This window comes from Metopolophium dirhodum, chromosome 7, assembly GCF_019925205.1.
Source record: "Metopolophium dirhodum isolate CAU chromosome 7, ASM1992520v1, whole genome shotgun sequence".
Lineage (NCBI taxonomy): Eukaryota > Metazoa > Arthropoda > Insecta > Hemiptera > Aphididae > Metopolophium > Metopolophium dirhodum.
The window spans coordinates 17,712,628-17,856,806 of record NC_083566.1 but is presented as its reverse complement, the minus strand read 5'-3'; the positions used below and the strand labels follow the sequence as shown (position 1 = coordinate 17,856,806).

The window sequence follows — 144,179 nt, the reverse complement described above, 5'->3', positions numbered from 1 at the left end:
ACATAATAAGTATTGAACATATCTAATCTAATCTATTACGAAGAGAAAAAAAAAATAGTACAATAAGTTAAAATATACATGCGAATCATTTGTGGAAAGCAGCCACCCATTAGAGACACTTTCATTTGGAAATATTTAGATTTATTTTATTTTATTTTATTTTTATTTATTTATTTATTTATTTTTTTTTTTTGACTGATAGTTCATCTGTCAAGCAAGTCACGACACCATTTCCGTTTTAACCTTCTTGGAGGGTTACCGGGGATTGTTGGAGTTAAAAGATTTCTAGCAAGCGGGTTGGGATGAGATGCTAAGCGAAGATGGAAACGTTTGTAAAACGATTTAGCTTCCTCATAAACTAGATGCATTTTTAGATCAGAATGGATAGTAAAATTAGAAACGTAAGGAGGGGCATTTAATAATTTACGTAAAGCGATATTTTGAAATGTTTGGATCTTATTTACATTGGTTTTTTTTGCATTTCCCCAAAGTTGAAGGCCGGAAGTCCACAAGGGTTTAAGTAGGGATTTATAAATAATTAGTTTAGTGTTGACATCTGTATGTTTATTTTTAATAATGAGGTTTTTTAGTAGGCGCAAACGTAGATTTAGGTTTGCTCTTTTGGACTTGATATGCTGGCCCCAGGTCAACCTTTTATCAAGGATAAGACCAAGATATTTAGTGTTTGGGGCACTTGGGATTTGAGTGCCATAAATATAGACATCATGGCAGGGTGCAAGTCTGAGGGTGAACGTGGTGTGGGTAGATTTGGATTGGTTTATTTTAAATCTCCAGTTGGTGTACCAACCTTCCATGAGAGTAAGATGAGTTTGTAGGTTTTGTATTGCTAGTAAAGGATCAGAGTGAATAGATAATATGGCCTTGTCGTCCGCGTAATCAGCTACCATTGTGTTAGGAGTAGTTGGTTGGTCAGAGGCATAAATATTGTAAAGGATAGGTGAAAGAATACCACCTTGTGGTACTCCAACAGAAATATTGGCTATAGAAGAGAATGCATCGCCAATACGAACTTGGAAATTGCGATCAGAGAGATATGATTTAATAACAAGGAAGTAAGTGGGATGAAGAAATTTTTTTAATTTGAAGAGCAGACCGTCATGCCATACCCTATCAAATGCCTGGGAGATGTCCAGGAATGCACTTGTACAATAGAGTTTTTTCTCTAATGAGTAAGATATAGCATCAACGACTCTATGAACTTATTGTATAGTTGAGTGGGCCGTACAAAATCCAAATTGAGAGTTAGGAATGATAGAATTTTCCGCGATACTTGGGAGCAAACGCTTAAGAATAAGTTTTTCCAGAATTTTTGCAAAAAATGGAAGAAGACTTATCGAACGAAAGGAGGAAATTGAATCAGGTGGCTTATTAGGTTTAGGGACTAGGATAATAGTAGAAAATTTCCATAAAATTGGGAAGTGAGACAGACGTAGAACAGAATTGAATATATGGGAAAGATGAATTATTGCTTTTTTAGGTAAGCACCTAGCTACTTCAGCTGTAATAAGATCAAATCTGGGGGATTTCTTAAGGGAGTATTTTGAGATGGCAAATTTGATATCATTTGGTGTGAAGTGTTTTACTGGACCAGGTGATGGACGTAATGGTAAATTAAGATAATCGTTTACAATTGTAGTATTGGAATGAGAGATTATGTCAGGGTGAGGTTGGAAAATATTGGAAAGATGCGTTTTAAAAAGTTCAGCTTTGTCAGGGTCTGAAATGACAAAACTGCCGTCAGGATTTTTTATAGGAAGATTAGGAGATTTATATTTACATATTTTTTTAGTCTCTATCCAAAGACTACCATCTTTTGGGGAGAGATTGGAAAGATGATAAACAAGGGATTCAGATTTATGTTTTGCCAAAACTTTTTTAAGATAATTTGCTAATTTATTATATTTTTGTTTATCAGACGGAAGACGCGTTCGTTGGTACATAGCTCTGGCTCTACGTTTTTCTACTATTATACTACGTATAAATTCCGGAATTAGGGGGTAGTGGGGTGAGGGTTGAGGTTTTATTGTAGAATGCCATGCGGCAGATTGGATGAGTTTCGTGAGATTATTTACAGCAAGAACAATATCATCAGTAGTTTTTAGTTTTACATTTAAGTGAATTTGTTGATTAACAAGGTCATGGAACTTATACTTGGTAGTGGAATTAAATAATTTGGGAGACTCAAGACGTGTCAAAGGTGAGGCACTTACTGTTAGCATAACTGAGGAGTGATCGGAGTTAGGTTCAAAGAGGTTTTCTGTTTTACAATGAAGGTTATTAGGAATCTTAGCTACAAAAATATCTAAGATATCTGGGTTTTTGTGTGTTGAAGTCGGCCAGTAAGTAGGACCAGGAGGAGCGAGAACTGTATAATATTTAGTTGAGCTAAAATTTTGGAGGACAATCCCACGTGGATTATTAGCTCGACAACCCCATGACAGATGTTTAGCATTATAGTCACCTCCAACTATAAAATTGTGTTTTATTGTATTAAAGTAGTCTGAATAGATTTGATTTGTTATCTTATGTTTAGGAGGCGAGTAAATTGCCGCAATGGTGATAGGAATATTATTTAATTTAATAGTTATGGCACAGGATTGCAAATAAGGTTGACAAAAGTTTGGGAGAGATTGATAGTAGTAATACAAATGTAAATTATTTTAAATACTGTCATATATGTACAGTCCTTTTACCTAGGCCGTCGCACATTGTCCGCTATCTGACGAAGTCGGATTGCCTACCCGGATAACTGAGGTGACTGACCTGCTAGACACCAAAAAAATAGCGGCGGCTATATGATATTTTTACGGAATTTCGAATTTCCGGCGGCGTTTTCGAAAAGCCTCTGTTAAAGACTTTGTCCGCTACGCCGTGACCCGGCCGTCCGGATGGCCTGCCCGAGCTACCGCGTCGAACCGCAGTGGTCCTAACCTTATCACAGTTCCTTATCACCAGACCTCCTTATCACCCACCAACCGTCTAGCTCGAGACCGACGACCGGACCACAAGACCACTGCAGCTTCCGACATCGACAACACTCAGGGCTAACATTGGGGGGTTTGGGGGTCTCCCCCCAACGACACTCGGAGAGTTAATTTAATTATAATTTAATTATAAACTCAATATGTTTAAAATTATTCACTCTATGTATAGGTGAAATAATACCTTTCAAAGAAATATCTACCAGCCCACTAAATCCAAAATAAATTTTCAGGTGCAGCGAAAGCAGTAGCCGCTGCACCCGTGCGCACGCCTATATGGGTTTAATGGTTCAAACCTAAACCGAAAAGTTTTCAAATAATATTATTTTTCGACATGCAGCTATTATATTATATAAAAATTATACTATTATTCTACCTATGTAAAATTAAATTTTAATTTTTTTAAATATATTTTGTATTAGCTATTCGACTATATTGACGTTCGCACGTTCTACATAGTACATATTATATAATTATTATTTACAATTCTTGTATTGGTTTTGGTCGTTTATGTCGTATTCGCCGGTGTAATGCGTTAGGTATTATATGATTTATTCAGCAGTTTTCGTCGCCTTTAGTATTTGATGGCTTAAATTGGAACATATTATAATATCCGTATAGCGTTTATACTGCAGGTCCACGGTCATTATACTTTGCATAATTGACTAAGGAGATTTTTATTTAAAATATATTTTAACGATTTTTTTAGTCGTTAAATCTGTAACAATTGAATATACGAGTACACTCGACAAAACGAAAAAAAAAGATATTTTTTTTGTTCACATCAAAATATGTTTATTAATTATAAACCAAAAATTTTCAAAAATATTAGCACAATGGCTAAAAAAAAATATAAATATAATATTTTACACAATATTATGCGTTTATCATAATAAAAGAAAAAAAAATCAAAATTTACAATAATATGTGAACAACAATTTAACAATTTGAAATAATTTAATGAAATTTAAAGAAAAAAAAATACGATGGACAGGATAGACACAATAAACAAGGGGGGGGGGGGAGAATGCGAGATGGCGATTGGTGCCGAAATGCAGTGTTGCTGGCCACTGGTCACCTCTTCACGTTCTCCAACCTGTCCCGTGGGTTGACGAGTTGCGCTGGCGCGTTTGCTCGGCCGCTTGACGACCTTGCCCAGCCGGCGAGGCCAGACCAAGACAGCCATGAGATGACCGACTACGGTTGACGGCGACGGACGGTGGCTAAAGCGCGATGTCGTGCGCGTCGACGGTCGACGGCGCGACGACTCGGCCGACGGCGCGACGACTCGGCCGACGGCGCGACGACTCGGCCGACGGACGGCGAAGACCAAGACGTGGAGCGAGCGAAGTGAGATTTTGTGCTGTGGAACCGGTGGGGACGAGCGAAACGGCCGATGTGGGATTACCGCTGGGCGAAAATGCGAAAGTCAGCGGACCACAGCGCGATCCTTGACTCTCGGTAATTTTCACCCTAACGTTGTCCCTTCGGCCGCGTCTTCGGTCCGCCGCCGCGGTGAAGTCGCGCACCGCCAGACCCTGTGAAACAGTAAGTTTCCGCGAGTCCGGCGCCACTGACGTCCCCGTGTTCCTAGCACGCAAATCTCCATACCACTCACCCCGTGCCGAAGTCTCCGCGGCTGCCGTCGTTCCGAGTCGCCATCGCCGTCGTACCGGAGTCGGTGTACCGTCGGGGCGGAATCGTTGCCCGCACCCGTACCTCTACTATATAGCCGCCTTGTCGTCGCCGTCTTCCGTCACCGCCGCTCCGCGTGACCGTAACTGCAGCCGGGCGCTCGCCGAGCCGCCAGAGGGTCTCGCGCGTCAACGACGACCGAGCGCGCAAAGCCAGCGGAACCCGTCGCGCCGCGGGTGGTCGGAGAACGTACACGGGTGACTTACCGCCGCGCACCATCCATGCTCTTTCTCGCATCCTCCCCCTCCATTCCGTCGCCGTTATCCTGTCCATCGTCTTCAGCCCAGGGGCGAGCTGCGGACGGCTTCTCATCGGCGGCAGCACAGACCGCGGAAAAAGCGTCTGACGTCTTTCCACCTCGTACGACGAAGTGGATCGCAGTTTCCGGGTGTGCTTCCGCCGGGTATCCAGTCGTCCTCACAGCTATACCCCTGGCCGACTCGATGTTCTCATCATCCAACACGTCGTCTGGTCCCAAAACGTCGTCGAGCGGTCCGCCCTCGGAGTCGGAGTGGGATCTACAGGCCCCGACTCCGAGGATGGCGCGTCCCCACACGACGACGACGCACAAATGTTCGCCAGCAAAACGGAATGGTCCTCTTCTGCTTCCGAAATTTTCGAAACACCTCGACGTTTTCGTCACACTCCTTTCCATCTGCGCCTCCAAGAATCGGATTTTGTCCATCCGACTCCGGGGTCTGATCGTCGCCACTTGCAGTAGTGCGACCGAATCAATGGCAGACAGAAGAAGGGTAACTAGACGCACGAGGTATTCGTCGCTTTCGTCAGCGTAAGTGCCTTCCATTTTGTTGACTGCGATGTCTTCTAAGGTTTCGAGTAATATGACGTTTGCCGCGTAGCGTGCGATGTTGTAATAGTTAGTTGCCATATTTTATTTTTCGGGTGAAGATAATTTGTACGTGCACGTTCGGATGATTGAGAATTAGTATTGAGCTAAATACAAATTAATATTTCAACGCAGAGACCGATATCCGAGAAAATCTCCCAGACAACGTGTATTACCTACTAGCCAGCTATAGTTTGTTTATCTTTCTCGTCGGCCCGCAGCATTAGAAGAATTTCGAGCGCGTTAATTTTTTTAAACACTATTATTGTTAGATATAGATATTAATCTTATAAATATAAAAAAGAAAAAATGTTATGAATTTACAACTCGAAATAATTTTCTCAACCTTCTAACTTTAGACGCTCATAATCTACTAATGTGGATTTACGCTCAACTTTTTTTTTAACTTCCACTAACAGCAACTTACGAGTTCCCTTGTATTAAATTTTCAGGTTTTTGACCGTACATCTCCTGTATAATATAATTAGTAATTATTATAAATTATTTAATTTTAACATTTAATATTGGTCATAGGTATTAAATGTTTTGACTCGATTAAGAGCTGAGACGGTCTGTCGTCGGCCTAAAATATTTTATATTAAGAGGATGTCAGCGCAGCTATATTTCGGTATAAAAACATGTTTTTGAAAAATAGATTTTATTCCGAAAGTAATGTACTTAGCGTAGTACAACCTATTATCAAAATTAAAGAACACAACATTATCTAGGGAATGACATATCCGTTTGGCTTTTTATAATTTTTTAACAGAAATACGATCTTTTTATGTTGTCAAAAATTGTAATTTTTTAATCTTAAATACCTATTGTTTTAGTTGTTTAATCTACAAATGGATATGTCATGCCCTAGATAATGTTGTGTTTTTTAATTTTGATAATTTGGTATTTTTCTCTAAAATCACTCTAGGTAAAAAGACTGTATATACCTAGGTACACTATTCTTTTTACGGAAAGCAATGTCGAATGACTGAGCATTTTGCGTTATTAAAGTGCACTCGATTATAAAATGTAGTTTGTTCTCTGAAACACGTATGATATTAAATACTCGACAGTTTCTAAAATCTACTTAAAACACATTTTAAAGTACCTAGATTTATAATAATACCATGTTGAAATACTTAAAAAGTAAGTGACGTGACAAAATAGTTTTACGCGTTTGAGTAATACTTTACACACGCTCTTCACATTTTCTTTAAAACACTGTATAGTAGTATCTTCGGTATTTTTCAGTGCATGTAGGACGTAGGTAGTGTTTTAATATTTTTGGGACGATTGCTGACATTTTCCGGATTACCGATACTTTAGTAGCTTAGTGTACCATAATTCGGTATGCTAAAAATGTTATGACAATAACTGTACACAGTAAACTGCGTCAGCCTTAACCGCCAATGATTCGTTTTTTTTTGTATAATACAAAACAAATAAAAAAATTGTTTTAACGTTTTCAAGCCATGGCTAACGTTTTTCATTCCATATAATATTTTATATGGCATATAAATCAAATGACAATTACTACATATTATACATATTCCAATGGCAAAATGGAGACTTCGAACATAATATAATAAATATTTCCCATCATAACAACTATATAATATATATATACCATTATATAAAATATGACATAATAAATCCACAATAATAATAATTGTTAACATTTACGAGCACTCAATATTTTATATTCCTACTTGAGTGTTTTTTTTGTCCCGATTATTGCAATCTTAAGAAAAAAATTAATTCATTTATATTTAACGAAATTTATGAGTTTTCGAGTAATAAATACACATTACGTCGTCTTATTAAACTTAGACTGATAAATGTAAATGGAATTGCTTCCTTTAGTTTAAGTTTTAAAGATTTAGTTTTATAACTCCGTTACTTTTTTTTTTATCAATAATCATATTGAACAAGAAAAAGTCGGGACGTATTGTTACAAGAACTTGTTTGACATATTCTGTTAGATTTGTAATCATGTTCCAATAGGTAAGTAGATTACAAGCAATATGTTAAACTTTAAAATTCAAGAAAGAAAATGTTTCCCGAGAACATAAAGTTTTAAACTCGAAACTAACATTTTAGAATAATGGTTTAGCTACTGGTAAAATGCATAGTTGTTATATATAAATAAATATTTAAATAAGAAACGTACCTATATATGTATAGGTCCAGGTGCACCACCCTTATGAAAGTTCAAAGTCGCTTAATGACAGGGACGGATTGATCCCTTTTGGAAAGTCTGAGAAAAACTTTCATACAGCTTTATAATTTTACTGTGATATATTCTATATACGTAGTATACTTAGTACAGTATAAACTTAAATATCATAAAATAGGTACAGCAATAATGTATATACAATGATCGATAAAAAATAAAAATTATATTATATAGGTACTCTCAATATGTCCACGGTCAAAACAAAATTATATAAGTATAAAAACAACAAATTATTATGGAATATTTAAGATTTTTTTTAAAAAATACTTTTGTGATTTGTATAATTATTATTATTATTTTGTGTTTGTTCTATATGTTCATATATAGGTAAAAATAACAGACATTGATAAATTTAAGTTAAAAATGGCAGAGTTATACAATTTTTATTGTTTAGCATACTATAATAGCATTATTCAAGCATTATTTAATATATGTTTCCTACAACAATTCCTGTTATAATTTTTTTTTTCATAAGGATTAAACAACCGTTAATTTCTCTCGATACAAGAGGCGTTCAATCTAAAAACATCAGTTAGATAATTACTATTCATTATTCAACGGTGTCAGTGTTGTTGTTAATAAGTCACGGAAATAATGAACAATGTATTTTCCGTCGTGACTAATCCGTAATCTCATACACCACGTATTTCCTAGTATTTAGTTTGTATCACTTGTATATAGCGGTTGTAGTTATCTAATTGGTTCAACAAAATAAAATTGGGCTCAACCTATATATTTCTGGCAACTCCAGTATAGTTCACTCAATAGATTATTTCAAGGGTCTAAATCACGTTGACAAGTTGTAACATGAAGAAGAATCGAACAAAAACTATTTTATATTGACATGTTATGGAACTTTACTAGTATAGTTATGGAACTTTTGAAAGTTGTAATAGTTTTCGTCACTGCCGTAGGGAAAAAAAGAATAAACGTTTAGTCGCATTTTAGTAGTAGTTGTAGTACTCTGCAGCACTACGATGGAAACCTTCATTCAATTTTCAAACAAATCCGAAACGTGGACGAATATAGGGTTGGAAACAAAATATATAAGTGTAATATAAACCTATTGGCCGGGATAAATATCCAGAGTCAATGTTCCGTCGTGAGATATTATACTCGCGTATATAGAAATGCCTCTAAAATCGATTTGCAGCGTCGTGGCAAGTCGTCGATGCAATAGCAGCAGTGTTGTACAGGGTGATTCACGACGCATGCTCAACTCCATTTTTTAAAAAAATATTTCATAATAGATTTATTATGATGAGTCTCGGAGTTTTTAGACACACTTAAAGACTGTATTTTTAAATCATTAAGATTTTTGGCTTGTATTATTATGAGGTGAGTCATTGTAGCGATACCAACTTCAGTTTTTCAAATGAGAACTCCTCCTTTTTTACAATAAATTATTAAATGGATATTTTTTTTTTAATTTAAATTTAACTAAATCAAAGTTTGAACGATTAGTTTCTCAGTTATTAAAATGTTTATACTGAGGATAAAACGTCTTTTAAAAAATGTTTTTTACAAAAATATAAAATATACGTGATTAATGATAATATTGCATCTAGTATTTATACCTGGACTTTTTTGTAAATTATAAATGTTGATAAATTACTATGAATTATAGCTACTGAAATATTCAAATCACTTTAGCCCCCAATTTTTCAAACCCAATATCATGGACCGACTATTCTTAGTACACACAATTAAATAACTCAAAAACTACTCTTTTGAATTTGAATTTTGATATGCCAGTATTTTCAGAAAAATTATCCGCTAAATCATTTTAAAAAAAGAAGTTTAGATGACATTTTTTAGGTTGTACAAACAATTAAAGAATTAAAAAAAATAGGGTCTTAAGTATATTTATAAATTTCAGAAGACAGATTTCGAATAACTGCGCATTATTGAGGAAAGAAGGCGAGTTTGCTCGATGAATCACCCTGTAAACGCCAACGTATATTCTTATTTGTTATTGTTATTATTATTGGTTACACATCGGGTGATTTGCACATCGACTGTGGCATTAATAAAACTTTTAAAGGGGTGGAGGAGGGGTGGGGTACTAAAAATGGTACCCACCATCAACCGTCAACGGTTCTCGGCCGAAAGCGTTGCTATCGCTAGAACGACGCGTTCAGACGAAACGAAACGAAATAATATATTACATCGAGAAAGCGCAGAGAAAAAAAACCGAATGAAAAAATATTACGATGGCGAAACACTCGATCGGATACATGAAACTATTATATATTATATTAAATTGTGTAATATAAATACGTCTACAAAGATCACGTCCGGTACCTTAGTACCTACTGAGATTTCGCACGGCGTTTTATTTCGTTCGTATCGGAGGCGACGTTCCGTGTATAATATTATACGCTCTATTCGGTGGCGGAATTATCAGTCTTTCGTAACCGGTAAAAACGGCGCCGGCGCCCGACTGCAGTTCCGTACACGACGAAATAGATAATGAAAACATGGCTGGGTCATCGTCAGTGGCGCAACTAAGGGAGCGTGGAGGGGGAGGATTTTCCACCCATAAAATGCTCCTTGAGCCCCACGTGTGTTATTTTAAATTAATATTCTTGTTAGGCTGTCGTAGCCCCCCCCCCCCCCCCCAGAATCTCAACCATAGAACTTGGCGCACTTGCACCGGCATAGACATCGCAGATTGAGGCCACTATAATTTTGCGTTAAGTGATATCAAATTGAGGCCGTTTGTTTACATTTTTGTATACAATTATTATATGTGTATTTTGTATGTATTATAATATAATATTGATAGCCGATTCTCGATGTAGGTATAAACCAATTGGCCTCAATTGGAATCTTTGATCACCGCTGATAAAATCTTATAATACTATGCAAGTTTTTATTATCTATGTTCGTTTACGGTGATGGTCCTCAGAGACCGCGGTGCCAAAGACGATTTGAGAACGTCAGTCGATCGTTGCATATACGCCGCAAATTTATAATGATATCAATTATATATGTATACGTCATATTCGCGTCGGTTGTTTCCCGCGATCGTTATTAAAACGGTTTCGGCACTCCAGCGATTATCTGCCACAGTGTGACCGCATGATGTTATTTCAACATAGGTAAGTATACTATGTTTGTGAATAATGTGTTTGAAAAATATAACGCAAATGAGAATTAAAAATTACTCCAAGATGATGGCAAAAAAAATGGCATTCTATAAGGCGGTGAAAAGTTAATCGCTACAGTAATATTATTGTTCGTACCGACATGCTATCGATTGTATACAAGTTACAATATTATATCGCACTGACCTATAAATGTTAATAATCGTCAATATGAAAACTCGAGTTTGACGTAAACCGCAGCTTGAGTGTGACGCTTTGATTTTATAGGTATAGTTTAACAATGTTTCAAGATCAAAACTTTCAGTAACTTACGCGCCAATTATTAAAGCTTTGCAATTTCAATTTTGAAATCAATCTCAAATTAATCTGTCGAACGAGTTAAACATAGTACCTATACCTAAGAATTATGATATGTATAATATTGAGTAAGTTGATACACGGAAACCACATCATAATAAACGATCAAGTTTCTTGAACAAATATTAATTGTTTTATACTTATCGATATGACTTATGACGTTAAAGACATGCACAGTGGTTACGTATCGCATAACTCACGCGTGTGCATTTATTATGACCGACATTACATTTTCCACTACAAATTCCAATATGAAATAAAAAACAATAATAATAATAATAATAATTTGTAAACTTGATCTTTATTTGAGTGCACTTAAAGAGATTACTTTATGTAATAAATCGAAATTTAGTAGAAAATTACATACACAAAACATGCGGTGGAGTATAAAATAAGAGCCGTTTCGCACAGTTTTTGGTCAGGTCTATACAACGCGCCAAATACTAATTGAACAAGATTTTCAATTGACTTTGAGGCATTAAGTTCACAATTTAATGTAATTTGGAGTTTGGAAGATTGAATTTTATTTCATTATTACGTTTTCCAACTTGGTAGATGGTTTTATACAGACAATAATAAATTATTGTGCGTTCATCTACATTTTAAAAGTACCTGTTAGATTAACCCCTGTGCAAGCCATTAATAAATTATATTAGAAAGTTATGAAAAATTATTTCTCTTACAATAGTTCATTTGTAACCATTAATGTTTAGCACTGTGAACCGTGTCATGAATGACGATTTAGAGACGAACAAGTGGTTCCTGTTATAAACGCTTAAATTCTAGCTAGGGAGGGGTCGAAGAAATCATAAGCGACAGTATTTTAGTTCGAAAACAGCGGCTTATAAATTTTTCAAAAGTTTCACGAGATACATCTGCTGATTGAAAATTTGACGTAGATCTAGGAATTTTAAGTAGGAGATTAGCAATATAATTAGGTATAGGTATATAATTACTCATCGTCGATAAAGATAAATGAAAAAACCGAATTTTCAACTTAACTCCATGAAAAAATTTTAATCAGAAATCGATCAGAGAAAAGTCATCGTCAGACATGTACATTAATTAAACACTTATAAATTATTATCGTTTCGTTCAATTTTTTTATTTATATCGCAGGCCAAATTATTTTAGGGAGTCTATTGAGAAGTGAGAATACACTGAAAAAAAAATGAAAACTATGAAAGACTGCAACTTTTGATGTAATAATATTATATTGACTTGCAAGTATTCGTTTAAGCTATATTTTTTTTTATTGGGTAACCCGCGGCAACATAGGCCATTGGGTGTGGGGAGGGCACTGTAGGTTTTTTATATTGGGTAGGTTGGTACACGTGTGTGTTGTGTTTGGCAGAATTTCTAATGGGGCACCCGTAGGTTTCTGCCGTGCCCCAGGGTGGGGGGATGGCGGCACTTGTTCTCCGGACACCGTGACTTGCACGGAGAAAAATGCCGCCCAGTGGTCGAGGATCGAACTCGGACCGGCTGTGCCGAATCCGTCGCGTTAGACCGCTCGGTCACCTCGTCCCCTTAAGCTATATTTTTTATATACTATGATACGAAAATAAATGGAATACAATTAAGGACATTTTGTATTTTAGAATACAACATAGTACCTATACCGGCTATACCTATATAATATGTATAGTCCATTCCTATACATTTTTTACTTTTGATAAAACTATTTTATTTGATATTTACATATTATAATGAATTTAAACATGTTTATCGTCTATAATCTCATAAAAATGACTCGAAATATTTTTTTATACATATTAAATAGATATAAAAGACATATTAATTTTAAATTTGCACGATAATATCCCATTGAAGTGTGATAAATAAAACAACGTAGGTACAATAATAGGTAATGTATAATTATGATATTCTGATGAGTAAATTTAAAAATCGTAATTTAATTCAAAATCAAATAAGTTAAATCGAAGAGGCATTATACGCCATTATTCGGCCTTCAAGACGTTCGTGGTCACAGTTAACGAAAAAAAATGTCTTTAATTTGATTAAAACTATAAACGACTAGTTTTCCTTGGCCCTCGTGTCGACTACACACACGCGCGTGACTGACGTGGGAGTCTATTCTTTGGATCATCGCAAACAAAATAATATCACAATAACATCCATAATACATCCATCTTGTTATTCGTATAAACGAGCCTATTAACACGACGACACGATGTGTAATGGCACGATTGTGTCCACCACGACGGCCGTATAAGATATAATATTTGTTTACAATAAAATAAATTAAAATAATCATCGTTTATTAGTTTATTATAATAATTGATTGGCCTCGAGTTTTTAAACGTACTCCACAATATTATATAATATTAGTGTGCACTATTTTCTAAATAACCAATTTAATGTCAAACTGTTCGTTCATAAGAATCGATTTAACACATTCAAAAGCTTCTCTTCACTGGAACCTTCACATCCCCCAATAACCGAGGCTTCACTGCGCACAAACGGTACATTTCGACGGATTGTGATGTCGAGGAATAAAATAGTGCACACAAAAACTTTGAGTCACCGAATCATAATAACTGGACGTTATATCCGCACACCATGTCTCCATCTTACAAAAGCTCTATATACATTTTACAATATTCAGAATAATCCATTTTCTCTGTTGCTTTTAACAATAGAGTGAATATTAACCTATTTAAAAAAAAATATTACGTTCGGAATATTATCCTACTGGGCCCCTGCAACGTAGTTTTTTTTATATTTAAATTTTAAAGCAGATCTTTTTTTGACACATTGCACTTTTTTGTAGTCGAGTAAACATTATAAGTAATTACGTCAAATTTTGATATAACTCCAAGTTACTCGGCTTATAATTATTCATTTGAATTTTCATAAATATAAAATCATAAATGTATTAAATAAATATTGCTGTAAGTTAAATTTCAGTATTTTAAAACTTTTTAAAAATATATATATTTTTAAATATCACATTTTATCGCGTATTTGGAGCATAAACAGATATTTATAATAATATTATACCTATGCCATATTCAGTGATTTCTAATTTGGAAAAAAAACTAGAGGTTTTTATCACCATAGTCTTCAGAATGCATCTAAGTATTTTATAAAAATGTACTAAAAAATGTAGTTAAAAATTCCAAAAATCGGAATTTAAATATTTGCATTGTATGAGTTTAAAATAGGGCTGAACATCCTGGAGCTTGCGTTGTAATGGCGAATGGCTCAAAAATAATGCTACTGTAGAATAATAGCAGCCAATACATAAATAATTCAATCGACGAAAATACTATAAACCTACTACCACCTACAAACACAATCACGTTTCGCGAGCTTTATCGACGATTTCGTCTTACGTTTAAAAACTTTTTCTAACCGTAGTCATAAGATGGGATTAAAGTTGTTTATGTTCTATACCTCACAAGTCATCATCGCCAACGGTATAAAATCCCACGCCAACATCACACCAGCATCACAATAGATACCATATAATATTTTGCATATATTATAAAATATATATACTTAAAACTGTTATATATTATTGTAAATAAAACATGTAATTCGTTCCGACTGACCCCCGGGTCCGGTGAACATAATTTCGTCGTCTGACAAATGTCACAGAACAATTACTATTGCCTATATAGCATAATGGTCATATCGGTCGGTCCCGCAGAGATTTTTACTATCCGGTGCCCACGCGCGTGCAACGACGATATATGTTTTTTTGCATATAATAGGTATACAACAGAAGATATTATTATTATTATTATTATTAGGTGGTTGTACGGGGATTTCTCGCAAACGATCGTAAACTTTATGTGAAAATGAAATAGTTTCGCGTTGTCTGGAGCTATAAAACTAGAAGGGCGTATCATTGTATTGGTCGGATAACCGCGTTTCAACGGGTAAACACGTCATATTCTCATAATATATTATTTATTATTATTATTATTACTTGGAGTGTATATTATTATATTTGGTTGGGAAAGAAAAGTAAACAGCCGTTCGCTGTTCGTTTGCCGTTTAAGTCGCCCACGTTCATAATATCCACGCTGTATACAGCTATAGTAAACAGGTGATTATTTTAACGTTAACTATTTCAGCTAATTTTTGTAATATTTGAAAAAACAAAATAACATAATACGTACAATTTTACAATCTGAGGGAGATTACTTACATAAAATATTTTTTTTTAATATTACCAATGTATAGATTAAAAATAAACTATACCCACTAAGTCCTTAATATTAATCATATATAAAGTGTATTACACTTACGAGATACTAACCTATCGGAATTAATTATTTATGACATTGATTATGTCAAACGATAAAAACCAGAAGTCATAGATTTAATATCTTTAAATTCCTTCAAAATATTTTCTAGTTGTGTCAATACACATCTTTATTGAATACAGGTACCATTGTATCTACAAATACAACCTATGCTAATATTATAAAGCTGATGAGTTTTTATGTTAGAAAGCGCAAATCTCAGAAGTCAGAAACTATCCTGGACCGATATTAACAAAAATTATATTATTGATTATAAATATTATTATTTATAAATTATAATCAATGGTTATATCAAAAGATTCCTTGAGAGTCAGTTGAGACTCTGCAGATGGTATTTAAGCTTATTCGTTCAACCCCATATAGGTTGGTATAGAGTGACATGTAAATTTAGTTTTGGCTCACGAAAAGCGAATTTTTTTGTTTATATAAAACAATCTCTGAATACCATGGTATAACTTATACTTACCGACCGTGATACACGCATCTTACTCTGATTCCTGCCAGTTGCAGAAGAAATAAAATAATTCAACCCCGGACCCTAACACAGGTGTTATCGAAATAATATACTAATATATCAATCAATATAGACATATAGTTTTCCGGAAAATGCGTTCATTCGAATATCACGTGAAAAGAAAATGTATTCAACTCGGTTAAATGCATGTTCTCATAAATAGGTAATATTGTTGTAAACTAGTTATAGTTTCAAAATATAAATCATAATATCACTGCGTCGATTAATTTATATGAAATATTCGGGTATCAAATATATGGAGCTCTTTTAATTACGTACTAATTTGGTGTAAACTTCAACTACCTAGTAAATTTGTTTGTTAAAATGATTATAATTAAAAACAAATTTTTATCAATGAACACCGAAGTATTAAAAATGTTTATTTTTGATAGAGTTCATGAACCATGGCATTCCCTTGTTTTCCGTAATCATTTAAATACCTATATACTAATAATGCATCATAATATTAATATTATTATATATTATATCCCTAAACACACGTACATAATAATATACCGGGCGGGCAAGGCGAAGGATCTTTAGGTAACTATAATTATATTGTGTGTATGACGAAGCGACCGTGTTCGGGAACTGCGGTGGCCAATATCGTCATATTATACTCATCAGGTATAATAAAATATGTATAATAATATTATAATATTATGTATACGCGCACGCAACACATTATTTATCCGTATAATTATTATTACTATTTTGTATTATTGTCCGACAACGGACAGCTGATGATTCATGGTATTCATACGCGCTTTTGATAATAAATGGACTCGGGCCGTACAAGTATAATAGGTGTATATATATATATAAGCGCATAACGATGTATATTATTATATTATTATTATAATGTAATAATATAACATAAATGATTTACCGGCCGATCGTATTAGGCAAAACGGGAAGCCGCGCGCGATGACCGACACGAGAGATTTCAACAATGTTTGTGAGCACGACGGCGGCGGCGACGATGTGTGTAACCTATAGTCCTCCGCCGCCGCTACACCGATTGATTGATTTTTATCGCGTCGTCGGAACGGCAAGTCATCTCAGGGTGAAGGACAGTAATTATATACAGCGGCCTATTAGCGGATTGTCTATATGATCGGCGTTTCTCCAGTACTTATAATAATAACGTATACCTATATAATATACCTGTTGTAGTGGTAATGTACGTATATAGGTAGGTACCTCCGTTCGTATATTATAATATAGTATATATAGGTACCTAAAATATAATATGCAGACGTGTTATTATCATTATTGTTACGCGCTCGCGAGCCTTTTTATTATAATATTATTATGTAGCTATATAGCGTATAATATTATTGTTATAATATATCGATCGAGCAAACGTGTCAATCGCGCTTTTCTCCCAACTGTATTTGGCATTCGTTATAGCGTATTCGACAAACACGCGTCAAGAAAAAAATAAATCTATTTTAGGTGTTGTATAGACGTGGTTTAGGCATTGGTGCCTATCTCAACGTCTTTGTTCGATCACCAACGCTGCTGCAGCTGTATAGTGTATGATGTATATAATTTTAGTATTGCGCACTACTACTATTTGATTTATTTTATTATCATAATGTCGTGTCGTATTTCCGTTGGTGGAAAAACACTATAAATACAACGATATAGGTGAGTTCAGTCTACCGGCACAATATAGCGTATAAGATCACATATTAAATACAATGGCAGATCTTTCATATGGAGGGCGCTATGTTGATAATAAAGCTCATTATAGGTAATCACGAACAACACAACTTCCGGGTAAAAACAAATTTAACCTCTTTTTTGGGGGTAGTTTACAATTAATACGTTTAATTCTACGTGATACCTGAAATCTAAGTAATTTATAATTTAAAAAAAAGTTCGATATGCGCGGAACGGTGGGTGCTTCAGATCCTCAAAACATCCCCCCCCCCTAAATACGACACTTCATAAATATACAACTATAATATAAGGATACACAAAAAATGATAAGCAAAATATTATATAAATCAATCAATAAATCGTAAACGAGTTCCACAATAACGGAATACTCTGCAGTGTTTAGTTATAATAGCTTTAGTGCCGATTGTCGCCACACTATGGTAATAACTAATAACAGACAAAGTTCTTTATATACACCGTACACGACCATGTCACTATTATATTAGTGTAAGTAGAGGACAATAATTTTAATTTTTACTGGTAGGTATAACTGCCGTAATAACTGTCTATTGTTTAATAGCCTTCCGCCAATGTATTCTTACGAAAAAATTATATTTCGAATAACTCTGCTCCAGTGCACCGAACGATATATGCCAGCTAGCGAGGCTGATCTCTTCCACCCTCCTCTCTCCTCAAACAATAAAAACTCACAATAACCCGACTGTACACAAAGAACAACTACAACTTACAACTGAAGTGCAGGTCATGTCTCAAAAATATGCGATCACAGTGCATGACTTATACATTATAAACGCCAGTTGAACAATAAGTACGTAGAGCCAGAGACACGAGGTAGCAAACTACTTCAACATTATGTACCTATACTTATATATAGCCAATAATTTAATTTCGTACTACCATTTACAGTTTGAGCGTAATAGTTGAACAATCTTACAGCAAATCGTTATAATTGAATTATGATTATTGGTTTTATATATTATAAATATATATATACAATGTCGTTGTTGTTTTCATTCAATCGCAATAATAAAATATTAACAAATTGTTCGTTCAGTATCGCGTCATAAAATATTATGTACCTAACTAACTACGTTGGTAGGTTGTAGATTAGGTTGGGTATAAATAAATAAATAAATAAAATATGGACTACCTGCCCACTAAGATATGCGACCGATAGGATATAAGACCAGTTATACGATTACGATGTAATTAAAGCGAGTACTCGCAGTGGCTCACAGCATAGTTGTTTTCAATCAAAATCACATTTTATATGTTTCGAAACCTGTCGATGATTATAATAGATGATTGATATCGCATATGGGCATATGACCCGGTATACATAATATTATTACAATGTTGCGTATTAGTCCAATTTCAGGAATTTAAATTTCAAAAAATTTCTAAGAGATATTTTCAAGATTTAATAATTTAAAAATGAAACCCAAACATAACATTATCGATACAATAAACTTGGGAAGAATAAAATACCTAAAATGTATAATGCAATAATGCACTGTGTGGTTTGTATTTATGAAGTATTAAATTTTTTTTGAATACCTACCTAATTTTGAAAAATTTTGAGTAATTTGGAAATTTCTGTTCATGAACATCAAAATAATAAATGTACTCGCAGAATAGCGTAAACGAATTAAATTTAACCAGTGACTTATCATAGTACAAGAACATACTTGAATTATTATGATATATTTATATACGACAATTATTATCGAAAAACATTCGTCAAAATAAAGAGAAAAAATGTTAACTATAAAAATATTATGTAAAATATATTATACTAAATAAAATTGCGAATTGCAGTGAACATATCCACAGTACCACACGTAATTTATGTGGTAAATGTTGGTTATTCTAATGTGGTTATTTCATTCTTATCGCATTAAAAAAATGTCTGTATAAAAATAGAGAAATTTCATTTACATATCTTTTCGATAAATTATTTCGAATAAGATATTTAATTAGTTTCGCAATTGCATGCGTAGTATATACTATACACAAGACTCGAATGATGAAAAATACACTATAACCATAAACTTAATACCTATTTAAAAACACAACAATAGATTCCAACTATTGCAAAAAAATGTCAAATCGTATAATTTTTTTTCCATTATTTACCGACGTGTGGGATTTTCTGTGCAGATATGCGCATAAAATAATATATATATCATTAAAATTTCCGGCAGTGGCTCGTTAACCAATATTTTATGAAAATTTGTTTTGCCTGAATCGCGCCTTTGTCTTCTACATGGAGTAGTTGTTTATTACCTATATAATGACGCATAACATATACATTATACATTTTTAATGTATAATGTATATTATACTTAGAGGCCAAATTTTTCATGATTGGGTATAATATAATATATTTTACCTAATATATACATTTTCTGATGATAATAATATAAACAAGGAGAATATATTTTATTCGTATATGTATAATTTCCAAATTAGAGGTATCTAAATAAAATGATTGTTCCAATATTCCACCAAAATTGACCTTCCCGTTTACAACCATTACAAATAATTTCACATAATATAATGTATTTCTAATTTAATATTTCCTATCTCTATTATAATAATGATGAAATCACCTATTGTCAGCATATTTTATATGTGGTTATATTATATAATTTCAATTTTATAAAAAAAAGGGTTAACAAAATCTAAAACATGAATTTTGTTTTTGTGCAACTTGGAAGTATATATTTTATTATTATACTGCGGTAAACGTCGTAAAAATTGATTTTATCGACGTCCAATAAAATAATATATAATATATGGCATAAAAACCTAACATTTTTCGAATCATTAATCGATATATTATACGATCCAATGTTTTAAAATTATAATGGACCGCGGGTAATTAATATATGTATTATGATAAGTTATGTACCTATACCTACCTAAACCGTCTCCGCGGGTTCAAACGTTTCAAACAATATTATTGTCATAATATGATTTATTTGCTCTATCATACATTAATAAACTGCCTCAGCAGCGTGGGTTATATAATATAGTTTGCCTTTGGATCAGCACAAGAAAAAAACCGTTTGTAATTTCCAAAAGCCGCACTCGACTGCAAACAATTGCAATGGTTTGGCTTTTGTTTAAATAGCAAGTATTTGATATAGTCACGACTTTAAAATGTATAAGATCAATAATCTACTTTATGAAAATGGATGAGTTCCAACTTCCAGAACTGCGTCAGTTTCGGTTTAACCATATTTTATAGTTATACATATTTCAACTGAATGTCACTCGTTCTATGATAAGGATAGGCGGAAAGTCAAGATTTTCAACATCCCGTCAGATTCCTTTAACCTAAGTGTATCGAGTCATTAATACTATTCATGAGAATATCCAACCCACTCAAAGTTATTCAAGACTTAACTGTACCACATTTTACTGAAATAATTTTGTACTGTTTTTTATTTCGTTTTAATCAAGCTGGTAATCCAATGGCCACTGCAGTCTCCTTAAATAAATAAAATATGTACAACGAAATAAATAATAATAACTATACTACTTTCACATCAGCGGCGAAACTAAAAATTAATTAACCACATATCATACAATTATTCCAGCATAGTCGATCGATTTTTTTATGTTTCCCCGATATTCGTTTACCGGCGAAATCATCGATCACCGCTATCCGTGACGCACTTCGACGACATGCAGCACCATAATGTAACTTTCGGCCGCCATTTGTTTCCACGATATATTTATCAGTGTTTCTGACTGGCAACAATAATAGGCGCGATAAATTTTGCAGAATTTTTCCCAACTGCAGTTTTACTATATAATATAATGTGATGTATACGACGCATTCGTTATATTATTGTACCTTACAGCGACGGCCCCGGACATGGTAAGTCCCGACTGCGTGGTGGAGCAGACAATATAATAATAATAATAACAATATCATCATTGTTATTATTCTCGTTGTTGACCATCGGTCGGATTGCAATCGTTTCGTTTGATTTGTCGCCGTGGGAGCGATTTGCCGCCGCATCGCACCTGTAACATTTTTAATGAGAATATTCATTATAAATTCTTATTATATTATTATTAAAGCAGCACGTACGCGAAATATTGTGTTCGCGTATAAGTCGTCGTCCGGGTACGTTTATTGTAAATTCGTGACGTGCTCGTTTTCCGTAAGACCGCCCGAACACGATTCGTCGTCAACACACTTGCTATCGTAATAATTATCATTAGGTAGAAGATTCAATGCCGCGAAGAATCATCGAACACGATCACGCCTGCTGCAGCCGCTGCACTCCAAAGACTATTTTGTACGTTATCGTGTGTAAACCATCTGACGAACGCTGACAAGTCGGCAGTAATAGAAATCCACTCAGCTAAAAGAGACGAACAAATTGTGTGAAGAGAACCTAAAAAGTGTGCCCATTATGTTTAATATAGTAGCTTGAATGTGGACGGAGTGGCGGGTGTCCTTACCCCGGTGGCATATTTGAGACATCGTCGTTTTTGGGAGCGGTTTCGTGGAGTACCTACTAAAAGTTATAATTTTAAAATATTTTAAAATTTAAACATTAAAAATATTGACAGTTGAATATATTATTTTGATAAATACCATTATGACATTTTTATTATAACGTTTATTATGAAATTAAATCAAAACTTCTGTTTTTGAGCTTATAAACAATAATCTATCTTGTATTATAATATCATCCACAGATGATCATATCCACGAATATATTTGACAACGTTAAACTTTTATATAGTCAAAATATAAAATGCATCGAAATATAGTAGCAATCATAAAAAAATAACAATATAAGACTAGAATTTTTTTTTAATAGGTAATAGCTAGGTATGGCATTAGTCTTATAATAGTTTAATATAATTATAATAATTTATTAGATGATTGTTTTATCAGTTGGTAATAACTATAATGTCTAATTATATTGAAAAGTTTAAACTTTTAAACAATTATTATTGTATACACTTACTTAACAAGTTATCTGAAAAAAATATATACATTTTTCTATTTCTTATCGTTATATTTTTCTGAAGTTTTCTACTTCTTTGAATGGCAACATAATATTGTTTTAAGTATTAAAAATTTAGCTCATCCATTACGAATCAAATAATGAGCAGAGTAGTATGTACTTTGTACATCAAATATCAATGATGAAAATGTCCCTTTGCTCATCTGATTTTTAAATAGCTACTTATACGTTTGAAATTGAACATTAATGAATCAAAATATTCAGAAAAATATTCTCTTTTGAATTTTAAAAAGGTAGGTAAGTAAAAAAAAACTCGTAAACAATACATTAACCAAAAATGGAATAAAATAAAACTTATTTTTCAAATATGCTCTTTTTGTAATGACTTTAAATTATATGAAAACAATGTTTTCATAAGCTATACCTACCACTTTTCGAAATATTTAATGAGTGTTTACTATTAAAAGAACCACTCTGTATAAGAATGTTCAGATAGGTATCAAAATAACAATGTAACAAATTAATGATCGTATTGATATAAAATGTGATTTCTAGGAAAACAAATATAATAAAAACTATTACCCATCACTTATCATATTAGTATTGTTGTATGATTTAGAATTCTATAGGAGCGTACATATTTTTATACATATTGGCACTTGCAGTACCGATACGATTAATTACATCATTGATGGCACTGTTTATGCCAAATAGAAGATTTATTGAACAATTACAATTATTGGTTTTCCCATACCGAGAGTCATTGTTTTCAGTTTTTTTCTGCGACCACATCATATTTTCATTGCGTGTGCCTATCGTATATATATATATATATATTATTTAATGTTTATAATGAATATATTACCTGTATATAAATAAAAATCTCGCGTAAACGGTTCGGAGAATCTAGTGTTTATTTTTTCTCTATCCATCGATTTGAAATTATATTTTATATAATATACTGTCGTCGATAAGATGACGATTTGAAAAAAATTGTATTATACCCCCTACAGTACGCATGTAGGTATATACCCGGTCATTATTCTGTAAAATATTCACTAATGGATGTCCTACACTAAATGCACGACGCGAATCAATAAGGAGTTTTAAAATTTACATAATAATTGCGTATTATTATTTTAGTAGGTACCTATTAAGTTTATAATTTATTTTTACGATATTTTTTTTTTAATGTCACACGCCAGTTTTAAATCTAAACACCGAAACACACTTTGGAATATAATATTTACTGATAATCGTTTTATAACCAAAATATAATATCTATATTATAACCGCATACTATAGGTAGGTGGTGTTATTTAAAATAATATTCAAGAAGTCTGATGCTCATTACAAATACATTTATAATGACTGCATTACTGCAGACACAATTTATTATTTACTATTTGTACGGTATATAGGACCGTTCTATTTAAATTCTAACTCTTCGTCTAGTCTTTACCAAGCTTAAACGACGTTTTGCATAAATAACTTCCTGTTTTTAACTTTTGAACAAGAAAATTTTTAATTACACCGTGGAGATTATTTTTACACTTAATTTACATAAAATTTTGTCAAAAGTATAATTACATTTTAAATATCACGATTATATATTTAAACAGTTATTTATAACACCGAAAAGGTAAGACTATAAATTGTACATAAAAAAAAACAAAAACAAGTCAAACATATTATGGATATTACATTTTAAGTTTCAAACTTTTCTAACAAATTAAAAAGTTACAAACGCTATTGAAGCTTTATAATAAAATATAATGTAAAAGCTTAGTTTAAAATAGATGTACATAAATTTGATCCTTAATAAATTTATGGGGAATAGTTTTAAAATTTAATTGTTATCAAACGAATAATATAATTTGTGTTCAAATGTTAATTAAAAAGACTTGTTTGAACATTATAGTTCTTCTAAAGTTCTAAATATAACATTACGTACAAACTTGAGTAGATATAAAGACTTGCTCTTCGTAAATTAATTCGTGATTAAAAAACTAAAACGATAAATATAAAATATATAATGTATAGAATATGAACTAATATTATTTTAATATTTCGTACAGAATGTCCACTATTGTTCAAGAAATATTGATTTACGATGGCTGACGATTGAAACAAAGAAAAAATATCTAAGGAAATATTTGTGTAAAAATTAAATTTGGTCCCAAGCGGTCAATGAGGAAGTACACAGCACCTTGCAGCCGCCATTGTAATTTGTATTGTTTATTTCGACGTCGGATCGGTCGAAGAGGATGCGACTTTAGCCGATCTGACCCGAAGGCTTTTGATGAATATATTGCCACTGTAGCGAAAACTCAACCATCGTACTCAACTGCAGTTGAGATCACTTTGTCGTTTCACGACGGAGATTAATAGTCCACTTGTACTTCGAGGGCACATATTATGATGGGCGTTTAGAAAATGTGCAAAAACAGTATTCTCGACTTTGCAGTCACAAATCGTATTTATTTAATACAGTTGAAAATTAATTAAAATTCATAAAATAATTGAATTTCTTTATACATTTCTCGAGAAGTAGTAAAGTGTTATAGATAACACAGTATTCAATTTGTATACCTATATATATTTGTGTTACATTTTAGATGTTGGTTTAGTGACTAATTGAATTTAAATATTTTATCATATCGCTTTGGAAATTGTCGTTGTAATTTGTAGTTGTACAAACAAACAAACAAACAAACGAACAAACAAGTACCTTTGCTGACAAAAATATAAAGAGAATTAATTTATTAAATTAATCTTAACAGCCGTAAACAAATCAATTTAACAACATTTGTTTAACTCTTGTTTTATTTATTCAAGTAATTTCGATTAATGAATAATCCAGTGTTTGCTTTATACACCAAGTAAGTCTTCTAAATTTGTAGCCATACAAAGAACTAATATTAATTGTCTGTTTCCGCCACTACACAGCAGAATATTTTGATGGTCGTTTCCTTATAAGACTTTGTTACTGCGTACAAAATAATATGTGCAATTATAATAGCGTATATGGCAATAACTATTAGAGTGTATTTGATTGTATTTAATTGTACCTACCTGTAGTTTTTCGTTTAAATAACTACTTATAAAAAAGGACCAGTTTTAAATTGATCGTAAATAAAAATTACACATTTATATCAATACTAGCTGATCCCGTGCACTTCGCTGCCCGTAACTCTATATGACTCAAACTTTGTTCAACTCGTTATTTAATATTAGGTGTATGGCGTGTTCAAAGTTTATCTTAACTTTTCTGTTGCCTGGAATAAAAATTCTGATTCGCAGCAATATATTATCAGGTAGGCAATCTACCTGCGGTAGATCGCGGACCCCGTGCTGTTCGTTCGTAACTGTATGATTTCACTCTAAAGTATCAAAGTTATACCAAGTTTGTCGTTTTTACTTAATTCCACCTACGGTGGATTAATATAATCAATTAATACAAAATCCTAACCTAACCTAACCGTACTAAAATCCGGTGAATAAAAAAAAACCAAATTTAACCCTTTTTAAATTAGCCTATCTTCTCCCCAGAGATCTAATCTACACACAAACATTAATTTATACATATATATTATATTGAAAAGAATAATAATAAAATCAACAAACATGCCCGATTAACCAATAGAAACCAAAGTACACTTTATACACTTTTAATCTGCACCAATAAATTAAATTTTTATTTTATTATTTAGCTTATTTTTTTCTGGACAGATGTTACCACTGTTGTATTTTTGACATCCAGATTTCCTACTTTTCCGGTGGATTTTCCTTAAACAAAATCAAGAAGATCTGATAAGTAGTTCCAGAGTTTAGCCTATAGAAAGATTTTCATTTCACATTTATATAGTTAGATAATATTATAATACTTATTAACACTAGTAATAAACGCCTATATTATCATTTTATCTACAGTCATAACAAATAAACGAAAATACACCTAGTACAAAATATATAAGAAATAATAATGATACCTGCGTATTAGTCGTGTTATTCTTTTTAAATTTTTTATTTTTTATTTGTTTGAACACGCTACAAATCTACAATGCACATTGCATTAAGCAATAAGAAGTACCTATATTGTTGATATTGTTCAAAAATATTCAAATCGGTTGATTTTTTGATCCGTTATTGTTTAAAGCTACAGATAAACGAATCATACATTTATCTGACTCATTATAACATTTAAAAATGTCCGTGTTTGTAACAAATGTATAGTGTATATCAAATAAAAACGATAAAATATATTATCTAGTACTTATGTGATTCGATATAGGTAAATAATTATTTATGTTCAAACATTTTCATATTATTTTTTGTCGAGTTCATTTTTATAATCATACGTAATCTTCAAAATATTTATTGTTCTAATCATCCTTCCGTGATACGGCGTAATGTAAATTCGTCTATATTTTGTTATAAAATAGATGTATTTTGTGGGGCAGGTTCTGGAGAAGTAAATCGATATTTGGCTGGGCTTGAGATGTTCGGCCTCCGCAAACTTATATCTAATATGCTACAGCTACTGAATAGTTTGTCAGAATAAAACTATAATACAATTTAAATTTCAAACAATCGTCAACCGTGTTAACATCTAATACTCTTGCCAACTTGGCTTATACCTTACAATAAACTTCCTATACAGCCGTATTTACGTATTGTTTATATGTTATATGTATACACTATATTGTCCGTCGCGTACAAGTGGTACAAGTGTACAACTATCGTACCATACAAGTCTCCGTCATTGTGTATGTACAACTGAAATAAACCGAAACCAGAAGGATTAAACAATATCATTACAAGCCCCTGGCCATGCATATTGTGTTAATGTCTTGATAATTTTTTACCAGTGTTCTAGTACAAGCCAAAAAATAACTTCGGCTGAAGGTCGAGTGCCTAATCAACTAATAGTATAAGTTCCATGCACCTTGGTTATTGTTTTGTATTATTTCAGAATGCGCCGATGATTATATTTATAGCATAAAACTGTCGTTATCTGGACAGCTCAGTATGAGAAACGCGATAATTCAGCTCTCTGCGTTTTACAATTAGTGTATCAGTGCTGCATGTAATAATTAAATAGTAAATCAAAAATATTACGCGCAGTCGGGTTGGGTTTAGACCAGAAAACTTGTAAATACAATGTAAATTTAGGATGGCATACAATAGGTACGTGCTATTACTTGTGCTAAAAAAGGCCACTCTCGCTTAACTGCACATGCTTATCTCATCAGGAAAGAACCAGCACCAGTATGCGATACTTTTAATAACAATTTATCAATATATAGCATTTATAGTTATCAACTGCCCCAAATACACCGAAAGCGCTCTCACGCACTTCACCAATGAAGAGAACGCCGTCGCAACCAGTACATTTTTCCACAATACAAACCTAGGCCATAAATAATTGTAAATAACATTTTAATATTTGTATTAAGATATAACGAAAGCAGGTAAACTTTTTTGACATTTTATGTCTTTGTTTTGGCACATAGAATCGAAATCGAAAAACGTTACGTTACGAAAAAAATTGCAAAATATCATTTTTCTCATACGAGATTCGAACTCGATATACGCGCTTATCACACGATAGTTGAATGCGAACATATAGCGAATGTCACGAAAGTCGTACGTGGACGGTACGCCGTTTTTTTTATCAATTACCCTATAAATATTACCTAGGTATGTACTACATATGATAGCAAGGACAACAAAGACATAAAATGTGGTACTTCATTGCAGACTCGTATGCAATATGTTTTCAGAGTAGCTCCCACCTGGACATTTGTAAGGTTAATGTTGTTTTTCCACACGGGGACAGTGAATTTCTTCTAAATATTAAGTTTAAGTAGGCTAAAAACCTCTGTATAGTTTAAGCCTTTTACCAAATATTTTTCAAAAAAGGTAGGTACGTGGTTTGGTATTGAAGGTGGATGTACAACGATGCTTTGCATCCACCTAAAGCAGCAGTCTCAGAGTGTACGATCGGTCGTGCATTGGTCGCTCCTCGTTGCAGCCTTCGAATGACTTTTGTTCCTTCATACACCACGCATGTGTGGTTTCCGTTTTTCAAGCAGCATATTAAATTTGTATTTCTTATCGCCACTTGAGCAACCGTTTGAATTCGATTTCACAAACTCGAACACCTCGCCAGCACGCATTGGTTTGAATACTATAAAGCACCTAAGCATAATATCGAAATTTAAAACGAAAGATAAAATTCGTTGTTTACAATTTTTGTTGTACAATTTTAGAGCAAAATGTGTACATGTACTTGATAAATATATATCATAAAATATAATTTTTTGGGTAAATATATTAGTATAAAGTATGTTAAATTAGTACTTATTAGCAACACAATACATTTGTTTTGAACAAAAAACAATTGCATAGAATTAGTATTAAATAATAAAATAATGTAACACTGTTAGATGGAAATAATAAATATATTTTTTTAAATATTATATAATGAGTGGATCTGACTTTTGAACGTTTCAACAAATTAATAACCTAAATATGATTTGTGACATAACATTCGTCTCACTCGTATTCTGGTATTTTTAAATAAACTGTATAGGTGCCTACGTTTTTGTGAAATAAAAAAGTACCTAGAGCCATAACAAAGTATCTAAATTATAAGCAAAGTTTAGTTCTATTTTGGAAACAATATAAAGCTCCTCGTAGATCTGTTTTGTGACAAGCTTTTGCACATAATATGTGGCGTTTATATTTTTAAACATATACAATATAATGTATTAGTTTTCAAAGTTTATTTTTTTAGTACCTACTAAATTTTTCACAAAACCGAAATAAAAACAGGAAAACATAGAAAGATTTTTCACAACCGAAATAATAGACATCAACACGCCAGTTTGTTTCAATAAACTTTATTACTTTTAGAAATGTCTAATGCAATTAAAAAATGTATAGCTGCGTTCAATTAAAACGCACGTGTGCTGCGTATGATAATATTTATATGTTGTCGGATGTCGGTTGACATTGCAGCGATTCTGTAGCCAATCGTCTGTACAGAATGTTAAACACCGGCGCCACTCAAATTACGTGCGTGTGTTGGAAATAGTGATATTATTTTATTTTACGTCTATAATAATAACAATGTATCTCGTATTGTTGTAGGTAAATCACGTGTTCTTAAGATTCAAACGAAATAGATCTCGTATCGGTGCGTACCTATTTTCTTTAGTGCTCGGCAGACCGAAGTAAATGTCAATATAATTAGCACACTAAACGGTACATCTGTAATGCAGCGTCTATATGCCTATGTAGTTTGTATGCAACAGTACACTTTTATACACTCGCTCCACATTATTATAGCTGTCGGTATAAGTATACTAATGGCTACAAGATTGATGACTGTGACGCATTATCTTTGGGGAAAAAATACGATGAAATAACAGTCATCTGCAGCAAAAAAGTGTCATCATTTACTGTGGAAAAAGGTATACTCTGCCTGCTAAATTAAAAAATCAATGGGCTCATCGACGTTCATATTATATTATATTATTATGATCCCCTCGTTCATAGAAGATTGAACTACACAATTTAGTAAATTTGCAAATCGCATAACATGAGAGATTTCCAAAAATGCTGAGAAATGCATCAAATCTCATTCCCTGTGTAGAGGAATGCATTCAAATTTTTTTTTTTTTTTTGAAAGCGGTTTATTGGAATGCATTTGAATTTTTGCCGAGCATTGTGTATGTGAATGCACTTTTTGTGAAAATAAGGATTGTTGAATGGGAACGCATTACTTTTTTCCTCTCAGAAATAACTGGAATGGAAATTCATTACTTTTTAAAATTAATTTTCCAGACGCTGAAATAATATTATTATGGTATACCTATTCGAAAATAAGCGTAAAACGTTTCATACGCATAGTGCAGTTTCGTGAATCACGAGGTAGAACGAGAAATAAATTAATTCACTTGAACGTTACATAATTATTATTCAAGAATAATTAAAAAACGTTTAATATTTTACTCGGCGTTGGCAAACGACTGCGATTTCTGGACGTAACACACAATTAGGTAAATACGCGTTTACACCACGCGCGCGGAAAATAACATAAGAAAACGAAGGTACATACGTCGTCTAGGTAAAATATCGTTTTATTCGCCACGGTGTTCGCGACGCATAAACCCACGCACATTATCTCGTAGAATAATACGTGTTTTCCCTTAAGAATTCAAAATATTGTCTTGTAAAAAAATGAACATCGGAAATAACCATAAAACGGCGCACCGCGGTGAACACGCTATACACATAATATTATATTATGGTAGCCGAGCGATCGCGTGTTACGAACAACATAATAATAATATAGGCGACATTATATTATTCCGTCTTGTCGGCGGTGATCGTGCTGCAGGATGGACAAAAAAAAAACAAATGTAATGTCGTATTTGGATAATAGGATATTATAATGTGTACGCGACGACAACGACGACGGCATACAAGCTATATATAGGTACGAAATGTACTATTTTATGATTTTGTCGTATCCGGGGAGAGGGACGTAAAGAATGTAGAAAAAAAAAATACATTGGCCTTGAGGTCGGCTTTGATTTTTGACCACGACCGAGAATAATGAAAACCGCATACGAAATAATAAATAACACCGTCGTCGGGTGCATTGTGCCGGGCGGCGGCACATCAGTTCGGCTTCCGATCACAACCGATGTACGAGATAATATAATTTTCGAACACCTGCGGCTCCAGTACTCGTCGTCTAACACAACGTAATAAATTATAATATTATAATAACCTATAGGTGCTATTATCACTTCGGTCCGGAAGCTCGCGTGCCAGTGCTATAGCAGCTGATGCCTACGAGATTATATAACCTGTTGTGTTTTACGTTTTTTTTTATTTTTCGTTCACCTCATAACCATTCAAATCATTATGGTGCATTCAATTATTATCAATTAGGTTGAATATCGCGAAGTCCGTACAAGTGGACGGGCGTGCGTTATAAGAATGACTGATTAAGCATGATGAGATGTAGGTATTATATTATACTGGGTGATTTTTATAATTTTTTCCCGAAAAATATTCTCAAGTCTTGGAAATATATTTTATTTACATAGATAATTTGATATCATAACAAAACGTAATTTTTGAAAATAATTTTTTTTTAAAGTATTTAAATGTCATTGTCATTTTTTAATTTTTGTTTTTTATTTTTAATGACAGCATACATTTTTTATTTTTAAAAACCAAAGTAGAATATTTTTCTGAGAATTTGTATGTATACAAATCGAGTTTTTAACGAGTATATTATACAATAATAGTATATATTATAGTGTATATAGTTACTAATTAGTTATTATACTTTATAGTTTATAAGTAAGTTATTAAAGTTATAGCTGATTAACTATTCGTTTAAAATACGATTTGACACATCAAAGTTCTCAGAAAAATATTCTTCTTTGAAATATGAAATTGAAAGTGTATACTGTATTACTGTTGTACGTCATTCAAAAAGTGAAAAACATAAAAAAAATAATGATGATAAAAATATAATTTTTTTTTTTAAGTGGTTTTGGTATGATTAACATTTGTGAAATAAATAATAAACAATAACATTATAATACCCTTCGATAAAATTATTGTTTATTTTGAATAGAATCACCTTGTGACTTGTATATGTATACCACGAAGGCGGATTATATAAAGGAGGTGGATTATTGTGTTTGGACGCGCGGTTACTTCTTCGGCGCAAAATTGAATTATGGTCTGTGTGTTATAATATCAGAAAATTTGATTTAAATACAATGCGTTGAATTAGAATAGACGTTAAGAAAGAAAAAAAGTCTGTTGTATATTTCGTAAACACACATTTGTCTTGGGACATGATTTATCGATGGGAAAATATTTAATGCACTGATGTCACCGCCGTAATCGAAAAGTCATTAGTAGGTATCATACAAATCGACGTGCGTGTACATTATAAAGGAAATTATTAGATCTTATTAAGTCGTCATAATAATATTGACATTTATACGTAGGTATAAACGTGTCATACGTACGTAACGAGCGGTTTCAAGGTAACTTAGATAACAGTTTAGATAATATCGAAAACAATATAATAAATCTCAAAAACAAAGTACCTATTATGTACAATATTCAATTTTCACTAGTACTGCGCCTTTCGCTCATTTACCGGTTTTAATTAATAAACAAAAACTTTGGTTTGTCTAATGTTTAAACGATACAAAAATATAGAATATTAACCTATCATATACCAATTAATATAAAACTAACTTGTTATAACTAATATTGTTTAATATACCTAGACTTTGCGTTTAGCTAAGATCGTATTACTGCAACGATTCGGGCGTTCGATTAAAAAAAAAGAAATGTTAGTGTTAATTGTAGTTTACAAGAGATGTAATATAATATTACTCAAAATATTATGATCTTATAGCGGCACAATTTATAATCATTTTGCATGGGTGAAATAAAAGTTATACTCGAGCCAATCGCAGTTATTACACTCGTATAAGCAAGCACGTACAATATTATTAAATACCGTTTTTGGAAGTAAAAATGTATAAACTGTAAAAATGAATGTTAGTTAATATTATATGTGTATAGTGCCTTTTAACCAAACGCCCGCGATGTACCTACATAATATTACAATACTTTCTATGTCGGAGCGCCGTCAAAACGAAAATATTCACCATTTATACAAACCTTCACAAATGCCGTCCATTACTAGGTCATGTTTGTTATATAAAACAGCCGCCCACCAGCATCTGTTCGTAACGATTTCAATGACACGGGTACGGGTTATCGACGAAAATATATGGAGACTATTATAATAGGTACATAGGTAATAATATAATATATGTACGACGATGTGGTTGCACGGTGTGTTCATATTCGATGACGTCAGATCGACGGAGGATCTATTATACACAATAATATACAACGAGCATGTTCCAGCCGACCTAGTCGAAAACCATTTTTTAGGCACTCTCAAAAATCGAACTATTCCCCGAGTGCGAATGTAAATCGAACATACCTAAAATATGTATAGATAACCATAACAAACTGTTTACTCTAAATGTAACCAGTATAAATCTGAAACTATATCGTTCAGCGGCTTAATTTGTATTTTTGAATAACAACAGTGCCATTGTATTTAACAACGTTGTTAGTCGTAAATGGTAATATAAAATATTATACAGTTATTAAAATACGATTGTTACCACAAAACAATTCAATACTATATTATTTATTTTTCATAAAAAGCTCTTAAAGATGAGGAAAACTCGTTGTTTATATACAATTAATGACTATAATAGATTATTACGTTTGAAAATAAATATGATGATTAATGGATTACTCATGCATAAAATGGAAAGTAAAAATTAAATAAAATATATTACTATAGAGTATAGATTGAAGATGAACGCATCTGCAAATAATGAAAATATTTTTATTTACCTACTTAAAACGATGATACAATAAATAAGTGAAGACTTAACGCTTAAACATTTATTTTGTTGTATTGTATAAAATAATATGTATAGTAAATATTAGAGGTATATAGGTACAATTATCTTACCAATAGTATCGTTTTGTTCAATGATGCGTTAGTACTTGAAACAAAACAATAAAATTAAGCATAAGTGTATAAATATTTGAATAATAATAATAATAACAATAATAATAATAATGGATGGTTACGAAGTCAATTTTAAAATTCGAATGCGCAAGGTTTTAACGTTTACTTCCGGTCATTGTAGAAATCTCGCATTAGGAAGTTAAAAGATTTCATAGAGATTCCGCCCGATGTTCGATGCGATATAAAGTATAAACCATTAAGTGGGTGATTTCCACGCATTTTCGCCATAATAACTATTATTATTATTTATATTTTGTATTTGGAACACAGACTTCAAATTGTCAGTTCGTGAACTATAATATATTATAGCAAATTGTTTATACCTACTGTAATATAATATTATGTACTACATAATATATTATATTATTTTAGTATCTTTAAAAATTCTACGCATTATTAACATTAACGCAGCGCTTACAGCTGCAGTAAAATTATTACTTTACATTGTACAATTTACTACTGAACAGTTGTGTGTAGGTTAAAAAATTGTATATTCACTGGTGAGTATCATTCTAATTTACATCCCTCTTCCTCGGACATGTAGTACAGTATATCAGTTAGATTGTTAAAACGCGATTTCAATCCGTAACTCCTACTTTGCAATCACAAATAGATAATTTTTATCTCAATATGTTAATCGGTACTATTATTTTATTAGTATTATGTATATACAGGATGTCTCGTCGTCCCAGCGATAGATTGTTTTCACTTATTAGTGAAATGTTAATATGCAGTTTTAGAGTAAGTACCCTAGGTATTGTTATTGTGTTGAATAGAGTCACACGCGTTTGTTATATAAAAGTATTTTTTTGATGGTACCTACCTAAACTTAATATTGAAATGATGTACAAAAACCTGACATGATTTATCTGCAGCAAATAATATTATATTCAATGTAAAATTAGAACGATAGGTAATCAAACTGATTTCATAGGCATATCATATTATATTACATTATGTATAACGACGAACACTTTGAGACACCCTGTATTAGTGCAGTATTACAAGTTCTTGGACCCACGTATCGTGTATAATATATTATTATTGTATTCTCGTCGATTTGCGTTCGTAACAACCTGTCGCATATTACTAGCGTCGAAGAGTGCGACACACGTCGCATAATCGGACAACACGACTTTTCAGAAGCTGTTTAAATACTGTGCTCGTATACGACTTTACACGTTTAAAGCAACACTTGTAGGCTCGTACCTTATAGTAGACAGTATAAAAAATTAAAAAAAACCAGTGAAACACTAAGTAAAAAAGAAATTTAAAAAACCTATTGTGTTGAGCTTTTTTACTTGTTCCGTACCCAATGTCCATACGATGCAAGTGCAACTAACTGTAGTAAAATTGAACTTGATTACTATACAGTAATTTTTTGGAAAAGCGATATAGACTTTAAATTATTTTAAATTATAATATACTATACAGTATACATAATATATATGCATCATCAATGCATAACATTGTATCATACTATAGTACAGAATTCCTGCTAAAACACTGACCTATAGGCTATAATACTATTAAATAATATTTTATGTAGTACTGTAGTAGTAATTATTAAACAGCCTTACCACCCATGATGCTCAGTGACAGGCAGCATGCTGCAGCCAGCAGGACGATGGATATACTCACGAATCACGATTTTCGAAACGAAGCGGTCAAATAGTGCGACCAATGACCATCACTCGGAATTCGAATAGGTATAGGTACTGCAGTTGGTGAATTTTAAAATATTTACTACCATCCTTTTTTATGTTTGATAATTTTAAATAAATAATTTAAATATAAGATTATTATAATTAATTAATATAATATCATTATCGTATAAACAATAATTTAGTTAGAAAATAAATAAATTATCGTCGCACGATAACACCTATAATCTATATAGTATATAGTAACGATATTTACAATTTAAACGAACATAACATACAGATAGGAGGACGCAGTGTCTAAAGTTGAAATGCACACCGTCGCCGATTCGAATCTTGGTCACGGGCGGCACTTCACTCCGGTCAGACACCTGTCTGGAGAGAGAGGACGCCATCCTCCGACCGGGCATGGTAGATATATACGGCCTACGGGTGCCCAAATCAAAAATTCTGCCAAAAACAAACACACATGTGTAAACAAATCTACAGTACCCTCCCGCACAGTACCACAGGCTAATGACCTTAGTAGTTGAAGCCTTAACCCTAATAAAAATAAATAAATAAATAAAAATATACAGATATCATATTATTTGTCTCAAAAATATTTTTATTGCTCTGATGTTTTAGTTTAACGTGGTGTATTATGTATATGGTTTATATTTATTTAGGTAGGTAATTTGCGTCCTGTAACAATTACGGGACACATATAAATTCTCGTTCTTATCTTTTTGTATAACACTCGAACGCTTTACGCCCGATGAACGGAGGACGGAATTATGTCGTAGGTGTATACTGAACTAGTATTATATATAATATTATTATAGGGATAACACGACACGAATTGATGGAAGACAATCCGAGGAATTCGTTTTAGAAAACCCATGTCATACTTGTGTCCACCTGTAGCACCTCACGAGTGAGTAAGCCGATTATTATAGTAGTAATATCAGACTAATAATAAACGCCTCGTGGTAAATTATCAGACTTATTACAATATATTTTACAAGATGTTTCAACAACGAAAGTCACCATCAGCATAAACAAATTAAGTGAAGTGGCATAAAAATATAAAATAAATATATTTTTTTCAAATGTTTTATTTACAATAAGTCTGCAGACAAGAAGAAAAAGGCGAGTAGAGGAATTCATATCCAGTGATATTACTCTGCAATATATACTAAAGTAGTAATAACATTAGTAGTCTTGTCTGAGTTCAAGACTTTTTTTGACATAAATTAGGTGTGAGTAATAATTAGTCTAAATGGTCCTTGGACCATTTTCTTTTTAGTCGACTGGTTGTATCGGGAAAGTCTATGGTGGATAAATTGGATATGAGAGGGTTTGAATGATTAATTAGTTTATTATGGAATCGTTTATAGACTTGATGCCTGAACGGAGATGGTCATTATGTTGAGGTCATTGTGAAGGGTTCGATTATACTAATATATACCAAGGGGTATTGGTTAATGTTCTGAGTGATATTTATTAGAAGAATTGAATAATTTTTATGTTTAAGTTTGTAACTGGCGATACCTACCACCACTTATTGTCTATTAAACGAGGACATTTTAGATCACATAATTTTTTCGATTATGATGGCAACAAAATATATCACCCACGATGGTGCAAAATTGAGGAAAATTCGTGTAACATAATACTACGATTTCGCATGTGAAATTTAACAAGAATATCTTGGTGAACTTTGGTCGTTGTTACCTTAGAAATAAAAATAAAAAATCTTTATTCTCGAAATAAAAAAAAAATTCCAACATTGTCTGTTTAGAATTTAGATCACTTTGCATATTATATGTTTGAGTGACATTCGAACTAGAAACTCCCTGTATATTATATATATATATGTATATTATGCATATAGAGGCCAGTAATATTATATTTATACACACACCACCCGAGTACGTGACACTGCTGCTGAACCGTTGACAACGAACAGCTATTGTAGGTAATACTAGGTATAGTGCCCTAACTATACCGTTATTACGACGCGTTGTGTCTATTGAAGAAGCGTAGTTCGTCTTATGATCCAACGAATACAGTTATTATCGAACTCACGCCATGTTATTATTGTTACTATTATTACTTTCATTGTTACCCGATTGTCGTTATAACATTTATCGGTATAATACATGAAATAAATATCGTCAACATCACATGCCACATGTATTATACCTGCAGTATTTCCGTGACATATATCCTAAAACGCTGTTAAATACAATAATTCCACGACGTCATATCATAATATGTACATAACTATACGATGCAACAATTATTATATTATTATAATGTTGTTACGAATTGCGGACGATTCGTTTAAGTCTCCGGGAAAATTGATGACGTCCCCGTGACCGTCGTTATTGCCATCGAATGCAGGCCTGGGAAATATTTTTTATCGCTCAAAGAGCGTAAAAAAAGTCTCTCAGACTCTTTTTATTCGATCGTCCGGGTTATTGTATTTGTATTTACAACATGAAATTATACATTGTATATACAATACGCATACTGTGTATATTGACACCAAACAAATCGTTTGTGTTGCAATAGTGTATTATCATTATTGTCATAGTATTGTAATAATTTTATAATAATATAATATATTGAGTACACCTTAGACATAATGCAATAATATTATAATAATACGACGATTTTATTTAATGCGACGATCACCGTGATCGAAGAACGAACAGTCACCGGTATATTATGTACTTATTATACAGACTTTTATAAAAATACATTTAAATGATTGCGTTTGAGGACGTTTATGTAATATTCACATTTGACCGAGCGCGTACAATCGTCGCCGCCACCGCAGACAAGTCGTAGGTGCATTCGTTTGGCTGCTTGCACATAATAATATTATATACTTGCACAGGCCGTAAACCTGACGGCTCTGTGTGTGTGCGTGTGTGTGTGTGTATGTGAAAGAGTCTGATTATTCTCATACATATTATTATTATTAATATAATAATTTATATTATGCTATGTAAGTACACATTTATCTTCTATTAGTAATTCGATAATTCTGTTTTGCGACCGTGTCTCCCGGGATAATCGTACTGACGACCACGGTTGGACGGTTTCCCGGAATTGTGTACACAATCGCGGACGTAGATCAATCCGGATTTCAACGATTTTCCTAATTCGTTAGACTTTGACGCGAGAACAAAATGTTGCTCAGATATTACCACTGTTGTCGTTCGAATTGGAAAAAAATAACCTACACCAATGAAAAATTAATGTAAACCAATTTATTGTAATCAATAAAAATTCTAATAGATATAATTATTATTATACCTTACGATGTACTTAGGTTTATGTAATTTGATATGTAGATGTTTATAAGTTTTTATTGAATAATATTGTTCAAAAATAATTTACATTTTTTATATGAATATTAATTCACTCTATGGCCATATAACAACATGTTTAATGTTGTTGTTTATTTATTACAAAGGAAACATATTTTATTCCTTATAAAATGATTCTAAATCCATTTTTGGTATCTATAGGTAATAGGTATAATGATTTAGTTTCTTTTACACTCACTACTAACGGAAGAATCTTTACTTCTTTAAAGTCATATTTATATAGTATATAAATGTGTGTCCTTTAAAATATGTCTATGATGTAAAATAATAATTATTAATAGTAAAAATAAAATATAAAAAGACGAGTGTTATACTCGGAATAATAAACCCATTTAATTCGGTGATAAGTTGGTTTATCTATATAATATTTTCTTAATGGAGGTCGATTATGGTTTAACACCGGAAGGCTAATGAAAAAAAAACTAAAAGATAAAAAAAATTAACTCATATTTGAAGACAAGGTTAATCTTCTTAATTTGCGATTATCTAAGTCCCTGGAAAACGTTTCTCAAGGTATATACTATTATTGTGGAGTAGTTGAGATATTATATCAAAAACCAAACACACCGTCGAGATATAATCCATAATAATAAATCGATGACGTACCAATATGAGTTTTATTCCACATACTTCATTCGCATGCTACTCGTGGTATCGTTGTATATTATGATGTACGATGAGTACCTATCTCAAATCTTAATAAGTTTGAAAATGATTTCACTGAGTCTGTCGGTTTAGAGACGAAAAGTCAAATATTATGGATACGTCAACATTGTTTTATACGTTCTATAAAAATTCAATATTATACGTCCTATAAAAATTCAATATTAACGAGAACGTGGGAACGCAATAACTGAATATTAAGCTGCGCGTTGGACTCGTTTTTAAAATTCGTTTATGTATAACTATAACTATATTATAATATGAAGTCTCGTTTTCCGTTGGTATTTTCAACGCTGTTGGCCACCATCTGAATAATAATAATTACATTACCGTCATTATTATTAGGTAGGTACCTATATAGCTGGTATTATTAGAGATGTGAGTGGAGTAAATTTACCAGGTAATTTTTTACCGGTAAAAAAATTTACCGTAAATTTTACCAATTTTTTTTTACCGGTAAATTATTTTTTACCAAAAAAAAAATATTGTGTGACCTCTCTAATCAAATGAAATCGAAAAAGCCTAGTCTAAATTGTAAAGAGATATATTTTTTATCAAATGATAACAATACAATAATGAATAAAGTACTAATCACGGTTTAAGATAAATCTTAATATAATAAACAGGTTGGACCAAAGTAGGTAAACCGAAAAAGGAACTTCTGTGATATTATTATTTGTAATATTTATAATTTATATACTTGTTATTGTTTATATAGTTTGTTATATACTATAAAATCAATATTCTGCCACCCCTAATATATATTAGAACATTAAATATCAGTAGGTAATTAGGAAAGATTTTATAGGGAGATACCAAGAATGCAGATAATGTGAAATTGATAATATACTATTATTAATACAAAAGTTAAGTCTAAATATAAATGTTTTGACTTAAAAAGAAATAAAGGTAATGTGAATTTTGATAGTTTAGTTTAGTTTAAATTATTTATTAATTGTAATATGAATAATTCAATATTCATATTTCATAAAATGTACTAATTACTAATGTCTAATACAGAACAATAGATATTTTAGATTCATTTTTTAAATTTTTTGTTAATTATTGTTATTATTAGAAAGAACTAGATTTAACAAGTAGGTATACAACATTAGTACCTAATACGAATCGTATTTAGTATTTACTAATGTCTAATAGTAAAAAATAACAATGGCTCTAAGATTTAGCTATTTTACCATTTTTACAACATTATTGGTAAATTTACCGGTAAATTTACCGATATTTTTTTTACGTAAATTCTCCATCTCTAGGTATTATTATTATTGTCAAGTACACGTACAAGTGGCTCTCCGACGCGCGCACGACCTATTCGTACTTTTCGCTATTATGCGAGTATTATAATACATTGAAACGGTCGGCTAACGGTGAACACAGCCGCACAAGAAATCTTCGTCCACGAGGAAATAATAATTTGATGCGGTGTGGAGTGTGTGGGGAATTTGAAAAAAAAATTAAATCTGAAAAAGGCGACTAACGCAAACATAATAATATAGACTACGACTCTGATCCGACGAGACTGGTCATAGTCGAGTCGACATTTTGACCGCAGCTGTGTAATGCGCGTGGCATTTGTGTTTACCTGTTTATAATAATGTGATATTATAATAACAACAACGACAAAGGGTGTTTTGTCGATCGGGAAAACTTAATAATATTGCACACTATTATGTCGAGTCTAGAGATATAATAATAATAATAATAATAATATAACGTCGCGATGAGTGGTAAACATCGATTACGCCTCAAAAATATGTTAACCGCGGATTCACCGAATCTTACGCATTTACATATTATACATTTTACCGCGACAAATATCGTGCAGACCATCGAGACTTAAGTCTGTGGCCGGTCTGCTGCCACAAGACGCAGGTACCTATCTGATACCTTTACGTGTACCCGTATAATATTATATTGTAATACTCGCGTACCCGTGTGTGTGTGTGTGCGCGCGCGTGTGGTGTTGACCATTTTAGGAGAGACCCGCGGCGGACACGGCGGTGCGCGCGTACACACACTCGCACGGTGTAGGTACACGCAGACACTGGCATGCACTCAGTGCCAAGTGGGCGTCGGGCGATACAGCGATCGGGGGGGGGGGGGGGGAGAGTGTATAAAAAACGCGAGGAAAAATCGTTTCCACACCGGTTTCCGCGTCGCTCTGTATATGCATGTGCACTGCGCACGCACGCGAATCGAACCGAACGAGTGCGCCAACACAAACGTACGCGTATATTATTATTATTATTATTATCATTATCGTCATCGTCATCGTCATCGTAGGTATACAACGATGATAATATTATATGGTCGGCGGTCGCGCCGCGTCCGCGGTGGGGACGGTGAACTCTCGCCGCCGGAGAGTGTCGCGCGCCGGGCCGGCACGCGAGACGACTCCCGGGCCGCAGTACGCGAAACACGTTCGACCGGGTCGGCGGTGGCGGACGACGCGAAAATTTTCACGACACGTGCGACTTCGAGCCTACATATGCGACGAGAACTTATATTATACACGTCGTTATACGAGATATCATATTATTATTGTTATTATTATTGCGCCCAAATGCGATATAACGGACATTCGATAGTACACGAATTACGTTATAATCTGGCCACGTTCGCATAGTAAATATTATATATATATCATATATATGTATCGGTTTTCATAACCGTCAACAGGAATCGACGCGACGCTTTCGTTTTTTTTTCTCGCCGTCATCGCGTGTTTTTTTCCGCCGCGAAAATCACGACCGATTTTGTTTCAGTGCGATTTAAAAAGAGTTTTTTTTTTTTTTTTAACGCCAGTTTACGAAATCCGTCTATCCCCGGTCAAACTATCTCATCGATATAACAATATTATACGGTCAAACCTGCGACGACAAGCTAAGACGAGACTGGGTACGTGTTCTACATAATATTATTATATATTATTTTTACAACATACGAGTGTAATAGACATAATATTATATATTATTATTACAATAACTATTATATCGCGTTATACGCACATATTATTAATTTGCGCTGCCCCGTTCATCGTCGTCACCTATCGTATTTTTGTAACGGTTGTATTATTCGTTTTGACTGCACGGATATCATCGCGAGTTCTGCGTAATAGTAATAATATTGCTCTGTATATTATAACATTGTTGTGAGTATCATTATGCGATAGGCAGTTGTAGACAACGTCATACTATTATACACGCCAATAGACGCGTTTTTAATAGCTTTTATTGTATTATTTTTTTATTATTATTATTATTATTATACCTTCAGTCAACGGACCTGCAGCCCGGATCAGTCGGCAGCACCAGACACTCGCGTTAGTCCGACGCGACGATCCAAATTTGGAAGTAGTTTATATTCAATATATCGGACATCGGTTACGTTAACGCTACAAACAATGACCGAGTATAAACTTTAAAAAAAACCGTCAGTCTTAAAATTCTTGTTTACTTGAATGCGTCGATTTACATTTAAAAAAGACTTAAACTAAACACAAACTATCTACTCGTAATACATTCCAAGCAATATATACCTACATAGTATATATGTATATTGTATATGTGTTTACTCTGGTTTCGGTCATTTCTTAAAAGCTATACAAACCACATCTGGAGTCTACTTTAAACATGAGAACCATGGCTTTGCTTTAGATTACAATAATAATCGCCATACATTTTAAGTTCAGATAATTGTTTTGATTTGTTGGGAAATTATTGTTTTAACACACACGTTATTTTAATATTGGAGCCTACAAAAGATTGTTATTATGGCAAACGCCGATATCTCGCATTTTTCGTTATCTCAAACTGAATTGAAAGATCCTTGAAACTACCATTACACTAAAATACCATTACAATAAAACTCGACATCTTGAATTTTTCGATAGATATAATATCTAACTTTTTTCTGTTCTCCTTGAAATTCGACATAACGATGGGAGTTGACTGCAGGTATTAACACTAAAATTGTATATAATATTGATTCCTGCTTTGGTGGCTACCACAGTGTTAGAAAACATTAATATAATAATACATTTCCATTTAAAACTTTTATATCGATCAACACATACTTGGCTACAGGCTACTCTTATAATTAAATTAATAGTTTTAACTATTCGATTTAAATACAAGTTTAATTATCATTTATCATAATATATACAATAGTATTTATCGAGTTAACTAATAAAATATTAAAATCGTATAATAATAGCCGATTAATAGGTTAGTCATAATAGGTGCATAATTCCATCTTGTCCTTAAGACGTAAGCTGTAAATACTACTATAATAGTCAACGAAGAACATTGATCATAAAAATTTATATTAATACCAAACCCTTAAAAAAATTTTAAGATATTACTTTTTAAAATATATTTACATCAAATCGTGTGTGGCCCGTCAACCATTCAATATTTGTATTGTATTTTCGAATTTTTAGATATTGCTTGTTTAAAATCCTAATGGGCATAACAAATAAAATGGTCAGTTGACTTTCTGATCTACTCATCGTAATGCAAAACCACAAACGCATTATCTGGTATAGTTGGTCTCCAGATATTGTATACAAAACAACATATAGGTACGTCACACGAAAATAACCGTCGAGGTATCTTAAGTGGTTTAAAAAAACAGCACGTGGGTTTTCGAACAAGACAAACAACATAATATTATGGTGCATAATAATATGTTATATGGCCCTGATGATGAATTTCATAATAATATACGATATTATTATTATAATAAATGTTATTTTGGAAATTAATTTAGATCGGATAAAATAATATGTGAATCATTTAAAACTGCAGTTCGCATTACTTTGTTAGTATTACTGAACAACTTTTCGGTTGCATCCACGGACGGTTTAAAGTTGTTATAATTATTGCATTTCATATAGGTAGTTATATTCTGTGAGTTGGTGTCATCGACCTAGTAATATCCACCACGGAAAACCTATATCAACATGACCATATGGTTAAACATACCGAAAAAAAATAGTCTTTCTTCTAATTGTTTAGTATGTTATTATTGTTTCGATAATTTTGTACAGCATCCATTGTCGATGTGATGCTGTACCCACGCCACACGCATTTCGGAAGTGGTATTTCCATCGCTCACATGAGTATCCCGGTACGGGTGTAGGTTGATGTTCATACAAAAACTTGCGTAACACACACTTTATTTTTAATCTTCCTCCGTCATCGTTTTTTTCTTATGATTATAATTATTATTTTTCGGCGACTTTTGGTCTCCCGTCTGTTGTGTGTTTACCTCAGATCCGTTCGGTTTTTGTTCTCGGCGCCAAACGCGCGGGACGGACAAAGCACCGATGAAAGCTACGTAACCAGAAAAAAACAGACCAGTAATCTTTTACACACGCACATGGAAAAGCCCAGTAGTGGGTACTGCAGATTGAGTGATGACTGTGACTGATAAGATTATTTATGATTTCAACCAGCTATGTCACGTATTGTAACATACAGTACTACAGTAGGTATTATATCATATAGTGGCTAGCTCATTCGATCAGGACAAAATACACTGTCCACTAACATAAAAAAAATAACGTCTCGAAAACAGGATTGCATGATGGGTACCGCCAACCTCTAAATGGCGTACAGTATGTTCTTAACATTGGTCGACTTCACTAATATTTATGTATTAGATAGATAGATATTATTATTATTATTATTACCAATGTATTTTTCCCTTGATATTGATTCGAATAATTTGTCTGGACGTTTAACGGTCTGTTTAAGACCCATTTGAAAATCATTATTGTTAATTGTACGCTTATTTAAAGTTAACAATGTATATCGCTGAATACAAATAAAAAAATTGTTCAATTGTGTTTAGTAGCAGGTACCCACGTTTTTAACACAACCATTTGGACAATACAATTTGTTCTTCTATATAATAGCACAATGAACTGAGTAATTTTACATAACTCAATCCCCGCGCTGCTGCAGACTCTTTGAGTCGTACCTATAGCCTATAGGTACACTATTTGGTTTTATTTCGTGTATAGTTGTTACGGTTTAGTTTTTTAATTTATTTACTATTAACGAGAAAGCGTTAAAAATATTATTACCTGTCGTTAAGTGAACTCAGCTTGCAAGACGTCGCAAAAATATAGATGACGAATTTCGCGAAGGACATTCCCCGCTATAACCCTGAACCGTCCAATAAACAGGCGACTTTATTTTTCTATCAATTTTTATCTCGATTGTCTCGCCTCGAGAAAAGTGTGTGGAATCGCAATATTATTATTTTGTTTTTTATTTTCCAAGGACATGCTAGAATCTAAGATTTTACTGTAACTAATATTCCACACTGGTGACAGAATATTTTTAGATGCGTCGTTTTTTTAACAACTCGTTACTCGAGCAAATAGTGGAAGAAAAAATTGAGTAAGTATGTATCGGGATGAGCCGTCGACAGGCTTTGATTTCGATATTCTCGAGTCTTTAAGTGGACAAGGTTCGAGGAGGGCGTTATTATGTACCTATGTGGCTATGTAAGTTAACTGGTGTGCATCAGGTGTGAGTAGTCGGTCGTCGGTGGGCAGTGAGAGGAGATTATTAAATTATTATTATATGACTATACTATATTATAATATCCGTCGCCCGCGTGTGATCGCGAATTCGTATATAAAAGAACCAACAGACCATTTAAATGATGTACATATACCTATATAATACTATATATTAAATAAAATGTATATTCACGACACGAGAAAGGCCGTGTTGCACAATTCGCGATTCGGGCGCACCGGGAAGTCGGAAAGCATCACGAAAACGTTTCTTCGGGGATTTCGCCATCGTCGCCCGGACCAGACGCGTGCGGGCAATAGTATAATATAAATTATAAATACACAATATTGTATTGCGCGTATTACTTTGTCCGACCAGTCTCCATATAGATGCGAACGCGTGCAGGTAATACGATATAAGACGATAATTGTTATTATCATAGTCGTATCTACTTATTTTACATTGTAACGGACGAGAGTTATACTTCGCGACGCTTTCCCCGCTGCAGCAGACGTTTCGCCCGCACACGAGACCAGCGACATCCGCGAAACAGCCACAGTATTTTTCCGCCCACGTGTCACCCCCCGCACTCTGGCTGCAGCTGGCATGTGCATATAATATACGCGTGTGAGATTGTCATCTCGAACGGACCGTGGCCTCAGGACTTGCACGAGCCATTCGGAATGCGTATATAGGTATATGCGGTTGCAGTCGTCGCGTTTCGGTCCATACCTATGCTGTAGTATTATGTATAGAATGGTATAGTAGTGTTTGCGCGTACATAGTTTGCCGAGCGAGCACGGTCGCATACAACAATAATATTGTAATAATACAATATACGTACAATAATGGTGTAACACGTTATTATAACATAATAATCGCCAGTGGCGACGAAATTTGGGCCAAAGAGCGAAATTTTGAACAGCCTAAAATTATCTGAAAAATCTAAGGGTGTTTCATACCCCTGTTGAGTTCATTATTTTACAATTTTATTATTTTTTACGACTAATATCGATCCGTCCTCGTCTGCACGAAATTGAGAGCATAATATTACTATGTAGGATTACATTTTGTTTTTGCCCTCCGCCGTGAGATTTAAAAAAATACAGTGTCTCTAAATATATGGGACGCCAGCGACATTATTTTAATCGTGTTGAGAACCATTGCGGACAGCGCGATGTTCTTTGAGCTGTTTCATCGGACCGTGAGTCATGTCACTGCGAGTGTGTGGCGCGTGTGTGTATGTGTGTTTGCGGCACGTCATCGCCGTTAATGACCTCTGCGAGTAAGTTCAACGTATGGATGCAAATTTGCTCCGATTCTGTTATTTGTTGTTTATTTTTATTGTTATTACTTCATTTTTATTTTTATGCGATTCTTGTGATGGAATTTTATACATGTATACGCGTATAATATCATTGTTTTTATAATCATTGCCTATTATTATTGTTATCGTTGTACAGTGTACACATTATTATTATATTATATTATTATTATTATTATTATTATTATTATTGTTGCAGCGATGTGATTTCACCGTTGAATTTGATTATTATATTGTTTATTAGCATTATTACCATCCACTTCAAACCGAGCACTCAGCCGAGACGTTTATTTTACCGCTCAAACAACTATAATACTATGTTGTCTATACCCGAATTACTAACAGGAAACTGGAATTATAACGTTATTAGCGATTCTGCGTGCACGATTCGCGTAGTTTTCATGTTTGGAATTTCGTATTAGACGTATTCCACAACGTTTTGGTAATTTGTTTTGCAACCATACAGTGATGTGTATTTCTAGAAGCTCTAGGACGGGCCTCGGGCATAATGATATGTTATAATATAAAAAAAAACTAATAGGTAATACTATAATATCGAAATCGGTATTTATGGTTTTAACTGAATTAAATCATATATTATATAGCAGCAGTACAAAAGTAAAATACTAAACTAAGTTCCGATATCATGATTGTTATAATCAGTTTCATTAATATACCGTTAGAGTTAATATTGTTAACAGTTTAAGCTAAGAGACAAATAAACGGGTAGAAAGTTTTGATATTTTTTTAAATATTTGGAAATTACTTGAAATATCACAATTTGATACTTTTCTCATTTTTTTAAACATATTATTTATTGCAATAATGTGCTTATCTAAATCACTGAAAACTTATTTAACTTAAATAATTGTTGTATATAGTTGAAATGCAATTCTCGTTAGTCGTTATTAGGATTGTAATATCACCGTGCTTTAATCAAATTGTTGCTATATAATTTTACTCATGGACCAATTGCCGCAGAACAGTATAGGATATGCGGAAAGGACAAATTGTATTATTATAATGGTCGACGACTGTATATGATGTACGTACAGTAAAATACTACACAATATAACAAATGAACGACAGCCCAATTTACAAGGATAATATTATTATTATTATTATTATGTAAATATATAGATGAAAAGCACCTCGAAAAGCACACTACTTGACATTCGACGAGTTTAAATGGTAAAAATAACAATGATCAACGTGTATTCTATTATATTAGGACTATATGACTATATGGCCCGAATTTTAATGTAAAGTGCACTTTTTGGGGGGTGCCATTGGACAATGCTTTCTAAGTACCTACGTAATTAATTTCATGTACTTAACATATTATAGATTTTTATGTATTTGTAACATATTATAGATTTGTATGTATTTTTATCCATACAAAATGTCAATCGTTATATTAATGAATGCGATACCTATAACGCTTTATCTATCTTCAGCGGTTTTTGGATGTGGTATGTTACCAGGCCTCAAACAATTAATAACAATTTATACTAGGGGTCAGTTGATGTTCCATCTTAAACCGTGATTGTGTTTATTTCGTGTATACTGTTTATTTATTATGCACATAGATAATATAAGAATGGATAGAACATAAGAACTTATCACTAAAACGTTTTTAATGTTATATGGGGCCAATATTGATATGATAATTAATAAATGATAATAAATAACAACAATGATTAATTAATAAAAATTAACGATCTATATTATTCTATATTCTAATTACAATTAATTATGTACTCAACGTTTAGAGGAATTTGAGTATTCCAATTTCCATTTTCAGACACAACAATCAAAATACAAATTTGAAATTGACAAATATTGTAAACAGTTTTTAGACAAAACCTTTAAAAAGCACCATATTGTCTTTCTCTCTTTACGTTCTCTCTTCCCCAAAAAAGCACACGGCCCCATATGAAACTGGTATAGGCTTGTCCTATCCATTCTTAATTTATCTATGATTAGGCGTGCCCACAATCGGTATTATTTAGATTAGATTAGATTTAGATTAGTTTAGTTAGTGAGATAGAGAAGTGTTAAAACGCCAAACGTTTTATCATATTTCACTCACTTGCGTATTTATCAAAACAATTTGAGTTATTTTTTTTAACAATATTATAATGAAAAGGCCTTTTTGATTATTTTTTAGAGCATTTTTAATAGTCTTTACATTTAAATCCAGGCCCTATCGATACTAAGTAAATAATAAAAAGAGACTCAATATCCGTCCATCACATCGTTATCTGTCCTTAAAATAACTAGAGTATATCACCCGACTGTAGTGTATAGGTACGCAAATATTGTACATCATAATGTGGTAGCGATCAAACGCAAAACTCGCTATTTAATATAGTACTATATAAGATTGTGTTAACATACGTGTCGAAAATTGTATCGATATAGTGCGGGCGCACGCGACAATGTCTCGTCGGAAAGACCTCAAAAACTAGGTCAGTGTGTCTGCTGCTGCCGCTCGTTTATATTATTATGCGTATGGTCCGTCGTTATGTTTATTTCGCGCGCATATACCTATTATATCCATACGATAATAACATAATAATCGTAATTCGTAATAATAATAATAAAACCGATACGCCCTACGACACGACCGGGTCCGTCGTCCCCGCAAAACATAATTATAGTAACGATATAATAATAATAATATCATAATAATAATTATCATGTCGGATTGCCGCTAAAATAATATCGTCGACATTATGCGATATCGTATAATATTATTATGGTGTATACTATTTGTACATCGATATAATATGTGTAGTTTTTGTAGGTATATACCATGCCTACCATATTATCATGTCGAGTATACCTATACTCTACGCATCGCCGCGATCGGACCGGGTTAATTAGTCTGCTGCGGACAGACGAAAAGCAGCGTATAGGTCCCACGTAACGTGCGTAGGACTCACGTCTCCGGCCGGTGCCCGTGTGCCGCGTCACGTTATTTTTTGGTAATTTTTTTTTTTTTTTATCACACAGGGCCAAATCTCGAAGGTATATTTTGCATCCGAACGGGTGTGCACGATCGCTGACAGATGAACGTTTATATTATAACATATTGTACCGACTTATGCGTTATACCCGTACAATATTAAATAGTGTATGATAATAATAATAATAATATGTGTATGTGATATACCCGCCAGGCGTCTGTTTCATATTATATCGAGCACAACGCACGTGCGTTGGGTGGTCGGAGGGGGCAAATCAAACGCCGCGGGTGAAACGTCCAACTATCGCCAGCCACGACCTCTCCGCGTGATGTGTATATCATACACATAGGCCGAGATACGTGATATTAATTTAATACGTCATAACGCGTGCGGATCGCGCTCAGTGTTTATGCTAGGTATTTCGCCGTAGGTAGGTAGGTGCTCGGTATACTCGTATAATATAATATATGACTATGGATAAAAACGTTTTCGATTTTCGAAGCTTTTCTGCGAGACGAACGTCGTAAGTACATCGTTATAGTCGCCGAGCGTACCACATCGTGTGTACCTAAGACAAAACCGTGGGATAATAACTTGGTATAATAATATGTAGATTTCGGTTCGCCAAATTAAAAAAAAATTGAGGTTTCTGCAGTGTTATGGTCAACAATATTCACAACTAAAATTAAATTATACTTCTAATTTATTTAAATATTACTATTTTCTTAATTGTTATCAAATTGAAAACACGTCTTATTATAGTCGCACTACTAAAATACATAAAACTTACCTATATATTCTAATATTAGCTGTCCCGCCCGACGTTGTCCTGCAGGCCATACATCGAGGATTTACGTCTGATATCTACTATCAGTTATTATTAGATTGAAATCGTGATAAGCTTTCGTACTAGGTTTCAGCACTCTAAGTAATTAAATATAAGGGTTCCGGCGAAATATCGGTTCCAGCCCCCGGCGAGAAAGACCTACTCTCTGGATTTCGAAACCGATTTATTGACGGTTGGTCGGTCGAGGTGTACAGGTACACAGGTACATATATACTACATTCAGCATTGTAATATAGCGTATTGTTTGGGCAGTAATAATGTTTTGGCAGAATTTTATTTGTATGTTTTCGCGCCATTGAGACGCGCTTGGAAATCGATGATATACCGCGGGCTTCCCTTTCATAATATTTTATACCGTAATATAATATAATACATAATAATAATATGGGCACACTTGTGTTTTGCGTGCCCTTGAAAGCTAAATAGGTTTTTTAAAATTAATTTCGTACCCTCAACAAATGTTCGTCCGGCCGCCCGTATTGTTTGCACTCAATGTCAGCTGTCTGTCGAATGCATTATTCTTATTATTATTATTATTATTATTATGGCGGTTCTGAGTACAACCGTGTGTGTATGTGTGTGTGTGTGTATAATAAACATTCGCCAATTATTTTAAAACGACAAAGCACCGCACACACAATAATACTATAATGAGAAGTGACATATCAAATATAAATAATATATTAATTATTATTTCACGTAGACTATAGTAAGTTATACATGATTTCATTATTATTGCTATATTGTTTATATTATATAATTCTTTTGTTTTGCGTGACTATACCGCAGTGTCCGAAAAAACATTATGTCTCTATTAATTATTGTTGTTTTGTTTTTGACAAATTCACCAATTCGACGCCATCCAATCACTTTAGAATTGTTTGACATAATAATAATATGTCTAAGATGTTAAATATGATGATTATTAGACTATTTATGATGACGTTTAAGGATCGCACGGAACATTATTCCTAAATACGCGTGAAGAAAAATTGTTGCCACCAATAGATTTTCATATTATTTGCAAACCTATATAATACCTCGACAATATTATATTATTATTATTATAATAGTGGCCCGGTGTCTTAAGATGTTTTTCGTGTAAAAAAAACAAGACATGTGTGATTAATGGCACGACTATCGTTATGCAGACGACAAACCTTCGCCTACGCAGAGTATCTACCTCCTACTTCTCCTGTTCCTCCTCTCGGTGCTGCAGAAAAATTGCATCGTGGTGTCAGTGGTGGACCCAATCACCGCATAATTTTCGACCGACGTGAGGCTGCGAAAACTCTTAATTTATCGTTTGATTTTAATGTCAACCAGACTGCCAGATTTTGCAACTGTACAACACTTACATGCGCACACGAGTTGCTGGATAGAGAGCATAATATATTATAATGGACACTAAGCCATTGATCACGTCAATAATAGTAGGCACTACGAAGATTTCGAAATCGTAATATTATGTATACAATGCTTTTTTTTCATTTTTGCTCACATATTCTTTCACTTTTTATCCCGCCAATAAATTGACACGTTGGAACATGCAAGAGGTCGTGGAAAGTAGCAAATAAATAAATAAAACACTTTAACACAAAAACAAGAGATGAAGAAATATGAATATTTTGATTACCATTCGTGGGTTAGTATATACTTTATAACTATACTAGTATACAAATATAGTATATATTAATATAGCCGTCGAAAGATTATCTAGAACAATTTTATATTAAATAAACGCCTTGCGTCTATGCACTAATATTATTATTATATCTTTATAGTAAGTCGTTTATCGTTTATCTCGTTAAATTAACGGCTTCAACTAAACGCAAGTATCTACCGTGTTTTTGTTAAATACATTTCAGCAAAACGATTTTTGCCCGATTCAAGTATAAAAAGATATATAGTATATAATATATAATATTTATGTTGTATTATTTATTATAAAGCAATACGAGTTCACAAATAATCATATAGTAAACTTTCAAATCCAAATATTATATAATATATATAGTATTAACTTATTATGCGTAAGTAGATAAGTAGATTATCAAAGAACGTACAATCATATAAGACTTAACGTTAGGCTGACCATGCAGATTATTTTAGAGTATTTTATAATGCATAGGTACACGAGTGCTCTACAGTCTACATGGACGTGAAAAATGCGTTAACGACTTTTCGGAGTGCATGGTTATACCTATATATTATAGACAATGTGAAATATGTACAACTGCATTGATTATAAATGCTCATATTATTATTATTACTATATATGCATTTACGATCGGAATATGGTATAACTCTGCAATTGAATGCGCTTCGCAGGAAAATAAAAAAAAAATAGCAATCAAACGTCATCGGCTAAAAGAAAAATATTTTTTTTAAAAAAAAAACACTTGTCGACGAGCAACCGCCTACGGTCATGAGTTGCGTCGTAAATCGAGTATGCAATCGCGGAACTCTCCACGCGGCGTCTGTCTAGTGGTAAGGTACGTTTATCGTATATAAGACTCTTTAACGGTACCAAAGGTACTATGGCTATAGTATATAATATTATTATGTTTTATATCTCAAACGCATTGCACAATAGGGTGTTTGCGCATATATAATTGAAGGGTATACGAGATGAGATGTCTGCTATACGTAACATAAGATGTGTGTAACGGACTACGTGTACCGTTTTATTTATATTATTATTATCAAATCGTTCAATGCGAATCAGCTCGGATGAGACACGAACGACGACCGGGGACTACGCGAACACACGGTGGAATAAGCGCGAATGCTGATTAGTTATCGCGGTGTAGTTATAATATAACATTATAATAGGCGTACATCCACCTATGGACGCTGTGGGCATTTCCGTTATCACGATACCGACGGTCGGTGGACCGTTTCAACGACAAAATTAATTATAATACGATAATATGCGTAATATGCGCTTTTGCACAACGAAATAGATACGCGATCCGCAACTGCAGCTTGTTTAAAACCTAAATATATTACATAAGTACATTGTACATACTACATAATATAGTAGATTTGTATGCACGATAAATCAATATAGGTACCTATACCATAGTAATGAGCACCTATTGTAAATCTCGCACGAAAAACAACGACGGTCAAAATGAAATTGAGGATTACTCTCCGTGTTCGGAGCGGTCCAATCGTGGAACTAGGGTTGAAAATTGTAAAACGCGTTTTCGTCGGCACTCAATGTACATCAGTTTTGACAGCTTATAAAATTACGCAATAACAGCTCTGTTTGACGCGTACAATCATTAAAAAAAAAAAAAAAACCATAAACTGTAAAACGGACCCAACAAATCCGGACAATTGTATCGAGTACGAACACTATGGTAAATTATGAGCACCCCGTTTTTATATTATAATAATAATAGTTGCGTCGGTCGGACGTCGTCGTCGTGTGAATCATTGTAATTTGTGGATCCAATTCGCATCTTTAGTAATTTATATAATGGGTTTAATCCGTTCTACACGGTGGATGACGGTCGACTAAGAATAGACTTAGAAAGAGAGAGAAAAATAATAATAAACAGCTGGATTAACCGTCTAGTCCGTCCCGGGCGCGATGCCCTAATGTGCATTGGACCGAATCGAGTGACACCTACACCCACACTGTTTCACTCTCTCTCACTCTCTCTCTCTCTTCCACGCACACACACGCAGACACCGTGAAAAATCGTAACCTGCACTACATAATTACGCGTCGAACAGTAAAGATCGACCCGGGGCAACTACAAACCAGCGTGACCTGAAGCTCTGTAATAATATTGCTCCAATTATTGACCTGGGTACGTACATTTTGATGTTTTTGTTATTATTATCATTATTATTGTGATCATAGTACACGCGAAAATATAACAGACGGCCTTGTCGGAGAGAGCAGGCTACACCGTCTCACCGCGCCTGTTCGTAAAATTTATTATCGACGGAAAAGCATTTGTCTCGTGCGATTCGTAAATATTATATTAAAAAAGACGACGACGACGAACGAATATAATATTTTATACTATTGTAATCTATCGATTTCATCACTTGCCGAGTTGCCTCTAACGACCTACGGGCTACGAGCCTACGACGTACGCGGACAACAGTTGTTTGTCGTCGTCGGTCGCACACTCGCACGTGCAGGTAACGAAATAATATGACCGATCTCGATGAAACCACGATCACGCGTTAAACTTCGTGATGTCACTGACACACGTGTGCCGGACCCACGAGGTTTTGTAGCACACTGTAACTTGCAAGTATACCTACAAATATCATGTAGTACATCACCAACTACCGAAGTATTCAAGTAGCCAATACGGTCTAACAAGTATAATATCGTATCGCCTCGTCTGGTATATTATGTTCACATAATATTATGTATAACAGATAATAGGTAAATCGAAGTGTTAAGAAATTGTTTTTTCAGAAAACCAGTTAACCCTATACTTGAATAATATTTTATGTGTTGGTTTTCAACAGCGTTTCCCAAACAGGCAATCGTCATTGGACAATTTTAAAATACTACTGTCAAAGTGTCAAACATAATTACGTACGAATTTCGTTTTCAAAAATGTTTACAAATGATAACGAAAAACTGATATTATAAATTTTAACTTAAGACAGTTCTATAATACGCACGTTATATAGTCAGAAATATTAACGATAAGCTTAAAAACACCTGTAAGAAAAACTTATTGGACCTTGGACATATTGTTTTGTATATTATAATATTATAATATTATGTACGCTTGTCGCTTGAGCTAAGGAAAAAATAATAGCCGCGATTATTTCGACAACCGGACGTAATAATCGCGGGGGACTCGATGCGATTCTTCGCCGTCTGTATTTTGAAAGTTTTGACGCCCCCGAAACGTTTCGACGAAAACGAAACGTTACGAAATCAGCGGACGATGACGACGTGCGACGCGTAGAGGCACCTTGAAAATCACTTTCGAACGTTATTGTCGTTATTTACTTATTCCGCGCGGATGTCATTCATCGTCGGAATGTTTACGACCAGTGTGCAGTGTATGCGTGTGTGCAGCTTATTATAATAATATATTATAAAACCTAAAGGTACACACGATGACACAATCATAACTACGGTCCGGTCTGTTTATAGGTTTCCGTCAGTTTCCATTAATATAGTAGCACGATAATAATATGTTTTTGCAACGGTGCGAATTCGACTGCAGCTGGTCAGCATAATTTGTTACGGTCAGCGGTTATGTTGTATACATTAAAATAATTTTAACAGCAACCGCATAATACATACCGGAATATGGTATGCGGGAATTAGTAAAAGCGACAGTTAAAAAAACGAAAAAATCGGCAGACATTTTTGAGAGAAATGTGTAGATACGCCGTTTGCAGGAGTTGAAGTTATATTGTCTGTGCGTATAATATAATAATATATTATTGTGTGTACGTATATAGCAAACTCATATCACCTACCTAAAGTGAGAATCAATCGTCAGATGCATCTTGTCGACATTCAGAAAATAAATATTTTATTCACATATTATTATATAATATATTGTTTATTGTAATAACTTGTAATGAAAGCTAGGATTTATATGCAGTTTAAAGCGTGCTATTTTATTACCTATAGGCTATAACATATTTAATTATATTATGCGTATATGCACATAAATTTACGAATATAATATGCAGTACAAAAAAAAGTTGTACAATTTAAATAGGTACGAAGTGGTATTTTAATATTAGTACTTATTATAAATTAGTAGGTATTATTTAAACATTTTATACCCATCGGTACTCGGCAGTAAAAATATGTTATTTAATGAATCAATTTGTTTGCGTACCTATATATCTACCACTGGTTTTCATAATTTTATATTTTCAATACTCGATTGCCGACGATACCTGCAACCTGTGGCGTAGTATGGTATAGCGGCAAACTCGTAGGTATATCTGATTTTACCTAACCAGCTAGGCCATATAGATAATATGTTAAAACTAATGTTATTACCGCGATGGCATGTGACCGATAACAGCCAAATGTTGCATTACCATTTAACATTTACAACACACAAATATAGGTAGTCTCGATTTCGATTTCAAAAAGTGATATTATTTTCTAATGTTCAGTGGCTAATACCGCTTTATACTAATTTGTTTACTCGTAGATACGCGCGATCGTGGTCAAACACGCTAAATTAGGTAAGTGTTCTTAATGGATTCCAACCTGTGCGTATAATATGGTTCGTTAAGACCATTGACAAAAGTCCATTTTAATGTGCGGACAGGAAATAAGTCCATGACGTACGTGCTATATATATATATTATGCAATTGCGTATGCTACAAATCTCCAGACCCTTTAATAATATTATACACTAGCCGTACCTATTTACATTCGTCACGGCGACACGCAAATGTTAATATGATATAATGCGTACCTACAAAAAAAAAAAAATCGACTTTGCATCGTAATATCGGTTAATATTTTTGAGTCACGTTCGGCGTATTAACACAATAAAATATACGCGGTCATGAACGAAATCGAGGTTATTAAAATACGTAGGTACAACCTACCTATACAGTATATTATATGTGAATATATGCGTGTAATATATTAATATGGTACCTATTTAGAATTTTTTTAATGGCCGAACGCGTTACATCATTGTCGCGAAGACACTGTAGTATAGTTGTATAGTATAATCCTATAGTTAGGCACTTGTCGATTTGATACATTAAGCGAAGCATATATTAATAATATTATTATTCGTCCTATAACATTATTCGGATGGTTCTTCGGAAATTGACGAACGGATAATAACCACGAGTTTATATTGTACACTAAACCTTTTAACCAGTAATTTTTCTATTAGTAAGCGCGAAAAAATTCGACGACTCGTAGGCGTACCTGTGTGTCAGATTTGCATAGGTACATAATATAGTTATATTATAATTTATATGATACCTGAAACTGGTCACTTGGAAATGGTCGACAATATTATTATTATTATTGTTTTACATTTTATTTTACATTTTTACTATACACTTGATTGTATTATTACTATTATTATTATAATCACGCATTCAAACGTTTCCGTGTTCTTTATATTATGATGATGATGATGATGTTATTATAATTATTACTAATTATACTAGATTTGAAATGAAATATTAGGTTAAATATTATAATATGTTTAATTCGTCGTATTTTAACCATATTAACTATAGACAAAATCAATTATATATTCACTTGATGTACACAGTGAATTTCAGCATGGAATATTTATGGTATAAACATACAGCAATTAAAAATTGATATTGAGGTTACCTATGCGGCTATTTGGACTTTGTGGCTATATAGCCTAAATGCATATTACCTACAGGTTTCGTATACAATAATATATCTATTACCAAACCTATAAAGTCATAAGAAATTACATTTATAGTTAATTTCGCTCATATAACATAATTCAAAATGAACATTGATACAATAACAAAATTAGAAGAAAAAAATAACAACCATTTAGGTAAGTCATAACAATATCATCTAATAATAAAAAAATACGCGTTTCGCTCTCGATGTGTTCTATTCGGTGATTACGAAATAACTGTGAAATAATGAATTATTCTTTGAAAAATCCCTCAAATGCGTTAATATAATATACAAAACGATATTTATTTCGTAATTTTTTTGTCGTTTACTTAAAATCGAACAGGCATTTACGTTATTAGTACGTTTTATTTATGTGTGATACGTTTTTATTTTGCAATCGTATTAAAATACTCATTATAAAACGATACTTGGCACTGCTGCAGTAAATCCTCCAATATAATATTATTATCATCATCAACGTATTCCGTACATAGTTCAATGTTAATAGTCAGAATGGTTTATGCCTTAATGGTGCTTATAATTTTGTTTATTATTAATATTATTATTTCAATCGTACAATATTTTAGATTTCGCTTTTATAATGGTAATCATTTTTTTTTAAAATACTTGTATTTATTAATAATATTTTATTTTGCGAAAACAGGTTTATCGATTTATTTCTCGTATAGTACCACATAGAATTTCATCTAAATCTCGTTTTATCACATTAAAAACCTTACGATCAAGATGGTGCAAAACGCGTTGATGCGCCAATTCGATTTTAACTATATATAGTAACTATAATATACGTCCTGTTAAACAGTTTAGCAGACTATGACTTATCCATATTGTATGTGTAAACGATAATAATAATATTATATAGCAGCACGTCAACATAAGGAAATATTGGCACAGATTCAGAGAAGACACACGTCCGGGACGGTTAAAAAACTATACTTGAATAATGTTTAGAATTACTATACCTTATAACTATTATACCTTTAAAGTGACCGCAGTCGTAAAATGCGTACTTACCTACCATTTAAATCAGTTCATAATCTGTGGGACAACTTATGAAATAGTTTTTCATAATAATATTAAGTATCATTAATTATTATCATTGTGCAGGTCTATCAGATGCGTGCAGTGGCAGTTTTTTTTTACCTCGATTAGAATGAGAGGGCAAGATCCCGCACAATCATATTATTTATAACACCTAAGCCTTATTGGTTGTAGGTTAACTGTAAACGTCTTTAATCTGTCCTTTATTGAATTAACATTTACATTTTATATTCCATGCACGTAGTTCTTTACTAAATTCTTACGTAAGTGATTTGTGTTAAAGTAACCACAGCGTCGTAATGTTGTGTGTACCTTTGTATATATTTTATATACCTAATTTTAAGTTTTTATGATTAAGTTGTTGCTTATCGTGTTTATTAAGCTACTCATTAATAATTACCAATGGAATTTACTAATAATAATGATTTTAAGGGGCAATGAGGGGGGGGGGCGTTTGTGGAGTTGAATCCCACGTTTTTCTAGATTCACCACAAGTTTCATTCCATTTCCCAAATGCATGTCTAGTAGGTATTATTTTTCATATAGAAAATATATATAATATAAATAAGAAGTTCCAATGTGAAAGGACATTTTTATTTTTATTTGAATACACAAGACGTCAAGATCTATCTGCAGCACGAAGCTGACTTCAGAGTATATATAATATAATCGTATCGCATTTTCTCGTGTATGTAAAGAGCTTCGTGCGGTTTTTCAAACGGATCGTATCGCCGAGAGCTATTTAAACGTACGTTTAAACGACGCATTACCGAATTTTCAGCTGTTTAACTTTTGAACTTTGTTAAATAATAATAGTAATAATAACTTATATAATATGATTTACAAGCAGAACGTTTATACTTTATTATACAATATGTATACCTACTCAAGTATAATATTAGCGAGACTACCATTTTGATATGATTATATTATATTAAGCGCATTATTAAATTATAAATATACCCATTAATAATAAAAAAGTTTCGTATTTTAAGTTCTCTATGGGGGTGCATACTGCTGCGGAAATTTGAAGTGGCCAACACGAGTGGGGTGTGATAGTGAGACGGGTAGATAATGATATTACGTTGCCAGAGCATCGGACATTTTCACTGACACGTAGTCAAATTAAAGTCTATTCAAATATCAATAATGTGTCGAGAAGTATAATAACCTCGAAGCAAAAAGTCAATGAGTTTTAATTCTAAAAACGACAGAAATTAGACTACGTAATATTATATAACTTGCATTTTTGGAATGGTACTGTGGGAGGGGATGAAAGAATATGACATATTCCATCAAAGTAATTGGTGGAGAGTTATCATCTGAGAGACACAGATTGTGAGAACACACACTCTATTCTCTATCTCTCTCTTTATCTCTATTTCCATATACGCGTCTGCACGAGACAACTATTTGAACAATACATTATAGTCGTTATATGCGCAGTTTGCGTATGATTTATAATTATTAAAAAAAAAAAGCCACGGGTGGTTTTCGTTCGTCACCGCTGCCACCGCACGAGGACGACTAATTTATTGTGATATTATAATAATATCAAATCTCCTCGCGCGTTTACGTGTCACGCACTGCACATTAACGGATTTCGTTATTCGTGTCGTTGTCGATGCAATCGGATGAATACCAAACGGCAGTAAACGCCGAGGTATATAATAATATTATTATATTGTTTACTCGGATTCGATTCGCGTCTTGTCCGGAGGTCCAGCAGTAGCATCCGGATCACGCACTACACAGTAGTCGCGGCATAATAGAAAATCCGCGACACGTCCCCGCCCACAGCATTTAATATTCTACCGGGCGCCGTCGATCGTGTAATTAAAATATAATATTATTATATAATATAATGGTACGGTTCGACATCAACCCCCCTCCCCCGACCGCATCGCCTTGACGTGCAAACAAAATAATAATAATATTAATGTAATGTTGTCAATTCTTTATGTAGAACGAGCGGGCATTGCCTATATTGTGCGAGAACGAAAATATAATATGCCATAATATGATCACCTGCAGCCGCACCAGTAACGCCCCTGAACGCTATCATATGACGCCGCACGTTTTTCATTTCGAAATAAATAATATATTATATTATTAACATTTAGCGTACGCGCAAACTCTTTCGCAAACGGAATTAAAATATAAGCTTGTAATAATAATATAATATTATCATCGCTTAATTTTATCAATTTACAGTCGGAGAGCGTCTTTTTTTCTGTTTCAAATTAAAACATATCATAATAATATAATATTATGACGTATTGTATTGTTGTATACGCAGTCGTAAAATGTAGTTCCTTTGCAGGACACGTTTACAATATAGTTGTATATATGCGTGTCGAATTCGTTTCGATTAACCTTAATAAAACATATAGTACGCTAATAATTTAATCGCATTCAAAAACTGCAGACATATAATATTATACATAATAATATGCTATTTTTTTTCCTCTCTGGAGAACGTGTTATTGCAAAACGCATTTGTCAATTATTACACATAGAGTTTTTGTCATGAAATTATGTTCAATTTGTTTATGGGACTATAAAGAACACCGCGCGAGACGTATAGAATGGATTTTACGTCAAAACACCGAGACAACAAACAGCTATAGAGATGATGTCAGACAGCAATACACGGATGCAATTTATTTGGAATTTTCGTCAATTTACTGTGTTGTACCATATTGTATAAAAAAAATAAGTTGCTTTTCGACGGACGCGCTGCAGCACATCGGCACGGAAACAATAATATTATATAATAGCTGGTACAAAGTTAGGCTCTCGTGCACATAATAATAATATTATAGCTCGGTCAGTGGTCATTCGATTCATATAATAATATATTACTAGCGAGTAATATTGGCCTTACGTCGATTATGTCCACGTACGAAGTTATTAACAATATAATTTCAAGTTTCAACCTACGCGGACGACACTTCTCAATATATTAGTTATACATATATATGATGAAAACGAATGTTCAAAAACTCTAATTCGGTTCCACGTTAAACGCACGTTCCGCGGGCGTAATCGGTCGTTTTCCGTTTTACATTATGTATTTTATTTTATTTTTTAACGATTTTTCGCTATAAAATGTCCAAAACAATAATCGCCTCCGTAATGTAACCGCGCGCACTCTCCAACGGTCGAAGGTCGGGTTTTCGTTCCACCCTCCCCTTTTCCTAAGCGTAGTTTCTTTGCGCTTTTATACCGGTCGTATATATTATAGTTTGATTGTTATTTTTTCAATCAAAATGTCAATTTATTTTTATGACTTTGTCCGCGTAGTGGAGAGGACGTTTACCTATACATATTATAAGTGTACGGCGCACAATAACAACGGTCTGTAGTGCGGTCATGTATATATTCGTTGAATTACGAAAAATAAATAAAGGCCACTCGTATTGGCCGAGTACCGCACTCTTTGACAATAATAATAATACCTTATTAATACGGTAGGTACATACTACTTGCATCATATTATTATTGTCCATAAACGGCCAACACAATGGAGTTTTTGAGCGGCCGGAAACCTCATCGGCGCGCTGTGCTGTTGTGTTGACGATATTCGATCCGACTACCGTGCCAGGCACAGGTCAACGTACTATCAGGGTGTAACAGGAAGAACTGATAAATGAAATAACTTTTGTTCTAATCAATATATTTTAATTTTTTTTTTAATATAATATAATTCATTGACTCGTGCACTACACGTTTAATATAATATTTTTTAATACTGTTCATAACAAATTTTAAATCTGTTTAAAATTTATTTTAAGAATTTTAAAATAGCCAATTTTTAATCTGATTTTTAGAAAACTTTTGATTGTAAAAACATTTATCTAAGTCAAGTGGTTTAATTTTTAAGATTTTTTTAAAATTTGTACAATTTGTTTGAAGTAAGTGTCATTAATTTGATAAGTAATAACTTTTTAAAATTATATTTAGGTTTTCACAAGTACCTATATTTAAAAATTCTAATGAAATATTTAAAAACAGTTTATACTTTTTGAATTAAAAATGTTTTTTGACTGAATAAAAAATAATAAGTTTTCAAAAAAACTTTATTTCAGATTTAAAATTGTTTTAAAATGATAATTGAAATAAAAATAAAACAGTTATTTACTATATAGGTAAGCACTTGTAACCACAAGAGTCTTTAATGATATATAAAAAAAAATTATTGATCAGAACAAAAGTTATTTCTTTCGTCGGGACTTCATATTACACTCTGTATATATATAATTAAATTCTATCTATATGTTATATTCTAGAGCAGATATAGTACATTAGTACGTACAATGTAGTGTATTATAGAACGGCGATTGTTAACGTTTTTGCCATTAAAACTCGGTAAAACGCAAAAAAAAATATATCACTTTTTCTGGTTGCCTTTAAAACAATAACGTCAACATTATAACCAAGCGATATATTATTATAATATTGTTATACTATTATTGATATTATGACTCGACGACCATTTATGGCAGCAGGTTGGTGTGACGTGTAATATAAAGATAATAATATAGGTATACTATATTATATGGGGCTTAATTTGAGCGAGGTCCCATTCCATATTTATGCACAACAAAATCGGGCAAACTGGATCTGTAATAATGATGTTATCCATGTATCCATCATTTTTATGGAATCCATATTTATATGAATAAATTTAATATGTAAATCTCTCCCAATGACCACTTCTGCCGAGGGTTATTTCAAATGATAATAAAAAAAAATAGTAATAATAATAATAATGATATGTACCAAGGAGAAATCAATAAACGCCAATTGAGTCAAATGCAGTGGCTGTCAAACGGGGATAGGTTCCCCCCATAACCATTTTTTTCAATGATTAAAATCTGATAACCATAAATTATATTTTTAATAATCAAATAGTGCATGTTAAAAATCAGCCATACTCTCGCCCCCCTTGACAAAATCATTTGACCGCCACTATGGTCAAATACTCAAATATAGGTTAGGTTATTTTATATTATTAACTATCATCAAGTACCTATATCATCGTTAACGTTAAGATTTTAAAAAAAACACACTCTTATAACATTGGATTTAAAGCAAAATGTAAACAGTTGTTTTTTTTAGAGGGGTATAAATAACACGATTTTTCTTCTACTAGCTTCGAAGTATCTTATCACGTATACTGCAAATTAAAAGTCTTAGATTTAAATCGTTCATTAAGCCAACAATCTTTAAATCAGGTCCTGCAGTGTACGTGTATATGCAGCTGCCACGGTGGATTTTTTTAATCGAACAATGATGTTATGGTTATGCTACGTTTGTATTCTTAAATTATATTTTTAGATCAATTTATGTTTAAAGAACGACTGTAAAAAATTCACGAGAAAAAAAACAGAAAATCTAATATAATAATTATTTTGGTTTACATTAAATTGTTAAAAATAAAAAAATGACCTAGTTAAGAAATGCAAAAAAAAACAAATACAAATGAGGTAATCAATTTAAAAACCAACAAAAGTGAAATTTTTATAAATTAATAAATTATATTATTTTTATTGTACCAATAGAAATTGTATCAATAATTTGTATAACAGGGACATTTACATTTTAAATTGAATTGTTTGCGCAAATCATTGAAAAATTATGATTTGACAGGCGTGCGTTTAAAATAAACGATGAATTAAAAATAAAAAAATAAGAACGATGATAATAAATAATAATGTTACGATATAAAACAGTATTGTACGAGTTGTGTATACCTATAATGATATTACTGAAAAACGCAATGTTTACCTCAGTCTATAAAATAATTAATTTTCTACTTGTGTCTCGTATCTCGTATTGTGAGCATTTTACTTTACACCAACAAGTTTTAATTTACTATGCATATTATACTCGAGAAGCTTAATTTTATATTAGTGTAAAAATGTATTTCAATAGAACATAATTTATCCTTATCTCTTAAGTATCACTAGATAATACAATAATTAGATTAAAATATTATGTAAAAATTGTTTGGATTACTCCATTTTCTTTAAAACTGCAGTAGAATTTTTCGGGTAATTATCTTATTTATTTTTTCGTCTCGACTAATAATTTATATTATCTCTTCGTTTTATTCTATTAGGAATATAATACAAAAGATGTACAATACGCATATCAAAACAATAATAGAAAACTAATAAAGTTCATTATATACCCACGGGTGAATTTTTTATAACATTAACTGATTGCATGTGCCATTATTATAATATTATCTATTCGTTGGCAGAATATCAAAACTTGTATTCATACTCGTGGGAATGAATATCATTTTTATCGAGATAAAATTTGGTACATCATCCTCGAAAACTATAAGGTTTTGCACATTATTTATAAAGTTATAAAATGTTAAAATCATATACACTTCCGTAAAAGTTATTCATATAATATTTTAATTTAATAATGCAAGATCGTAGATTTTATTTTTAATTTGTACTTTATTTAAAAATAGTATAATTTTACAATAAAAATAATAAACAAAGCCTTTTAAACATTGAATCTAACCAAAATTGTCGAGTTGTGTAGTTTAGTAGCTTGCACGTAATAATTATAATTATTATTTACTAGTACTATAGCTGTATAACCTATTTTCGACCGTGAATAAATAAACAAATATAAAACATGTACCTACGGCGATATCGAAGTAAAGGTTTCAGTGTGCACCTCAGTTCACGGGCAAATTGGAGTTGGTGCATGTACCTCGCTTTATGTACAAACTCGACCGAGATCCGTGCCTGTTTCGGATTGAATATAGCAATTGGTATATTTTTTGACGTGGTTAAAATTACTGTCCACATTTTCTGATATATCTAAGAACAATTTCTGACATTTCTCGTCAAAATCGGCTGAGTCATTTTTGTATCTATAAGCAAGCTACAAACATACAGACTGACAGCGGAAACCTGAAACGCTATATAATATAAACAAAAATATATTTCATTTTTGTGAGCCTTGTAAATTAATTGGTGCATTTATTAATTTTTTTTTTTATAAGGTCTTTCTGTTACACCCTAAATATATTAAAGATATATATATATATATAGATAAATAGTTCGCTAGACAGATACATAGATAATATAATGAAAACAAAAAACAGTTTAAAAACTTATTTGTTCATATTATGTAAAGCTTGTATTCAATACGCTGATTAACGGTGTGTAACGATCACAAGCGTGTACAAACATGTGTATAAAATAACGTGTTTTTATATGGAAGCAAAAAGCCGGCAAGCGATTGAGTCAATTTATATATTTTGAATATTATGAATTGTTGATGAGACATTTAACTATTCGACTGACCGCGTTATCGTGTATAGTGTATACCTATGTACAATATTATCGAAACTTTACTATTGGGTACGTAATATAAGTAATATAGCATATTATAATATTATGCATTTATGCGTAGTCAGCTATTATTGCTAATGAGCGGTTATAAGATTATTGTGTTTAAAGAGTTCGCTACTTCGGTCGGTGTAAAACGCACACAATCCATTTTGGAATGGACTGATCTACGCCCGTTGTTCGTGTCTGATTAACCTATTATAATGATATATTTATAATTTATATATATATATGTGAACGTGAACGTCGTGAACGTCGATCGTTAAACGAATATTAAAGACAATGATATATTGTATATACAAATTATATAAAAAATAAAAGATAAACAATTTGTTTGGCCAGTGGCAACGTCTAATCCAAATGGAGGCAGTAAAATATAATATATTGGGCTCTGACCGAATCGGTATGGCCATTAGTTTCTAATTGAACAGTATTTAACATATTATTATGGTTCTGGTTCGGATCGGCTGAAACGTTGTTGAAATATTTAAAAACGATACGCCTATTTTATAGTCCGTCTTGAAATTGGATTGATGACTATCGACGTCCGTTTCGTATCGGTTTTCTCCGAAAATAGGTAGGTTATACGTTTTTTCCCACTCGGGAAGTCGGGAACAAAAATTTGAACCGAAAGTTGTTTAAAAGCGTAGTCGTCAAAATAGGATAGAATGCGGTAAAAACACATTATATTATATATGTATAAATATATTATGAACGTATAGGTTTATTGTGTGCAATAATATACACGATATTGTAATATATATATATATATTATATATTATATTGAAATGGGTATCGCGTCCATAAACATTTTATAAGTTTTGTTGAAATTATAGCTTTGGGGGGCTTTAAATAATATACGTACGATATAGGTATTCGATATTGCCGTTTGTTCTATATAAAACCGATGCCCGCGGACTAATTATTAAGTCATCACGTGTTAAATATTCGTTGTAAATATTATATTGTACGTTTTATTATAATTGATTTTTATTTAAAACGTCTCTGTACAATTGTATATAGAAAATCGTATAAAAAAAAATTTGTTAAATCAAAATGTATCATCTGCACTTGATGGGATAATTATACTAGTTATAAACCGTATCTATCAAAAAAAAGTCAGAAAGAACGTTAAGAAATGACACGCTATTCGATATTTTCCACTTTTAAGAAAATGTATTAATCATAATTCCTAGGCATAATCTAGTGGAAATTAGGTAATTTTTTACATGCAGCTATTCGTTTCTATGGTGATAAACAAAGCGTTACGCAAAATCGGTTAGAAAATAAAAGTATCTGTATCCAGGCCAAAAACATATTAACTTTTTGTGTTTCCACAAGTATAGTATGAAGTAATAGAGCTGTACTTCTCGAATAATAATAATTATAATAATACAGAAACAAAAAACGTTGATAAGTAATATTAAAATTTATTTAAACGTAATAATAAATCGATTACACGCTCCGCTGCCCGCTGCCGCGGCACACAGTACTTAACCTAACCATAATACTTAACCAGTACACCTAACCCGGAGTCTATAACCTAACCGGCGGTGTACCTTTTCATATAGTCATGTCATAATATTCGCTCCGTATTTATATAACAATAATAATATAAGTTATAAGGTACGTGTGTGCTCTGTGTGTTTACACATATATTGTGAGGTATATACTGCAATGTAACATATTATAATATAATAGGTATATATGCATAAATGTATATACACACAAAATATGAGTTAATAACGAAGGTTTACACTGCGCGCGCACAAAAGTGAGGCCCACGCCTGTGGACGGATTATATTATTATATAAGTCCGTTGATGGATGACATCGAATAGGGATCGTATACTTGCGTTGGTCGACGACCGCCGTTGCCATAATAATGTATACGTACCTATATATTGTATTATGTGTATAGTGTGGATACGAACGTTTTTAATACTCAAACAATAATATTTTATATTATATTATTTACGAGTAGGTACATAATATACATAAATATTAATATTAATATTATTCTCGTCTGAGTCGACTGCAGAAGTTACCATGTGTTTGTTATGACCCGTGATATTATTATGTACATATTATAATAATGTAATTACGTATACGTGAATAATAAAATAGCGTTTCATATTTTTTTTTTTAAATTTTAAGCAAATTCTGTCCTATCTGATAAGAGTTCAAGTTGATAAATTATGTCGAGTCAGATATCGTGTTTTCGAAGTAGCGGTATATTACAGGATAATATTATTATGATGATTTTCGCCGTACCTTCTGCAGACGCACCGCAAGATTATTTCAACGATATGAATTGTGATAAATTACAGAATTTTTGTCACGGTTGTAATAATATTGCATAAAATCCAATATGGAGAATTATCGAGTTTATCTGCACGTGGGACTGTCCCGGGGATTGTAATATATAGTATAATATCATAATATATATAGGTGTATTATTAGCTGTAGAATGATTTTAGATTTTTCGGTTTTCCTTTTATTATTATTATTTGCTTTTCGAATTAATACATCAACACTCGAATATTATAAACTCGACCGATTTTCCGACGGGCTACATCATCGGTGGTCGTCAGATTTATTTGATATTTAGCTGCGATCGGACGGTCGTGCATTTCAAAATAATACCCGTGGTCCGCGATCGATCAATCCATTTCAATGTCGGAATTTAATTAGAATAACGACTGACGACTGCTGCGGCGGAACGTCGTCGTGATTGAGAAAGCTTTTGCGCCCGCGGGACAATCGACGTTATATTATTATTATTATTATTATTATTACACTGCGGCACATGAAAATACGTTCGGCCGTGTCTCCGACAACTACACAGCTGCGAGACCGGGCGTAAGCCAACGAAACGGTTAAGTAGCACGACCAGTGTTTTAATGTGTATTTGTACAGTCGTACTTTCGCAAATAATTGTACACGCGTATACAGGTACCTACTTATAGGGTGATTATTGTATCGTATATTATGATATGATATTGTATTGTATAATAATATGTGCGCCACGCGCACGTTTTTCTATATGGGCAATTTGTTTTAAAACATTCGTTCCGTGGATTCTAATGATTGTATAATTGGTTTTCGAACTTTATTACGACATCTTCTTCCGATTCGATTTAAATGTTTACCCCTATGCGTCCTAATAACATATTGTATAGTCACCGCACAGAATTCCGTCGTTCAGTACATATTATATTGAAATAGGTGGTGTACAATACAATATTGTTCTCTTGTCGACGGTACATTTTTGTAATTTTTATATACCTAATTAATATTTTCATTTTCTCCTGAAAATCAACGCTTGTTATTATACACTTATGTAGGTCTACACTATTTAATAAGAAGTATATAGGCAAAGGTATAACGGTAGGCACTGTACAGCTGTGTCCGCGTTTAATATTTAGGTAATATCGTATTTGTCGAGTTCGTTACCGATATTATAATAATAAACATTAATATCGATCGTTATCACTTTGTTGTTTGAAGTCGGTACCTACACAAATATCACAAGAGAAGAGATTTAATATTTTCCCGATTTTCGTCTGCGTTTTTATTTTCAGATCTGGAAAACAAAAAATAGAAAGTATCAGATCCTAGTGGTCTGCAAAGACTGAGGGCCGGGGAAATCTTCTCCTCGTCCTACACCCGTCACGAACGCAAACGACCAGAACAATGTATAATGTATATAATATAAAAATATATATATGCAATATAACACGTTGCTGTCACAATTTTCGATAGACCACGCACAGACATTAATAATAATAAAAATAATAATTTTTTATTATAAAACTTTTCTGCGAGACAGTACCTATATACATATATGTGCCTCACATACGGACACACATTTTATTGGAAAAGATTTCGGTCAGATACAATTCTATTGTCATTTGACGGTGGACAATCTTTCACGATTTCACAAAACAATAGTTATATTATAATACATTATTATTATTATAATTATTACATTGTTGGGTAGCTTAGTAGTTGCAGGACGGGGCGGGCGTGATCCAGGTGACAAAATAATTTGTATCTAATGTTGTTTTTTTTCTACGTTTTTCCCGTGAGTCGCCCAATTTGTGTGCCATTTTCTTTGCCGTTTTCCCTCGACGACAGTAATAACAATCTACGGTGTACAGTATACTTGGGAAAACGGAAAACCCGATTTTCCACACGACTATAACAATAATTGTAATTAATATAATTGGAGCTCTCGGCGATGCGTTAGCTGCAGCATTCGATTGTTATACTCGTCATACACTATAAATAATAGGTATATGTGTAATACGAGTATTTCAATTATTATAGTATGTACCTTATAGCTCGCAATAAATGGTTTTTTTTAATTAAAACGTCCTCGATATCGTTATTGGTTTTTATATTATAAAACATCTCTTCGCACTCTCGCATAGAAAATAATTAATAAAAATACAAAAAACACACGAATTAATTACATAACGAACACGCATATACTAAACATGTGAATATAATATCACACCCGGTTAGGTTGTGTTCCAGCACTTACCTTTATATATTATACAGGGTGATAATCACCAAGCATGCTAGTGCGTCCTTTATAATAACGTATATTCTCAAATACTGAGTTTTGGAATTTTTAAAAACATATAGGAAGACCATATTTTCAAATACCTTGATTTTTTTTACCATTAAAAAGTGTCCTATAATAATTGTGGTATAAATTTATTTTTTCTGCCTACCTACCTTAAATTTGTATTCAGATAATTTTTTTTCGAAATGTTGATGAATCTAAATCCGAACGAGTAAATTCTGAGTTATTAGTCTATACATAAATACTGAGAATATTCTTTAATACCTAATACTTTACTTATAATATAAAACAGATGTAATGTTTAGTCTAGTTCTTAATATACTCTAACGATGTTTACAATGTATTATATCTTAGTAAATTAATATTAATCAATATCGCTTTCAAATCATCATAATATTATATACCCCAAATAATATCTTCAGAACCTTTTAGATTATGAGTATTTAAAGTTTAATTTCACGGGAACTATTTTTTCGAATGTCGATTTAGAAGCATTATTTTAATCATATTGAAAAAATCATCTAGTTAAAATGGTGGTTCTCATTTGAAAAAAAGAGGTTTACCGCCACAGTATACTTTTGAATGGTAGAAAAATTACAAAATTCAAAATTCGAATAAATCAACATTTAAAAGATAAAATTGTAGTGAGCATGCTTTGTGAATCTCCCATTCACTCTGTTTATATATTATATAATATATGCTGCACTAGAAGCTATGTCCCACGCTCATCTCCTTCCACGTATACTACTTGGGCATACAATATTATTATGATATTAACGATATTATTATAATTTAATTGAATTGCGCAGACCATAAATACCAAAGCCACATAACAAAATTACACATAAATGACGACGAATGTTTCCACGGCAGAGTCGTGCGAGCCTAATTGACGTGATCCGTATTGAAATATATAACATTTGTATCAATGGCGGTGTACCTACAATATACGTACACCTATATGGTAATAATCCCTCATTATACGGGCCGTTTTAATTTATAAGTCGCGAACGAGTGCCCATCACAATGATATTACATTCGATAAGTACTTTTGGTACATAACAATACTATATACCTGCATTGTACGGTAACTATAAGATATTGGTATTATATTTTATAACTGTGCACCGTAATTTTTAATTTTTTATCGTTGCACAATATCACTATTATTATGTAGGCTACCTACCTACTGTGTATACACATCCGACTTTTATAATTCGCTTCGTGATTCCACGCATAAAAAAAAAAAAACCATAAGTTCCGTAGATATTCCAGCGATCGCGTCGTATTTTATTATATTCGTATTATTTTATCATTATCTTATATATACGCCTATACTATATAGGTACCTACACGGCAAACGAAAGCGAATTTTGGCACACTGTCGTGTACAATAATAAATATTATTATGGGTACATATTATAATAATATAAGTGATATAAAGAAGAAGACGAAGAAAATGCGAGGAGATGACCTTTAAGTCTCGCGCCAGAGAAAGTCGTGTACCTATACAAAGTATAATATCCTATACCTACCTATATATATTATTTACACAATAATGTACGTTTTTTTTTTGTAGGTATACCTGGTAAACGCGCACGCATCGCACGGTATTTACGTTATTATTATTACTATATACGTATATATTCACACACATTGTATAAAATATATTATCTGGATTTTATTTATTTTATTATTATTTTCTGCCCGTCCGAGACGTCAGCCGATATTTATTTATTTTTTATACATTTTATTATATTATTATTATTATCATCATCATCATCATCATCATTATTATTCGGACGCTCGTGAAAGTCGACGACGACGACCAGTTTTCAAGACCGCCACAATAAAATAATATTATATCGATATTATACGACTGCGACGACTTCGGGTTAATAACGCGTGCAAACGACTGCTACACAACGTGATGTTATTATTGTTGAATGTGCGCGGAAAAATACAGCAATTATATTAAACGCATTGTGTTGCTGCTGTTGGGACGACAGAAAGCTACATAATGATAATATTATTATTATATTTTCCCTGATCGCACGCGAGACCACAACTTTCGTATTCGTTGGTTGAAAATGCACGCACACCGTCGATAAAAATAATCGATCGATAAACAATGCGAACACACCGGCGAAAAATTATAATTATAATAATATACTTCGTATACCAGTTATACCTATCTCTATTACCTACATATTTTTAATTTTTTTTACTGGACCCGTTATCAGTAATACCTTTAACTATGTAATAGGTATATACCTACCTTTAAACGTGTCAGGGTGAATACACACACCTGTACGCATACGCACTAGCGTTTGTCTATGAATTGCGATAAAATATACTGTTCCAAATTCCAACCACCTAATATTCATCCAGTTTAAAAAATAATCGTTTATAATAATTATTATCCATTATTACCTATATGTAACACGTGCCTTTAAAGTGTTCGTATAAATATTATAACACGCGTCGAGCACTCGAGCATGTAAATTTCTTTTTCATTTTGATCTTCAACTCCTCCGACAGCTGCACAACATTCGTATTCATTTATCATTCCTCGTGAATTTATGCATATTAAATTTCGAAACCTGTTTAAATAATATGAATTGTTGTTACGGATTTCAGGTGGTTAAACTAATATATTATAAATTATAATATATATAGACGTACGTACGTACCACACGTAGAGGGATAAATACTGACAATTTTAATATGAAAATTGCATGAAAGTTTTTAGAAATGTACCTACTCATATATATACACTCGTCACTCGCATAATATTAAATGTGTTTATAGCAGTACTTATATATATTATATATGTATATAAACACAAGTATACTTAAGTATTCAGTTTATAATCATTGATTTTCGGTAGTTATCTATATAATATCTGGCTTAAGAGGATGTCAGTGCACTATTTGTTTTCTCTCTCTCGCCCACGCGCATCATAGACAAAATGCAATAACGCAGAATAATTTCTCTATATTTTTAAGTAATCTGAGAATAAAGTTACTCATTAGTCATTACAAAAAAAAATAGAGAATAATTTTTTTGAGGGGATGACATCGATTTTATATTTTATTGTTATTTGACTTTGTATTCGACTTTCAATATAAACAAAAAAATTGTGTACATTTTAAACTATGTTTAAATTGTTTTGAAACAATATTTAGACAGATCAATATGTCATTCCCTCAAAAATATTATTTTCTATCTCTTTTTGTAATGGGTGATTTTACTCTAAGATTACTTAAAAACATGGAAAAAAATGATTCTGCGCAAATGCGTTTTGTGTATGTTACGCGTGAGCCAGAGAGAGATAACAATTAATAACATCCTCTATTCCTCTTAAAAGCATACGGTTCGACGATTAGCGAAAATGTTGAAAATAAAAACATGTATAATGTACCATCGTCCTTAATATTTGATTATCTGATCTTTACAATAATAATTGCAATAATACTATAGTATTAAAATATATAATACCATACTGTATTATTTTGCACTCAATATTTTGGCTTTTACGAACCTAAAGTGTTGACTAGTTGACTTCATTTTTGTAACGTTCTCAATACTCGGAAATCTTCGTTAGAAGCGTACTAATGTGCATTACTATATATAATGTTATATTTATCATGTGCGATTTGAGACTATTTCAAGTACTAAAACTATAGTCTATAGAATAATTATGCGTAAGACTAAATAATATTATATAATGCCGTAGAAGCATAAATGGACGTCTGATCCTGAAGGTTCGAATTCGGGGGATTAGCACCTCCCACTCCAAAAAGAATTGTATATAATATACATTTTTGGACCATGTTAATAGTAATTGAGGTGCGGGCAGCTTTACTTGGTATTAATCATAAAACTAAGATGTGTATATTAAATATTTTGTAAAGTTTAATAAACCTCAAATATAACTATACCGTTACGGCCGACATTGTAAAATAATATTTATGTACCTATATAGGTGGGACCATCGTTTCGGTCGACCCTGATCAATTGCAACTGTTTTTTTAGTTAATATAAAAATCGTTCGAGGTGAGTGTAATTTATTCATAACTACATAGATATATATATATCATAAATGTTATGTATCTACATAGTATAATAATATACAATAATCGGAATTTCGTAATATTATGATGATATTTGAATCGTATTAATCGTTTTCTGTTCGAACGATGAATATTACTTTTATTCCGTGATTATTAGCGATATTAATTAATTTGAATGTAAATCGAAACGCAGTAAACCGTATAATATAATAACCAAATACCAACATTATACGCATATCATATATATATATTACATATAGTATATACGAATGTGTAATATGTATCTACATAATATATATAATATAATAATATGCCTGAATAACGTCGTCACCATTCCCTTCACTCGCAACGACGTTTATAATATAATATAATATCAACACAAATTTATTACCCTGGGCATAAAAAAAAAAAAAATACTTAAATAAATATAAACCGTCTCTCGGTGGTGTACTACTACGCGTGTGCAGGTGTTTTACCCGTCTTGACCACCAATGACAATTTTAAAATAATATTTAGTGACGCGTACAGGTTTATATATTATTATAAATATTTTAGTTATAGCTAGTAACTATACAGAATAGATACATCGTGTATTATTATTGTGTGTGAAACCGCGTGATGGACTCTCGGAAAGAAAGAAAAATTGATTAACATTATACAATGGGTCCCCGTGAACAATAAAAATAATAATAATATAATATGCGCGTAATGAAGATTGTATGAGAGTGAGTGCGTATGTACGTGAGCAATGCGATTTCAGATTTAATATAATATTCTCCGCGGGGAATGCGGAAAGGCTTGTGAGCAGGATGTGCCATTAATTTACGTCTATTGTGGTGCGCTCGACGTTGCATTTGCATGGACCCTGATTATTGTCGGTTGGCGAAAAAAAATTACGGAAACCACATTGTGCATACAATAAAAAAAAATCGTTCATCGTTTTCGCATCGGCAACCATATTATAATGTAGGTCGGAGTGTCAGTGAGGTGATATCATCGATTTCAAAATTTCAAATGTTTGTAATAATTATAATAGTATTATAGGTAGGTACTATCAAATATTTAGGCATTAAATCACTAGTATGAATGACGTATGAACTCTCGTACACCCTTTTAATTCCGATTTATTGATCGCATAATCGCTTGAAATAATACACGGACAGTGATTTTTACAATACTTTACTATGTTTAGGTCGTTTAGGACAACTTATTTTACTGTTCCGACCTCTTTCGAGAAGAAAGATAGCCGCACCGAAATTAAAACGAAAACAATGCTCAAGATAATATAATATAATGATTAATTTAAAAACGCATTTTTTTTTACTTACCTAGGTAATTTAAACGATTGTAACGTTTTTTGTAGTTAATATATTTTACAAACCGCCCATGTGGCTTACTCCAAAAAATACTAGTTCTCTATGGCTCTGTATACTATATTATATCAATTTGCTAGTAGGCGTTATAACTCTAAAATCGTCTTAAAAAATCTTTTCGATTGTTTTTCAAGAATACGTTTTTACCATGGTCTTTACGACAATAATCTCATATCTATATAAGCATAATATAGTAACGGCAATCTACATAATATTATAATTTATAATGGTTCAACAAAGAACCGGACCTATGCATTGACCAGTTTTCGTTGGCAATTACCCGTGGTTGGTCGCAGCAGCTTATTGTTTTTATTTTCACTTTTTTTTTAGACATTACATTATTATCACGCACACAATAATAATTAATATTATAATATATCGGTTTCAATAATACTTTCGTGTTTTGAGTAATCGCGCATGTTATCCTACTGACTCCCGTTTCAATCCAATATTATAATTAATTCGAAAATCTTGACAGACGTGAAACATTTTCAATTATTATAATCCGTGTTCAGTAAATCCGGTAGATCAGTCAATTAATAACAACAAAGAATCACGCATGAAACAAATATCGATTTTAAACTCGTTTGATCCGAACGGATTTTTTATAGACATTTATTTTTCAATTGTATTATTTTCTTTCTCCTAACCGACAGCATCAATCTGTTAAATGTGTGCATTTCTAATACACGTTCGCACGGAAACCCAACCGTTAGTACGGTTAGTACGACACATCACACACACCCAACAGACTCGTCTACCTTTTCCAATATTATTATACCATCACGACGAAGAAATATAATAATATGTAAAGACAGTATCACGCAAATGTGTAATAATTTCAACCGCAGCGGCGCAGCGGTTTTATTTCTTATTATCGATTGTGGATTAAAATAATTTACTGATACCTATAGGTGCGTATTTTAATCGACGTAGTTATATGTTGAAGTTTGATTGTTTGTCGACGTTGGTACATTTGTGTGTGTATTATATTTATTTTAACAGCTATAACAACATTACGATGTTCACACGTCTGTTTATTACTCACCATATAACACTATATAGATTTTTTTAATGTGCAGTAGTGGGTAATACACTGTCATGATAATATGCCTTGTGTGGCAAGTGGTTTTGTAGGTTTCGTTGTAGACTTGTAGTACACTAGATTTGTCGTTTAATTGTGTTCATTAATATAAATAGAATTTAGAGAATTGTATTACAGTGCATATGTTCATAAATGAAGATATTAGTTTTTGAAATTTGAATGCAAATGGACATTTAAAATTTAAGTTAATACAAAAAAAAATTTATTTTCAAGGATAATTGAAAAAATAGTGCTTATAAAAAATTTGAATTTGTTTAATGAAAGTTGATATTATTCTTTGTCCTCGCCTCGTCCCACACAAGCAGCCTAATAAATAATATTCCTCATTGAATTATTTATCGTAGTATGTATTAATATTAATATAGACAAATTTATCTGAAGGGCTGTGAACGTTATAACTCCCCGTACAAGAAAGGGAATGTATCGTTTGTGCAGTCATCAAAAATCTTTGAAAGAAAACCCTTTACCTACGTATTGCATAATAATAATTTACTTGCACCTACTAATGTATAAAACAAATAACGGGAAATTTCGACGATTTGGGTATAATACTATCTATATATAATATACTTACACACTGCATGCGCATATCCACAGTTTTACGGACGACTTCATTCCATCACATGTCTAAAGTCCAATAGAACAATGACAATTACTACATCATATTATATATATAATACACGTGTACACAGACTGAAAAAAAGCCAAAAGGAAATGTGTAATAAAGAAAATTAGAAATACTTTTACGGTTGTCGGCGTTTACGAATTCGTTTCCGGTCCGCGCACCCGATACGGCGATAGCCATATATAATACATGTTATATTTATCGTATACATAGGTTTCAATCGTATTATATGTAGCATGTATGATGTATATATAACACAAGTACGCCTATATACACGTGCGTCGACTTGTCGAGTCATGATGGCGATTTCAGATCGTCCGGAAACGAAAAAAAAACACACAAAAATCGCGACCAACCCGACGAATATAGGACGTTTGACGCAACCCGAAGATTTCCACTTGCGTGCCTTTTAGCACACCTCGTTGGCAATCGACATGCCACTGCATGCGTACAATGGTATGTATAGACAGGGTGCAGGTTCTCTTTTGACCGGAAACAATGTTTGAGTTTCGGAAAGTGAGCGTTCGCCGCAGTATAATATTATGGCCACTACACCTATATATATATATATATCCCGTAATCCGTATTATAGAATAAACTATTGTAGGTACAGATACAGGTACATTTTTACGTGAGGCATATTCTAAAAATATGTTTACAACTTTGCGGCGACGATATCGTCACGATTAATCGCCTCGTGTCAGTCGTCATCGCACCGTCGTCGTTACCCTTGGGGCCTTGTACCGCGCGACCGACCGAAATGGAAGGAAATAAACAAATGAAAACGAATGATAATTACGATATTTAGTATCACTGCGGCATAAAATCGCCACGACACTTGTGTAATATAATAGGTATATTATTATGCCATCAAGCCGTACACACGTCACAGCACATATTATATTGTGTACTTGACTTTCCGCAGTCGTGGTGTGTACCCTTGGCATTGGCCGGACCGTAAATGGTAGCGCAATCACCGCGGTGCACATAATATAATATTATGATGTGTTCGTGTGGTACATAAGTCGCCTATCCTTACACATAATAATATTATCTATATATTATATACGCTGTAGCGGCGAACGGATCGCGGAAATCCATCGCCCAAAACTTGCGCTGTCCGGGGCCGTGACTTACGCGCGAAAAACGTGGTCGAGCCGAATGCGTCCAAGGTCGATCGCAAGCACGCGTATTTGAGCCGGCGCCAAGTCGGTATATATCTGCGACATGTCCTTTTATTCGTAATAATTTGCTCGGTCCATATATTTTTTCCCTCGCGAAATCCGCTCCCAAACACGCCATTTGCAGTGCTCCTCTGCGGCCGAGCTATAGGGCATATTATTATATACTATAATATACGGTATAACGATATTATTATGCGATATTTGTTGCAGGGCTGCATATTACAATATACCACGGTACGGGTAAAATTGAGCATGTATTTAAAACGTTTTTGGCACTTCGCCGCGTGTGTATAGACCGCTGTAGTACATATAGGGACGTCCATCGTGCGAACACCGCCATCACCCCCGCAAATGTGGGATGAAATAAAATGTACAGAAATCAATAAATTGTTATATAGGATAATATTTCATTAAACACCACTATTTTAGTCACCACGCTCAGGTCATCCACGTTCATCGCGGTTTTTCGGCGGAAAACGAGACGTATTATATTACACGGAATATTATGTTGTAGTCATAGGTACCTACCTATGAATGCATAACGGGAAAACGTATCGCGTCATCTACATACAGGTTGTCTGTGTCATGCCACGACTGTCACCTCGTCCATGACCGTCCACCTATATAATAGGATGCTCACTCTGCTATTTTATCTTTTAATATTCCATATATTTTATCTTTAAATATATCTATTTTTTGTGCCATCTAAAGAGTATTCTGTATCAATGCAACATCAGCGTAAGCGACTCTTTTTTACTGTATAAATACTGTTAAGCGGGTGGTTTTTTTTAAAAAAACCATGTACCTACCTATATAAATCGGAATTTTAACGGGTAGTTTCTGAATGATTAAACTTTTTATTCTAAAAATATTATTACAGTCATTAATAATGGTACTACACTATTACAATGAATAGAAAGTAGATATAATAATTGGTTAGTACTAATACTGAATTCTGATAACAATTTTAAGATAAAAACACTATTTTCAGGAAACAGAAAAACGGCCTCATTCTGTATTTACTGTAATAGCTTCTTCATTTTTTTGTATATAGGTATCTATCTAATCCAAGATAAGAGAAAATCAAAAAAATTTTATAATTCGAATTACGTAGACAATGTATTATATTCTGCGAAATACATCATAATTCATAGTAATCAAAATATATGTACATTGAATTAGGTAGTCCCATTTACTGAGCACCATGTATATGTAATCTGTTTATAAATAATATTAGATAAACATTATATTCGCCTTCTATCTAGACTCAAAAACTTACCTAGACTTAGATATCAGGTTATTGAAAAACACAAAAATAAATATTTTCCATTTTTTACTTAAGTTTTACTAAAAATGTCTATGAATTAAAATAATAAAACTGTGCAACCTCACTTTACAGAAAGTATATCAAAAATATAATTTAAAAATTAATATAATATGTATATCAAAAAACTGATAGGAATATTTATATTGTAAAATACGTTATATGAACCTATATATGGTTCCAACTACGTATTTAGAGGATACTTTTTTAAATGAACATTTTTATGTTTATAATTATTATAGGTAGATATTATTATTTAACCTTTATAATGATTAATGATACATTCTCATACCTAATTAGAATTAAGTTTTACTACATAATATAGCAATCGAACCATAAACTTATTTGTATTAAATAATTTCGATAATTTCTAAATTACTTAAGTATTGGTTACTAATTCTTATTTAAATGTTAATTAACTTAAACAGTTAATTTTTCTTTACTAGGTCTGCTTTATTTATTTAATTTTATAACGTATATTAAATCAATTTTTTCTGTCTCAAATTTGCACCGATAAACAAAACTAGCAATGAGGCGTGAAAGTTCCAAATACGTCTCTGTGTTGCTTGTCCGGTGCACCCGGCGTACACAATATGATAGTTGATATTATCGTTGAACACACATGACGTGATGTGTCTATAACCAATTATATTATAATATGTATAAAATATATACGAACAAAGACCACCACAACTACAGTAGCAACCTCGTATATTATACCTAATCCTTATAATACAGCTGCGAACCCGAACGGTCTTAACCTAACCGAACTACATAGTTTTTTTTAATTGCCTACACACGCGCGTACAACATAAACCGCGATAATTTTTTTTAAAAAAACTGTGTGGTTTATTCCTAAATCGTATACTATAATAGGATATAGGTAAAATACTTAAAGGTAGTATAAAAATCGGTCGACGCGAAACAAATTCATGTGACGACGTCATTACACACGCGCTCAAAATATCATGTGCTGCTGAGTGTTCGAGAAAGCCTTGCCTTTAATAATAATATTTATATATTTTAAATCTCTTGCGCTGGTGTATCGTAACCGGTTGTATATATTATGCAGTTGAATATTGCGATCTGCAGCGGTTGTAACATTGAAGCGTCGAGGTGGGCGTTATAGTAGGGAAAAAGACCAACTACCTATATAATAATATAATGTGTGTTATAAGTGTATAACCATTATCGCAACACAATGATATGATAATAATATGTATGATATAATATTCTAACAACGTATCGGTTGGATTCGTAGATCTATTAATATATTAATAGGTCTATAGGTAGTTAGTTTGCAGTTTCGAAAAACACAAAACAGATATTCAAGATTTTTTATTTTTGTTTTGCCAAAAAATAGGTACTTAATATAGGAATTAAAATAATTATACAATTATCTCTCTTCAGTCTTCACAGACTATAGTGTAATATTAGTTACACTTTAAATATATATATATATTATAAATATTCCACACTAAATAGTTAATACACACTATATAATCGACCGACATATTCAAATATACATACTCGACACTTTTCGGCTCCGTCCAAATGATCATAATAATATATTATTCTAAAATGACGCTCGCGCGGCAGTTGGTTCGATATTCACCAAAATTATAATTTATGAGCAAACTCAATTATACTGTTATTTACAGCAATCTTCCAATATACAGTATAATATTACGAACTAAAATGTAAGAGGTACTGTAAGAGTAACGTAAACCAAACGCGTCTCTTTATTGAAAAAATCTCTTGCAATAGTGCTCAAACCCCAGTTATCGAAAACGTATCTAAATAAAGAATAAAAAATATCCTCCCCTTGATAACAAATTATATCATATTTAGGTCCACGATCAACCACGTAACAATATTGTACCCATAGGTACCTACTAAAAATTGTCTAAGCACGTATATAATATGCATAATATTATTATGTATCGCTAATATCTGAAGCAGTTGTAACATTGAAGCATCGAGGTGGGCGGTATAGTAGGAAAAGAACTACATATATTTAATAATATATTATGTGTTATAAGCTTATAGGTTTACACCATTATCGCTGTACATACAACATAATAATGTGATATAATATTTTAACTACGCATCGGTATGCGGTCAAAACCACGTCGCCATCATAAACGTATTACTAATCGACTGTGAATATTATTATTATTATATTGCGTTTAGAACGGAAGCGTCGTCCATCATATAATACTATATACAGTAAGTACAACAATGTCTATACGGCAGCCGCCGGACAGTCTATAGTTCTATATACCGCGAGGCTAACAGCCAGCTAGTTCCGAAGTCCGACGGCGATTATAAAATTCATATAAATGTCAACATGCGGAAAAAAATCTTGGTAAAACAAGCCCAACGACAGTTTTCAGCCATTTGATTAATATAATATTTGCAATAACTAATAATATTATGTAAATCGTATCATGGAAGCGAGTCGTGGAAACGTTTGTAAAGTTTGCACACTCGACGAGAGATGCTTTACTAAACCTACACCGCGGTCGTGCAAGTGTTTTCGATCAGGACGAAATCTTTACAAAGTCGATTTCCCGACGACGTGATGTTTCGATGCGAACATAACCATGGCAAGTCATCGTTGTCAGCGTCGACAACGATAATTATTGTACAAAGAAATAACAAAATCAACACCGCGAAATTTCTCCGGAAATCTGGGGTGGTGTGGCGTCAATTGAACCGAAAAAATTGCACGTGCGTGTGTGATGGTTTTTGTGTGTGTGTTAGTGCGTGAGATTTTTCGTCCAAGAGGAGAGACCGAAATTCCTCGACGAGCTGAACCGCGACGGGTCGTATACACCGCCACTGCACCGGATTTCAGTTTCGGGGCGACGACATTATAAACGTATTATGTACCGGTCCGTCGACATCGACTCGCCGCCGGTTTTCGCGCATTTCTCTTATAATTGTATGATGATAATATTGTTTTGACACGACACGAACAGATGCGTTAGCTGGAAAAATCTTAAAAGTATGTTATAAGCATTTCAGAAAGTATGGTTATACATAGCGTGAGACTTACGTCGAATGTCTGTCTGTTTTCCCATTTCAACGAGAAAATCGAACGATATTGGCTGTATCAAAAACGCGTTGAATGTACCTAAAGTTATAAAATGTTCATTTTCATTGGATATATCGTTGAGATTATCAAATTATTAATAAAGAAATGTCTTAAAACGTAATGGGTAATTTCATTGCAATATATGAGATTCCAGTCGTTATAGACGCGTAAAAAACTATATCAAAATGTTGTAAATAGGTGCCAATTTATTGTTATGATACAAATTGCGCAAGACAATATGTTTTTTACCATTTGGCATTCATGCTCCAATCGTTCGATAAAAAATAAAACTATTAATTAAAAATGATTGGTTAACACTTATTCTTACACTTAACCTGTCCTATCACTCCTATAGGCTATAATATAATACGTGTAAAAAAATCAGTGCCTATACCTACTTAATTTAGAGTCATTTTTTATCGGTTGATATTTTCGTATAATTTATTCATAGTATACAATAATAATTACACTGTACGATATTGTAATTGTTATTAATCGTCATTATAAACATTTACCATATTATAAGTAATAACGCTTTGATATAGCTACTATTGCACTGTCCGATAATTATTGTTACGCGTACCTATATAGTATAATAATAGTTTTCTTAAACAATTGACCTAAAATGGTATAATATGCACACTGATATAATATAGTATACACAGTATCTATACTGTAATAATATGTTTCTACTCTCTCGAGTCATTGCGATTAAACCGTACGCGTGCCTACCTATATATAGTTGTATACTAACAGTATTCACGAATTAGTGGTGCAGGGGACTTGCAGCTCAAAAAAGGTTTACCAATTTTTACTTCGACGTGTAAATAGTCACCCAAACGGCCTGTGCATAAATAATTCGAATTATCGTTGTCGATAAAAATGTCAGGGAATTGAGGTACTCGTGAATTTAAGAGCAGTTTTTTTTATAATAATACTACCTATTACGTTTTTACTCGTTTTGAATGAGACATTCATCTGATACTTAAATCTAGTTTTGTGATGTAGGGCGAATAGAATTGGGTATTTGCTTGCTTCTCCGTGACCTTTATTTTCCCTAACTGTTGAACTCCCTAAGTTCATTTTTATTTGCACCGGAATAGGTGGCACTTACGGCGCTATCGTCTCACGCAAACTTTCGAAACCCAGACCTGTTATTAAGTTATTTACGGGTATACGTTTAATTGTCTCTATATTTTTCAAATAGGTATCCAATTGCTTATATAGTTTATTAGTTTATCTCATAATGTTTCTTAAATTCTATACATATATTATCATGTAGATTGTAGGTAGGTATATAAATGAATAATATTTAATTTGTCTCACCCTCTCTAGAGCATGATCTATACAGATTCCACTACAGCGCAATATATTCTATCACCTGTGTATTTTTGTGTTTAAAATAATACCCAAAGTTACAAAATATGAAATTCACTTAATAAATATTATCTCGATGATGAAGATAAGCTGGCCATACAACAGACCATTATTTAAATTACGGCCACTTTAAATATCCTCGTCGGATCGACTGAGTAATAATATACGTTTATCATTTATGAAAATAATAATATTATGTACGGGTACCTATATAATATTATATACGCTGCGTCATCGTTGATTTGGCTAATGGAAATATTTTTAAAAACTATTAAGGTACACTAAAATTATTATGGGTAATATTTTTTAGGTATATAGACGGTGTACCTACCTATACATTTTATAGTTAAAACTGATTTCGATTGATAATATTTTCATTTGGGGATAATTTGCAAACGCATTCCCCATCAAATATTTTCTTAAAATATTATTATATTATTTATTGCTATAATGGAGAAATCAATTTCAGAAAATACACCTCACACACACACACACACACACACACACACACACACAATTTATTACTAACCATCTGGTAAGACAACGTGAAAAAATATTATGATGTGCACTTTAAATCCATTTTTGTTTTAATATAGAACCAGTCAAAATTATCACACCTACACGCGCTTTAATCGAATTAACATTACGTACGCCGAAAAGGTAAAAACACACACACACATACTAATACCTACATAGGTACATATATACACACTACGCCTAATCTAATTTACGATGTGTTTCGCTGTGTCACCGTCGTCGAAACGTTTAGAACACGACTATAATACTGCCGTGAACTTTCTAATAACATTATTAAATTCTCTTGCAGCTCCTGTAAATCCTAAACCGATAAATCGGGCCACAGACTTGCGTTTTTTTTTTCAATTGTATATATACGCAGTCATATCCGTAGGGAAAATCCTCGTTCAAATTCGATGTACTCAAACAGTCAAACCGATTTGTTTACAACTCATCGATTATTACCTATTACTCGGTCTTCGACTTTCCAATAATCATTTTGTCGTTAACTCTTTACATTACTTACGTTTATTAAACGTTAACTCATGCATAATATTATATTATATTATCATCAATCGTCACCGTACGTTTAAAACTTCATTCAGACAGTATATTATCTATAAATTATAATACGTATAATAATATGATGTATTCGTGTAAAAATTTGAAATTGTTTACATGTTGTCAAAATTATTAATTTTGTATTATATCGTATAATGATTAATGAGATCGGGATGAAAGAAATACCTAATTCAAAGTTCACACTAATGGATTTACGTCCAATTACCAACAAATACAACTATACGTTCATTCGTTATGTAGGAAAAATTAATTATTCCTTCGATACTTTGATCACTTTTTATTTTTCAATCACAACCCGATTTTAATGTCATCGAGTTTTCAATTTACGTTTAAAATACGAATTGTCTACAATAATAAATTATCATACCGTATTACTGTACAATAATAATATGAACATAAATTAATTATATTTAAGTTTTTTAGGATCTGATACGATGGCGGTACACAACTACAACTATTATTAACTCATTCAGTTCAATAATATTTTATCACAATTTTGTTTAGTGTGGTTAATTAAATTATTTAGTAATCCACATTTTTATTATGGAATTTTGGAGGATTATATTTTTTTAGTTACAAAACTATAGACTCATAGCATACTATATAGTTCATATTGCAACACACCGGACGAATGATACCTTTAATGATAATATACCAAATTAATTATATTATTTCTCAACAATAATATGTTACTTACCGTGAAAGTTTTTAATTATAGTTTACTGTGCGGTAACTCCAAATCTAGTGTTATAACTATACGGTTAACTCGTCGACCGTATTATACAATACGTCATGTTATGTTAATACACAATACACATAATATAGTTTTTAAGAAAATGTAATTACATCTGTGACGCTAAATATTAACAATTTATCACAAGTTTGCGGCGGAGCATGCTGTTCTGAATACTGTATACCTAGCTATACCTAGGTATAATTTATACGAATCTGAATGATATGTGCATTATTGAAACTAATAATTTATGAATCGAAGACTTTCGCCCGACCAATAAACTATCTATTGTAACTTCTATCGCACTTGAAAGGATTGTCATACAATAAGATAGGTATAACAAGATAATATAATTACACGGGTATAATATATTATGGCGATTTTGACAATATTATCGATGTATTTAGTATTAATAACATGTAATTTGTCGCGTTAGATTATACCTACAATAACCGACAAAGTCTTCGTGGTCGCGTTACTATACCGATGAATTAAACATCTCCTAGATTTATTATGACACGAACAGTTCGGTGACACTATATATTTGCTAGGTATGTATAATAAGCGCACTTCATTTTGTATCGAATGTTGCGCTGATGTCAGTACACTCCAGGAACGATATTCAACAATCTATGATTCGTACGACCGAAAGCTGCATGTATAGAACTGCGACCGATACAATATGATCATATAAATATTAATACCATCACAAAATTACTGAGCCGGTCCCGATGGACCACGCGCGACGCTCGAGTCTTCGTCCGATTTCTGCGGCGAGGTGCCTATAGGTTAGGTAGGTGTATACTTTATTACACTATTATATTACTATATCGCCCGTTGAGAACTCGACGACAAATGAACAACAACAGCGTGCAGATGATAATAATAATAATAATAACACGAATACCTGCAAAACGCGTGTATATTATATACCGTCCTGCGGGATGACCGCGAGGACGAGAAGAAAAAACTCGGAGTAAAAAAAGAACGAACATAAAAAACAAACAAACAACAAACCGACGCGTACAGCAGAGTCCGGTAATGACCGGCTTGGTCTTATACCAAATACGGAAACTAGTATTTTCTCGTGTACGCGTTTCCAACCGATATTTATCATAATCTCGTGTACGCGCATGTACACGACGACTCTTGGCCGTTTATATACACGAGAATATTATATTATTATTATTCGTATTGGATGTAAAAAAATAAAAAATAATAACGCGATAATAGTCATCTCGGTAGCGCGTAAACAGTATACACGATAGTGACTATAAACGTATAGCAGCGTGAGTGGTGCCAATAATGTGCAAATGTGCTCCGGAAAAAAACGTGTCTACTCTACTTGAGCTACAAAGACGACGGCGACGTTTCGTTGAGTCTTATAAATAATAATATTCATGTACTATACTGGGAGGGGGGGGGGGGTCGATATTTCGATTACCGTCATACATCCCGAATGCTAATATATGTATACCTATCTCATCTACCTATATACCTATATGAATGGATTTCCTATGAAAGACGACCAATAATCTCATCGAATCGTCCTTCACGCTTTTGAATTTTTACTTAACATAATATCGTCCGTGTACTAATAAAGATGTTATTGTCTCCCGACGATATGTTTTTATTATTCCCGTCGCGTATTTACGAGAGAATATGTAGTGTATAGTGCCTATATAGTGTTTTAGGTACGTAACGGTATCCTTAAACTCTAATACTGGAAATTATTTAAAAACAAAAATACCGTTTCTTTATCGTCTTGCCGAGTACGCCGGTCGTCTATCATCAAAACGATCGTTTAAAGACATTATTATCATCATTTTTTATCACTCGTGTATTATTTTCTCAACACAACACGCTAATATCGTTTAATCGTCAAAGATGCACTTTTTCTTCAAAACTGTTCCATCATCGTCTATATAACATGTTTTATACACTCATTCCTAATTTGAATATATTTCTCGCTAGGCATTCATACCACTATTTTAGTATTTCATCGTCCAAATGCAATATGCGTTATATGCGTACACGAACAACTCCGACCGTTATGATATTATACTATTATCGTGACGATCGTCAAATAGCACTCAACGTGTCTATTCTATACTATAATATATTATATTATGTACACTTGTACAGACTCGCTATCCGTTTCCTTCTTGTACAGCCGCGTTATATCGTGTCGTTTAATTACTTGTATATTACATTTCAAACGCCAAGGTTTCAAAGATTACACATTATTCAAATTTATTTTTTTACCTAAGATTTAAACTCATAGATTAAGTTTTACGGGCACAATCAGTTTGAATACACAAAACGTTTGCAAAATAGAATACTTGCTATACTAATGTTATATATTATATATTATTGTAATATGTATATTAAATATATCAAGATATTATTATTTAAATTATTATATTAAGATATTATTATTTGTGTTATTATCCTAGATATTATTATTATTTTATAATTGTCTTATTTGTTTTTTGTGATTATATATTCTGTCATTTCAGTCTACTAAATAGATTTAAGTTCACTAATGTAATAACTATTAATTTGTTATTGGGTTCATCCCGTTTAAATTTATAATAAATAAATAAATAAAATAATTGTATATAGTATACCTATATACACCAATATGCAGAAGAATATAGGTACTGTACGGCCCTGGGTAATATACAGATGTAGGTTTTATAAACGCGTTTATGATCGTCATATGACGAGTTATGAACGGTGAATAGATTTATCGATAAAATGTAATGATGATACGTTTCAATTTAAGCGCGTCGTACACGCTATACATTGATATAATGATTTTATAATATGTACGATCCAGATTTATTTACCGTCCGATCGTATTGGATACTTTTCCCCGAGCGTTTGCCAACCAACAGTTGAATAGTGCAACATATACATATTGCATAGGTAGGTACTCCGATACTTACCCATACAAATATACAATATTTACCTATAATAAAATGGCGGAGTAGTAATTGAAATTTAACGTTAACATCGAGGTTACAATTTTTATTATAAATAAAATTCGCAATACTTTCGAAAACTTTGACGACTCGCCTCACCTCGCGTGTATTATAATATTATATATAGGTGACTATCCTCGGTTACGCGAATAGTCGCAGGCCAAACTCGTTTCACGTGCACACCGAGACGGTACAATACAAATATATTTACCTATATATATATATACAACCATGCTCGGGGCTATTTTATTGTTTTTTTTTTTCTATTCCGATCGTTCCCACCAAACCATAATATACTGCAACGATAATAATAGCATCGATCTCGTGAGATCTCGATCGAAAAAGCTGTGTTTATCGCGGGCGTATAAACTATAAACATACATAACATTATGTATGTGCGTGATATATAGGTTATTATACCTAATGCATTAAAACCACGCGTGGTCCTATTCTATTTCGCTGCCCCGAATACGTTAGCGATTAGATACTAAGAACGAGTCTATGGAAGGGAGTAAAGAACTTATATAAAGGTTTCCCTTTCAAACATTCAGGAATACTTTTTTTTTTAAGTAGGTGTACATATTTGTACAAGTATTGTTTAATGTTGGATAATCATTTAAACATTTAAAAAAAATACTCAAAGATTATTATAATATTATACAGGTGATTGGTTATAATTTAAAAGTCCAGCCACAAATAATACAAATATTTAAATATACATTGTACACTTAAACATTAAAATATCCATTATTTACCAAACAAAACAAGCCGACATGTTCTATTGTTTTAGCAATTATATTTTAACGTATTTTCAATGTCATCACACAATAATAACAGGCTACATAATAAACTAGTCAAATTATAGATTAAGTAGGTACTTCTATGTATGCTGGATCTCATAGTTCCCTATATATACATGCCTATTATAGTTATCTCGTGTAGTTGTGTACGGTCAATAATCAATATATTATGTATATCATTAAATATAGGTAGGTATAGGTACATAAGAAACGTTACGTGATTGACAAATGATTTACAAGTCTAGCCGATAGCACTCGGAGAGCAGCTCTTTTACAGAATGACCTCCACTGCGCAACAACGACAAAAAATGTCTATTCGAAAACACCCCCGGGTCGTATTATTATTGTGCGACGAGAGGCGCTTTTCATTTGTTTTGGCCAGATCATCGATCGGGTCCGGGAGGAGGGAATGCAAAATAATATATTTTAATGTTGTGGGTATACGTACCATTTTTCGCCGCTGCATCATCTCCGGCACGACCCGGATATATACGAAAACGAAATATTAATATTTAATAAACGTTTCCTGTATACACACGAAATCCCATTTGTATATAATCACGTTGTGTATACACGGTATTTTCGGTCGTTGCGGATATATAATAATATTATTTAGGTAGGAGAAATACGTATACCAAATTAGGATTTTACGACGGTTGTTGGAATAATAGTACTTAGCACGCGCCGTATACGGAATAAAGTTCTCGAACGAGTATTCAAATTCCGGAAGCGCGTTCACCTATCACGATATACCTATAATACAATATTTATATTATTTTCTTAACCACCGCCGCCGAGGTGATTTACAGTGCGTCCGCGGAATCGTGTCAAAGGGGTCGGACCAGGTCCAAGGCCTTCGCGCCCAACTGCTGCATTTCTATACCTACATAGATAATAACGTATTATATTATTATATTGTAGGACTACCGAATGACACGACACGTCGCACAACAATATTGTAATATCGCAACGCCACGACGCAAGTTTATGCGTACAGGGTGATTTGATTTTCGTTCACAACGAACCAACTGTATCTATAATAATCACGTAACCATGTACGTATAGTTACGTTTTATCTGAGAATTTAACGTTTGTGATTGTATTGTTATTTAGGATCATTTTAGCTTTTAATGTTTAGCCACAGCGATTCGAAAAACTATAGTATCGTTTTCTCTTTATCATAATGATTTTTAAGCTTTTGCTCCGCTCAAAGTACATTTTACATTGTATAGGTACTCTGAATAATATTTTGATTATATTATTATAGAATTCAAAATAAAAGTAAAATTTCTCAGAAATCACTATGAAAGAAAATAGTGAACCATTCGAAGTAGGTAGAAGGTATTATAAATTCGTTTAATTAAACACAAGAAGACAACACTTTTTTTTTGGTCACACAACAATTGAATTGGAAAATTAGTGTAAATTGATCATCCTGTATATTGTATATAAATATATAATAAATATCCGCGGTCAGCATGTAGGTACGACATGAACGTACATTTTTCGACATGGATCGAAAAACAAGAATAATAATATAATGTAACACAATAGAATGTTCTATATAGCAATAACCGTGCATAGTTGTATTGAACTGTTTTCGCGGAACACATGATAATATTATAATATTATAATATAGGCAAGCTAAAAAGTACTTACCATTATTGAATTATAGCGTAATATTATTAAACTATCGGCGTGACGTGATTTTCGACATTGCCTCTTCGAGTGCATTAATTTGTAGCTAGATGTACGCGTGTTCTGATCATTGTCGCCATCCGCCGCCGCGTGACGTTTAATTAATGACGTTTTCGAACGATTTCGCCCATACGAATAAATACGGACTCGGTGGACGTCGTCTCGTCATTTATCAACTGAGCGAGCAAACTGATCCAACAACACCTCAACCCCCCCCCCTCCCCCCATCACCCTCACCCACCCCTTTCGCACCCTACAATCCACACGTCGGCGGCAATATACCTATACCGCGTCTCGCGCGTCTAATTCGAAAACGGACGGACGCGGACGTTTGTCATTTTTCATCGTCTCTAGCGACAGGTGCGACGCGCGCGCGCCGAAACGATATTGGTCGCACCGTCCCCGAAATATCGTCCACGGCCGTTCCGCTTTGTCGCGCGTGCAATCGCCACAACGACATTATAATAATATGATATTAAAATAATAATCGGCTCGCATAACATAATAATAGTATTACACCAGACAATAATCCCGAGTACCTAACTATACCTCACTTACCGTGGGTAAACTGCGCTACCGAACACAAAATAATATGACATCACAGAATTATTAATAATATGTTATTATTATCATATTTTTACTCACCGTCGCCGGTCGAGAAAATCCGTAGGTATTATATAATGTGGACATCGTCGACAAGAACAGTTTATAATAATATTATGTCATTCACACGCGGACGTCACGTATCGTTTGTTATTTAGGGTTGGTTTCAATAATTAGGTATTATTATTTTCTTTTTTTGCATTAGTGATCGCGACACGAAGTGTCTATAACTATTTCGTTGGTAATGTATATTATGTATAATATTTAAACATTTTCCTCCCTTAAAAATGTTACGACTTTTGCCACCTTAGGCGTCTTGCCCTGTTTGCCAGTTGTCCCTGGCTGAACTGCTCCGTCGACGCGCGTCTTCAAATTTTACGGCGGCGCTAGTCCGAGTAACAAATCACAGATTAAATGAAAATTTTTAATTTAATCTGTGATACCACGGAGCGATTTCAAAATAACGAAATCTCATTGTACCCATTGTATAGGTATACAATATTATTCGACACCACGCCACAAACTCGTATTGTATAATTATATTATTATGTTATTTTTGGATATTGATGATTATTACAATAATTTATTATCGTCATCACCATTTACGTACCGTTTTAGCGACCGGACAGTGGTTGTAATGGACTCGCCGAGAGCGTGTACACCAACACACATAGGTACTGGCGTATCGTCTGCTGCTTCTGCCGTTGCACATCCGGCTCGCCCTCCGGATGTTTGGTTTCCTACGAATAATTTTATCACACATATTATACACAATACATGATCTGAAAATTAATATCGCACGAAATCCGGTGCACAGAAACGCCTACCGAACGCGACCAAATTGCCATTAAATAAACACACGAACAAATCGTCTGTCTTAGTATTTTTCTCAACGTGTCGTTGACGTTTTTTAAAACCGGATAAGCTTTTTCAAACATTTATTTTTATGAACGGCAGGTAACTTTTTTTACAAATATTATGCTTGGTCTAGCAATACTTATTGGTACTGCGGTATTGGAAGTTGAAAACCTTTCATACGGCGTAATATTGGTCTTATAGTCTAGCTAGATTGCAGAGTGGTGCTCAGGTAGGTACTTATATATTTTGTAGGAAGCGCGTAGAGATATTTTTCGAACGAATTTCGTGATTACGTCACATAACAACACGGAATGCGGTGTACCGAAATAATATTATTTTAACGGATCGAATTGTATAGTTAACTATTTCCTAAACTACGTATTGAACGGTTTTCTTTCTCAGTTATCATTTTTCTTCGTGTCACTAATCGCACTTACCGGTTGTTATTTCATTCGTTTCGTTGAAATTACCTATTCTTTCTAAACCACTTGAACTCTCATATCATAAAAGATTTTCAATTCCTGTATTATCATTATAATAATGTATGCATAAGGCAATAAGTACTATAGGCCCATCGTAATATTGTTAAATAGTGTGACTTTTAGAAATTATACGCGTTATAAAATCTTCCGGTACGTCTGCGGGCGGGCAAATGAAATAAATCAGATTGCGTCACATGACGTGAGAAATCCGACAAACACATCGCAATGATGATGATAGTAATAGTAATAAAAATTCCATACACAGTTTATCATGATAAATAATAATATAGTGTCGCCATAACGAATTTTCGGAGCTCGTGTACACGCGGTGCCGAAAGAAGCGAAACATATTATACCACCCAGACCGATGTTAATTTGTCGCGCACCATATTGTGTCAAAATTTCCAGAAAAACATATTGTGCGACGCGTAGGCAGTTTAATTTAATTTCCTCGTTCGAACGAGTAAAAACTTGTACACCACTATATTATAGACGAGAGCCGTGGATACTGCCATGATTGTATATATTTTTTTTCAATTTGGAATACAGCCTAATTCATCTCGTATACGGCATACACATATATTATATATATACAGATTTAACGCCGACTGACGTCCATTTTTCAATGATTATAATTCCAAAAATGGATCGAAACGACTACTCGACTTCTGGTCAGATACTCGTGGTTACATTTATATCTATAAATACATCGCAGTGTTGTGTAATAAATGTGTAAGCTTACATGTACATGTATATATACACAAGTAAGTTAACATATTATATATATTCTTTTTTTAATTTATGCTAATCCATTAAAATACAATTTCACCTGACATTTTGTTTACGCGTGTTCATTGTAATATGGTTCAAGTTCACTTGAGAACGGTCGCGTGGAATAAAGAAGGCCAGCGATCGAGCCAGAAAGTTACAGGTTTCTATTTTATTTTTTTCTATAATTTCTAAACGGTCATTATTATTGGCATTGTTTACGTGATGTTGAAACTTGGTGGAAACCACAACTTGGCGAAAACCGGTTCACGGTTAACAATTCAAATCGTTGTTTCAGACCGGTTCAAATCAATTAAATTAATAACATCGCGTCAGCCATCAATGCGAAAAAAATAACATTAAAAAACTTATAGTAACGAACAATACCCAATGGCTAATCGTCTGCGAAACGTAATCATCCGGATATCTGATCAAAATGTAATCCGATTATATTGAAAAATGGATATTCGCTTCCGTGTGATAAGCATTGTGTCAGTCGAGTATTCGGATATGGTCGTTTGCGACTGAATATTTGATATTTCTATAATTTTGAAAGTTGATTATAATCTAATTTGTGCTCGGGCGTTCTTATACGTTATGATTACTGTTTTATCCAAATTTAAGTCAAACATTTTCCGCCATTTTCCGCAAATCAAAATAAATATTTTTGAATTCAAAATAATAACTGTTTAAGTATGAAAACTGTCTATATACGCAGATTAAAAGCAAATTTTAGAATTAGGAGGGGGCTAAATGTATATGGTCCAAACAATTACTCCACACACTCCTAACTGACCAAATAAGTAAACAAAACTGTTATTATTTATCGAAATAAAATGTCTATAAGTAAAAGTACAAGCGCACTAGAACGATTTCTATACATCGTGTTTAGATAGGTCATAGTAGATCTCGGAGGTCACAAGTCAGTACATTATAGTACCTATACATACAATATTAATACCAGAATACACAATAATTTGTATAAAAATGTTCGTTTTGGGTAAACCAACACTATTCAATAAACAGGAATTTAACTAACGGATAAACCAAATGTGTATCTCAATACCGTTTAACAGACTCCTAAGCATTATTATTATTACTATCATCAGCAGCATCGTGTCGTCATATAGGTACACATACACAGTATTATTTGCATAGTTAATAAATAAACGAATATTTAAATACCAAAAGGTAGGTACTTTTGTAGGGCCTACGGGCGAAGGTTTGTGGAGAGCCTATACGATAGCAGCCAGCAGTAGAATCAGTGGTGCACATAATATTATTATTATATACCTACACAGTGGGACGATGTGTTGCGCCCACGAGAGCTTTGCCTCTGCGACGATGTAGCACTCGGATAACGCGTGCCAAGACGACGACCACGGTGTGTGGTTTGCGGGCAAAAGCGGTTATTACCAGAGCGGTTGTTATAATATTATACCTGCAGAACTCTTGTCGCGATGGATTTGACCACGCGCACACTCAATTACCTATATATAATAATATAAAGTAATATTGTCGTTTGTCACACGACGAGTTTTTTTTTAACTGTCATCTACAGCATAGGATATTGTACCCGAAAGCACTTACTATGTTATTGTGATTATTATTATTATGCAAGGTAGTTTGAAAAACTGCAATTTAATATTATATTGTAGGCATAGGTACGGATATGATAGAACGGAAAGACGGTTCATTTTTGTCAATAATTTTATTTTAAATTACCTATAATACGATATTTTAGATTATGATTAACTCAAACTAAAAAAAAATGCATTTATGTAATGTTTAAAACTCTAAGAAATATAGCTAACTTATAGAGTTTTATTCAAGTTTTTATTTTTCAGTATTTAAATAGTAACATTATGTTCGTTTAAAATGTATGTAGGAGACAGGTAGAAAAGTAATAACTAATAAGTATAATATATATAATATATTATATAATATTATAATATAGGTATACTGCAGGTGTCTAAACTCGTCAAACGTTCGTTATTTATTTTTACAATAATATATCGAAACTATACACGCCTTGCGTTTAGTTGAAAATATTGTTAATAATTAATAACACTATGTTCTATAATAGTGTACTAATGAAAAATTTACATTTCCGAAAGTGTAATCTGTACGCGACAGGAGACATCTCGCGCGCGTGAGTTGAATTTCCAATTTAATATTTTAAGACAAACATTGTCGACCGTCGTACTTATATATTATACATATCAACTATGAAAATGAAAAAAAATATTATAAATTATTATATAATGTTTGTGAATGATGGAAAAACGGTATTCCAAAAACAACGAAGAAGATCAAATAAATCAAAATAATCGTATTTCGACGACATTACGACAACGTCCAAATTTTGCTAATTGGGCACGTACTTGTTTGTATAACATAATATTATGCATGCATAATATGCATTGAGGTGGAAGAAATTTAGTCAAATTTTAGAGAGCAGGGCTTACATATTTAAATAAAACAAAAATATTTGCATAAGCACACTCTTTTCTATTGATGTTTTCAATTGTTATACACTTATACCCCTTGTTGTAAACATCGTGTTATCAACAATAATGCATAAAATATAATCAAAGATAATATCTTTGTAACAGCAAAAAATAATGATTCTTATTTTTTATTTTTATGGCCAATCTTCCAGATTTGGTTTTAAAGCCAAGCACTGCACTATACATCGGGGTCATAGAGTAGTTGACGCAATCTCTTCCTCTCTTCAAAATAAACTTTATGCACTCGTGCCTTTCTAGACATCTCTTGGGCTTTGAACAGAGTTTGACATGAAGGTCTACTTTTTAAATTTCTTCCACTTATACTCTTCCTGTTAATTAAATCATATCTTACAGACAGACATATACAAATACGTCATGGCTTTTCCTCTTCAAATATAGCTGTAATATTAAACTAAACTAACTAAACTGGAGTTCCTCGAGAAGGTATACAAACTCTCGTCTATACCTATTGTTAAATATTTATATTTTTATCAGTTTCGACTAACTATCTTATCGAAATACTCTGGTCAGTCTTGTCACCAACTATGCTGATGACAAAGTCATATTATTATTATTATCAATACACAATAATGCCATTAATTTCCTCCAAAAGAAATTTATAATTAAAAAAAAGAACAACCAATAGATCAATCGAACCTATCAATCAACCCATATAGACGTATGAGACTCAGTTTTGGGGATCGGCAAAAAAATCAAATTTAAACAAAATACAAATGGTCCAAAATATTACACTTAACAAAATTACAAATGCCCTTTGTTTCTAACTTGACCCTTTATAGGGATCTTGGCATTAAAACTACTGACGGAGAAATTACAGTTCTATAAACATTTCTACACCAGATCAGAAAATCACGTTTATCTTCCGATAAGAGACTTACATATTCCGTCACTTCCAAAAAATCCTCATAGTAGGCTTAATATGGATCATACAGATATTGTATATTTAAAATATAAAAAAATTAAATAATAATTTTATTGATTACCTTTAATAAAATAAAAACTATTGACTCCATAAACAGACCAAAATATAATCTATTCTCGTGGAAATTATAGTGAGTTCCACTGAGTTCCGGTCGACATAACGCACGTTATATTTTTGTGTACATTTAGCCATATTAACGACGACATTCATTTGACCTTCTTTTACAATTCGCACACGCCGTATATTAGCGTTCGAATTCACTTATTATAGTTACCTACTTCTCGTGTTTTTTTTTTTTTTTTTATTTTTTTTTTATTGTACAACTTTTAAGAAATATAAAAAAAGAATATTATATGATGCGACGGTACGTGCCAATTCAATAATAATAAGTTGCGTATTTTGATTATTGTATTATGTATTTATGTGTGTCATAATTATTATAATACATTATGCTTATTGTTTACCATACGAACATTTGCTAGTCCTTTAACATACGTAGCTGCAGTCGAATCGAGGCAGTGGAACGCGAGCTATCCGAAAACGTACATCACAAAGTGCAATAGTTTATAATTTATATAATAAAAATAATACGATGGAACGACGTCGGTTCGGTCGTACCTACACACGCTCGCGCGCACACATATACGACATTGATGTTAACAAACCGTAAGTCCTGTTTCGCGGCGTATAACAATATAATATGACGATAATAATAATAATAATAATATGACATATCACATATTCTTCGTGTATGAGTATAATATGGTGTACCTAGCTATATTATAGTGATGGTAGTCCGGGCGGCGCGTGGGCAGCAGCAAGCCTATAGGCGGTGCGCATAAACCAGTCGTTATAAAAAAAAAAACGACGTGGGGCTGTGTAATAACGCGAGAGATAAAAAGCTAACTCGTTGCGTAATTTGGGAGTCCTTAAAAACCAAATATCACAATAACACGCTCGACTCCGAGTAATTGGATACGCCCGTGTGCTTCGTCGTCGCTCGAGCCAAATTTCGCGACGAAACCCGTCAGGAGAAAGAGAAAAAACCCTAATAACCCATTTTAATGACTTCTTCATCTGCCCCCCTCCCCGCTCACTCTACCTGACCCTCGCCGACAGCACGGTATTGTCGTTTTATACGTGTGTGTATATTATATATATATATATATATATAAATGAGCGGTAATCGATACTATACACCGACTCTTTAAACGACCCGAAGGTTTTCATATTATTGTATATTATTAAGTTATATTGTCGTGCGAATTTAATATTATTATGTCTGGTAAACTCGACCTGATGCAGTTCGACTAATTTGACTTGACTCTAACAATGAATTAGTAATGTCGACCAAAAAAAAAAAAAAAACACGCATAATTATTTTTTATTAGTTTTTTGTACGCATAATATCATGTTGCATTGTTCGATAAACGCCTTTCGGCTCGAGTACCTGCACGCAGACCATAATAAAAATTTATAATAATGATAATAGTAATATATTATTTATTCCACAATATATTAATTAGGCACGGCACAAATGCACAATAGCTGGTTATAGACTGTGTACAGACAATAAGTATATATACGTTTATATTGATGTGGATTACAATGCACAACATCGTAATACTGTTACAGCGCTGTGTGTAACACTCAGTAGAAAGGCGGTTTTGTATGCATTTATAAAGGAATTTGCAAGACGTAGATATGTCAGTAGCACGAGTTGGTCATAAATCTTACAACTTTTTCATATTTTTATTTAATTTGTTGGTATAACCTGTAAGTACCTAAAATGTCTTGAATTTTCAAATTTTCAATTCAGTTTAGTTGGTTTACTATTATAGGTACTGATCAAAAATGCGAATGTTGCGATCTCGAATTAACTTCTTGAAAAAATCAAATGGGCTTTTAGAAGTTGTATCAGCACGCAAAGCGTCACACACTAAAAATTAAGTATCCGTATTTTGGCCAAAAAAAACAGTTTATATAATACGCTGATCCAAGTACCTATTAAAGACTGCGGTAAAAAGGTGATCATATATTTTTTTTTATATCCACAGCCGATCTGTCAGCGGCAGAATAACGTCGTCGTCGCTGCAAACATAATATTATTGTATATACTTTATTATCATTGCGAAAATCCTATGCACATTTATATACCTACGCATATCAAAATTTATTACACCGACCGCGTGCGCGCGCAGACAGCTTTTTATTTTTCTCTCTTCAATAACGTTCTTTGGCAATAAATCGTCGTCTGTACATATAATATAATATATATATATATACATAATAATATGTTCAATATACGAATACAATACATGTACGTATATTTTATTATTATATTTATATACATCTATACCGCTCGTTACAATATTCCAGTCACGGACCGGGTAGGTGGGTGACGGTGAGCTTTTGGAATGTTTTTTTTTTTATTATTATCATTTTTGCGGCAGTCGAAACGGTTCACTTCACATTTCGTTTTTGTGCGCACGATCTGCGACAGGTGTATATATGCTCGACTTTGGCAGTGTACGCACAATATGTAGGTAGATACTGCACACTGCAGACAGATAGGCACGCGAATATTATCCGTTGGGAATAATATGTACGGAACGAAAAATCGCTCGTCAATAATATAATTATTACATAGTACAACGCAACAATAATAATAATATTATTATCATTATATTGTGTACCGCACGGAAACCAATAAATAACGTTTGGGTGAAAATAATTCGACGCGCGCGATGAATTCTGGCGATAGTAATGATAATATATAACAATAACGGTCTCGGTCCGGCAGAGAACGAGGACACGGCGAGCATAATAATAATAACTAATAAGTGCTGCAATGCTGCATGGAGACGAAATCTATTATTGGAATGGGAGGGGGGGGTGTTAAAATTATAAAACATTCGTTGCTTCCCACGGTATTCCAAAATTGCGGGCTCGGACGACACTTGATGGCGATAATTTGAAACCCGCTGCAATATTATACGTATAATATTGTGGTATGCGCGTCATACACCCCGACACCCGTAACTGGATCTGGCGTGGTCACGTTCGGTATATCACAGCAGCTGTTTAACCGGTGTATTTTTTTTCGATGTTTTTACATACCGCGATCAACCGCACTGTGGTTTATTGATAAGATTCCGACTGGGAACTCAGTTCGGACGCAGAACCGATTTTCGAATTACCAACACCCCATCACAACCACTGCCTGTATATTATTATATATTTTCGTGCCATATTTCTGCAAATCAATAATATTAGTGTGTTCCTATCGGTACGCTAATCGATGGTTTCCGTTATTGTTCACAGACCTCGTTTCATCAATTTGTCGTATATTGATGCCATACACTTGTGACCACGACGCTACAGAATGGAGGTGATTCCTCTGATAAGGAGTTCGGCCACCGGTTCGGAGGCGTCCAAAGGTGATAACGGCATCAAAAGACACGTCCAAGAATGGTCGAGACTCGACAGGTTGACCGGAATCTTGGAGCACGCCAGAGTCGAAGCTGACCAATGGACCAACCACACTGCCAACACTAAACACAAATATGGAAAGGTAATAAAAATAATATAATGTGCATATGATATATTATTATGTACCTACTATGTAAAATAATGTATAATATTTTGATTGATTAATATTTTAATATGGTATACCTAATATAATATAATACAACATTATCGTTTAAGGTTTAAAGGTGTTTCAATTTTATTAACCGGTCGATTCCATAAAAGGAAATTCATACAGAAACGGATACACAGTATTTTATCGTTAACGCTTTTAATACATTATGTTCTATATCAAATCAAAAGAAAGCAGTTTTCTTTCAACCATTTAATTATCAATCTCGTTTCATTTAAATAACTCATGATGGTCATCCTAATATCGCGGATCATTTCCCGTACTCTGTAATCGATAAAAATGTACACTTGCCGCAAACGCGTATAAAACCTAAACATAACATTATGCACGCTATAAATTATAATAGCACTGCAACACTTCGAGTCGGTTACTTACACGTGATAATAGAAGCAGGTACTTATCGACATATTTTAGTTGGTGTATGTGTTGTGTTTTTCACAAAAATAAAATACAATATTTCCTGAAAAATATAGAGTAACATGGTACGCAGATAGTATTATTATAGCGCAGACCACTTTGTGACTGACCTGGATAAACTACATATATACACATATACCTACTAACGTAGGTATATTATAGTATATGTCCACAGAAAATTCATATTAAAATGACATCAAACGGTTTCAAATGGAATATATTACGTTTCGGCCAAACGCTTCGGACAGCCCTAACCTACAGCACAGATTTTGAGGTCAGAAATCCTCGTTAGTGGTATATTTTGACTACGCCCCGGTTCATTAACCACAAACAATATATATTTATTTCCACGCAAACATAATTACTCGGTCGGCCGTGATCCTCAAGTCAATCGTTCTTTAACGACGAATCTCACCTATATATTATACGAATATATTGTATACGTATGCGTGCTTGTCGTACTGACTATCGTACTAACGAAAGATCAAATTAATTGCAAATTAATTGTATACCTATAATAGATATTTGTCGTTTTGACCAACAAAAACACCATTTTGGGGGTAGGGGGGATTTACCAAAAATATGTTGATTTCCGAATAACTAAACAAATTATATAAATAAAAATAATATATAATAATAATATGATCATGATTTATGAGTATTAAAAGATGTTGCAAAAATACACCATAGTGAGTCGGCCCAGTCATGTGTATAACAGCTATATATGTGGTGGGGTTGTTATCCGCCTAGCACAAAGGTCAACGACGAGCAATTATAATACACACAACGACAGTAAACGGACGACGCCCGAAGTTGTTGTGTATGCTACTGAGTCGTGGTCGCTACGTAGCAATTTCGCCATCTAACGGCCGTGCATATTCCGCCCTTTTGTGTGGTTTTCACTATACCGTACATATTCCGCCTTGTTGTGTGGTTTTCCGCTGTTTCTCATAATTACGTCGGTTAGTGCGCGCGGTTTCGCCGTCCTAAATCCGACCGTTAAGTCTGTGTGTTTTCGCCGTCTTAAATATCGTACCTTCAACATCGTCGTCATTGTCCTCATCACGCGGGTTATTCCATTGTCACCAACTCAAGTCTCCAGGTCCCGGTCATATCATATTATGTGCATTATCACGGTGTCGTGAGTTTTTTTTTGTATATGTTTATTTTTTTGTATAATTATTTAAATTCATGTAAAATATTAAGCTCGTGATAGCGACATATTGGTTGATTATTTTTACCTGCCTAATCCCCTTATTCAATACGGAACCCGCACAGCGTGTCCAATCTCCCGATTATTACTAAAGGGACTGGTACGTGTTACATGGTCCTTCGAACCGGATGAATTAAGGGTATTAGAACCAGTGACCAATTTGGGTTTGAGTATATTATATAATAGTATAATTGCAATTTTGAATTATTTGTATTAGTATATTTTTATTGTAAATCGCATTGTGGGTAATTACGGCTAAATGTGATTATACGATATCTGCTATCTGCACGAACAGAACAAAGTTCACATAATTGGTCATACAGTCACAATTCCTGAACGTCGTTAGAATATCATTATGCGCCAATAATCTCTTAACTATATTATATAACATATATCAACCGCGGATAAAATATAGTCTTGCCTTGATAAAATTAATTTGTTACCTGCTAACTAGAAGGGTCATATCGTGTATGCCACCGAATGAATTTGTCCGTAATTAATCTTACTACTAATTGATATCTGCTAATCGATTAATAATCATACATATTATTGTATTGTAACTGAACCGCTTCTGGTCTTCTACGATTACACCCATTACGTTGGATAATACCTATACCTACAATGCCGCCGTCTGTGAATGATATCGAGCGTGCTGAACGCTCTCTAAAGCGTAGCATTGTAAAAAGAGATTGCACTGTTGAACAGTTTAGAACACTCATACAATTAAGTGAGAATATTGAATCTGATTCCGATCAAAAGACGCTTTTTCGGGTCCGATTTCGTGACCTCGACAGCCTATTAACCAATTTCCATGCCGATCAGGACGATATTCTTGATCAATTAATTATCCTATCGCGCGAGGAAGAATTTGTCAAGTCACATGCGCCTATTGAAGCAATTATATTGGACAGTTTTTATAGGGTGCAAGCTGTTGCTGCTGACCATCACTTAGATGCTGATCGAAGTGTTCAAAATATTTCGTCACGCAGCACACGTAGCAATGTTCAATTACCGAAAATTCTATTGCCACAATTCAATGGTGATCTTCAGCAATGGTGTTCTTACCGTGACACGTTTACGTCTTTAGTTCATAACAACGATGATTTATCCGACATAGAAAGATTTCATTATCTATTATCATCTTTATCAGGTCAAGCATTACCTGTTGTACGTTCGATACCCTTCACGGAGGTCAATTATATTGTCGCGTGGGAGGCATTGCATACTCGTTTTGACAACAAACGATTATTAGTTAATTATCATCTAGACGCTATGTTTGCCTTTTGTCCGCTCACCAGTGAGTCAGTATCAGGTCTAAAACGGTTCTTAGACACTTTCCAACAGAACATTTCTGCTATAAAGGCACTAGGCGTGGACGATTTGGCTGGTTTTCTTTTATTTTACATAGCATCTCGGTGTCTAGACGCGCAGTCAAAACGTTTGTTTGAAGCGGAGCAACATACTAATGAGACTCCGACTATTGATATTTTATTAAAGTTTGTCCACAATCGATGCAAAATATTACAAAATTCTACATCGACATTTTTACCCAAACAAACGGAATCAAGTAAAAAATTACATCATAAGTCTTCATTGTTCACGTCCAACATTCCCGACCAAGGACAACAAACATCTTGTACCATGTGTAAAGATTCTCATTTCTTATTTCAATGTTCTAAATTTAGTTCTCTACCAGTCCAACAGCGATTCAAAGTAGCACAGTCACGTCGTCTCTGCATGAACTGTTTGAGTGTTCATCACAAAACATCCACATGTCAATCAAAACACACGTGCCGCCATTGTGCTCAAAAGCATCATACGCTACTTCATCTCGATAAGTCATTAGTAAAACCCAAATCAATTGAATCGAGTCATGATAGTACAGTGTCCCAGTGTGCTGAAAACACTTCGCCCGGGAACTCATCGAATGCGGATGTCACCTTTTCAGGTACAACGTATACCTCCAGTACCGTTGTTCTTGGCACAGCAATTGTTCATATACGTAATAGCTTGGGTATGTGGTCACCTATTCGTGTATTAATCGACTCGGGGTCACAAATATCGGTCATTACGAACGCATGTGTCACCAGATTAGGCTTACCACGTAGACAATGTAAACATACTATTGTGGGATTGTCACATACACCCGTACGTGAAACAAAGGGTATGACTGCTTGTACCATAAAACCGGAGCTTTCCAATACTCCCCTCATCTCGTGTGAACCCGTAATAATGTCAAAAATTACCGGGGCTATGCCCACCGTAAAATTAAACTCGTCTATTCGATTGATTTATAACGATATCCGTTTTGCTGATCCACAGTTTGATGTACCAGGTCCCATCGACTTTTTATTAGGTGCTGATATACACAGCATGATCCTAAAGGACGGTGGCGGAGTTATTCATACGGACGGCATACCGTCAGTGTATGAAACACTGATAGGATGGATTTTATCGGGTACGTCCGTGTCCAACGATACATCAAAACTTACATCACTTATGTTAACGACTGAACCGTCAATTGACCAATTGATGCAAAGTTTTTGGAGTATTGAAGAACCGTCTCCCCCTGCTGTACCGTTTACCGACGACGATATTTGCGAAGAAATATTCTCGCGTACGACGACACGTGAAGAAAATGGTCAGTATGTCGTTTCTTTTCCATTTCGGGTGAACCCCGCGGAATTGGGAGATTCGTATCACATGGCGCTATCGCGTTTTTACAATTTGGAACGAAAACTTCAACGTGATGCTAACCTATATGACGAATATCGGAAGTCTATGGTTGAATATGAAGAGTTGGGGCATATGAAACCCGCTACAAGTAAAGGTACGTACTTCATACCACATCATGCTGTGGTGAAGTATACCGGTGACCAATTAAAGTTAAGAGTGGTTTTCGACGCGTCCGTGCACTCTACTTCCCAATTGTCACTCAATGCCTTACTATACACCGGACCTAAATTGCAGACGGATATTGCTGAATTATTACTTCACAGTCGCCTACACCCGTATATGTTCACAGCCGATATATGTAAAATGTATCGGCAGATTTTGATTTCACAGCGCGATCGTCAATACCAACATATATTATGGCGTGATTCACCATCGAAGTCGTTATGTGAATATAAATTGTGTACCGTGACATACGGTGTGTCAGTATCGCCCTACCAGGCTATTCGCGTGTTACATCAACTTGAGGTAGACAATGGACAACAATATCCCGATGCAAAAAATATATTGTCTACTAAAACCTATGTCGATGATGTTATCACTGGCGCCGAGTCTATTTCAGAATTAGTCTTCGTCCAATCGCAACTTAAAAAATTATTAGCTCACGGTGGATTTGTGTTAAAAAAGTGGGCGAGTAATTGTGCGGAAGTTTTACGATCCATTCCATTTCCATCATTAGTTCGATTACAAAAAACAATCTCTTATGTCCGGCGGTTCATAAGGCTGCGTTTAAAGAGGTTGCCAACGCGTACAGGGACAATAACAAATACTGAACTTGATGAATCGTTAACGTGCGCTATTCGCTCAACACAAACTATTTATTTTAAAGGTTTAGTTAAACTTATGCAGTCGAAAAAGAAACCTATTTTGCCTAGATCCATTGCCCAATTGGTACCCTTCGTCGATACCGAGGGAGTCATTCGAGTGGGTGGTAGATTGCGGAATGCCGAAATTAACGTCCATCAACAATACCCAGTATTATTGCCGAAGAAATGCGCGTTAACTGATATTTTAATTCGGCATTTTCATCTCACGTATCTTCACGCGGGTCCGCAATTAGTGTCGTCACTGATTGCTCAAAAGTATTGGATTTTATCCAGCCGATCCGCTATACGCCATATCATATTCAAATGCGTCGTGTGTGCTCGACATCGAGCCACTGCGCCACAACCAATTATGGCCGAGTTACCGTTGTTCCGTGTCCGCCCGTGCCGTCCGTTCAGTAACGTCGGTGTCGATTTCGCTGGTCCATTCCAAGTAAAAGAATCTCGTCGTAAAAATGCTAAATCGGTAAAATGTTATCTTGCGGTATTTGTATGTACTGTTATTAAATCCGTACACCTAGAAATTGTATCAGATCTATCTACAGATGCTTTCATGGCTTCTTTCAATCGTTTCATTTCTCGTCGGGGTATTCCATCGAATATTTATTCGGACTGCGGGACCAATTTCCAAGGCGCCAACCGACAACTACACGAAATATTAACGGCCGCAGCCAGTCGACAAACTACACTGTTGCCGTGTAAATGGCACTTCAACCCGCCCGCTGCTCCTCACTTTGGTGGTATTTGGGAGGCGGCAGTCAAATCTGCTAAATACCACTTAAAGCGGGTTATCGGTGTCCAAACGTTTACATTCGAAGAAATGTCTACACTATCCACGCAAATCGAGGCCATTCTTAATTCCAGACCTCTGACCGTTTTATCGTCCGACCCAAATGATTTACGACCACTGACACCGGGCGATTTTCTAATAGGACAACCGTTAGTAGCGTTACCATCCCGCGATTTTACATCAATACCGATAAATCGATTAACTCGGTGGGAATTGATCCGGCAATGCACCCAATCATTTTGGAATCGGTGGTCGTTGGAATATTTGTCTTCACTACAGCGACGTACAAAATGGACGCGACAACAACCAAATGTTATAGTTGGGGACATTGTAATAATAAATATGCCTCATAAGGCACCAACGTATTGGCCTTTGGGACGTGTAAAAGAAGTCCATCCCGGTACCGACGGCATAGTCCGAGTGGCCACGATCCAAACAGCGGATGGAATAGTCAAGCGTCCAGTAGTAAAATTAGCCGTATTACCCGTCTCTGACGATCCTTCCTGTTAATCTTTATAGCAACAGATAGCGGAAAACAAAAAAAAAAAAGAGAATAATACTTGCTCGCTAGGTACCAACATTTATCATACCATGTGTTGCTTAACGAGTGGTAATATAAAGTATAATATAACGTATAGTAATAGTCAATGAATTGTAATTTTCTATGTAAATTGTGTAAGGTATGTTTCAGTTAAGTATGAATAATTCAATGTTATATATTTGTTACTTTACAAAATTGCATTTTGACACCTGCATGTACCAATACTATGTATGACTGGGACCGCCAAATCTACGATCAACTGTCAGCCATCTTCACTACCGTCATCAGCGCACACTGGAAGACACACCACGTCTTCCAAGGGGGAGTTATGTTGCAAAAATACACCATAGTGAGTCGGCCCAGTCATGTGTATAACAGCTATATATGTGGTGGGGTTGTTATCCGCCTAGCACAAAGGTCAACGACGAGCAATTATAATACACACAACGACAGTAAACGGACGACGCCCGAAGTTGTTGTGTATGCTACTGAGTCGTGGTCGCTACGTAGCAATTTCGCCATCTAACGGCCGTGCATATTCCGCCCTTTTGTGTGGTTTTCACTATACCGTACATATTCCGCCTTGTTGTGTGGTTTTCCGCTGTTTCTCATAATTACGTCGGTTAGTGCGCGCGGTTTCGCCGTCCTAAATCCGACCGTTAAGTCTGTGTGTTTTCGCCGTCTTAAATATCGTACCTTCAACATCGTCGTCATTGTCCTCATCACGCGGGTTATTCCATTGTCACCAACTCAAGTCTCCAGGTCCCGGTCATATCATATTATGTGCATTATCACGGTGTCGTGAGTTTTTTTTTGTATATGTTTATTTTTTTGTATAATTATTTAAATTCATGTAAAATATTAAGCTCGTGATAGCGACATATTGGTTGATTATTTTTACCTGCCTAATCCCCTTATTCAATACGGAACCCGCACAGCGTGTCCAATCTCCCGATTATTACTAAAGGGACTGGTACGTGTTACAAAAGATATATAAAGAACTTTTATCATTAAAACACCTATATTCTATAGTTTTCATTATTTTTGACGATTATTTGTTAAATAAAAAGTTCTCTGGCAAAGTATCCCATCACGATATGGATGTGTACATAATAATATGAAATCAACACAACATTTACATTTTTCTTTGTTTTCTTTTAACGAAACTACAGCTAATAAACCGTCTTTACACATACCTAGCTTTCTTAGAATAATATAATACTCTATTTCGCATCATAATTATAATATTTGTTGCCGTCATTTATTCTAAAAATAAATTTGGAAATGTGAAAATAAAACTCGAAAAATAATGTTAAGACGCAGGACTGACTGATTTATATCGAAAAAAGTATTGATAGCTTATTAGGTAAGAAAAACCGGTGTAGCGCTCATCATAATTTTAATTTTGAGGAACCTGACCGGAGTAAGACTATAAATTGTAGTTGCGATGATTAGTGTTTGTATGTGTACATTTATCTAAACAATATTATCATGTATGCATTTATAGGTGGTGGACAGACGTGCCAGGAATCTCGCAGACGGCAGTAAAGAAGAGACGCAACAGACCAAACAGCTGGAAGTGTTTCAAGCTCACACTGCCGGATGCTCGGTACAAGTAATCAGATCTCAAACAAGTACCACCAGTTCGTGGCACAATTCTAGTGTAAGTCATTTAATACTCAGCGACGTGTTCGGCGTTACGGCCACACGGTGTCCGTCTCGTTGTTTATCGATCGACTTGTTCATGACGACATATTATTTTTCGCCTGCATTCTTATGTGAAATTTATCGTGGTTTTTTTTTGCTAACAGGCTGGTTCGAATGCATTCCAATGGCCGTCTTCAATATTCGACAAAAAAGACAATCAGTTTGATCAATTACGTGTACGTTATCGAAAAGAAAAATATATTTATAAAATATTTGATAAAAAAATTTACCATTTTTAATAAAAAATTGAAAGTTATTATGTCATTAGTTTTTTTGAGTTACACGTACAGTTAAAAATAATAAAAACCTAATTAAACTTTGATGTTTCATTCTTTGTTTTTCTTTGTTTAATTAGGTGCATGACATGAGATGTCACTCATGACATCATTAAATTATTACACTTCATTAAATTACACTAATAGGTAGCTATATTCTTTTATGAATCCAACAAAATATCATAACATAAAAAAATAAAAAAATAATGAAATATATTTTATTTTAAATAATGAAAATTAGAATTATGAGAGTATAGATAGGTATTTATACTAATTAGTAACTTTATCATTTTTTAATTAAAAAAATTATGACGCAAATTAAAAAAAAAAGATGAAAATAATATATTAAGTATGTACAGTTATCGAATATTTTATCTATTAAAAATAATTAATATTTCATTACAGAAAAAAAATACCAAATTGTTTAATTTATTGTATGTATATTATATTTTCAGTTGGAACACAGTCCTTTAGACGTGAGCTCACAAAAAAGTAAAGCAACCGTAGGTCGTAGTGGATCAATTAGCACTAGACGACCACCTACTCGTAGACCACAAACCGTTACATCGCAATTGCCGAAAATAGAGAGTATTGACTCCACCGACACAATGGAAACGTCAAGTAGTCTAAACGAAAGTAACGAAGAATCTGTTTCAACAAATCTAAACCGACTAAAAAGTTGTTCTAACGATGAAATACGCAGTGACATCAACGAATCCGATGAGCCGCTAGACCGATCTTCCAGATTTCGGAGGTCGTTGCAGTTTGCTCAGTCCAAAAACGCCGACTCTAATCATAAAATCGCCGGTGAACTAGAAAACGTATTGAAAAAGGTTCTGGGAAAAAAATTGCAGGCGGTGGATGGAGATATCGTGGACGATTATTCTTTGATAAAACCCGTATCTCCGTTGAAGAAACCTACTTTCATCACGGTTGAGAGCCTCAAGAAAACAAAAAACAACTTGCGACACTTAAACGAGGACAAGGATAAGGAAGACGATGGTATAGAGACGGACGTGAAACCTACTGGAGACTCAAGAAGCTTAGACTATAGGGGTTCGGCACTGACTCGCACCGAAGAGTGGTACAATAGACGCAAATCTTATGGATTCGAGAAAGTGACAACATCGGATAACAGTGGTAAGTACGCAACAGATCCATCAGCAATGGATTCATCGACAGACAGTGGTATTTGCCGGTCGACCGAAAACGGATTATCGAACTCGAGCAGGCAGTCGTCAGTCGATCGTGAATCTATCGCTGATCTAGTCAAAAAGTATTCCAACAAGGAGATCAATAACAACACTCAGGTTCACGCGTACAACACGACCGTAGTCGCCAAAGGAAAGATACTTGAAGCCATTAATAGCTTAAGGTCCAAATCGAGTGCTTATTTCGACGTTGTCAAACCTAGCGATACCATTTCAGAGTCCACGGAAAACGACGATAGTGAGAAAGAACAGGTTAGAATTGAAATTACCTATATTTATTAATTTTTGTGTATTAGAAAAAAATCCGTCAGTCGTTTTATGCAACTGTGTATTTTTCAGGTGTACACGAGACGACTGTCGGTTGGTATGGATATGGCGATGGATAAAAATGTTGATAGAGATGAAGTACCGAAACGTCATTCGATAGCGGTAGTAAGCGAAGTGGCAGACAGAGAACCCAGCATTGACAAGAAGAACGGCAACAAGAAAGTAGAGTTTTGCAGGACCGAGGTACACTTCGATGCGACTCCGGGTAAGATAAACATCGTGGACATGGAAGACAAACCCGCCCCGGCTCAACTGTATCGACCAAAAAAGAGGTAAATCAAAGTTGTACTATATCATGACATGGTTAGCGTATATTATGAATCATTTTGCTGTTCTTTGTACGAGTGAAAGTATTGAAATCTATTTTTGATAACGATAATTTCAAATTTTTTCTGTTGTTTTTTTTAATTATTTTAAATTTTGAGCAGAGCTTTTGATTTTACAATTATGTGTGTGTTTTTTTGTCTGTCTGTCTACAACATTTGGGGTAATGAAAATGCTACGATTTTCGACATGCTCATCTTTTCTCATAGGAAAATGAATCAAGTTGTTGCATTTGGGAGATCATAATTGAAATTCCACAGTAGTTTTTGAGAGGAAAAACAAAAGAAATGGAAGTAAAATGGAAATTATTACACAGAACCATGACAAAATTGATTTTATTTTTTTGGTGTAAATCAAAAACTAATAACCGTAATAACTTTAAATTTTCACCAGGTGTTAATCATTTTCCATACATAACATTTTCAAAATATTATGACTCTTTTTGAGCTATTTATAGCCATAAGAAATTTTTCGAATTCTATAAAAAGTTTTTTATTATTGTCGATTAAAAGTTTTTTTGAAAATGAATATGTTGATTATTCAAAAGAGTTTAACTCGAATAAAGTTTAATAACATTTACAATTTTTACAATAATATATTTAAATATATTATTAATATAATAAAATATATAAAATGTATATAATAAATCAATTGCATATTTATTAAAACCCTAAGTGTTTATAAATGTATCTTTAAAAGATTTTGATTGCATTTTGATGACATTGTATTTTTACATTTTGATAAAATTCATAAAAATCCCGAAAATGTACAAATTATTTTTCAATTAAAAATGTATAAAAATATATCTTTTGATAACTAACATTTAAAATTCAATAGAAGGTTCTTAATAAGTTGTTCAAAAAAAAAAAAATTTACTGGAAAATAAAGCTCTTTATAGCCATGAGATATTTTCATTAATTTATTTTTTTTAGTATCAAATTTGATTATTTATACAAGTATGCTAGGCTGACACACAGTCTTCGCTCAGAATCGGTTATGGTGTTTCAATGATTTATCATTGAATTCAAATCAAATACATCCATTACAATGACATGCTGAACAACTTCTGTATTTAAAATGTTAAAAATATTTGAGCAGTATTATAGAATTATATTTCTATATTATGTTGCGTGTATGTACATTTTAGGTACAACCGTCCGCCCGAGAAGAGCAGCCACGGGCTTCCGGAATATCGGTTTGGGGACGACGTTCAAAGTGACGTTGTCTTGCAGATCAATGGAACCGGAAATCAAAACAACGGAATCGGCGGACACGAGTGTCCGACGACGGAAGACGAGACCACAGACACAGGCAACAGCATGCCAAAAAGCATACTGAAACGGCAACAGCTGCAGCAACAGCAACTGCCACCGCAACACCACCAGCAATCGCAGCACCATCATCAGCCGCAGCACCACCAACAATCGCAACACCAACAACAACAGCAGAACGCTGCCGATAATTCCGGTGGGGTTGCGTCCGACAACGGCATCGAAGTGAGGATCTCATCGACGGAATCTACGCCCGTAGACTGTAGACGAGCGTCCTGGTCTGTGGCCGACAGGGTGAAACAGGTGGAGGCCGTAGGGTTCTCGACCAGAGTGAACTTCACCGAGGGCGAGACGACGGCTGTGGGCTTCGACCCGGCTGACCCCAGGAAACAGCGGTACTCGTACAACGGGTCGGCCTCGCCGGTTTGGTATCAGAACAACGGCAACAATCCATCGGCCACCACAGGTACGGGTTACCAGACATGACCTAACCTTATGAAACTTTATGTACCTAACCGGCTGCACATGCAAATCTATTCGGGATTGGTTTGGTTCTAACTCGGCTTGGTTGACTTGTACTGCTGAATGGATGAAGCTTATACCTAGACGCTTAGCTTATTCGTACAACACATGCATCACGCTTTTCACGTAGGGCCGCTATTGAAAGACAATAATATTATATTAGTACATTTTGACGCACCTCGGCAATCAAAATATCAAATCGACGTACGTAAGATTTCTATTTTGTCAAATGAGTGAAAACGATATTTTATACGAAGGCCATTTTTTTGATATAAAAATATAAAACAGAACAATACGTCTAAACGTGTTCAACGTAATATTGTCATCATCATCTCTTTTTATAAATATTATTATTAATTTATAGAGATTAAATCGGGTGAATCGTGACAGACAAATTATAATAATTTTAAACCGTAATAACAATATTATATAGTTCGTGTGCCAAATAAATGTTTGTGTGGGTTATTTATATTTATATGAATTTCAATTTATGAGCAAATCGTTAGTTGCTTGCCATTAGTTTTACGGTGTTATTTCAATAATTATAACTTTGTGACGTAAGAAAACACACATTTTCGTACAGCATATCTGTATATTGTAAATTTAACAATAATAAAATAATTACTTGAATAAGTATTTTTTTAAATTTCCCTAAGACAAAAAAAAAACGGTGATGAAAATATATAAACGAGCACCACAGTTTTCAACAAATTCTAAACAACGAATTCGTGTTTTGGATAAACCAAATGTGCTTAGCTCACAATCCTTTTTTGAATGCAATGATTTATCATTTGATTTTAAATGTAAGAGCCCGCCTCAGTGATCCGCCCAGCTCGAGTATCTCACTTTGTATACTTTATTTATTTTAATTAAAACTGTATGACCCGGTATTATCAAAAGTGTGATTAATCTTCACCACATTTCAACTTGACACAAGTTCGAATATCAATAAGATAGGTATGCACAAGTAATCTATTTCTTCACAAGCACTTATTATAATTTGTAACCAAATTAACTCACAAAATATAAACTTAATATAATATTAAACATATTATATTTTTTTTTCAATTTATTGACTCAATTTTTTTGACAAAAATATAGTAAAATATAATAGCACGCTCTAACATTATTCGTAAAAATATATTGTTTCAACACGCCCTTACAGCAGTGGGTACCTACAACTATTATACAAAAGGATATATATAAGTATATATACAGTAGAAACGTCTTTGGGAAATTGCACATTTTCTTCTATGGTATTATATAATTTATTAAAAAAAAAAAAAAAAATTTTAATCGTACCGAATAAAAATAATGGTCTACGCGTCGAAAAGCTGCAGCATGTATACTTGGTAAAACCATCACGGACTTTTTAGCGCTTTGTATGTTGATTTATGTTGTACCTATACGCTAGCTCTTACCGGCTTGAATTATTGGTATATTTGAACGCAGCTATAGCAAGTGTATTGTAGCGTGCTATATATACGAGCGATGTGTTTTGTACGGCTGGCGGGGGTTGTCGAGCTCGCGTTTTTTACAAAACGAAAATGAACGCAGTTTAAGACGTACCGACCCCCCCGAGTCAGCTGTACGGCTTTTTGGCAATTGTGTTTGTATATCATCCGCCGTAGTGTTGACGCGTTGAATCGTGGACAATTTTTTATTATTTTTATTTTGCCGCATGGTAGTGTTGTAGCTGAAAGCATGTGACGCGCTATTGTAGAATTGACCGCGTTATTAAGATTTAAGAGGATGTCGTACGTGCGTGGGATTCGTGGTCCATATTATTTATTACTAAACCCCGTGTGCGTGAACCACTCGGTATACATATACATATTTATAATAGTATACTATAGTATGCAGAGTGATTCAACAAGTGTGCTCCATTTCTTCATTTCATGCCCAATGAATTTGTTCAAATTCTGATTTTTGGAATTTTGAAATATACGAGGAGTGTCCCGTAACAATTTAAATTACTGCTTTTCAAACTATAGAACCCATCTTTTTTTCAGCAAATTATTTAACGAATAGGTAACTTTATTTAAATGTTGATGTACTCGAATTAGTAGATTTACAGTTATTAAAATATTTATACTAAGTATTATAATTTATAATAGTCTTTAAAATGATTTTATAAAAATAAAATACAGTAATATTGGATCTAGTATTCGTTATACTTAGACCATTTTTATAAGTTATAAAATATAATAATTAATAGCTCAGTATTAATTACTACAGTTTTAAAATGTTCATAGCTCCCATATCTTCCAAACCCATTACCACATGGTCCATGGATCTATTAATTATTATCCTTATGAATAGTACCTGCACAAAAGTTGATAACTCAAAAACTAATCGTTCAAATTCTTATTTCGATAGGTCAAAATGCTCAGATAAGTTATCCGCTAAATAATTTGCACTAAAAAAGGAATGTTGTATATTTCTACAGGCACTCATTAAGTAGTAAAAAAATTCTCAAAAACTTAAAAAATGGCTTTAAGTATATTTAAAAATTCAGATTTTGAATAACTACAAAAAAAAAGGAGGTTAGCAATGAGGATGCTTGTTGAATCACCCTGTATAATTACCAAATTGTTGTCATAAAATCTAAAGAAACGTTATCTAAACTACGTAAATGGTAGTTTCAATTCTTCCGATAGCTTAATAAGTAATAATTGTTATAGATTTTAAACCACTATCATTTGTTTACATTCTCCTGATTTTGAGTTGAATATTATCAAAAAAATAAAAAAGGATACACCACAGGTAACTGATAAGATTTTTCTACTATAAATATGTATTGTTAAACGGTATCAGATGGACAGTTTTCATACACAATTTCTGACAACGGACCATTGCGTAACCACTTGTACTGCAACTTTTTTTCGCTACGCATTTACGTATACGTTTTGCACAATTTCGTACAATTTTTGGTATCCTTACATGGTGTACTTTTTTATCCACCCATTGAAAAGCCCCTCGGGCGTACGGCATTCTTTTGACAATAATAATGGTCTCGGGCGCACGTTGCAGATACTTCGGCGAAGTGCCACGAGAAACTGTTGGTGCGAATCGGCGGCGGTGCGTGCAACGCAAACGGCAAACCAAACGCACCCGCCACCGCCGACCTTTGCGCGTTCTCCCGGTGCTTCAGCGACCAGACGACGGGGAATCACCTTCCGCTGTCATCCGCATCGCTGGTGATGAACACCAAGTTCCGGGCAACGGAACAGCCCAGCACGTACCTGGAAGAGATGAACACCAAGATGCTGGGCCGGTTCCAGAAAGCCACCAGCACGTCGTGGCCAAGGTGCGGCCACAAGACGTACCCGACGCCGGCCACTAGAAAGCACAACGTGCTGAAGAGCTGCGCGGACATTAAGCGCGACAGGGCCACGAAAGGCATGCCGGACGTGATCGGCGCGTTGGACGATCTGAGCAAGAGCATCGACGCGCAGATCGTGGACAGATCCGCCGACCGGCATCACGTGACGCTGATCAAAGTCCGTCAGCCGTGCGACGAAATCCACGGCCGACTGGAGTACGCCAAAGATCTCATGAGCACGGACGAAACTAGTGAGGAGAGTTTAAAGGCTGACGAGGAGGTGAGGTCGTACATGGCCGCCGACTGCATTAATGAAGACGACCGGCTACCGGAGTGCAATAATCTCAAAAAGCTCATATCTACTGTAAAAAAAAATATCAAACAATCCCAATGTTCTCAAGGTACCGATGTTATTATATATAAGTTAGTAGAAGTATAGTACAGTATGGAAGTAAATAGTGGAAGTGTAGTATGTATATTATATAATATATTTAGGTATCTGGTATATACGTTTAGTAGAAGAGAATGTGCAATCGTACTAACCTGATTATAATAGGGACAGACTATAATTATTTGCAAATACTGGGCCAAAAAGGTTTTTTTGGGGGAGGGGGATGCACACTTGAAACGACTTAATATAGTAGGTAAACCGTAAACATGACTGATCGTGTATCGATATAAATTTTCAGATAATCGTCTAAAAAAAATGGACGTCAAAACGTACGAGTCGACATTGGTGGTGCCAAATGTCACTTCGGTGTTGTTGAACCACGAGAAACAGTTGGAACCCGAACGATCTCAGTTCCAACCGGTGAGCGTGCAAACCTCACAAGTGACACACGTTGTAAAACACCAGTTTGAAGACTCGGTCCAAAAACAGCCAAGCAAACGAGTGCCGGTGAAAATCGTACAAGACAATCGCAAGAGCAAGCCAAAAACAGAGGCACCCGTTACCAAAATGTGTGCCACCGTGTCTTTGAAACAGGTAAACATTTGCACAGATGATTAAACAAAAATACGTAGGTATATAACGCGTTTCGTTCGAAAACTATATTGCGTAATTGGATCAGCATATTTGGGTAAAATACTTTTAAAAATTATTTTAAATAAATACTCGAATACTCTAAAAAGTAAAGTAGTCAGTATATTATGTTTTCGGATGCTTTATAGTTAATATATAACTATAGTAATAGTATTCTCCAGTATCTTGAATACTGTTAACAAGTATTCCGAATGTTTTAAAAATACATATGTTGATCCTCGTTAATCAAGTATAAGAAAAGCTAATCTTTGATTTTTTTTTTCTTTTTTAATTACGTTAATATAATATACACTAAAATCATATTTGAGATGCTTTAATTTACTTATATAGATACTAGAAGTCTAAAAATCAATACTTTTAAATTAATGTTCAAAATACTATCGTTGCAATGTTTAATACTATCATTTAAAAAATATCTACCAAGTACCTACTGTATTCTATCAAGCACACATATAGATATTGTAATATGTTTTTCGATTTTCTGTAGGTAGGTTGCGTAACCTATGCGTTGCGCCGTTTTCTTATGTGTGAATACATAATATTTTATATAGGTACAGCAACGCGCGTTAATTACTTATGTAATATTATCGATGCTACTCGTTTCAGGTTCCTATGACCGTGCAGCCGAAACCGGTGCAGTGTAACGAGAATAAAAAAAAACCCACCGAAAAGAAGGAGTCGATATACGGCAACATCGGGTATCGCGCCAACAGTCTCAGGGTCAAAGACAAGCCGGCCGCGGGCAAACAGGCGCAGGACTTGTTCAGCACGGGCAGGGACAGCTGGCTGAACATGCCCAAAGACCTGGGACCGAAGCTCAACAAGTCCAAAGCGACCACTTACAAGTGCCGCGTCAGCCGGAAGGAGACGGTGGACTCGGAGGTATCGGTATTGGAAGAACTAAACCGTGCCGCGGACGAGATACTGAAAGCCGTCAACGGGTACACCGACGACGAATCACAACTCCCGAACGACGCCGGCGGCGACGGGCCGAGGACGAAACCCGATCACTCGGAGGCGAAGCTCAAAAACAAAAAGAAAGCCGCCCGACTTTTGCAACGGGCCAACAGCAGGGAGGCACTGTTGCACCTGGACGAGGTCAGTTCGTCGGACGAGGACAACGCAGACGAAGTTCAAAGGGTCAAACCTAAAATGCAAAGGAAAACCAAGACTCAGACACAGGGCACCGCCAACAGTGTCGCCACTAAGACCACAGCAAGTTTTACGAAAAAGTAATATAGTATTTTGTTCAAGTATATAATTAGTATTATCTACTCCTCCATAGGCTACTCTACCACTAATATTATAAAGAATTTGATTAATATTGTAGTTAAATAGTTTTCTAGTATGTATTTAAAATACTAAAACTAACAGACTAAATTTAATTGCCATTCTAAATTGCCGGTGGTAAATTACTAAATTGATGATAAATCGTATGTGTGATGCATATATAATGCATATATTTGATTTGAAATTAATTTTAACTGAGACAATTTAATAATTATCAATTTAATTTTCAATTTATTTATATTTTTCCATAAAGGTAATATTTTTAAATACATCTTGGATGTTTGTTTAAATTATGTTTATATATTATGAATCTCTATTTAATAACTAAAACACAAACAAAATGTATCTTTTTTACGATGTCGCCTAGCAGACACCAGCACCCCTGAGCGGCAATATATTATTACCCTATTGGCTATTACGTTGACGAGTTAACTTGACCCTTGATAATAATATTACTGTAAATCCGATATCATTTACGATAAATCATATTAATACGACCATTCAAACCCGTGTAAGAACACTAAGAATCCTAAGTCAAGGCTACTGCGTAGACCGTTGACCGTTGCACACGAATTGTGTACCACTCTTATCTTAAATTAAAGGTAACATGGATTGCGTCCCAAGTTGAATTATTATATAGCATAATATTATAATTTATAACATAATATATATGTTTAGTGGTTTCCAAACTACTTTTTCATTATTTATGAAAATGCCTAGTATCACAATATTAGGTACCTATTACTTATAAAAGTTAATAATATTAAACTAAATATTTCATACAAACATATTCAACATTTTATTTTGTTTAATTTTGTATGGTTTGTATGTTCAATAAAAATATTATTAAATACGGACTTTCTAATCGATGCGTAGTATAATAGGATTACACCTCAGTGTCGGTAATTATTTAATGCATCGTAATAATTGGTTGTTACTTTTGATTAGTAGTCATATGCAAGTATACGACTTATTTGATATTAATAATATGTAGTATTATTGTTGTGTGCTTAGTTTTAAAAATACATTACATTGAAAATTATATTTTGTCAAATGTAAATTTTTTTTGGCAATATTAATTTAGGAACCACTTATGAATATTATCTATAGGTGAAAAAGTTACACGAATTGCGTCCCTGATGTAATTCATTCAAAAAGGTACGTTTACCTGACTATATATATGCAATATATGTACGCCCGTGTAGACGGTATAGTGATCCTAACTAATACAATTAATAAACGAGTGGTGTTTTTTTTTTTTAATTATTATTATTAAACATTTTGTTCTCCTCTTTTTCAGAATCCAAAGTCGTACACAGAACGTAACGAAAACTAACCTGCAGCACAAAGTCCATCCGACGTATTACGGAAACGTGTCGAGTTGCACGCAGGCACCGATAAAATTCCGCAACAAGCCTTCGGAGACTTTGACGAAACGTGAGGGCAATATTGTCTTGTCTATGCATTATTGATTATTATGTCATTTACCGGCCGTCTTTCGGTGGAAGTGTTTATAACGTTTTGTAATGATTCCAGAAATCGTCGTCGATCAAAAGGACACTAAAGGGAGGTACCAGTGCAAGATAACGACCAGAACTTTTAATTCCAAGTAGGTAAATTACCTTTGCACGAACATTTTGGCGAACCACTGAATAAAGCGATAGAAAGCGTTCTGTTTAAATTACATCACGGTTTTTACTTGTTCCGCAGGAAACTCAAAGGTTCAGTCGAGGAGAACAAAAACTCTATCAAAGGATGTTAAATATGATATTAATTATTATTACATTAATATGTTAGAATAAGAATTTTTTTGTTAAACAATTTAAACAATTATAAATCTAACTTAACAAAATATTTAAATATTATACTTTGACCATTAATGTTACGCGTTGGCATGCGGTCCTAACTAGAGATATTAATTTATATATCAGCAATAATTTTTGTTTGTAAAAAAAAAAATACTGAAAAAAATTAGGTAAAATAAATTTACATTAGTTTACTTGTTTTTTTTTATATGTTATTATATTTACTCGTATCTCGTTTGTCTTTCATTGTGTACTACTACTATATATTCAATCTTATATTATTGTCGACCGTATGTTGACGTAAAAATAAGGTTGTTACGCCTAATATGTTAAAAACAAAAGAATATATATATATACTTACTTATGTATAAATTCAAAATAATAATAAATTGTGATTTATTAATAATATTGTTTATTTCTTATTAACCATCTATTTATTGATTTCACTTTAAAATGTAAAATTATTGAACATTTGGCTATTAAAACGGCTTGATTCTTTATATAACTTGTGTTCTATCATACAGTCTATTATTTTTAAATCTTACATTTCGATACCTTAAAACACACACAAGTGCTGTGTCCGTTTTTTTTTTTTGATATAATGATATTGGTATCCATGAATTTGTCATTAAAAGCAGAATCGATTGCACACCAGTGTTATGTCCATAACCTAACAAAATGCCGTTCATTTTGAATAATCGAAAAGTGTTATGTCCACAAATGTATCTACTTCAAGAGCACAAATGTTCAATGTCACATTTGTGCTCTTGAAACAGAAATATCAGATAAAAAACTTATTTTTGCGCTTACCGAAAATTACAAAAAGTTGACATAGTACTTGTGCGCTTTAAAGTATCGATTTCTTTTACTTGCGAATTTTAATACATAATATATGTATATCAGATGACAGCTGACATATTATTATGATCATATTATATCAATTGAACTCGTGTATTATATTATATATGCGAATTAAGTACCTACACTTATTTATCATAAATTAAAATGAGGTATTATGTAGGTAATACGACTAGATATAGTGTTTACCTATAGAAGACGCGAGATTATTTTTAAATTTCTAATACGTCATCATCTGATAAGTTAACCAAAAAACTGATAACCTTATTTCGTTCTAATCGAGTGTTATTATACTGACTAAAAGTATCTAAAAAAGGTATCAAACTAAATAACTTAGATTATAATATATACATAGTTAATACATTTTACGTAAAAATATTTTTTTCAATTTTTTCTCATAACACAATCAACAGATTTAAAATAATATGTTTTTAAACCTATAAATCAAAAAAACTAATTTATAAAATAATTGAACACAAAGAGGTAGCGTATGAAGAACATAATACGATTCTGTAGTACCTATTTATTTATACATATATAATATATTATGTATGTATATTTTATAAGTTCTAACAGTAAATGAACAATATAATTGAGCTACTGGACCCTTGAGATCTGCACTAATCGATTTCTACTGTACCCAAACTCGCCGTTTTAAATTTAAGGTCGATTTACACGAGAATTTGCTCGAGACATAAATATTGAACTGAATAGAAACTGTTCTATAACAATGACCAGGATAATAGTAACCATTACACAACTGTTGCTGAACGTTCACTGGAAACCCATGAGTTACTAATAATTACAGTATAAACTTTGTCATCGTCTAACTTTGTGATTGGTTGTCGTTTTGATAATAGCCTTAGTATAGTAGCAATCATTACACTAGATGCGTACAGAGTGAACACAAAACTTGTATTGCACAATCACACTGAAGATATTTGAAGTCCATGGTCGAGCGATTTATATTGATTGATACTGTATCACAAACTTTTACTAGATTCCATTAGATATATCCGATATGAATAATTTACAATTGTATTTTGAAATTATTTCAAATAATTGTGGGGGAAAGGGAAAACAGGTGGGCAAGTGGGTGTCGCTCTGCTGTACAGTAGGTTCCAAGTGGGTTCGAGTGGGTTATAAACGATTCTGAGCGAAGATGGTCAGTCACCCTATGATATTACTAATAGTATATTTGATGATATTATTGTAAATAAAGTAATTTGTATACAACCTATTTACGTGGAACCTTGTTTTAGATTTTCAATCCTAATTAATCTGAACATTTTATACATTTTTAACTACAAAATCATTTTTAAATTTTAAATTTGATAAATGTTATCAAAAATCGAACTATAAATGCTTATAAAAAAAATTGTACTTATGTGTTTTTAACATTTCTAACTACTATTGCAACAATATATTAGGAGCCTCTTATGGCGCTTTTGACTTTTTGAGATTTACTTTCCCATCAAACAAGATACTGAAGTTGAAAATCGAAGCATTATTTCGATTACTTATCATGTACACAGAAACAAATAAAAAAATAAAAATAAAAAAACACACATCATTGTAATATCAATACATACATCATTTTTTTAAATAGAATTAATAGAATTTAAAAATTGGTTCTAATTTTTGGTTCTCAATAATATTTCCGTCAACCAGAAAATTTCGATAAACGGAAGTTTATTGTACGGAAGTTTATTGTACGGAAGTTTCAATGAATAATATTTAATACTGAATTTAATGTATCGATTTAATATTACCAAACTTCACATTTTCAATGACTTATTATTACAGAATCTGGTATAATATAATTAATAATAATAATATGATGTATCTTTCACTTTATAGCGAGGTTATTTTAAATTTCTAACAGTATTAAACACTTTATCAGAGTAATAAATTATGAAGCTCAATTAATATGTACACTAGAGACATAACATGTATACAAAATAGTTCATAATTACACACTTAAAATGTATGAAAGATTATCATCTTATGATACTATCAGACAACATGTAAATATTTTACATACAACATTATAAACTAAGTGGTAGTATTAGGCAATCTTCCTAAAATTATCTACATTCTACACCATACAGTACCTACATACAACACTATACCTACCGAATATGATACATACAAACGGAGTTAAAATTTACACAATTTAAATTTGAAGTATTACAATTTGATAGACTATAACCGAAAGAAATTGTGTTCAAATAGTAACATTCGTCCATTCGTGTGGTTTATTTAGATAAGATTAAATATTTAATTTGTGACATGTCATTCTAAAGATCTTTATCGTATTAATATTATACTGTTCACACTTTACACCGCCATTTTAACTTGTTCAATTTGCATTAATTAACCAACCAGTATTTTCTAGTACTATTGTCGAGTGTTGAGTATTCATAAAACTATTATTTTCCTTTCATAACATAATCATTTATGATTGCGGTTTTCAATTTTCCTACTCTCAACATTACTCAGACGTTCATAATTAATTTGAATCAACGTTTGTAGAATTTTCACGAATTTCACGAATTTCACGAAAAAACTTAACACGATACACATTCGGTATAATTATCGTACACACAACCATTTGCAAGAAAAATTTATTAAAATGTTATGATATCTACTTATTACGAATCATACTTATATTAATAATTATTATTGTATATTTGTATACATTGTTTACCTACGAAAAACAATTTACAAAGCAAATGATAATACTTTGAAAAATATTATTTAAGTTAAACTGATGAATATTATATTTGTATAACTAAAAAACATTGATTTTTCAATACTTTATTGAGATATTATATGTATTTTGTAAACAAAATTATGCTTTGATTTGCGAAATTTTCATTTTAGAACTATAATATTGATTTAAGATGTATTTTAACTCAACAATATACTTAAATTAATTTTAAAATTTTATCGTCATTAAAAAAAAAAAATATGATAAATATTTTTCTGAAAATATTACTGATTAAATATCAAATACTGAACCGAATTATAGTTAGGTAACTATTTTATATTTACATATAAATATATAATGATTGATCTGAGAACTAAGTAGTGAAAAATTTCAAGTCTCAATGATATCTCTTTATAATTAATTTATAAAAATGATTATGGCTCTTACTCTTATCATCAACTATTGATTGATTGATCGCTATATACACACCATCCTTAAAACTATTCTGGTAAAGAATATAAAATTAAAAACATGCGTCAATATTTACAGAAATGAATATACCAACAAAACAGAAATTGTTAGCTGATTAATTAGCAATAGTTGATTCCATACTTATAGTGATTGAAAACGAAAATCAAATTTACCAGCAATCTTGACTGAAAATCGTTGATCAATGGTTACTTGAAGTATACCTATACTTCCTACTGGTATAAATCACGAACTAAGATATATCTTAGTGGCTTAGTCCGTGGTATAAATATTACAGGTATTAGTGTGTTACCAAATAATATTTACATATTATGTGCTATAATGGACAATTATATTTTAAACGTATAGTAATACCGTTACCTATAGTAAATATTATATTCAAGAGTAAAATAATAAATTTATTAATAAATTATGTATTCTATTTCGATACACTATTTTCTTGTATCTGTTATTAAAATGATTTTTTTTTTAAGTAAATTATTCAAACAAGCGTTCTTTTATGTTTACAGTCAAAGACATTTCAAATTATCTAAAGCGTGTAATTGATTAAATTATGTGTAGATAAGTTTTATAATTTAACTAATCGTTACTTACATTATTAATTTTAATTATTAGTAATAATAATATTTTAAATCATAAAATATTTTAATTTCACAACATCTAGCTAAAATCTCTCTTATCGCTGGACACGGTGATAACAAATCTATAGTACTCGTATAATATTATAATTATTCTAAATTTCAATTTAACGTCGTCTTGACGTATTATATCTCCTATTCTCATTATAGTATTAAACATTACGGCCTATGTAGGTAGGTACTATCAATTTAATTATACGAACAGAGAGATATTGACAATTATCCCTTACGTGCTTACAAATTAAATTCTTAAATGATCGAATTAATATATTAATGTAGAAAATACCGTTTTCATGAAGCTATTAAATTCAGTACCATTTCATTTAATTCCTCTTATAGAATGTGCAAAAATATTGCATATCATATGTGATCAGTAAACCCTGCTTTACTGAATAGTTCCCTAACATTTCCTCCACACATTGAATTTTTAACGTAATTATTTTTAATAGTGCACTTATTAAAAAATGCACTTTATTAGGACAATATCATAATTTGTACGAAATTTAGTTTCAGATGATTTTAGAAAAAAATTTAAAATAAATTGGAGGTCTATTTCCCCCTCCCCCTTCCATAAATAAAATTATGATAAATTTTTTTATATAATAAATTGTAGTCACCATCATTTAGGATAAAAGTTTTTTATTATTCAAATATTTTTTCCAATATCATCTATCATTTATTAATTAGATAATACTTTAGACGGTAATTTTTCTATTTAATAAGATAAGTTGTCTAAGTCGTAATTTAACTTGCTCATAAGTAAGGCTGGGATTTCAATACACTTTTTATTGTTTTCCAAAGCTAGCTACGAGATGCTCGTTTTATAATTTATATATTTCAGGTATAATTTAAATGAGGAGAAGGAGTTTTAATTTGCACTTTATTTTTACAATTTACGATTTTAAGGTTATTATTTTCATTTTATAGTCCATAATCGTTCTGTTTATGTTTGACATTTTAGTACAATAAAATACATTCCAGCTATATTATAATATTTATACTACAGATTACACCAATAAAAAATGTTTTGTCAAATGTATATATTTATGAATTATACATTTCCCGATTTCCGTATATTTAATCCATAAATATTTTTATAGATAACTTTTTGTAACGTCATAATATAAACAACATACCTACATACACAGAGCAGTGCATCAATATTGTTTTTCGAAATTGATAATTTATTAATGCTACCTATACCTATAATAAAAACTCGCCACACTGGCACACAAATATATGTTTGCTGCGCCACTGCAAGAGTCTGTTTTTATTTACTATTTCTTTCAATATCACTCATTATACGTGTATTGTTTATTTTCTTTATTTTTTTTCTTTTAGCTACTCATGCGTATAATAAGCTTTCATCCAACAAGCAGTTTTCCTCCGTTATTATTTGAAGAGAATACAATATGTAGACTGTAGTGTACGACACAATATAATATTATACCACTGCTATTATTTTTGCTTGATTTTATTTCAAATCAAATATTTGTTTTATTTATTTTTGTATGCTGATTAGTAGGGCGCGGATTTATATGCAAATGCATGTTCTTCTACAATTCAACTAGAATAATTTTGATTATAAATGTCGGCGTTTCGTAATATGTAGATTCTATGGTTCAATTTTAGATTCTGAGCGAAGCGATGAATGTATTGATTTTACAATGATGTGTGTTTTTTTTTTTTTTTTTTGTGTCTGTCATCACCTTTTAGGACAGTAAAAGTGCTTGGATTTTCTTCAATAGTAACTTTTCTAATAGGAAAGTGAATCTAGTTGGTACTTTGGGGGGTCAAAAGTAAAAATTTCCCAGTAGTTTTCACAAGCGACGTGAAAAACAAAAGAAAAATTAAGGAAAAACGGGAATTTTTACGCAAAATCGATTTTGGTTTTTGGTGTAACTCTAAAACAAATGACCGTAGGGACATGAAATGTTGACTGAATGTTTATATTAGCATTTTATATACACCATAAAATTTACAAAATATTTTGACTCTTTTTGAGCTATTTACGGCCATTGTCAGTTTTCAATTTTTTTAGTTTTTTTTTCTATAAATATCAATAAAATTTTATCTGTTGAGTAAAAAAGCTTGAAAATTTATTAGAAGGCTCCTAGGTTATTGTTTCAAAGGCAGATGAAAAAAATTAAAAATCCTTAGTCACAGTTTTTAATTATAAGCATTTAAAGTTCAAATTTTGACAAAATACGGAAAAATCACGAAAAATAGCAAATTATTTTGAGTTGAGAATTCATAAAAATTTTTCTTTTTAAATCTAAGATTTGAAAATGTAATATAAGATTACTCATAAGTTTGTCTACCTTTATCAAAAAAAAAATGTCTAGAAGAAACTTAAATTAAATTTTTATGAGCGTCTGAAATTTATATTTCTACAACATTTGATATTTACTCGATTTCTCATGTAACTATTTTCTTATTTTATTGTAATTAAAAAACGAATGACTGTAGATACTTTAAAATTTCACTGAATGTTTATATTATCATTTTCTATACACCATAAAATGTTGAAAATATTTTGACTCTTTTTGAGCTGTTTACGGACATTGTCAGTTTTCAATTTTTTTAGTTTTTTTTTCTATAAATATCAATAAATTTTTATTTGTTGGGTAAAAAAGCGTGAAAATTTAATATAAGGCTCCTGATATATCGTTCTAATAGCAGTTAAAAAATATTAAAAATACATATGCACATTTTTTTTTTATAAGCATTTAAAGTTCAAATTTTGACAACATTTATCAAATTTATAATTTATAAATTATTTTGTAGTTAAAAATATATAAAATGTTTAACTTTTATGGCTAAGGATTGAAAATTTAAAACAAGGCTCCACGTAAATAGGTTATATATAAATTACTTTATTCACAATAATATCATCAAATATACTTGGTAAAATCATAGGCTGACTGACCGTTTTCGCTCAGAATCGTTTTTCTTATACAATGATATTATATCATTGAATTCAAATTTAACACCATCCATTACAGTGACCCACTTGTAACCTACTGTACAGCAGAGCGACATTCACTTATCCACCTTTTTTTTTTTGCATATTTTTGCATATATGAATGAAAATGCATATTTATTGCATATTTATTGATAGTTGCATAAATGTTTCATAATATTCTACAATTCATAGAATTTATGCCTGTAAAGATACCTACTGTCGATTATAATTTATAAATAACACATTATACATCGATAAGTTCATATGTCAATCGACATCATCGTTATCGACGGCCGACGAATGACGACAAATATTGGATTTTCTAATGGTAAATTTATTATTACGTAAACACGTCCACATTAGATAACAGTATAGTATACTGTACAATACGTATTGGGTAACACAGAATTTAGTTTTAGTATGGTCTTTATCGTGCGTAATGTACAGTGTACGGAATATTTTGTTTAAAAAATCTAACTTGCGACTTTTATTTTTATATAATGCCTAAAGTAAATAATGCTTCCCGGTACGTAAATGAATATCCAAACATATTTAAAACAGACGGAAATATTTTATTTTGCAATTTTTGTTGTGTAAATGTATCATGTAACAGAAAGTTTCAAGTAGTACAACATTTAGAAACTGCAAAACATATATCGAATCGGAGATTGAAAGAAGAAATGACCACTCAACCTATCAACTTAATCAGTGATTAGTAATCTGCAGTATTAAATGTGAAGTCGGGATTGATTGGCCTTTATTACAACATTTAATTTTCAGTAAATCACATTCACATAGCCCAACATGGATATTAATTTATAGCTTATAAGTTATAAGCGTAATAAAAGTCCACATAGATAACTAATTGATAGTTTTTTAATTGTTTTTTTTTTATTGTTTATAAAATCGTCATATTTTCACGTTTATTATTAATATTTCTATGACACTGTGACTTACTTATAACTTATAAGTTATAAGTTACTTACCGGCTACTAGGTATTTTAATAATATGAAGACAAAGAAAAAACAGACAACTCAATGATGGGCATAGGTACCTAATAAAAGCAATAATGATGGTACAATAATATTATTATTGTTAATCATGTATATATTATATGAAAACATTGTGCAAGTTCTTTTTTATAATATTAATACAGTTCGATAAAAACCAACACTAAGAACTATGTAAAAGAATTAAGAATCCAAAAGCATAAAATAAATGTTGAAAACTTCACAAAAGCGATCGCTCATAACATCAGAAAACACTGTAACGAGTAATGACTAGGTAATATTATAATCACATTACATTTTAATTTATATTTAATTATTATGATTATTATTATTATAAGTTCGTGGCTGACTAGGTAATATAATCATTAATCACATAATAGTACATTCAGCTACATAGTACGTGCGTGCATATTTTTTATCTTTATACCTAATATAGGGTAAAAGACAATTTTTTATAAAATAAATATGGACTGGGGATTTTTTTTCCAATTACCGCATTTTTTGACTCCGTCTTACAAATTATGTAAAACATAGCAAAAACTTTTGCGCGGGATAGGACCACTCAGGCATTAGTATAATAGTCAAGGCCAGGCACGTATACAAACAAAAATTTTCGAGAGGGTTGCCTGGTCATGGCCAGAGGTAGAGGAGGTGATTTTTAGGAATTTTTTTTTTCAAAATGTATGTTTTGCGTGGTTAATTTGATGGTACATTCAAAAAAATCGATTAAACTTCTTATGGAAGTTATGGTCAAAAAATTTCAAATTTCACGATTTTTCTAAAAATTGTATTTTTGAATTTAAATTTTTAAAATAGGCGTACCAAAATTATATATTTAGGTAATTATTTTTTTTTTGTACTTAAATTTTACTATTTTTATGCTCAACATTTTGGTGGAAAAAAAATATACCAACTATTTATGTTATTGATAATAAACCACGTATAATTTAATTATAAAGTTATTTCAAACGTTTGCGGGCTCGCGGCTTTGCATATTAAAGTAACTCAAAATTTAAAAAGTAAATTTATATTAAAAAAGAGTGGTCCTCATTTGAAAAACAGAAGTTTGTATCGCCACTCGCCACAGGACACTCCTTAAGTAGTACAAAAAAATGCATTAAATTGAAAATATGGTTTTTGAGTAGGTATATGTATATTTAAAAATTCTAAAAATCAGAATTTGAATAAATTAATTTATTTAAGGGAAAATGGGGTGTACATGCTTAGTGAAACACACTATATAAAAATAATATTAATATTTTCTATACATTCAACACCATCTTAAAAAATTGTCCTGGGTGTTGATACAAACTACTGTTTTTCAAATGAGAACCCCCTCAAATGATTTATAAAACATTTTGTATAGGAATGAGAAAGAAGCATTTATGTTAATGTATAGACAATTGTCAATTTGACTTATTAACTTGTTTGTAGGTTTGCATTGTTACTAGTGATTTAGGTAATAATAATTTCACATCAATATCAATTTTTTTTTGTGATTATCAATTATTAATAGGTATATTTTAAATTTTTAAAAATCGTTCTTTTTTTTGGTGTTCTTTTTATATTTTGTTTTTTTTCCGTATTCTTTTTTTCCTTGGTCTTTTTTACTGATTACCCTTCAAATTCGGTAGGATATAATATTATTGCCAAATTTATTATAAGATACCGACAAAAATACACTTGCGACAGTAACGTAGCTAAATAGCCTATGCAGAGTTCCGTGTTATCGTTATTATATAAAAATTATTGAAAGACTTGAAAGTTGAAACTATTCAAACTAATAATAATATATTAAACACCTATTGGCTATTGTATACATTTGAAAAATAAATATATAATAATACAAATCTCAAATTCTAACAAGGCAGATTCATTAACTAAGATTTTTATGATAGGAACTGTTGTGTCCCCACCGCGTATGGTGCTCCGTCGAGTCCAGTAATGTTATTAATATTATTAATGTTATGTTTTATAAAGATAAGATATCAGGTCCATTTCAATGCCCCCCCCCCACTTTCGAAATTTGAACTTCTGACCACGCCAAACGTTTGTGCATCGTTTGTGCAGAAATGTGCACCAAGTCCAATCGTTTGTGCACAAAAACTGAAAGCTCTATCCCTAAAACAAAATGGGGGGGAGCCATTGAAACGGTAGCCCCCCCCCCCCCACATTGAATATTTGGATTTTTGAATGTGCCAAACGTTAATGCATCGTTTGTGCAGAAATGAGCACGGGTCCCGACGTTTGTGCACAAAAACTCCCAGCGCTATCCAAAAAACAAAGTGAGGGGTATTAACACGAGGGTCCCCCTTTTTTGAAATTTTAAATATTTGTCATATTAATAAATGTTGTTTACGTACCTAATAGGTTTAATAGAATTTTACTATTGCCATGTAAACGTCTAGCAATAGTAGGGCAGTAGGTTCATAATATATTATATTTAAATATTGCAGTATTAAAATAATATGAATAATATAATAATATTATGTTTTAAATATTCCTAGGTTATTTAAAAATTAAATACCAGCGTTTCTAAAATACAAATACAAAAATCTTAATTTAAAATATCTAAAAACATAACTACCGCTTATAAATTATAACCACAGGATAGCAATACTAACTTAAAAATAAAAAGTTATAAATTAATATAATAATTGCTTAAGTCGTATACAACCGAACGCAACTTAACCTAATAACCATTAGTTGTTACATCTTATAATACGTATATTGGGTATAACATTTAATTTTACACTTTTAATTTAATTCTGAATTGAAAATGTATCTCTCATACAGTTTTTTACTGTTACTAAAATAAACATTATTATTTATAGGTAATATTATACCCACTCAGACCTCAATATTTTTATAATTGGCAAGAAAACATACATTTGCACCAATAAACACATTATCTTTCTTGAATTACTGTTAGAAGCAATCATAATAAAATATACAGAAAGTTTATAATTTAAGTTAATTTTTTTTAAAAATATTAAAAATATTATCGATTTCTTGTGTTAAATTCACAAAATTGTTTTAATACTATATTAATTAAACAAACAAATCTGAATTCTTTCAGTACAAACTATATCAGTGGTCGGCAACCGGCGGCCCGCTTTAAATTCTACGACAACGAAATTTTATCGAATATTATATCAAAAAAATCATATTGTATAAAATATATAATTGAACGTTTCTATCAGTCATATTTTATAATGGTACATATACCTTGACAGTTACCGATAAGATACCTAGAGTAGATACGACGAGTGTATTTGGATTATAATATTAATTTTCTATTCTGTTCAGTAAAGTAAAACGTTGCGTTTTTTAACTACTCGCCAATCCATTTAATATTGGTTATGAAGATGTTGATGTTGAGCTTCAAATGGAAATAATAGATTTGCAGTCACAAGATATCTTAAAAGACTCATTCAAAGCATCTCCTTTACTTTTTTTCGTTGAACTTCCGGCATCATTTTCAAAAATTAAAAATATAGCTGCAAAATACTTCAGTATGTTTTGATCCACTTACGTGTGTGAACAGGCCTTTTCTTATATGAAAAAAATTAAAAATCCATACCAATCACGTTTGACCAATCTCCACCATGTACTTCGAGCCAACACAAGAAATTTAAATGTGGAAATTTAAAAAATAATAAACAATATCCAACAACAAAAATCAAATTAAGCCTAAAGCAGTTGTAATTTCCATACTTTTAAAATATAATTATTATATTATTAAAAACTGTAATTTTTATGCTCTATTATTTTAAAGTTTTAAACAGTTATTTTTTTCTTTTTACCTTCTTCAAAAGGTTGCCGACCACTGCACTATACTATATTAATAACTATCAGGCACATCATTAGAACTTTTTTTCAGGGTGTTCTGAGTGGTTCAGATACATTTTGTACATGAACAATGCCACAACAGACTGTTTTTTTCATAAGCTACAGTGATTACTAAGATAAATAATTTAATTTAATTTAACACAACATAGGTAGAGTAGCACTGCACGTACTATGGTTTTAAATTTATATTCTAAGTTATAAATGGATATTATATAATATGAACTTTTGATTAATTAACAATGTTTAAATATTACTACCTATAAATGGCTATATAATGTTTTTTTCATATAAATAAGGAAATATTTTAACACAGACGTTTAACGACTACATTAACAATGAAGTACAATTTTGACAATTTTATTTTAAATATTACTACTGTTAATGTAAATTTTGAAAACAGTTAACAAATAAGAAATAACAATGGTTATGATTTATTAACATAATTATTAACTCCGTGAATACCTAATTTATCCAAAAGGTATTATTTGTTGACTATAATAAGCAAAAATCAAATAAATAAATATAAGTCTTGTAAATATATTATAACTTATAAGTGTAACATAAGTCGTAAATATATCCATATATATTACACTATATATTATATTCTGTATTCTGGAACACAGTTGATAAATTATTATTTAAATCTATAATCTATTAGAATGTTAGTTTAACAATGTATATAATACTTACAAGAAAAAATACTTTTTAAAAGTATTCAAATACATATACCTGTTTTGAAGAGTATGTAAAATACGCGTATTCAAGTGATTAAAAAGTATTTGAATACTTTTGCTCAAGTAGGTACTTAAAGAGATTTTATCATAGCTGATCTGAGTTCCAAAAATTGAACTTTAGATTTATAGTTTTTTTAAAAATACTTGAAATCCTAACTTCATCAATATAAGTCTTATCGACTTGAAGTCTTTAAGATACAACGCAGTCAAGCCTTTTAAATTGTTTGATATGTTTTTTCAAATTCGTATTATATCGAAAACGTAAATCATTCAATATTGGTCGTATCGACTTAAAGTCAGGTGCCTTGAAATCGAATTTATATTCTCAAAAAAGTATCGACATTAAGATTGACACAAGAAAATTTCCCGCCAAATTAATTTTTGAATAATTTAAATTTTGAACACATTTCTGAATTTATAATTTATTAAAAAACTAAAAAACCCAACCAACTGTACCAACATTGCCTACTAATTATACGAATGGCGATACCAATATAAAAATTAATTTATGTAGGTATTCTATGAAAAATATCTATTTCCATATTCAAATATTATTGAATCATTCAAAATAACTTCAAAATCAATATTTAGTATTCAATATTTATAAATGCAACTGCCTTTTAGGAAACCAAAAAAAAATGTTGAAAAAAATTAGCTGTAGGAATACAAATGACAAAGTACAAACTAAAATGCCCAGAATCTTACACAGAAAAAACTATTCAAAAAATTTAGTTCATTAAATAATGATTATTCATAGGGCACCAAGTATCAATTTTCAAGTCAATACAAAATATTCAACTAGAGTTACATTACTAAAAAAAAAAAAGAAGGAGGCTGTTGTCGCCCGCAGGCTAATGCATTTTAGAAAACAAAAATAAAATTTAGATTAGAAATATTTATTTCATAAAACAAGGATTATTCAAGAGGTACCAGGTTGTCAATGTTTAAAAAATTTGGCTAGAGGTTAAATCATAAAAAAAAAATTGAAAGAGGGTGTTGGCGCCCGCAGGCAAATGCTTTTTAGGACACAAAAAGTAACTGTAGGAATACACATTACAAAGTACAATCTAAAATGCCCATATTCATGAACAGAAAAAACTATTTAAAATATTTATTTCATAAAACAAGGATTATTCAAGAGGTACCAGATTGTCAATGTTTAAAATATTTGGCTAGAGGTTAAATCATAAAAAAAAAAATTGATGAAGGGTGTTGGCGCCCGCAGGCAAATGCTTTTTAGGAAACCAAAAAAAAAATTTCGAAAAAAATTTACGGAAGAAAAATACATTTCAAAGTTCAAACTAAAACGCCCAGAATCTTAAACAAAAAAAACTATTTAAAATATTTAGTTCGTTAAAGATAAGGGTGTTTCAAGGGTACCAGATTGTCAGTTCAAAAAATTTGGCTAGAGGTAAAATCATAAAAAAAAAAAATATGAAGAAGGATGTTGGCGCCTGCAGGCAAATGCTTTTTAGGAAACCAAAAAAAAAATTTTGAAAAAAATTTACGGAAGAAAAATACATTTCAAAGTACAAACTAAAATGCCCATATTCTTAATCAAATAAAACTATTCAAAATATTTAGTTCATTAAAGACAAGGATTATTAAAGGGTACCTGATCGTCAATGTTTAAAAAATTTGGCTAGAGGTAAAATCATAAAAAAAATTGAAGGAGGGTGTTGGCACCCGCAGGCAAATGCTTTTTAGGAAACCAAAAAAAATAATTTGGAAAAAATTAACTGTAGGAATTCACATTACAAAGTACAAACTAAAATGCCCAGAATCTTAAACAGAAAAAACTATTTAAAATATTTATTTCATTAAACAAGGATTATTCAAGAGCTACTGGATTGTCGATGTTTAAAAAATTTGGCTAGAGGTTAAATCATAAAAAAAAAATTGAAAGAGGTTGTTGGCGCCCGCAGGCACATGCTTTTTAAGAAACAAAAAGTAACTGTGGGAATACACATAACAAAGTACAATCTAAAATGCCCATATTCATAAACAGAAAAAACTATTTAAAATATTTATTTCATTAAACAAGGATTATTCAAGAGTTACTAGATTGTCAATGTTTAAAAAATTTGGCTAGAGGTAAAATCATAAAAAAAATTGAAGGAGGGTGTTGGCGCCCGCAGGCAAATGCTTTTTAGGAAACCAAAAAAAATAATTTGGAAAAAATTTCAGAGAAGAAAAATACTTTTCAAAATTCAAACTAAAATGCCCAGAATCTTAAACAGAAAAAACTATTCAAAATATTTATTTCATAAAACAAGGATTATTCAAGAGTTACTAGATTGTCAATGTTTAAAAAATTTGGCTAGAGGTAAAATCATAAAAAAAATTGAAGGAGGGTGTTGGTGCCCGCAGGCAAATGCATTTTAGGAAACCAAAAAAAAAAAAATCTGAAAAAAAATAACTGTAGGAATTCACATTACAAAGTACAAACTAAAATGCCCAGAATATTAAACAGAAAAATCTATTTAAAATATTTATTTCATTAAAGATAAGGATTATTCATAGAGCACAAAGTTATCAATTTTCTAGTCAATACAAAATATTCAACTAGAGTTACATTATGAAAAATAAAATTGAAGGAGGGTGTTGGCGCCTGCAGGCAAATGCATTTTAGAAATAAAAAAAAAATTTGAATAAATTTAACTGTATGATTACACATTTCAAAGTTCAAACTAAAATGCCCAGAATCTAAAACTGAAAAAACTATTCAAAATATTTAGTTCATTAAAGAACGATTATTCATAGGGCACCAAGTTATCAATTTTCAAGTCAATACAAAACATTCAACGAGAGTTACATTACTAAAAAAAATTTTGAAAGAGGGTGTTGGCACCTGCAGGCAAATGCATTTTAGAAAACAAAAAAAAATTTGGAAAATTATTTAGTTTGTTAAAGATAAGAATGTTTCAAGGATACCAGATTGTCAGTTTAAAAAATTTGGCTAGAGGTAAAATCATAAAAAAAAAAATATGAAGGAGGGTGTTGGCGCCCGCAGGCAAATGCTTTTTAGGAAACCAAAAAAAAATTTCGAAAAAATTTTACGGAAGAAAAATACATTTCAAAGTTCAAACTAAAATGCCCAGAATCTCAAACAGAATAAACTATTCAAAATATTTAGTTCATTAAATAATGATTATTCATAGGGCACCAAGTTATCAATTTTCAAGTCAATACAAAACATTCAACTAGAGTTACATTACTAAAAAAAAAAAGAAGGACGCTGTTGGCACTAGCAGGCTAATGCATTTTAGAAAACAAAAATAAAATTTGGAAAAAATTTTAGAGAAGAAAAATACATTTCAAAGTTCAAACTAAAATGCCCAGAATCTTAAACAGAAAAAACTATTCAAAATATTTATTTCATAAAACAAGGATTATCTAGAGGTACCAGATTGTCAATGTTTAAAAATTTGGCTAAAGGTTAAATCCTAAAAAAAAAATTGAAGGAGGGTGTTGGTGCCCGCAGGCAAATGCATTTTAGGAAACCAAAAAAAAAAAAATTTGAAAAAAAATAACTGTAGGAATTCACATTACAAAGTACAAACTAAAATGCCCAGAATCTAAAACAAAAAAAAACCATTTAAAATATTTAGTTCATTAAAGATAAGGATTATTCAAGGGTACCTGATTGTCAATGTTTAAAAAATTTGGCTAAAGGTTAAATCATAAAAAAAAAATTGAAAGAGGGTGTTTGCGCCCTCGGGCAAATTCATTTTTGAAAACAAAAATAAAATTTGGAAAAAACTTCAGAGAAGAAAAATACATTTCAAAGTTCAAAATAAAATGCCCAGAATATTAAACTGAAAAAACTATTCAAAATATTTAGTTCATTAAAGAACGATTATTCATAGGGCACCAAGTTATCAATTTTCAAGTCAATACAAAACATTCAACTAGAGTTACATTACTAAAAAAAATTTTGAAAGAGGGTGTTGGCACCTGCAGGCAAATGCATTTTAGAAAACAAAAAAAAATTTGGAAAATTATTTAGTTTGTTAAAGATAAGAATGTTTCAAGGATACCAGATTGTCAGTTTAAAAAATTTGGCTAGAGGTAAAATCATAAAAAAAAAAAATATGAAGGAGGGTGTTGGCGCCCGCAGGCAAATGCTTTTTAGGAAACCAAAAAAAAATTTCGAAAAAATTTTACGGAAGAAAAATACATTTCAAAGTTCAAACTAAAATGCCCAGAATCTTAAACAGAAAAAACTATTCAAAATATTTATTTCATAAAACAAGGATTATTAAAGAGGTACCAATATTGTCAATGCTTAAAATATTTGGCTAGAGGTTAAATCATAAAAAAAAAATATGAAGGAGGATGTTGGCGCCCGCAGGCAAATGCTTTTTAGGAAACCAAAAATAAATTTGGAAAAAATTTAACTGTAGGAATACACATTACAAAGTACAAACTAAATTGCCCAGAATCTTAAACAGAAAAAACAATTCAAAATATTTAGTTCATAAAAGAATGATTCTTCATAGGGCACCGAGTTATCATTATTCAAGTCAATACAAAACATTCAACTAGAATTACATAACTAAAAAAAAAAATTGAAGGAGGCTGTTGGCGCCCGCAGGCTTATGCATTTTAGAAAACAAAAATAAAATTTTGAAAAAATTTTAGAGAAGCAAAATACATTTCAAAGTTCAAACTAAAAGGCCCATAATCTTAAACAAAAAAAACCATTTAAAATATTTAGTTCTTTAAAGATAAGGATTATTCAAGGGTACCCGATTGTCAATGTTTAAAAAATTTGGCTAGAGGTTAAATCATAAAAAAAAATTGAAGGAGGGTGTTGGCGCCCGCAGGCAAATGCATTTTAGGAAACCAAAAAAAAGTTTTGAAAAATTTAACTGTAGGAATACACATTACAAAGTACAAACGAAAATGCCCAGAATCTCAAACAGAATAAAATATTTAAAATATTTAGTTCATTAAATAATGATTATTCATAGAGCACCGAGTTATCAATTTTCAAATCAATACAAAATATTCAACTTCTAAAAAAAATTTGGCTAGAGGTAAAATCATAAAAAAAAATTGAAGGAGGGTGTTGGCGCCCTCAGGCAAATGCTTTTTAGGAAACCAAAAAAAAAATTTCGAAAAAATTTTACGAAAGAAAAATACATTTCAAAGTTCAAACTAAAATGCCCAGAATCTTAAACAGAAAAAACTATTCAAAATATTTATTTCATAAAACAAGGATTATTCACGAGGTACCAGATTGTCAATGTTTAAAATATTTGGCTAGAGGTTAAATCCTAAAAAAAAATTGAAGGAGGGTGTTGGCGCCCGCAGGCAAATGCATTTTAGGAAACCAAAAAAAAGTTTTGAAAAAATTTAACTGTAGGAATACACATTACAAAGTACAAACTTTGTACATTTTTATACAAAAAAATCTACTTGAGTTCAATGAAGTGAAAAATAAATTGTTTGAGAAATCTGGGTGAAATAACACTAAACAAAAGAATACGCTGGAAGCTAAATACTGCAATACATATTAACTACAATCCAAAAACTTGGTGTTGTTTACATTATAATAATGCGTACAGTTATTATGATCAGAGGTGTAACACAGTAATATATGTATTAGAAAATGTATAAAAATGAATGTAAATTATAAAGGATGCAAAGAAATTAAATGATAAAAGGTCCTGCACGGACTCTACTATGTGATTGTAATTTATAAAGGACATTAAATGTTTAATTTAAAATAATATTGTGTTTGGTGGGTCTACAGTCAATTATAAATTACAAACTATTAAGTCTAAATGCAAATAAAAACATAGTCAGATATCTGTTTTAGTCCTTGTAAATATGTGCGGAAAAAAATTAGATTTACTACAATGTAAAAAAATGTGGAAAGGAAACCCTGAGAATTCTTTGACAATAGGATATTAAAACACAAAACCATATATTAAATTAAAACTTTTGATTTTATACATTTTCTATTAAAAAACTCATAAGTATTGAAAACCTTAAAAAAACCCTAATAAAATAATATTTTGTTATATTTTAAAATACATTTTATAATTTGTTGTGGTAAAAAAATCATTATTTAATGTTCGCTGTATTTAAGTTTTTAATAACTATACTGGTACAACTCTTGCTGACAGTCTTTTAGACCATGTTAAAAACTATGATAATTAGTTTACATCTAATTTCCTGCCCCATCCTAACCCAACCTAATTAACCAAATTAATAATATTTAAATATTTTCTTTCATCGTTATGTTTACAATATCGAATACCTTGATAGTTAGTAGGAAAAGATCATCACAAAGCTCACGACTGGTGATGATAGTCGTCTATCATTACCATAGCTTCAACTAACCATAGGTTTACCTAACTAACCTTCTTATGACTTATTAGGACACTTTGAATAAAAAGATCCTGATTTGCAGGTTGCTGAACTTAAGTGTTTGATTATCAAGTTGATCCTTATATTGTTGACACCTTAATCCGTGCTATGGATGAAGCCCATAGATAACAAAGATATGGATAGTCCACGCCTATGTTAAATACATTCGAGGCCGCGTTCCCGCGGAAGGCAATTGAGGCTCCTTTATATTGATAGTCGATACTCGATTTGGCCTCAATTGTTCCCCTCGAAGATCAGACCGCTGATAAGACTATTATGTCCTATCCATTATGTTATATCTTTATTATCTATGATGGAGCCATACCCAGCTCACTCGTGTAAACAATTTGAAGCACATAAAAGCGATCAACGAATCTCTATCCATCTTGTAATGAGAAAAAACAAATTCATAAGTGGCGCACTTTAGTTTTCATCATTACCAGTGCACTATCGACCGCCGCCTAGAAACACGTATTGCCCGACGGAACGCAACCGCCGCTCGTAACTACAGATATCTGTGGCCGACGCACGGTAATCCAAACGCGCGCCGCCCGCGGGAAAAACTGAGATTTTCTCATGAAAATAACAAATTACAAGAACAAAAAGTACATATTCATATTCAGCGCGTTTCAAACTATAAGATGGATACTATCGAACACTTCAAACCTGTAGCTGCATCACAAAACACAGAAAAGTGTCACACGATATTCCAATCGGGACCGGCAAGCGTTGTACTACATAAATACAGGCCGCCGACCGCCATATCATCATCATTCTCCCCGCGGAGAAAAAGCGAATAGTGACCCGGATTTTAATACCTCCACGAACGAACACTAATTGCTCGATCTACATACAGCACTTGCCCCCAGACTGAATGAGCCGGACGGTATTTCAATACCGCCACGAACGGACATTCTACAGTTTGTCCCGGCATATACCCTCCACCACCGCCGCAGTGAGTCGCGAGGTATATATTGTCGTTACGCGTCCACCGTTACTGAGCGCCGCCGTCCGAGCCAAGTCAGCCAGTTCCATCCGACCAACGTACGACCACCAACGGAACAGATTGTAGAAGGTCCAACACCGTTCGCCTTTTTTTTTTTTATCAGCATACAGCCATCCGAGCTAAGTCACTGCTGAACCCGCCCAGCTGTTCACGCCGGTAATAATTATATTACCGTGCTACTGATCCCGTCATAATGAACACCCGACCAAAAACCGTGAGTTTTATGTTCACGCCTACCCCCCATGTTTTATGTGATCCTTTATTAAACTATTTTATCTGTACACTCGTAAGAGTATAATTAATTAATTCAAAAGAAATACTGTACAACAAATTATTAAAATTGTGTCTGTATGAAAAATAATAAGTTTTTGAGA

At 32.7% G+C, this 144,179-nt stretch overlaps 1 protein-coding gene across 4 annotated transcripts; it reads left to right on the top strand.

Annotated features, from left to right (window-relative positions):
- The first annotated feature begins 42,535 nt into the window (after nucleotides 1-42,535).
- On the top strand, nucleotides 42,536-123,564 carry LOC132948092 (uncharacterized). Of its 4 annotated transcripts, none has more exons than XM_061018397.1 (13): nucleotides 42,536-43,039; nucleotides 103,205-103,454; nucleotides 111,567-111,722; nucleotides 111,871-111,942; nucleotides 112,497-113,504; nucleotides 113,592-113,851; nucleotides 115,051-115,640; nucleotides 118,730-119,422; nucleotides 119,711-120,006; nucleotides 120,670-121,295; nucleotides 122,654-122,790; nucleotides 122,890-122,962; nucleotides 123,064-123,564. In XM_061018397.1, the coding sequence occupies exons 2-13, from the start codon at nucleotides 103,266-103,268 to the stop codon at nucleotides 123,113-123,115; spliced, it is 4,152 nt and encodes a 1,383-aa protein (XP_060874380.1). In that variant the 5' UTR covers nucleotides 42,536-43,039; nucleotides 103,205-103,265; the 3' UTR covers nucleotides 123,116-123,564. The 4 variants fall into 4 exon arrangements, with proteins under 4 accessions (XP_060874380.1, XP_060874382.1, XP_060874383.1 ...); XM_061018399.1 differs by having other exon boundaries at nucleotides 122,890-122,966; XM_061018398.1 differs by lacking the exon at nucleotides 42,536-43,039 and adding an exon at nucleotides 52,645-55,641.
- Nucleotides 123,565-144,179: the final 20,615 nt, after the last annotated feature.

Coding starts and splice junctions, on each gene's coding strand:
- LOC132948092 (XM_061018397.1), top strand. CDS start 103,266: ATGGAGGTGATTCCTCTGATAAGGAGTTCGGCCACCGGTTCGGAGGCG. Junction 111,723..111,870: donor GTTCGTGGCACAATTCTAGT/GTAAGTCATTTA, acceptor TTTTGCTAACAG/GCTGGTTCGAATGCATTCCA. Junction 119,423..119,710: donor ACAATCCCAATGTTCTCAAG/GTACCGATGTTA, acceptor ATAAATTTTCAG/ATAATCGTCTAAAAAAAATG.